General features: G+C 42.8%; 1 protein-coding gene across 1 annotated transcript; it reads left to right on the top strand.

Annotated features, from left to right (window-relative positions):
• Positions 1 to 695: 695 nt before the first annotated feature.
• INSR (insulin receptor) lies at positions 696 to 101,600 on the top strand. Its single transcript, XM_044998526.1, has 21 exons — positions 696 to 752; positions 16,463 to 17,014; positions 64,101 to 64,416; positions 67,615 to 67,760; positions 68,201 to 68,345; positions 68,584 to 68,798; positions 70,924 to 71,050; positions 73,049 to 73,299; positions 74,659 to 74,826; positions 75,971 to 76,172; positions 80,740 to 81,011; positions 81,283 to 81,425; positions 84,201 to 84,360; positions 85,176 to 85,275; positions 87,395 to 87,462; positions 88,698 to 88,927; positions 90,490 to 90,600; positions 90,697 to 90,856; positions 91,886 to 92,015; positions 92,219 to 92,353; positions 94,101 to 101,600. The coding sequence occupies exons 2-21, from the start codon at positions 16,474 to 16,476 to the stop codon at positions 94,453 to 94,455; spliced, it is 3,975 nt and encodes a 1,324-aa protein (XP_044854461.1). The 5' UTR covers positions 696 to 752; positions 16,463 to 16,473; the 3' UTR covers positions 94,456 to 101,600.
• Positions 101,601 to 104,150: the final 2,550 nt, after the last annotated feature.

The raw sequence follows: 104,150 nt of genomic DNA on the forward strand, positions 1-104,150 counted from the left end.
GGCGGTCATTGGTCACGGGGGCAGAGGGGGGCTGGGTGCTGGGCACGGACTAGGTATTGGGGGAGGGGGGCTGGCGGCTGGGTGCCAGGCACGGGGGGGCGGCCATTGGTCACGGGGGCAGAGGGGGCCTGGGCACGGGGGGGGGGGAGGGACGGACTAGGTATTGGGGGAGGGGGGCTGGCGGCTGGGTGCCAGGCACGGGGGGGCGGCCATTGGTCACGGGGGCAGAGGGGGGCTGGGTGCTGGGCACGGGGGGGGGGCGGAGCGGGGCTGGCTCCCTGCCCGCGGGGCCCGGCAGGTGGATGTCGCCTCCCCGGGGCCCCTCCCCCGGCCGCGTCCCGTCCCCAGCCAGACTCCGCGCCGCCTCTTGCCGCCGCCCGCTCCCAGCTGACGGGGGCAGCCCCTTGTTTACCGGCCAGGGAGGCAGCGGCGAGCGCGGCCAGGACCCGCGGGCTGCGAGCGGCCGCCGAGAGGCCCGGGACCCCCGCCCGAGCGGCAGGAAGGGGCCTGGCTCCCCGCTTCCTGGGCAGGCGCCGGGCGCTATAAGGGGGCGGCGGCCCCGGGCTCTCGCCGAAGATGCGGCTCCGGGCTCGGCCCCCGCGCCAGCCCCGCGGCCTCTGAGCCCGCGGCCGGGCGGGCGAGCGAGCGAGCGGCGGCCTGAGGGAGGCGGCTCCGGACCATGGCGCTGACGGCGGCGGCGCTCGCGGTGGCGGCGCTGCTGGGGGCCTGCTGCGGCCCGAGCCGGGGGGAGAGTAAGTAGCGAGCGGGGGGGCGCGGCCTAGTCGGCGCGCGGGGCCGGGCGGCTCCGTCCCGCTCCGCGCCCCTCAGGTGGGAGCCGCGCGCCGCCCGCGCCACGCAGCTCGGGGCAGGCGGGGACGCGCCGCTGGGTCCCGGGCCGCGCGGCTGATCCGGGCCCGCCCCGGGCCGGAGCCGCTCGGGTCACCCCGGCCCGCAGGTTTCTGCTCCGCTGCCCTGGGCTGTGGGGGGCCGGGGGGTCCCCGCGGCTCCCGAGCTGTGGGCGCCTTTCCTCTGCCGAGCTCCGCAAACGCAAATCGCCAGGACACGGGCACCTCGCGCTCTCCTGCAACCGCGGGTGAAACTACAAGCCCAACATCCTGCGGTGAAAAGCAGAATCATCCCGGTGCCAAACCCCGTTGTGCCAGCGAGTGGGTGATCGGGGCCATAAGGCAACTATGGAAATGGGAGCTGGGGTCACTCGCACCCCCTCCCCTGGGTCCCCTGCTTCACAGCCGGGCTACCAGCTTCCATCCCAGTTACCCTTGTACCTGAGCAGTGAGACGTGCACAGTGCCTGGAAATTAGAGCGAATCCTGCAGGACTCTTCACCCTTCTTGCTTTTAACTTTTTTCTGTCACAACCAGTGTATTTCTTAAATGTAGGTTTTGGGGTATGAAGTATAATTATGTGCAGGAGTTGTCTTAAATTAACAGAAAATAGCCTCCTGCATGTCTGAATTTCGAAGGGAAAGTGTTCTTTGGAAGCTCCCAGAAATTCAGCTAGTGTGAGAAGTACCTGCGTATAGCTGAGATAGCCTTTTAAAGAGATATCGTGGGTGTTTATTTTGAACAAAAAAAAAATCCTTTCAATAGACTTGGTCATGAGTAAAATACCTTATTCCTACTTTGCTTGGCATACTCTAGTTGGAGTTATTTGTTTTTTAATTTTTATTTTATTTTGATTTGGGGATAAATGAAAAATCTTTAACTTTCTGAGTTGCTGGTAACTTTACCTTAGTGGCCATTAATATTTACTTCTCAAAAGTATTTTGAAACGGGACCTCTAAGTTGACTTCTGAATCAGGTTCTAAAACTGTTTCTCTTAAATGTGGCATTTGGCATGTGAAGGGGGTATAATTGTATCATCTGTCTATATATAAAATAGGGAGCTGAGAGACTTAGCCCATGCTTTTCTGTTGGCATTTACCCTACAAATAATAGAGGGGTAGCCGTGTTAGTCTGTAGCCACAAAAACAACGAGGAGTCTAGTGGCACCTTAAAGACTAACAGATTTATTTGGGCATAAGCTTTTGTGGGTAAAAGTACAACTACAAGTAATGCCTTTGTGGGTCTAATTTGTTTTAAATATGACAAAATATGCCCCTCTAGCCTTTTCTGTGCCATGTTAGAGGATTCTAACTGTAGTTCCCCCTCACTTCTCTCTTTTTTTGGTTAATTTCAACACTAGATATAGTTCCAGAAGGCTCTTAGCTCAGAGTAGACTTGCAAGGGTATGAAATTAACTGCAAAAATATTCTTTGGCAGGCCTTGTAGTCTACAGGTATTAAAAGCAAGGGTGTAGAGAGAGTAAGTAATAATAGTAAGAACCTGCAGTGGAGGGATTGGGGAGACTCTCAAATGAAACTCACAACTACTTTAGTTAGCTAATGTCAGACCATTGTTTTCTATGGCTGATTTTGTTGGATAAGGTTGCTTAAAGAAATTACTTTAGCTAGAGTTTGTTGTTTTAATGTAGAATGTTTGTTTGTTTTTATAGAAAATGAAAGGACCCGCTAGTAAATATTTGCATAAAGAGAATTAAGTACTGAAATTTGTTCATTTAATAACTGTCATTGTACTTGGCACATTTCCCATAAAGGGAAGTAATATCAGTAAGGTGGTTCAAAGTCCAGATACTGCAATGATGGACTTGTCACATACATACAATAATAAAGGGTACAAAGCAGGAAACACCTCTGACTGCTGGAAAATCAGGCTATTTGGCTGGTCATGTAATCAAAAATACCTCCCCCTCTTCACTCACAAGCTCTTTTAAAAATCAATTATTTATTTATTAAGAACAAATCTTGAAAAAGAGTACTACTGTATTTTTCATCCAGGAGTTGAGATATAGTTCACAAGCAGCCCAAACTGTGGCCTGTGGAGATATGTGAAGATTTCTGTCTCCAGTGCACAACACTAATATTAATACTGATACAACTTTAATCCAGGGACCTCAAAGTTCTTTACAAATTGTTACTGTTACAAACAAATTGCTGCTACTGTGGCTTTCTATAGCACCTTTTGTTCTTAGACTGCATGTGTGTTTATGAACATAATGAATTAATCCTCACATCATCCTTGTGAAATAGGGAAGTATTATTTCTGTTTTACATATAGAGAAATGGGAGCAATGTCCATAGAGTCAGATTATAGTAGAGCCCATAATGGCATTTAAGGATATTTCTACTTAATTTTATTATTTGAACAGTGCCAATAGTGTCCTAGGCATGTTACAGATATATAGGAAGATGAGGTCCCTAGTCCAAAGAATTTTCAATTTAGTCTTGACTCCTGTTTCTCTGCTCTAACGACTAGACCACATGTAAAACTCTGTGTTTGTAAAGCTCCTTAAAAGATGCCCCTCCTTCCCCCAGTTCTTTTAGTTCTGTCATATGCTGAGCATCACCCTGGAAGTCAACTTTGCTCCTGTGAGTTTAAGAGATGAATAAGTCAATTGTCTCTATAGTTATACTGGCTTTCTCTCTTGCAGTTGTAAGATTACATGAAATATTCTTTTATAAATGGAAACTGTCCTCAGTATGCCATGCCTGCAGCCTGGAGAGGTCCTAACATGAAAAGCATTTATCACCAAAAATAACTTGGTGAACTTTTCACAGGGCAGTCCTGGGTATGGCCAACTTGCTGAAAAAAGTTAGAGACAAGGTGGTGAGGGAACATCTTTTATTGGACTAACTTCTGTTGGTGAGAGAGAGAAGCTTTCGAACGACCCAGAGCTCTTCTTCAGGTCTGGGAAGGGTACAGAGAGTGTCATAGCTAAATACAAGATTGAACAGGTAGTTTAGCATAAGTAGCAAATATTCTAGGGCAGGGGTTCTCAAACTTCATTGCTCCATGGTCCCCTTCTGCAACAAAAATTACAACCCGACCCCAGGAAGGGGAACTGAAGTCAGAGCTCACCCAAGCCCCGACAAAGCCCAAGTCCCAGCACCTCGGGTTGGGGTACAAAGCCAATGCCCAAGAGCTTCAGCCCCAGGTACGTGGGGGAGCCTGTAACTTGAGCCCCATCACCTAGGGCTGAAGCCCTTGGGCTTTGACCCTGGGTGGTGGGGCTCAGGCTTCAGCTTCTGCCCCAGCAAGTCTAATGCCACCCTGGTGACTCCATTTAAAATGGGGTCATGACCCACAGTTTGAGAACTGCTGTTCTAGGGGATCATTCCAGATGAAGTGGTCTGGTAATAGCCCTGTGGTCATAGGACAAAAAGGGGGGTTAGTGGGTTACAGATTGTTGTAATGAGCCATAAATCTAGTGTCTTTATTAAGACCATAATTTTTATCATCTAGCAAAGTTATTAATTTAAGCTTCCAGGCTTATCATTTGAAAGTGTTGTGTAAGTAAAAACAAGTTCTCATTTGTGAGACTGGCAGCATATCTGCCTCATGTCAGAGACTTGAGGCCTGACTGCTTCCTCTGAAGTCAATGAGAGCTTTCTATCTGAACTCAAACTCCTCTAATATCTACTTTTTCATCCTTTTGGTTGTCTAGTTCTGAACACCTTGGCGCAGTGGATTCATCTTTGGTTGCTCCAGTCTGTCATTTGCCTTTGTAGAGGACAGGCACAGCAGTAAAGAAATAGGATCCTGTTATAACTTTAATATATAGAACATAAAAATGGTATAGAATCCCAGATTTGGGGCAGAATGCAGAGTGCAGCAGGCCAGGCTATGGCATTTGTGTGCGATTGGCACAGGAGAAGCTATCTCCAGGACATGGGGATTGCCCTTGCCTTAGCAGAGGCCTTCTCCTTTCTTGCCTACAGGAATGAATGCAGCAGCTGCTTCACAAGGTCATCTGAGGTAGCTTAAGGGTAAATTAACAGACTCTCACCTTCATCACAGCCTTACCTGAACCTGCTTCACTGCACAGACCTCACTATCAAGGGTGGCAAACTGAAGTTTACAGTTAAACAGTTTAACCATTAGATCTTTTTCTGTTTGTTAAACCATTATTAAAGTAGGTTGGAAACTGGCTTTTGCAGTCCCTTGCATTGAGGTCTCATCGGCCTGTTAGTACCCATGACCTCTCATCTTGGCAAGGTCACTAGATCTCATCCACCCAGTCACTCGATTCAGAAATTGTCATACAAGTAAGAAAAAGAAATACTCAGAAGCCCTCTTTCCTCTTCCCATATCATATTCCTCAAAACAAGAGTTTATTATGTGTGAAGTGTCATGCTTTTGGATTGAGCAAAATGAAAGTTGTTTTCTTTTAATGATTCAGTTACTGAGGCAGGCTGTATACATTTTAAAAACTGTGGCGTTAATAAAATATGTTAATGGTCTGTGGTCTTCTTTTCATGAACAGTACTGTTATTTCGGACTTAATGGATAAAGAAACAAAGCTCTGGAGTAGTGAGTCATTAAGGTTTATTATCCACACTGTTTACTATAAATAAAGTTTAGGTTCCAGAATTTCTCCCAGTCACTGTATTTTGAAAACCAAAGCTGACATCAGATGTAGTTTCTCCATTCAGTACCTTAGTATTGCTGCCAAACTACAAGAGGCTCTGACTGTCTTTATGGCATGTATTTTAGAAAACCTGCTGTGCCTTGCCATTTAATTCTTTCTTGGTGGCCTGATTAGAAATGTCTAGAAATGGTTTGTTATTCAAAGTAACTTTATTTAAAAAAAAAAAACCCAAAAAACAACAACTTGATAACTGAGGATGCAGGAGTATTTTTTACTCCCATATGGCTGCTGTCCGGTTTGGCTGTCCCTTCCCTTTTTGTTGTATGGTGGAGAGAGAGAGCTTGCAGCCTGGGCTTTGTGCCTGTTCCCATTGAGACTAGTGTCCACATTTATTATGTGATGTCATAGGTAGAATTTGGCTCACTGGGAATTTTGTCAGCAACTTTAGTGGGAGCAATGGTGGACCCAAGTATATACAATATGGTGGAGCAGATATTTGAGGCTCGATCCCTTTCCTTAAAGTTTCCAACATCAAAGCAGAACTCAGCTTATTTGTCTTTTAAGAAAAACTCACTAATAACTGGTTTCTGAACTTTTGTCTTTTGGGAGCTAATTTGACCAATTTTCATATTCCTTTGTTGCTGAATTTTTCCCCAAGAAGAAATTGCTGAGAGAAGCTGGGGAAAAAACACTTGTTCCTTTGGTAATATGAAGTTATAGGGCTGACATGAGTGGCTGCAGCACAAATAAAAGGCTCAAATGGCTGGGTAGAATTCAACAGATGTATTCAGGAAGACTTTTTTTTTTTTCTATTCTACAATTTTGAAGTTTTATAACATATTCTTAACTGTCTAACTTTGATGCACCATGAAATGGTGTTCACATAGCATGGTGATGGCTGTAGAATGAGAACCTGAATAGAATAAGAAGTCATGAGCAAAATCCCTTGTAAGTCAATAGATAAATTATGTTTTTTAAAAGAATTTCCACAGAAATGTGAAGTTCTACAAAAGTTTCAATAGAATTTCATTTAAAATTGCTATAACATTAGATAGGTTGTGCCTTTAAAGAAGTTGGTGGTTATTTTAGAAAAGAAGCTCTTGACCCGTGATTGATTGTTTTTTCGAAGGATTCACCTAATGCCAACTCTTAAGTGATAAAAGACTTGGATAGTTAACTTACCATTGCATCTATGTACAAAATAATTTGCAGTCTGCTACACGTGTGTCTAGTGGCCTTGAACGCTGAGCTTTTATTCTTGTTAGTAATTCCTTTCCTATGGGAAAGACTTGAGTAATATTTGTCTTTTCCATTTCCTAGAAGTTAACTGTATATATTTAAATTACATTAAACAGAGCTTTATGTGTGTCAAAGTAGCTACTCCTGTGTAACAACTTTGTCTGTTGCAACTTGTTAGCTGTGCATTTGGTAAGCAGAAACCAAGTATTAACCTGATTGTGTTACCAGCCCTATCTTAGTTGCACTTGTGGTTTATGCATTGAATATCAACATATTGTGATGTTTTTTCTTTCTGTTGTTTCTCCTTTTGCTAAAGGAATCCTGTGTTTTAAGTGTCATGTTAAGTTTTAGTTGGTAGTCAATTTATGTTCTTCAAGAAGACTAGCTTGATTTTTACCTTTTAATAATACTCCTGAACCCTTTTTAAAAATTACATTTTAATAGAAAATATTGTCTTGCCAGAAAAGAGACTTGAATCTACCAGTGGGAAAATAATGAAAGAAAAATGTGCTTCCCTAGCCATCAGTTTAGCAGTTTGTGTGTGGCTGCCGAGAAGTGCACGTTCCTTGCTTCAAAGCATCCTTAGAAGAGTTTGTTGAAGCTTTGATGCTTGGCACCGATTAACTAAGAATCATGTTACTGCTCCTGACGATTCCTCTTTGTTGCCCCAAATAGCATGCTGTCCTGGCACTTCATTAGAAGCAGCAACAAGGCCTCCAGCACAGTTGTTGGCCTCTTGGTATGGCCAAAAATTTAAAACTGTATTTGTTGTTCTGAGATGTCTTGATTTTTAAATGGGAAAATGATGCTGAAAACATTTGCTTTGTTAGAATGAACAAACAAATTACCATGCAATTTGCCCCAGTTCCCTCTAAGATTATTTTATATCTTGCTAGCTATTATCTAATTTAATGTAAGGCTAGTTGCTAGGTTGGCAGAAACAGTGGATATAGATGAGATACTGCTAAGCTAAATGTAATAGTTTGTATGAAATTTTAAGGCTTTGGGGGAAAGCCCCACTTTGTGGGTGTCACCCTCAACATGCATTTGCTGTCCTGAAAGCATCCTTCCCCTTCTAACTTGCTCTGAAGAAATACTAAAACCATCCATGTACAATGTGTTTAATTTTCTCCCAATATTTCTCATTTTGGGGTGCCCAGTGAGAGAGTTTGTTGCCTGCATTTGAAGCATCGGTGGGGTAAAAGAGGTTCTTGTTATCTGGTCACAAGATTCCCTGTCCCACTTTTAAAGGCACACATTTTGATGTGCTGTGTACATTGTAAAATTCTTCTGCTAATGATTTTTGAAGCAACTTGGATGTAATGCAAAATAATTCCTATTGAGCCATATTATTTCTCAGTCTCCAAATATTGCCAGGTTTAATTTTTATTTGCAATTAATCAGATTTATGAACAATTGCTATGAGGTTTTCCTAGAAATTAAGTACAATTGTTTTTTTTTTAAATACACATTACGGGTCTGTGGAAAACTAAGATCAGAATATTCATTGCCTTTAAACTGCTAGGTTGTATGTTAGTTTCGCAAGAATCTCACACCAGTTAGTAACTTCTTAAAATGGCAACACGCGTGATGGTTGTATGATGAGTGGGGCTTATGTATATTGTGGCACGTGGCCAAAGGCCTTGTGCTTCCAGCACCAAAGAAGTGTGTTGTGGGAAACAAGCCTTCCCTGTAGTGTGTTCCTGCACACCCTTACAAAGACCTTTGCTTCTCTTATGCTTTCAAATGAATCAAACAAACAGAACTAAGCGTTTTTTAAAGACTAATCTAATGCACCTTTTAATATGTAACTTTGAGCATGTTTTACTGCAAGATCCCAAACTCTAGTGTCTTTGAATGCATTGGACTCAGTAAGCTACTGCAAGAGTAGATGGGTTCAAGTGGACATGGGTGGATGAGCAAGAAATTAGGCCTTACCTGTGTGGCTAGACTCCTATGTTCATGCAGGGGATGGCACTCTCAATCTTGATTCCTTTATAAGCTGTAGCACCTATTTTCTATTGGTAGGGTGCTTTGAAATTCTGATTTAACACACCAATCAGTAAGCAAGCCAGATCTCAAATGTTGAATGGCTTAGTATTTAAAGAGGAGAACCCATTAACTGTGCCTCACTTATTTACAAGCTGATCTAAGTGGTCCTATTGTGAAAGCATATATTTAGACAGCTTTGAAACAGTGACTTGCCTACCAGGCCATAATAGCCCAAGATACTTGGAATTCATTTTGAATATCTGTGTTCAGTGGAAGAGTCTCTGTTAGGAAACCACAGAAATGATTTCAGAGTTCGTTGTTGTTGCATATAGTCTGTGTGAGAAAAAAAATTCATAGTGTAGCTTTCATATGTGTGTTGAAGAGAAAGCAAAGGTTGCAGGAAAAAGTTACAACAGTCTTTAGAAGAGCTCTTTTCAGAGTGAAGTAGCTAAGGTGGCTTTATTCTATAAGAGAACCCAAGTGATATTGTTTTTTTAAGTTTAAAGTTATTACTGTAAATGTCAACTGTTAAACAAAACTGTTTAATTTAGGGTTTGATTTGTATTTGAAGTGGATAGAAGGCCTCTATAGTAAGTTGAACTAGATTGCCTTTGTGTTCAGTGTTGTGTCCTTTGGACTCAAACATTGAAAAGTACTCTTGGATTGGTGGCTAACTTGATGTTTTGGGGTTTATGAAAGAGGTAAAATCTGAATTCACTTGCCTAATGTTACTCCTGTTGGCATTATTAAAGTAAATGTAATAAAACCAAGTTAAGACAATCTGTTGGCCAACTCGTGAAGTACTGTGGTTTTAGGCTGAAAGCAAATCTTAGTAGTAATGTGTGTGCTAGGTACTTCCATGGCGCTGAATGCAGGAATAGTGCAGTATTGTTTTAAGATTTATTCTGTACTTACTTGCAAACCACATTTTTGCAATTAATCTGCTAGAAAAATGGCTAAATTATTCTAATTATAATTAAAAATCACTCGCTGCCTCTTGTGTTGATAAGAAGCTTTGAATGTGGATTCTAAAGCTTTCAGCCACTCAATCCTCATGTAAATTCTGATTCAGGAAGGGATTTCTGCACATGCAGAGAAGTCTTTACTGAGATAGCAAAGCAACTAGACAAGGAGAATTCTCACAAGTATGAAAGTTATAAACGTATCATGTTTATGTGCTAATTAAATTAAATGTCTATGGAAAATTGTTTTAACACCTCAACAGAAAGCAGGGATGATATCAGTGATAGAAATCAAAGTTAAATGCATCACATGCCTTACAAAAGTTAAAATGAAGAGGTACAAAATGCTCTGTCTAGACTGAACATGCCTCAGTTGTTGGTGTTTTGAAAAGTAGCCAACTTTCAGTCTTGAATTTCCATATAGTGATACTCAGTTGCACCACTAATAGTTAATACTTTAATTTGTTCAGTGCTGGCAGCATGCTAAGTGTTTTACAGATAAGTATGGAAACTATCCGCTTGCCACAAACAGTTCTGTGAGCATGAACAGGGTCTAGATTTTAGAAACCTCCCTTCTAAAGCGGTTATTATCATGTAGTGCCATAGTTGTGCATGTTTATAATATAGCTGCATAAGTCTACTCCAGCTAAAAGCTTAGTGTATAAAATCATCTTAAGCTTTTGCTTAAAAAAAAAAAGTTTGACTTCAGATCAATAGGAACAGATTTAAATAATTCCATCTTGGAAGATTTGACCCTGATCTGTGGTACTTATCTAAAGATCACAGGTAGAAGGAATTCAGAGTAGCAGCTGTGTTAGTCTGTATCTGCAAAAAGAACAGGAGTACTTGTGGCACCTTAGAGACTAACACATTTAGTTCAGCATAAGCTTTCGTGGGCTACAGCTCATTTCTTCGGATGCATAGAATGTGTGTTCCATTCTATGTAGCCCACAAAAGCTTATGCTGAACTAAATGTGTTAGTCTGTAAAGTGCCACAAGTCCTCCTGTTCTTTTCTTTTAGGTAGAAGGAATGACCATGAAAGGTGCTTACTGACAGTGAGGTATTTGAGTAGTGGCTAAAGAGTTTTAAGAACAGAATTCAATGTAAAGAATTTTTAGAGGTTTATTCTCCTGTAACTGTGACCTTTTAAAGGGACTCAGTCAAGGGTGACAGTCTGCAAATTGTACTTAAAACTTTCATCTCACAGCAACAAAACAGTGCACACATGCAGTGCTCCCGTGGCATCTGATGCAATCAGAGCAGCAGAGATGTTTGTATGGATGTTAATTGAATTAGGTTACTGACTCTGGATGGTATAATTGAGATAGAAGTTCATAATTTGCAATAGAATTAAAAAATAGAGATGAAAAGTCTGTATGATCTTGCACTGTTTTGTTTTAAAAGGCATTTACTGGTAGCTGCACTGGAAGATTGCTAATTAAGTACACAAGTAGATATACTGGTACATTCAGGTATGGAGTTAGACATACAGGTAAATGTTATTAATTATAACTGTTTTAGATTAGCATTGTTGTTTACATACAGTTTGATAAGTAGGTGATTGGTCTGACATTGTAATATCCAAATAGAAAATCCTGGATCTTCAAATATAAATTTTTGAGAGAGGATCTGTAGACTCCGAATCAGAATAGCGGTCACCAGGGATCATTTTGAGGAATGCTTCCAGAGGAATTTTGATAGGTTAAGGAGACTGCAGTGTCCAATGCAGTTAGAGAGAGACATGTTTAAATAACTCAATACATAGTCTGAATACTAAGGTTAGAACCAGTTACTAAAGGAGTTACTAAGCCTATCCCAGTGTTAGTTAAACTTGTATGTCTCATGTTACTCACATTTTGGTTAGTAGCTCCTGCTCTGCAGATTACCTCTTGCAAATAAAAGGTAGGATTGATGTATAAAAGCAAACAAACCAAGAAAAAAAACCCACCCAGATTTAATGCTGATTTTCTGTTCTAGTAAGTTTTTTAGCTCACTTCCCACTTGACTTTTATTTTTTGGTGGCAGAATGTTTACAAGCATCCAGGAATACACACATCTTTCTCCTATGACAGGAAAAGAAGGGTATATGCTAACGGGATTTTAGTATCCTCAAAGTGATGTCAAGGACAGGTTAGATGCAGCTGGTGTAAATTGGGATTTGACTGCTTCTATCATCTGACCTTTTCACTTAGGCCTTTTATCTCTCTTCCTCCCCATCCTTGTTTACCTGAAGCAGTTATCCTGCATTTGGGAAGGCAAGCTGTTACCAGCAAGGGTAGGATTCTGCTTCATTATCTGTTTCTGCGTATTCTGCAATGAAACATATGCTATATCTGACTATCTAGGGGCTGTGTACACTTGTGGAACCCTCCTTGTATCCAGTGCTGATTAGTAAGAAAGTTTGCCCTGCCATTGGCATAACATCTTGCACAACATGATTTTGTTTTAATATTTCCATGAACAGAATTTTTTTAAAAGAGAACTTGTGATTCAGAAAGGCAAAATATTATCCTATCAAACCCGCTCTCTCCTACTAAAGGAAATTCAGGAAGATGGAAAAAGGGTTACCAGATTCCATTTAGTCCATCCCCTTAGACAGTGCATAGTGCTCCTTACAAGGCTTTGTCCTGTCCCTTTAAAAAAAAAATGCCAAGAAATGGTACTTTCGTTAAAAGTACCAAGAGCCCTATATTGTGGATATGTTATCAGTCCAAGTGCCATGTGCATTTTTATATGTATGCAAATTTTACTGCCTTGTAGATTAATCATTAGAACTGTATTTGTTTTTCTGGAATCAGTTCATTTCCCTCACTTCCAAAAATCCTTTGATGGTAACTAGTATTCCAGACGATAGTTGGTGGAGGTGAGTGGTGGTGGGGGAAATAACCTTTTTCAATCAGACTAGGAAGGCAATTGAGAATTAGCGAGGGGAAGAGATTCAGGGAGGATGTTCTAGAGCGGTCATGGTGTTGGGCATAGAGAGAAGAATTTTGCATTAAGAGTTGAGTTTGTGTGAAAGGGAAGAGCAGGTTGGTGCTAAAAGAATAGAGGGGGTGAAGAGAGGTCTAGAGAGAGAGACGAGATCTGACAACAGCTGGAGCAAGTCCACGGAGGGTAGGAAAATCAAGGAGGATAACTTTGACTTGATACTGAAATATATGAGCAGCCAGCAGACCTGATTTTGAAGAACAAGGTGATGCATTTGTGCATTCTGTGCAGGTGAGCAAGGGCTTGTGGGTCACAGGGAACAGAGTGGCAGTAGTCAATACAGCTTGTTCAGCCCGGGGTGATTGAAAAGGGAAAGAAGAATCAGTAGACAGAGTGAGGGATAAAAAAAAAAACAGGAGTACTTGTGGCACCTTAAAGACTAACAAATTTATTGTAGCATGAGCTTTCGTGAGCTAAAGCTCACTTCTTCGGATGCATAGAATGGAACACACAGACAGGAGATATTTATACATACAGAGAACATGAAAAGGTGGAAGTATGCATACCAACAGGCAGAGTCTAATCAATTGAGATGAGCTATCGTTAGCAGGAGGAAAAAAAACTTTTTGAAGTGATAATTAAGATGGCCCATAGAAGGTGTGAGGAGAACTTAACATAGGGAAATAGATTCAATTGGTGTAATGACCCAACCATTCCCAGTCTTTATTTAGACCACAGTTAATGGTATCTAGTTTGCATATTAATTCAAGTTCAGCAGTCTCTCTTTGGAGTCTGTTTTTGAAGTTTTTTTGTTGCAAAATTGCCACCTTCAAGTCTGTCACTGAGTGGTTAGGAAGGTTGAAGTGTTCTCCCACTGGTTTTTGAATGTTATGATTCCTGATGTCAGATTTGTGTCCATTTATTCTTTTGCGTAGAGACTGTCCGGTTTGGCCAATGTACATGGCAGAGGGGCATTGCTGGCACATGATGGCATATATCACGTTGGTAGATGTGCAGGTGTACGAGCCCCTGATGGTGTGTCTGATGTGATTAGGTCCTGTGATGGTGTCACTTGAATGGATATGTGGACAGAGCTGGCATCGGGCTTTATTGCAAGGATAGGTTCCTGGGTTAGTGTTTATGTTGTATGGTGTGCGGTTGCTGGTGAGTATTTGCTTCAGGTTGGGAGGCTGTCTATAAGCAAGGACTGGCCTGTCTCCCAAGATCTGTGAGAGTGAGGGATCATCTTTAAGGATAGGTTGTAAATCTTTGATGATGCGCTGGAGAGGTTTTAGTTGGGGGCTGTAGGTGATGGCTAGTGGTGTTCTGTTATTTTCTTTTTTAGGCCTGTCCTGTAGTAGGTGGCTTCTGGGTACTCTTCTGGCTCTGTCAATCTGTTTTTTTCACTTCAGCAGGTGGGTATTGTAGGTTTAAGAATGCTTGATAGAGATCTTGTAGGTGTTTATCTCTGTCCGAGGGATTGGAGCAAATACGGTTGTATCTTAGAGCTTGGCTGTAGACAATGGATCGTGTGGTGTGTCCGGGATGGAAGCTGGAGGCATGTAAGTAAGTATAGCGGTCAGTGGGTTTCCGGTATAGGGTGGTATTTATGTGACCATCGTTTATTAGCACAGTAGTGTCTAGGAAATGGACCGCTTGTGTGGATTGGTCTAGGCTGAGGTTGATGGTGGGATGGAAATTGTTAAAATCTCGGTGGAATTCCTCGAGGGGTTCTTTTCCATGAGTCCAGATGATGAAGATGTCATCAATGTAGCGCAAGTAGAGTAGGGGTGTTAGGGAACGAGAGTTAAGGAAGCGTTGTTCTAAGTCAGCCATAAAGATGTTGGCATACTGAGGGGCCATGCGGGTACCCATAGCAGTGCCACTGACTTGAAGATATATATTGTCCCCAAATGTGAAATAGTTGTGGGTGAGGACAAAGTCACAAAGTTCAGCCACCAGGTTAGCCGTGATATTATCGGGGATACTGTTCCTGATGGCTTGTAGTCCATCTTCGTGTGGAATGTTAGTGTAGAGGGCTTCCACATCCATAGTGGCCAGAATGGTGTTTTCTGGAAGATCATTGATGGATTGTAGTTTCCTCAGGAAGTCAGTGGTGTCTCGAAGATAGCTGGGAGTGCTGGTAGCATAGGGAGGGATGTCTGCCTCCCCTCTCCTATTGCCTTGAGGAGAGATGGACTGAGCTGAAGATTCAAAATTAGAACCCAGATTTGGTTCCTTCACTTGGCAGTGTGGCTAGACAGAAGGCTTGAGCTCTGTGATGCAGTAGTTGAGTGGGTAACTTCAGCAATGGTTTGTTTGGGGCTTTGCTAGACATCTTATTCCTGTAGTAGGCTTTTACAGTAGACTCTGTGTTTTGATACTGTGGTTCTCAGCCTGGTTTTGTAAAATGACTCAGTCACATGTGGATTTTGTGCTGTCACTCAGTCCTGCACCAGCTGTTGCAACTGATCTCCTTGGTGAATTTGTTTTCAGTGTCTAGAGCAGGGGTTCTCGGGACAAATTATTTGGTGGCCTCAGAGTGCTGGTGGCCATTCCTTACACTTTTTCCTAAAATACTTATTAGCTTTAGGAAAAACAAACAAATATGCACGTCCAATTTATTGTAATTTATTTACTGCTAGGTAGTAAGTCTGTTGTGAAAAGTGATTATTAATAAACTTACAAGTATCACTTTTCACAGCAGACTTACTCAGCCCTGGCAAGCCTGGGGACAAAAAAAGCCCTGGATGGGAGGTCGGGGAGGCAGCCTGGGACTGGAGCCTGAAGCCTCGCAGCCTGAGTTCAAAGCCCTGTGTCTCCAGCAACCGACACCAAGGCAGTGCACCCAGGAGCAACAGGGAGGGCGAGGGGCCGCTACTTTTCCTCCCCCACATCACAGCCCAGGAGACTGTGGCTGCAAGAAAAGCCCCGGATGGCCTCATTTGAGAAATGCTGTCTAGAGTTGTAAATACACCCAGGTTTCTTTGGTTCTTTGTTTCATTGGTGCCAGGGGCGGCTCTAGGGTTTTTGCCGCTCCAAGCAGGCGTGCCTGCGGGAGGTCCACCGAAGCCGCGGGACCAGCGGACCCTCCGCAGGCACGCCGCCGAGGGAAGTCTGCCTGCTGCCCTCGTGGCACTGGCAGAGCGCCCCCTGCGGCTTGCCGCCCCAAGCACGCGCTTGGCGTGCTGGGGCCTGGAGCCGACCCTGATTGGTGCCTGGTCCTATGTTTCTTGTTTTTCTTCCAATTTGAGCCATCGAGATTGTTCACTTTGCCAGTTTTCTCTCTGGATTATTGGTTCTTAACTAGATACTGCAGGGAAAAGATTTCTAACCTTGGAATGTAAAAACAATAAAATAAACTAATCTAGAAATATCATTATTACCCTCTCAATAAAGGCCAAGCTAGAGTATAGGCTGTGTTCTTTCATTTTCACAAAATTTCCTTCACTCTCTCAGTCCCCTGCATACGATGCCATATTGCCCAATTACGCCCATTAAATCCTTTTGCATTAATTGTATAATCTGACATGAGGTAGGTATGGTGTTCTCTTTAAATACTTGCCAAAAATCCTCTGCTGAATAGATACGTATTCATCTCTTGTGAATGCCAGATGGCTGTCTAGAATACTGTTACTTCAATGTGGAGACTCCATTCACAGCAAACAAAAAATTCTAGAAATTGCAGATAACAAAGACCTTCGAAGTCTTCTAGCCCACACTGACAGGCACATATATGCAGGATTGTTCCTTGCAATATTTCCTAGTGCTTAAGCCATACTACTTTAAAATGTACCCCGTCATGTTCTGACTGTGCAGTGTATTGTACAGCAGTTGAACATATATTCTTTTAGAAAATGGTCACTTAATTATTTCTTTTCTTTACCTTCCAGTTTGCGGGAGCATGGACATCCGGAATAACCTGACTCGGTTGAATAGGCTTGAGAACTGCACTGTGATCGAGGGCCACTTGCAAATATTGCTGATGTTTAAAACCAAGCCTGAAGATTTCCGTGAGCTCAGCTTTCCCAAACTGACTATGATTACGGACTACTTACTGCTTTTTCGGGTATATGGCTTAGAGAGTTTAAAGGGGCTTTTTCCCAACCTCACTGTGATTCGAGGAACTCATCTCTTCTTTAACTATGCTCTGGTCATTTTTGAGATGGTTCACTTGAAAGAGATTGGCCTTTATAATCTGATGAACATTACTCGAGGTGCAGTGCGGATCGAGAAGAACAATGAACTGTGTTACTTGTCCACAATTGACTGGTCTAGGATTTTAGACTCTGTGGAAGACAATTACATCGTTGCCAACAAGGATGACACAGAAGAGTGTGGAGATGTGTGTCCAGGAACTGTGAAAGGAAAAAGCAACTGCCCACCTACTGTAATAAATGGCATTTTCATTGAACGCTGCTGGACCCATGATCACTGTCAAAGAGGTAGGAATACAGAGCAAAATGTTGTTTTGATTTTGAGAATGCCCTGCCGGCAGCTTTTGCACCATCCTTGCTGCCATTCAATATGTCTAAGTACTAATATATATATTCTCTCATAAGCTGCTACCTTTTATTTCAAATGTGGATTTACATTTTTCTTCAAATGTAAAAAAGAGCACAGTTAAGAGAGTTTATGGCATTTTAATTTTTCAAACAATTTCTTATTGCACAGCTTCCTTTTTAAAAGGACCTCTTTCTAAAATAGCTAATAATACCCTAAGCTGCATATTCAACTTTTTAAACTGTTCCTGTAATTTTTTTTACCTATCTTCCCCAACCCCACCCCTGGTTATGTGACTAATTAATGGCAATTTCTTCAAGATCCCGCTTCCCCAAAACAACATTATCATCCACCTGTCATCTAGCTTCTTCATAAAGAAAATTACTAAAATTTTAAATTTGGAAACAGTTTAATGATCCGTGCATATGTGCACATGCTCTCTCTTCAAATGAAGAATGTGATTATATATAACATTTACATTTCAACTCTGTATTTGTATGGTAACATTAAAAAGTAAATACACATTTAGTTTGCTTGCTTGCAAAGTCATTCTCTTACACACACTCTCTCTCGATTTTTTCCCCCCCCCTTGCATATTTTCTTTTCCTTTTACAAAACTTGGTCAAAATATTTAGAGTGGCAACACTTGTAATTGACATCCAACTTGAAAAACATGCTTGATAAGTTGTATTTTAACTTACTTATCTTTTGAATTCAAGAGCTCTGCAATTGGTGTTCTCCGTAGGAATGTACATATACTTATTCTCTGACACCTGCCTGCCTCAAGCTTTTTGTTAATTGGTTTTGATCAGTCATAAGGGGTGAAAGTGTTAACAAACATGCACACTAGTCTCCTGGTAACTATGGCAGAGATTAAATGACAGTTCTCGAGCTGAATGCGTTACTAGACCCTTGCCGCTTCTGTTCTTGTGCCATCCACAATAATCTTCAACCCAGGTTAACTTAAAGTGTGTGACTGTTTTGCTAAGCTTAAGGTAAGCTTGTGTGAATTGTACTCTGGTTTTCCTTTGTCCAGAGAACCCCCTGGCAACTCCTTATGCCATCAGTGTCTTGAAATCTGATATTGAAATCTGCATTTCTGGGGCTTACCTGGTGACCTCAAACAACTATTTTTTTAAATTACTGAGGCTGAGACGAAATGCAGTCAGTTCATCTGTCAAAGTTCTCAGTAAGATGATTGTTTTGGAATAAAATAAACCTTGCTGAGGTTTATATTTGGAGTTTAATGAATTAAACTTAATGCAGGTTCTTCATTTTGGTATTTGGTGCTTAGATGCTAAGGTGATGGGTCCTTTAAATCAGTGATTCTCAAACTTTTGTACTGGGTACCCCTTTCACATAGCAAGCCACTGAATGCAGACCCCCCCTTAAATTAAAAACCCTTTTTAAAATATATATTTTAACACCATTATAAATGCTGGAGGCAAAGCGGGGCTTGGGGTGGAGGCTGACAGTTCGCAACCCCCCACATAATAACCTCATGACCCCCTGAGGAGTCCTGATCCCCAGTTTGAGAATCCCTGCTTTAAATGCTTATGGTAGATACATAGTGACTGTAGAGAATATGGAGGGAGAATTTTTGCCTAGTTTTCTGTGTGATTTAAATTTCTCTAATGTTGGCTTTCCCTCTTCCTCCTCCTTTGTTTATAGAACCATAGAATATTAGGGTTGGAAGAGACCTCAGGAGGTCATCTAGTCCAGTCCCCTGCTCAAAGCAGGACCAACACTAACTAAATCATCCCAGCCAGGGCTTTGTCAAGCTGGGCCTTAAAAACCTCTAAGGATGGAGATTCCACCACCTCTCTAGGTAACCCATTTTAGTGCTTCACCACCCTACTAGTGAAATAGTGTTTCCTAATATCCAACCTAAACCTCCCCCACTGCAACTTGAGACCATTGCTCCTTGTTCTGTCATCTGCTACCACTGAGAACAGCTGAGCTCCATCCTCTTTGGAACCCCCCTTCAGGTAGTTGAAGGCTACTATCAAATCCCCCCTCACTCTTCTCTTCTGCAGACTAAAGAAGCCCAGTTCCCTCAGCCTATCATCGTAAGTCATGTGCTCCAGCCCCCTGATAATTTTTGTTTGCCTTCTGCTGGACTCTCTCCAATTTGTCCTCATCCCTTCTGTAGTGGGGGGGACCAAAACTGGACACAATACTCCAGGTGTGGCCTCACCAGTGCCGAATAGAGGGGAATAATCACTTCCCTCAATCTGCTGGCAGTGCTCCTACTAATACAACCCAATATGCCGTTGGCCTTCTTGGCAACAAGGGCACACTGCTGACTCATATCCAGCTTCTCATCCACTGTAATCCCCAGGTCCTTTTCTGCAGAACTGCTGCTTAGCCAGTGGGTGCACAGCCTGTAGCGGTGCATGGGATTCTTCCTTCCTAAGTGCAGGACTCTCTGCACTTGTCCTTGTTGAACCTCATCAGATTTCTTTTGACCCAATTCTCCAATTTGTCTAGGTCACTCTGGACCCTATCCCTGCTCTCCAGCGTATCTCCCCTCCAAATTTAGTGTCATCTGCAAACTTGCTAAGGGTGCAATTCATCCCATCATCCAGATCATTCATTGTTCTCATTTTCTACTGGTAGAGGTATTGTCATTCCCCGCACTGCAACATTTCCTCTAGCTACAGGAATCTTTCTTTTAAAAAATAGTTGTGTTGCTGCAGAGACAAGATATGTAAAATAACTTTTGAATCCTCCTTCAACCTGTTTGCATTGCCTGGGCTGAAACATCATGAATAACTGATATATTGATGAATACTTTGCTGTTCAGTGTTTGAGCTGTAGTGAGTTACATATTGTGTGGTAGAATTCTCCTCTCAGATATCATAGACTGATAGAAAATCCACATGCGTAGGGACAGCAGAAACGCAAAGATAAGCCATGTGCCTCTAGGAAGAGAAATTTGTCTTTAGTCTACTGCTCAGCTTTCTCAAGGCCTTAAGAAGGTGAGTATAGTAGTTGCTTCCAATTATGTTAAAATAAAGAGCTGTCTACCTCTTTAAACAATGTTAGACTTCTTCCCCTTCTGAACTGAAGTGTTCACCATGTAGTGAAGTGTTCTTAATGGGAGCTGTGCTCTTCTGAAAATCTGGCCCCAGTTGTGGGTGCTGAGCATGCTTTAAAGTCTCTGGCCTTTTCGCTTCAGGGAAGCTCTTGCAGCTCATCCTTTAAGGTATCTGAGGCTTAAAATTTACTGCTCAATTCCTGCCCATTCCCCAAAATAAAATATAGACAGGCTTGATTCTGATTGTGACTGTTACACAGCAGTTTATTTGTATAGCAGTTTAAAGATATATAGTCACTCCTTCTGGAGTCACTCTGCTGTCTCTGTGGTTCAAAATTATGCTGTGATTGATGTTTGGAGCGTGGATTAAATACCTCTATTCATCATGGCATTTCCCTTACCAAAGTTATATATTTGGAGTGAGCAAGCAGAACTTTAATTTTCTAGGTAATGCTGCTAATAGAGGGATCAGTATTTTTCCATTCAGGAGCAACTAAAGGAACAGCTCATTTTAAAATTTTACCTATCAGGCTCTTGTAACTTACTTACCATTATGCTCTTGCACTTGGGATTTCTCACATGCTCTTTTCCTTCATAGGACATGAGCATGGTCCGTTTTTCAACAACAACAATTTTCAAAGTCACAACAAATTCAATTAAACATTGCTAGCCCTGCTCTGAGTCAAGCTTCCCAGATAGTTCTGGTTGAACACTCAGCTCCCCGCAGAGAAGACCCCATCTGACAAACCTTACCTTAGTCTGTCATGCTGGGACTCCACTGGTGAAACTTCAGTAGGGGAGCATGATGAGTACAGATGCAGAAAAGTCTGGCGTGACTGGTGCTAGAGTGTAGCTAGGGAGGAGCAAACTTAGAGAGCAGGGCTTCTGTCTGTCCAATTTGCCTCTCCAGTAACACTCCATACACTTCCCAAGCCCAGCTTCCTTTTCTCCCATCACCTTGTCTACTCCACATCCCTGACCCATTTCATATTTACTGTTTCCCTTTGTTTTTATTAGGGCTGTCAATTAGTCGCAGTTAACTCATGTGATTAACTCAAATTAATCGCAGTTAATCACAGTTTTAATCACACTGTTAAACAATAGAATAGTAATTGAAATTTATTAAATATTGGATGTTTTTCTACATTTTCATATATATTGTATTCTGTGTTGTAATTGAAATCAAATTGTATATTTTTTATTATAAATGCACTGTAAAAATTATTTTTGAATTCACCTTATACAAGTATTGTAGTGCAATCTTTGTTGTGAAAGTGCAATATACAAATGTAGATTTGTTTTGTTTTTGAGCGTAGTTATGTCACAGTGTAAAACTTGAGAGAGTGCTAGTCCACTCAGTCCTTTTACTTGTTCAGCCAATTGCTAAGACCACCAAGTTTGTTTACATTTACAGCAGATGCTGCTGCCTGCTTCTTATTTATAATGTCACCTGAAAGTGAGAAAATGCATTTGCATGGCACTTTTGTAGCCAGTGTTGCAAGGTATTTATGTGCCAGATATGCTAAATATTCGTATGCCCCTTCATGCTTCTGCCACCATTCCAGAGGACATGCTTTCATGCTGACGCTCATTAAAAAATTTGTGTTAATTAAATTTGTGACTGAACTCTTTGGGGGAGAATTGTATGTCTCCTGCTCTGTTTTACCCACATTCTGCCCCATATTTCATGTTATAGCAGTCTCGGATGATGACCCAGCACATATTTGTTTTAAGAACACTTTCACAGCAGATTTTACAAAATGCAAAGAAGATATCAATGTGAGATTTCTAAAAATAGCTACAGCACTGGACCCAAGGTTTAAGAATCAGAATGGCCTTTCAAAATCTGAGACGGATGAGGTGGTGGAGCATGCTTTCAGAAGTCTTAAAAGAGCAACCCTCCAATGTGGAAACTACACAATCCGAACCACCCAAAAAGAAAATCAACCTTCTGCTGGTGGTCTCTGACTCAGATGATGAAAATGACCATGCATCGGCCCGTTCTGCTTTGGATCGTTATCAAGCAGAACCCATCATCAGCATGGACGCATGTCCTATGGAATGGTGGTTGAAGATCAAGGGACATATGAATCTTTACCACATCTGGCACATAAATATCTTGCAACGCCGGCTACAGAAGTGCCATGCAAATGCCTGTTCTCATTTTCAGGTGACATTGTACCTAAGAAGCAGGCAGCAGCATCTCCTGTAAATGTAAACAAACTTGTTTGTCTTAGCGACTGGCTGAACAAGAAGTAGGACTGAGTGGACTTGCAGGCTCTAAAGTTTTACATTTGTTTTTTTTCAATGCAGTTATTTTTTGTAGATAATTCTACATTTGTAAGTTCAACTTTTATGATAAAGAGATTGCACTACAGTACTTGTATAAGGTGAATTGAAAAATACTTTTATATTTGTTTTTTACAGTGCAAACATTTAATCAAATATAAATATAAAGTATGCACTGTACAGTTTGTATTCTGTGTTGTAATTGAAATCAAAATATTTAAAAATGTAGAAAACATCCAAAACTATTTAAATAAATGGTATTCATTATTGTTTAATAATGTGATGAATCGCGATTAATTTTTTAATCGCTTGACAGCCCTAGATTTTACTCTTATTTTTATCAGTCCTAATACTAAAAACATTGACTCCTGCTTCATAGCTAACTCTGTTTCAGCAAACAACTATCCACAAGGCACATGTCCAAGTCTCTGAATCACACTCAAACAAATAACTAATTCTTGCCAAGAATTTTTTAGTTGAAAATCTATAAAGTGTTATTTCCAAACTAAAAATATCTATTTCAGTAAAGATCTCCATCACTCTGAGGTCAGAGTTAAGGTTGTACATGAGAGCAATTGTGATAGATTGAATGCATGTCTCAGGGGCAGTTGCCCGTGGGAAGAGGAAAGGGATTTGTGGGAAGAAGAAGAAGAATCTGCATGTGTTTGGATGTTACAATGTGTGGGTGGAAAGTCATGTGAATTGAGATTGGTCAGTATATGAATGTTGGCTTAACTAGCAATTTCCTTGAATATATATATAGTGTGTTTTGTGCTGGTGGGAAATGCAATTCAGTCAACTTACAATTAAGGCTGCTAAAATTTGTTGGGGGTGGGGGAAATGTGTTTGTATTCTAAACTTGAATCTAGGCCACTGTGGTGTCTCTGGCAGTTAAATGCTGACAAGTGTTCCTGTTTTATTTTGTACTGAACATGTGGATCTGTATCCTATTCAAGAGCCCTATTTTGTAAGGCTGTTGTGCATCTACAGTCAAGTTTTACGGAAGCATAGTTTTTAAATCCATGTATTCACTTCCATTACCATGAAAATATAATTCACAGTTCATTGCACTCTCTTCAGCCAGATCTTGTCTTTTGCTGAAGAATTCAGTAGGCAAACTAGATGGAAGTGCATCACATTTGTCAGACTGGGTTTGTCAAACATAATTTTAATATTTTGCTTTTTTCCCATGTGGTTTCCATTTAACTGTAAGAGTGTGTGTGTGTGTGTGTGTTTTTCCACATGAGGCAGGGATAGTTCTGCTCCAAAACAGAACTTCCTTCCAAGTCCCCTTGCTTTGCTCTCAAATTCTCCAGCGAGATTTTGAGGCAGTCTGGTGTGCATAAGGTCTCTCTTCTATAAAGACTTTCCAGTCACTTACTTGTGAACCAAGGGTAGACTGATTTTTGTATCACCAGTTTTAATCATGATTTAAATCTGCAGGTAGGAAACCATGATTTAGGTAATTTTAATCTTGTTTTGCATTTATATATTTTTATTTATTTTCTTAAAAGTTGATTCTCATTGGTTTTTAATCTTTGAAACATGTTGAACATGCAACTAAATATAGCCTTTACACTCATTACATTTGGTACTTCTTTTTGGTAACCAGGAAAATACACTACATACACTTTTATTTAAGCAATTATATAGTTTAACATGCATTTAATCTGCTTCTTAACTTTTTACATTTCTTAACATAAATGTATCATTTACAGTTTTTCTATTTACCAGATGACTTTTTACTTGGGGATTTAATAAACAAAAGAAGTATTATCTGTAGTTTAGTTAATGATTGTTTTTGGTCACTGTGGCCTTTAAGATTTTAGAACTAATAGATCTCACCCAACCACAACTAGTTTGTATTCATATATTGGAAACGGAGAATAAGCTTTTCTGTCTTTTCAGTTCCCATTTGGTTTCTTAATAGGCCATTCAGAATTCACCGAACTGAACTAGTTGAATAAACTCAGATGAAGAAAATATTCTCTCTGGACCTGCAGAAGCCGTTACTGCTGTCAAAAGCTGGTATAGCACTTAAACAAACAGGTTCCAGGTGCTTAGCCAGTGACTTCCACCACTTCAATAGTTTCACTTTCTTGAAAACTTTGACAGCAGACTTGTACTGCTTAATATTAATTTTTTACATTCAGTGATTAATTGATTACAGGCCTTAACAATGATTGTCCTATTTTGAGTTATTCAAATAACATTTAATTTAAATAAAAGAATATGATTAAAAATCATTTTATTTTTATCCACCTTTGGATCATGTATTCAGAAAAATTATTTGGAGGAGGGGAGAAGAACCAGGAGACTGGAGAGCAGGGAGAGGAGAGATGGTCAGTGATGTAGAAGGTGGTGGTGGTTGGTGTGTTGTGGGTTTTTTTTGTTTTTTTGTTTTTAAAAGGTTCACTAACTTAATCTATAAAAGTGACAGAGAGTCCTGTGACACATTATAGATTAACAGATGGAGCATAAGCTTTCGTGGGTGAATACCCACTTTGTCTGACATGTCTGTATTCACCCACAAAAGCTCATGCTCCAATACTTCTGTTAGTCTATAAGGTGCCACAGGACTTTTTGTCGCTTTTTACAGATCCAGACTAACATGGCTACCCCACTGATACTTAACTTTAATCTAAACTCCATATTTCCCAAATGAGAAGCATTTACCCTAAGATATGCTACTGAGATGTGTAAAAGAGGAAGAAAGGTGAAATGGATGAATAAAAATGGGCTGTAAAACAAGACTTGTAATACCTGGATATCTGTCTGAGAGCTGCATTTGCACTGAGATGAGGTTCTCATGTCCCTCCCATGTAAACTGTCTGTAGCATTCTCTGAACATCGTGGGGGAGGGATAGCTCGGTGGTTTGAGCATTGGCCTGCTAAACCCAGGGTTGTGAGTTCAATCCTTGAGGAGGCCACTTAGGGATCTGGGGCAAAAATTGGTCCTGCTAGTGAAGGCAGGGGGCTGGACTCGATGACCTTTCGAGGTCCCTTCCAGTTCTAGGAGATTGGTATATCTCCAATTATTACCTTTATTACCTATTATGTCCGATATCTGTGGAATCAGAAGTCTGTGTGTAGTACAGGTTACTTCCAGGTTACTTCTGGAATCAGAAGTCTCACTAGTACAGGTTACTTACCAAGTCTGCAGATATGCGCTTTCTTCTAGTCCCTCACATTAGAAGTGAAGGAGTACCTCGTCAGTTCGTACAGTCTAGACTGTATGGTAGAGCTAAACCTATTAAAACAAAAAGTGGAGGGTATGTGTAAACACTTCAGGAGAAATTCAGAAGTGATGAATAAGGTAGTGTAAGTTATCAGTCAATAAGTAGGTCTAAGGGGCTATGATCTGGTATGGTTTGCATGCTGAAAAGCTTCAAGAGAGGGACATAGCAGGAAAAGTAACTAGACAAAGGTTGTAGGACTTTGTCTTCAGGTTTCTGGAATGTTTCTGCAGCAAATAGGCTTGGAAGGTGGAGAGAGTCCCTCCCAAATCAGTGAGACAGATGAAGATTGAAGAAACCAGGAAGAGATTGTGGGGGATGAGATAAGGCAGCTTTTTTCTGTTTTCTATTTCGGGGACAAAAACATAGCAAAAACATTATATGATCAATGCTCTTATAAACTAGCGTGAAATAGACCTGATGGCTCTTAAAGATGCTACTGCTCACAGAAATTCTGAAACCGTGAACATCTTCAAGGCGGGTCTGAATAATAAAGTTCAGAGGTGTGTGTGGGAAATGTTTTGTGATGTTTACTTAGGTAGAAATATTACTTAGCAACAGCTTCCTGTGATTTGTATGTGCTGGGAATTTCTGTAACCATAAACTTGGTTTTATCACCTCTGTGTGGGAAAAGGGCCGTGAAGGCAGTACAGAACAGACTTAACCAATCTCAAGGGCAAGATATTTTTAAAGTTTTTGAACACAAAGAAATGTTTCCAGTTGCTAGCACATGAAGTGGAAGTGCTCTTTTTATTTGGAGATCTGATAAGAATTGGCTCCCCCCCCCCCAACCCTGCGCTAACAAATGCCAGATGGAAGTTGACACCCGATAATTTCAGTGGGGCATCTGTTCTGAACCTTGCCAAGCGACAGCTTTATTGAGCACATACAGTGCTTGTGCTTGAGGCTGTTGTGAAGCTTGTCAAAGACTGGGCATCCTAAACTAATCCCGTTTATCTTATTAGGAACAGTTAAGAGATTTATGGCACTCTGTGGCATGATGTAACTCCCAAATTCTGAGGAAAAACAGATAATGCAGTGAGGGATTACATTTTAGAATGAATTATGCAAATCACTTTTTAAGAAAGTGCTGTCCACTTAAAAGCAACACAGTAAAAAAACTGGCACTGTGCAGATTTCTACTTTGACTTTTCTCTTTAGTTTAATTATTCACCTGTCAAGGGAGCCACACGAGGAATAGATGAGATTCATAGTGTGATGGGTTCGGTCACAGAGACCCCCTTGGGACGGTCACTGATGTGATGAAATTACCTCTGAGCCCGTTTTCCCTCCCAGCTTGGGACTCCAGAACCCTGCCTGGTTGAGCCAGACACGCCAGCCTGCTGCAACACAGACCCAGGGTCTGGGCCATGCCCCCAAAGCTGCAGACTTTAATCAAAAACAGCTCAGCAGATCACCTATCTCTGGCACCCAGACACCCAGTTCCCAATGGGCTCCAAACACCAAATAAATCTGTTTTACTCTGTATAAAGCTTATACAGGGCAAACTCATAAATTGTCCACCCTCTATAACACTGATGCACAGCTGTTTGCTCCCCCAGTTATTAATCACTTACTCTGGGTTCATTAATAATCAAAAGTGATTTTATTAAGTATAAAAAGTAGGATTCAAGTGGTTTCAAGTAATAACAGACAGAACAAAGTCAGTCACCAAGCAAAATAAAGCAAAAACACGCAAGTCTAAGCCTAATACATTAAGAAACTAATTACAGGTAACATCTCACCCTCAGAGATGTTCCAATAAGCTTCTTTCATAGACTAGACTCCTTTCTAGTCTGGGGCCAATCCTTTCCCTGGTACAGTCCTTGTTAGTTCTAGCAGACATCTCAGGGGGTCAGCAGGGGCTTTCTCATGACTGCCCCTTTGTCCTGCCTGACCCCCTTTTATAGCTTTGGCACAAGGTGGGAATCTTTTGTCTCTCTGGGTCCCCACCTCTCCTTCTAAATGGAAAAGTACCAGATTTAAGATGGATTTCATTATCAGGTGACATGTTCACATGTCACTGTAAGACCCCAGCCTCCATTCTTCCTGGGCTGACCCACACATACACAGGAAGGTTTGCAAGTCATTTACAGTTCATTGATTCTGAAGCACCCTTAATAGCCTGCAAGTTCTACCTCCTGCAAGACCAGCATTTGAGACATCAGCCACCCTTTGACACCTACCATCTAATGCAGAAAAGAATTACTGCTGTGACACACAATGGGAACACAAGTTCCCAGACAACGCAAAAGGCTTGGTATCGAGAATTCTCTGTGATGCCAAAATAGCTGCATCACTATGCATAAATCCTGTCTCAATAGAAAACATGGCAAAGAGAGAGCAAGCATTTCCTTGCCTCTACTGCTACAGTGGAAACTGGAAATGTCTGTTTTCCTGTTGATTCTAAGGTGCCATTTTAGTCTTTTTGGTTATGTCTGGACTTGGAGCTGGTTGAATGATTCCCAGCTCGAGAAGACAAATTTTTGCTAACTCTGATAGAGCTGGTGAACCGAAAATAGTGTAGCCACAGGTGACCGGATAAGCTAGCTACACTGAGTACATACCCATCTGACACCATAGGCATGTACTTGCTCATCCTGCTGCCTGTGCTGCCATGGCTACCCTCAGTTTTTCAGTGTGCTAGCTCGATCCGAGCTACTGAGAGCATGTTTTCCTCATGCTGGCAATCGTGTCCCTAGCACCAAGGCTAGACATAGCATTTGTTTTGTCCATGGTGTATGTCACTGCCTCATTAGTCAAGGAGGTTAGAAAAGAGTTAACGTTCTGCTTTTTTTTTCCTCTCTCATGACCTGTATTCACCAGCTCTCCATGCCTAATTTGTGTGACTTATTTTAAGTCCCATGTTTTGCATAGTTACATTAACTTTCCACTCTACATAGCCTTATTAATAGTCCTTTACCTGTTCAGTCTTTCTGGAAAGGTTTGGTATAAACATCATGGTCCCTCCCTCTTCTCTATGTTCTATATAAATAAGTGGGTGTTTTTTGTTTGGTTAAGATCAGGTGAGAATAAAACACTTTCTGCTCGAGGACTCTCGGATCCTGCCTGTTGTCTTCTGGCATCAGCTAGAGGTCCCACCAGCATAAAGATTTAGGTGCTTAGCTCCCTCTGGTTCACCTGTTTCTTCTCTACCTCTTCAAAGACTCAGTTCTGAGCCAAAGAGAGTTAGGTACCAAAAGCTACTTTCAGCGGAGAACTCTCCCTGATGCCAGAGGAGGAGGATTAGCTCCTATGTCAATATCAGTGAAGCCCCATGTGATGTAGAATCCTTTGACACTTTCAGTGCCACTCACTAACTTTGTATCTGACACCTAGATTCTTTGTTGATAGATAGAAAAGCAAAAAGTGTATGTAGGGTTTGTTTTGTTTTGGTGGGATGTTTTATTTTTGACATATTGGTTCTGAAAATCTGACTGTGGATAGGAAGAGATGTACTTGTACCTTTTTGAATTCTACCATTTCCCCTCTTCTCTGGAAAGTGACCAGGAATAAAATAGCAATGTAACATGTTAGTAATTTATAAAATAAATCTATCAACTGCCACAGAAAACAGAATTTAAGAAATTTGAAGTCTCCTTTCAAAGTAGCTTCTAATTCAGGCAACAATTTCATTACTTTTCCTTTATGATGCACACCCCTAGGTTTTCAGGAAAAATCTTGAGAACTGGTAGGGGAGGTGGGGGGAATCCCTCTAAAATCTGTATTAACTAGTTTCCTGCAACACTTCTGGTCTGCCTCATGTTGAGCTAATACTGTGTTTAAAAGACATGAATAACAAGAAAGTTCTCCCTTGAGGATGTTCGGGTGAGCGGGGCAGTGGCATTTTAGATTTATCCCGGCAAATAGACTATGGACTTTAAAATGCAAAGCAGCCCAAATTCTCAAAATTATTTTTCAAGTATTAAAATAATTGTAATGAAAAGTATTGGTGTAACTGTCTTTCATTTGTAGTATGCCCAATCCAATAGACTGTAGAGGTGGGTTCTACCAAAATGGATTTCTGTCCTCTACTCTCTGCAAACTGAGGGGATGAAACTAGTCTGGCTAATTTTTCATCTCATGAATAATGCACAGCCCTCTCCGGGTTGAAATGCAGCAGCTGATTGATGTAGCACAGCAACACTGAAGAACAGTAAGGAGTAAGGAAGAATATATCAAACTGTTACACTAAAATCTCAGGGGCAGGTGTAATTCTCAAGCAGGAATTTGGCCAGGACGCAAGGGTTGCCATTTGGACTTTTAGCAAAAGTGCTGAAGGGTCTTCTATGAACAGATAATTAGGGGCTTAGTTTGTCTCCTCTGAAAGACTGTGGATCCTGCAGCACAGTGCCTCCTAGTATTAACTTGCGGGGGGAAAAGCAGCTTGTTTAATACACCTAATAGTAAATCATGCCTAGTCCCTCCATAATCTCCTGAAAGATGCACTTAACGTACTCAGACACATTCAATGAGGAGAGAATTAAAAAAAAAATAGACAAACTTCACTCATTCAATTCAGAGTGAAACACCAATCTTGCCTGCGCAGTGATGCACAGGGAACACCCATCTCCACATTGCATACTTACAAATGAAGACAGTTGTTTGACATGAAAACAGCTACTGTAATTTTTCCAACACATGATACTAGATAGAAGTTACTAGGAATTGGTGCCCAAATTAAAGAGGGAGAGAGTGATTGTTTTAATGAAGAGCAACATCTAGCGAGCATCAAACAGAGCGGGGGGGGGGGGGGCAGGGTGGAGTCAAACACAAAACAAGCAAGTGCTATTACATCAAGCTCAACTCCTGCCACAACCCAAATTTCAAAGCTCTGGATTACAAAACTGTAAAGCAAATGAAGGAAAGAGGAGTGGGGATGGAGGGGAGAGAATAAAGATTATTTTTTTTAAAAGCAGATCTGATCACAATCCAAGCTGGCTGCAGGATTTAACTGAGGTTGTAATAAGGAACGCAATCTTACCCAGCTAATGCTGGGCACCTACTTCTCACAACCCTTTTTTCTTTTGGGTGGGGAGGTTGGGGGGGAAGGGAGGAGAAAGTTCCCCCTTCTCTTAACTGGATGTAGAATACAATGTTCTACATTCTTTAAGGACTGTTTACCTAAAAGGCACCATGGGCTACTTTTCAACCTTCCTGGTAAGACCCCAATCAGAGAGACCATATAGCTACTCATAAAAAAATAAATCTTTTTTCAAACCAAAACGATAACTGTGTTAATAGGGCTGTCTGGCACTTAATGCTGAGTTTTGTGGAGGCACAGAATATTGTGTGGAGAAAATAGCTTCTAATTTTAGTGTAGATCCCCATAAGCAAAGAAAGGGGATCTCAGTACAAGCTTTTTTCTGTAGCAGAAGAGTGAATTTTACTCCATTCACCTTAGCTAATGTATTGGCAGCACAGCTTAACCCTGTCTCTTTTGGCCAATGCAAATTCAGTGAAAGAAGTATCAATTATCCATCTCCACCCACCCTCCCACAAGGCAGTGTCTTAGATTAATAGATTCTAGGACTGGAAGGGACCTCAAGAGGTCATCGAGTCCAGTCCCCTGCCCTCATGGCAGGACCAAATATTGTCTAGACCATCTTCTAGTAACTCTACCTGTCTTGCCAATCATCTATATTTTGTGTAACAAGGACTAATGCAGTTCCTTAGTTCTTGCAAAAATGCCAAAGTTGTCTTGTTTACCACTCCAGTTCCATCCTGTCAGAAGTATTCTTGGCATGCCATCCTCAGTAATTACAAGTAGTCATCAGCTTTGGCCTTTTTTTCTGCTTAAAAAGATCCTCAATCAAAGGACTTCTTTTTGGCTTCAGTGCTCCTCTGAGTAAAACCTGGAGGCCATCAGTACTCCACTTTGGGAAGCAGACTGTAGATTGAATACAGATCCTCACTCATTGCATCTTGTGTAGAAAAAGCAGTAGATTTGTCCTCATAATAAACCCCTGGGAAAATAGCTCTTTTGAATGTATAAGGCCAGAGTCTAATCTCAGTTATAAGGTGTGACTCAGTGCATATTTTTGAAAAAGTCTGTTACTGATGCTGCAAGGGATTTTGAGCTAAATGGTGGATCTTCCTTCCTTTGACGGTAAGGTTCCCATGCAGTTCTGAACCAATGAAATGCAAAAGTCAACTTCACAAATTTCTTTATGCTTCCTTTCCTTTTTCCACTTCTAATTGTACACTTATGGCCAGATCACTTCTGAATGTACTCCATTTAATTTCACAAATCAAGCAGGATTGTTCTAGTTGTCTAGGATGGGAAGTGAATGAAGTTTTAGGGAGCAGTGCTTTTTCTGTGCTTTCTTACCAAAATGGTTTAGGCCTTTATCCTGTTTTGTTTTGTTTTTATTTTATTTTTAAATAGCATTTGAGAGAAATTTGACTTAAGATTATTGCCTTGAAAATTGGTACCTTTTTAAAAGGAATAATTTGACTTTTTTTGTAAGAATCTTTCTCCAGCCGGAATTGAGATTAACAAGTACTACTTGTGTAAATAAACTGTGTTGAAGCACTGTGATGTAAGTGTGACCAATGCAAAGGTGTTCCCAGCACAGGGCTTAAGGATTTGGGGACCTTTTGACTCCATTATGAGGTTAGTCAAGGAGTAGTCTGTCCTGGAGGAAGTGACACCAAACCCCTTCTCATGTTGTAACAATAGCTGTTGAAAAGTTCAGCGATTGTGCTTCCCGAATTATATCCTCTAATTGTGTGTGACTTCCTATTGGAAGAGAGTGAATGAACTTACTGAGATTTTATGTTTTTTATTAGGACACCTTGTAGCGCTTTGTTGGCTAAAAGGAGTGTTGAGTGGTAGGAGGCTGGGAAGGTTCCAGCTGTGAATATTTGGCAAAGATTTCAACTGCTTAATCCATGCCCATAATTTATTCAGATACTGCTGTGGATCAGTGTTCATGCTTGCTGTCGATGGCATGTTGCATATGAAGCCAGTGCTCCATGGTTCACTTGTTAACTTGTGAAGGACTTAAATGTGCATGTCAGTACCTTCTCCAGATGTAAGATGGGAGGCTGGTGGCACTGTGGCAGTTGAGTTAAGGCCACTCAGCTAACCTTAAGTTTGCTTTCTCCAAGGCTTGTTTTTTTCCCCTCATTGTGAAGAGGATAATTAACTTGAATGTAAAAGCTTTCTCAACTCCTCTTCTTCAAGGCTTCTATTTAAATAGAATAGTTGTTGACATATCTCCAACTTCTGATTTAAAGGCTTTTTTACCTGGGAATTTACTGCCTGCCTTTTTTAAATGTGTAAGAATTGCTCTGACAAGAGTACCAGAAATGGTACCTCCTGAAACCAGGAGAGAGCTGCTGGCAGGGTGTTCTTGGGGGTGAGGAACATAATTTCTTTGTTGCCTCACCAAAGGCTGAATCTGTTAAGTAGGCATGTTGCAAACTCCAGGGCTCCTTCTCAGGCATCATGGAAGATTGAGGGTCCCTAGAAAGAGGAGCAAGAGAGGAAGGAAGATTTGGATGTGCTTATTTGATATGCTTGGGTAGAGGTGAGGTCTCTCTGGGAGAGTCTGATGAATCTAAGTATTGTACTGAATATTGTCTTCCATTTTAATTTTGTGACTGCATGGTCTTGGGAGGTACCTAAAGCTCTGGACAGCTGCCAGAGAAACAAATAATAACCCAGCTAAGGAATTAAGTGTGACTTTAATCTTGTATAAAAGAGTTGCTCATTTTCAAGTATGGAAAATCTACTGTTAAGTGTTGTTTTAAAAGTCATGGTTAGCAAGGGCTGTGCAAACATGAACTATTTATACCAACCCCTTAATTGTACCTGCATTAGCTATGACTGCTTCAAAGTGTTGTGTTGTATTGAAATTTTGTTTCTATCAGAGAGTAATGAGTGTGACAGATATCTAAAAATGTTAGTCTCCACCAGTGTGTGTGTGTGTGTGTGTGTGTGTGTGTGTGTGTGATGGAGGCTATAATGTTAAGAGCTGTTTCTTTGGAGAATGGGAGGTTTCATTTCTCAAGCAGTTCGTAGAATTTCTCATCAGTTGTTTTTCCACTTAACATATAAGGCTTCTGGAGACGTGCATGTTGCTGATCATTTGGAATTGCTGCAGAATTGCTGCTGCTGTTGGTGTGTGGCCATGCTGGAATTTCTGGGCCTTGACATGAGGAGCCCTGCCTGTCAGACTCCTCTCAAGTTACTGGGGAAGACTGCTGGTTTTTAAGTCATGCATATTACATTATTGCACACTGCATGCACCACAAGATTTTTTTTTAAATACTTTGTTAGTAAAAGTATTCATAAAATTCAAATCCCAAAGACATGGTGCTTGACTATACAAATAAACAACACAACAGATGTACGTGCTACCGGTTACAATGACATATTTATTATAAGTAATATTAGCAAGAGTGGCTTGTTTTTCCTTGTCTTTAGTCTCCTCCTCTAAATGTTGTCTTTCTGAAGCAAGGTATATTGCACTGAGAGTGTTTACATAACTTCAGTTCAGGCTGATGGTACGTCTACGGCGGGTAGTGATTGATCTATCGAGGATCGATTTTTATCACGGCTAGTGTAGATGCGATAAAATCAATCCCAGATCACTCTGCTGTCGACTCCGGAACTCCACCGTGGCGAGAGGCAGAAGCGGAGTCGACAGGGGAACGGCAGCGGTTGACTTGCCGCCATCCTCATGGCCAGGTAAATCAACCTAAGATACGACAACTTTAGCTATGCTATTTGCGTAGCTGAAGTTGCGTATCTTACTTCGATTTCCCCCCCCCCCTTCCCCTTCCCGGGTAGACCTAGTCTAAATGTGTCCAGGAGACTTCTCTCATAAGTACCCCTCAGAAGCGCCCAAAAAGCCAGAGACAAAATGGAGTTCTTCACAGTGTGATGTCTGACTGTCTGAAAGCCTCACCCAGCATGATCTTAATACAAATTGAGGAATTAGGATTTGAGTTTTCAAAATAAATTTGAAATGAAACCTTTAAAAGCTGATGTTTCTTCTTCTTGCTTCTTCTGTAAATCTGTGCAGATTGATGTAGTTCTTACAGAATTTAAAGGATAACCTGCAATAAGCAGTTTTACTAGCTGACTTGGTGAAAGGGGCAATTTGCTGGAGGCTGAGTTGTATGTATAGTGATTTGTCAGGCATGGAGACAATGATTCTGGCACTTCGTGGTCACTGACAAGGTTCTGCATCCATGGAAAGACTAGAAGTCTAGGGGAGAAGTGGATCATGTAATATATAGAGATTACTTTCTCCTCAGGATTACTGTAGTGTGGAAGCAGAGGCTATCTACAGTGCCATTCACATGATTTGTGTGTAGCATTCGTGCCTTCTTCAAGGCTTGAGTAACGTGACTGTGGCTTCACATAAAATTATGAAAGGTCTGTTTATAAATAGACCTCTTCAGCAAATATGGCATTACTCTGGAGAGTATAAAATGTAAATTTCAGCCTGCTTAGTATTTTAATTTTAGAGCATGGTGTTTCCCAATGCATGATAAACATTGATCAGCATAGATTAATATATCACTTTTCAGCATGTTCAGATGTTTCTGATAACTAAAGGAACTCCAGATTTCATTTTGGAACAAAGTCTTTTCAGGCATAACAGTGGTTAGATAGATTATCAGGCACCTGTATGACAGGAGCTAATTATGTGAAGAATAATTTAATAATTTAAAAAAGTAGTATGGCTTCAAATCCTTGCTTCCTATTGAGACTTAAAGGGATTGATGAACTCACTGCAGTGCATTGCAGAGTATTTTCTTGAGGTAGTGTTGCCTAGTGGTTAGAGCACTGGACTGGGACTTTGGAGATCTGTGTTCAATTCCCAGCTCTGCTGCTGGCCTGCTGGGTGACCTTGGGCAAGTCACTTCCCTGCTTCTCTGTGCCTCAGTTTCCCCATCACTAAAATAGGAATAATGATACTGAGCTCCTTTTGTAAAGCATTTGGATATCTGTGGGTGAAAAGTGCTGTATAAGAGGTAGGTAAATAAAATAATTATAAATCAATATAATTTAAAGCTGCAGCAGGATACAACAGTACTGGATGAGCAGATGTTAAAGAAGAGCATTGTTTTCAGTAAGAGCCTGTCTATACTGATATTTGAAACACTTAGCATTTTCAAGCAAAAATCCTGTGCTGTGGAGGTGCTCACATGGCTTCAACTCTGTGCAGACAGGACCCCAGGCAAATATCTCCTTTTTAGATGGATCTTGTCTGGGTTGCAGCTCTTCCAAGGGGCTTTATCCACACTAGGTTTATTTTAATAAAATTTCCTTCAGTTGCGACCACTAGTTCAGCTCCACCAGTGGGTAGCATCAGTGTGAGTGTTAGTGTAAACGGGATCAGCAGCTGCTAGGTTTTAAACTGCTCTCATCTAGACCTGGAATAGCTTCAGGCAGGGTTGGCAACCCTATGCTTAGCCAGTGGACTTCCACCAGTTCAGTGGCTTGATTTGCTTTAAAACATTGGTAGTTGACCTACTGCTTGAATATTTTTATTTTTATTTCAATTCTTTTAATAGATTATAGGGATTGGAATGTTTCAAATAGTGTATGTGGGATCTTTACCTTGACTTTAGGCTTCTTTCCTTGATTATTTTTAGCACGTGATTGAACTTAATGTTCTCACTTCTACTTCCCTTTATTTAATCAGACCATGGTGAAGATTAGGCAGATGTTTCCTTCCAGTGTCCATTGCTGGCAGAAAGCTCTTGTAAAGCTTCCATTGTTTGTTGGTATTTGTGTTGTTCTGATCTCCCTGTGTGTGTGGAGTGTTTTTAATGACCTCTCTGGTGTAAGGAAGACCCCAGGTCAGGATGGGTGTGAAGCTGGGGGGAGAAGCCTTTATCCGTGATCATTTCTGCAAGTAGGCTGTTACGTTCTCCTATTTCAGAAGTTAGTCTAGCCTTTATCAACAGTCTTCATAAACTTGGCTAGGCAAGACATTTTCGCAACTTATTTTGTTTATTGCATTGGTGTGTTCTTCTCTGGTCACTTGTGCAATCCCTTTGGGGGAAAATATCTAAATTTAGATATGCATTTAAGATTTAGGACAGAATCATACTTTCATTGAGAAAAGCCATACTTAATGGATCTTTGGTGGGTAGGTCTGCATGTCAGCTTGTGTAAGTACCTAGGCTAGCATGAAAATTATAGGGTTGGTAACTGGGCTTTTGTTCTGACAGATGCGTGCTCTTTATGTGGAATGCCTTTTGTGAAAATCTCATGAGCAAGCTGACTTCCTCCACTACAAATAGGTTCTCTCCTCCTTTTTGAGTTCTGCCATTTTCCTTGCTAAACTGCTCTAATTCTCCAACTTAATTTTGAATTCTATGCCCACAGTTTCAGCCACGTTTTTCCACCTTGACTTGCTCCTCATACCTTCCTCTCTTCCTGCCTCCCCTTCTCTCTCTGCACAGGCTCTCCCAGACTTCGTCCAAGAGAAAATTGACAAAATATGTGATCTTCTCCTCCTCTCAGCTTGCCATATCTTCCCTGCAGGGTGGATAAAAAGTTAATTATCTAGTAAATAAGCAAATACACTCACCATTTTCTAACATACTAAAAATGTACATTTAATAGAATCTTAAAATATTAAGGTATATAGTTATAGTGTGCCAGTCTAGGTTGGAAAAGGATGTACTAAATGTAGTCAAATGACTCTTTAGTTGTAAATCACATGTTTTATATCAACCAATAAGAATGCACCTTTCTTTAAAATTGATAATTTAAATTCAGGTGTTCCACAATGATTTAAATCAGTCCATCCTGATGTGATTTTTGGACACCGACTCAAAGGAGCAGGCCTGACATGCTTGTCAAAAAGCAGCACAAGAGCTGAGTTGTAAGCACTAGTTAGTTTAGTGTATTTACAACTTCTTATCATTATTTCTATCTGTACTTTGTGACACTCACTCTGCCTTTAGCAATGCTGCAATGTTTTGAAATCAAACTCCATGTTTTGAGGTTTCTTGTTTGATTGCCTGGAATTTAGTCAGAACTCTGAAGTTGTTCTTTACCTGCTCAGATGGATGGGGTTAGGCTTTTCATTTTTAGTGAGGTTTTTAAAAAAAATAAAAATTTAATTTTTGTTTTAATACACATACACGTGCACATCCCATAATGCCCACCATTCCGCCTACTATAAACAATGGGAATAGAAGAGAAGAGCAGGAGTGAAAACAAGCAAGGAAAGGAGGAAAAAACAGGTCGAGAATAAGCTCTCTGAAATGACTGGGCCATTCAGTGTTCCTTACAGCTTGCCAGTGAGGGAAGGGAGTTCTGCAGCTGAAGACCTTGGTCCAAGGCAGTCTTATCTCTAGACATAGGAGCTGACAGCTGAGGCATCCCATTGACTCCATCTGCTGAGCAAGGTAACTGAGGCAGAGATTATGAATGGGTTTAGACACTAAGATGAAGATCTTGAATTGTAGCCTTTGGCCTGCTCAATCAGTGCAGCTCACTTGCAGAGCTATATAAAATGATAGTAAAAGAAATGGGGCTGTCAAGCGATTAAAAAAATTAATCTCAATTAATGCTGATGACGGGTTCTGCTTGATAATGATTCAAAACAGTGCAGACCAGTGCATGTTCATTTTCATCATCTGTGTCAGATGCCACCAACAGAAGATTTATTTTCTGTTTTGGTGGTTTGGGTTCTGTAGTTTCCGCATCGGAGTATTGCTCTTTTAAGACATCTGAAAGAATGCTCCATACCTTGTCCGTCTCAGATTTTGGAAGGCACTTCAGATTCTTAAACCTTGGGTCGAGTGCTGTATCTATCCTTAGAAATCTCACTTTGGTACCTTCTTTGCATTTTGTCAGATCACTTTTTCAGGTGATAAATGTAAACAAACTTATTTGTTTGTCTTAGCGGTTGGCTGACCCAGAAGTAGGACTGAGTGGACTTGTAGGCGCTAAAGTTTTTTATGCTGTTTTGTTTTTGAGTGCAGTTATTTAACAAAAAAAAATCTACATTTGTAAGTTACACTTTCACGATAAAGAGATTGCACCACAGTACTTGTCTGAGGTGAATTGAAAAATACTGTTTCTTTTGTTTATCATTTTACAGTGCAGATATTTACAATAAAAAATAATGTAAAGTGAGCAGTGTACACTTTGTATTCTGTGTTGTAACAGAAATCAGTATGTTTTGAAAATGTAGAAAAACGTCAAAAATAATTTCAATTGGGATTTTAACAGTGCGATTAAAACGGCAATTAATTGCGATTAATTTTTTTAAATCATGATTAATTTTTTGAGTTAATTGCATGAGTTAACTGCGGTTAATCGACAGCCCTAAAAAGAAACATGTCCATCAAATGTGCAAAGGGTACCATGCAGATCATGGCTTGGTGACTTGCTTCAGACTGCAGCAGATGATCTCATTATACTTGTTCATTGTCTCCTGCACTCCTCTCGGTCTTGGCTGCAAGAAACTGGACTGGAGAGTTTGGAAACAATCCAGTGAGGGAGCAGCAACTTACTTAGCCATGGATAGGGCTGCTTCAGCTGGTAATAGACAAAGAGGTTCATTTGCTGTGTGATGCACCGGAATTAGACTGTTGCTATTCCCATTAATGCTAATCAGTGTCACATGACTAAACCACACATTGCACTGACCATCCACATTGGTTTTTGTCTCCATCAGTCCCCAGAGCTGGGGCAATGCATCCAAGAGCAACAGGGAGGGAGGAGGGGGGCTGATGCTTTGCCTCTTCCCCCCCCATCACCACCCAGGAGGCTGTCGTGGCTGCACAAAAGCCCCTCGTGGCTGAATGCAGCCATGGTGGCTGCATTTGAGAAACCTGTGCTAGTGCCTCCTTGCAGCGCAAGCAGCTCTGCTTGCTCTGCCCAGCACACGTTATAGCAAGGCTTCGTTAATTTTCTGCTTTTTACTGCCAGCTAATAAATCACTTTATATGCATTTTAAATTCATTTTATTGGTATTTAATAGCATGACACAGACCAAACAGCAATTTAATAATCCTGTTAATCCTGGGCTGTTAACTAGCTGCTGTACAGGAAGAAGACATTGCCTGTAGCAGAGTGAAGATCAATGGGCATCGTAAGACACTGAGTTCAGTCAGTGAAAACTAAAGATGCTGTTTCTCCCTGGAAATGTACCCATCAGTTTCCTTCAGCTGGTCGTGTCCAGGAGTTTATCATGACTAGCAGACCCTGTTCATTGGAGGCCCAACACTGAGACAGAAAACAATGTAGCATTGGCAGAAGTGCGTTGCTGTTTCTGGCCATGCTGTGCCTGTCTCTGACTAGTTACCGGTAAGTTTCATGAGCACCTAACAATTGCTCTGTCTCTTAGGCATAAGAATGGTCCGACCCAGCACGGCCAATGGTCCATCTAGATTTTGTCAAATCTGCAGGATCTTAATGCGGATAAAACAGAGCAGGGGACATACAATTAACAAGCGTCAGTATGAAAGCATGTCCTCTGGAATGGTGGCCAAAGCATGAAGGGGCGTACGAATGTTTAGCGTATCTGGCATGTAAATTACTTGAGGTTCACAATGTTTGCTGAGATCTCGCCATGGATTTGGTGACGGTCTCCGCATCTTTGTCAGCCCTTGCTAGGCTGGCCACCATGAGCACAGAGGTGCCCCAGGTACATAGTGGGAAACCCCAGCATTGTACGAGGCTTGAAAATGGTACTGGTCTTTCTTTGAGAAATTTTACCATAGCTCCAAACAGGTATGTACCTTGTAAGGAGTTTGGAAGTGAAATATGCTTTTCCGATCCTGGTGATCCATGAGAAGATAATCGTGGTGGTTTCGTAAAACATGTCAACAGAAAGACTTCCCTTTACATTCTAGTAACAGTAATGTTGTTTTTGAAAGTCGCTGTCTATGGGAAAGGAGGCACCTGCAGTTAATTTTATCAGTTCCTGTATAAATAAGGCCTCCTGAGCATTCCCAACTCACAGTTCAGAGGAGTCATGGCATTGTGTACTGTATTTTTCTTATTTTATAAATAACATTTTAATTTAGTGCTGATAGTAAAACCTTGAATTTATCTGGCACTCTTTCATCACCAAGTTCATACAAAGAACTGAGATTCTCAGTACATTAATAAAGGCCCCTGGGCCAGGTGAGTGTCATTGCTACACTCTGAGAGAAACTGAGACTTGGTGTCCAGTGTAGTGGGGAATGAAGGGTGATGAAGGTAGCCAGAGGCAATTAACTTGAAGACCATGAATAAAAAAACACTCAATTTTTCTAGTGCATTGTTGTGATGCTTCCTGGATCTCACTTGATGAGACCATAGTTAGCAACCTGGTCTTGGACATAGTACTATTCTCTGTGCTAGTTGACGAACAATGATCACTTTGTAAAAGAAGTGTGTAAACTTGATGTTTCCCGTTCTAGGTTTTTCTGGATTTTTTTGTTACTCTGGTAGGCCTGACTAGCATACACACTGTCTGAAAGCTCTGTTAGCAACTCTTACGTACATTGGATTTTATCAGTTATATATCACCGGCTTTCAGTGTTGCCTCTGGATTGCTAAGAATGCTACAGTCACTGTAGCCTTGGCATTCACCATCCCCTGCCTTCAGCTGAGCAAGTTGATCTGAACTCCCCATAGTCCATGTGATCTGCTAGGCATCTGGGTTTATGCTGTTACTCGGTATTTGGACTTCTTATTTTTTTTATTTTTTATTTTTTGATAACACGGCACTGGGAAATGGTAGCCCTTAGCCTGCAAAGGGAAACTATTGGTAGGGTTTAGACTTGAGCTCCTCTGGCCTTGGTGACACTAAGAAATGGCTCAAGGAAGCAGAACACCGTGCCAAGAGAGAGTTACAGAATACTGCTTTCCTTACAGCAGCCATTTTAGAATCTCTTATGAACTCTCTCCCCCTTACAGAGTGTCTAACTCCATACTCTTGTTTCACGTTTGTATGTAGTTGGGATTTTGTAAATAGGCTCTGATCGTCCACCTTAAATTATATTAACTTGTTCTTTCCTGAGTCTGACAATCCACTGTATTTCCATGTTTCTTTTTTTTCCCCCAAGTATTTGAAAGTCAGCCCTATTATTTTCCATTTTCAAACTTTTAGTCCCTTCTGTGGTGGGGCGATGCCTCACCAGTGTGACCCCTCCTGCAGGTCATCTTGGGAATTAGTTCTTCCAGACCGGAGCGCCCTCTGCAGGCTGGTGTCTCGCCTGCCACTGGCCCCCGTCCCTCCCAGCCCCCGGTGCCACTCTACGTCAGGGTTCTGCCCCTGGCAGTAACCCACAATCTGGGTCTCCCCACCCTAGGGAACCCCCAACCCTCTATCCCCACCTTGCCTCAGTGGCTACTGCCAGTCACCATCTAGCCCCTGCTCCCTGGGGCGGACGCAGTCTGTAAACCACTCATCCCAGGCAAGGGGGTTAGGCAAAGGCAGCAGGTCCTATCTCTGGGCTGCCCCTGTGCAGCCCCAGTACCTATTTGTAGGACTGCAGCCTGGGGCTTTGCTAGACTGGAGCGCCCCAGCTCCCTCTGCCCTTCCCCAGCACTGCTCCACCTTAGGTGCCCTTCTCAACTTCCCAGGCAGCCAGGTCCTTCTCTTTCAATGAAGCTAGAGAGAGTGTCTCTTTCAGTCTCTGGCCCTCAGCCCTCTTACAGGGCCAGCCATGGCCTGATTGGGGCGTGGCCCCACCTGTGACTGTTTTCCCCTAATCAGCCTGGCTTTTCTCCCACCCCAGCCCTCTCCCAGGGCTGTTTTAAGCCCTTCAGGGCATGAGCGGGGTGACCACCCTGCTACACCTTCCCTCCTCCATCCCCATAGCCCCCCCAAAAAGCAGCTTGTGTCTGCACTCAGTCTGGATGCCATCTCAATAGGTTGCTACTAAATCAATGGGCATGGAAAAAATGGATTGCCATGACAGTTTATAGCAGGTCCTATATAATGTTTTTTAAATAGCACTCTGTAAATGTTAATTAACAAATGCCCAGTGTGATACCATCCTAGTCAAAGAGCAAGAGAAGCACTTTAAAAAAAAATGTTTCTCCTGTTTCGTTTGGCTTAGCGGGTAGAAAGTTCAGAAGATGAAGTGTTTCTACAAAGGTGAGTGTTGAAAGCACAGTACAGCCTATGCTAGGCAAAGCTTCAAGTTCTGAGCCATGAAAGCTCCCGCCTACCCACTGATGAGGTGGAAGACTCTGTGTGAGCTGCAGGTAGCATAGGTGCAGAGTTTCTCATCTGCACGGGGGTGCTCCCCCTGGCTCTGCCCAGGCCCTGCCCCCACTCCACCCCTGCCCTGCTTCTTTCTGCCCCCACCCTGCCTCTTCCCTCCTCACCCAGTTCCGCCCCCTACCTTGGGCGCGCTGTGCCCTCATTCCTCCCCCCAGTGCCTCCTGAGGCCACAGAACCGCTGGTCCATGGCAGGCGGAAGGCACTGGGAGGGAGGGAGAAGCGCTGGTCTGTGGGCCCTGCCAGTGGGCAGGAGGCACTGGGGGGAGGGGAAGGTTCTGGTAGGGGTGCTGCTGGTGGGTACTCAGCACCCACCATTTTTTTACCCGTGGGTGCTCCAGGGTTGGAGCATCCACGGAGTTGGCATCTATGGCAGGTAGCATTCTTATGCCCCTGTGGAATGAGGTGCCCCTCTCTGATTCCCCTTCTGTCTCAAGTATATTTTTGGCATTTTGGGAGCCTCTTTACATGGGCTGCCTGGCTGTGGGAGCTTCCCACAAGTTACAAACCAAGGGGGAAAAAACAATCCTGGGAAGAGTGGTCCAATTGTATAGACAGCTGTGTCCCTGTACTGACTTCAGGACCCAGGTGAGGCTTGCCGTTCTCATTACCCATGCTGCAGGGCAAATGCCGTCTGCCCTATAATTGAAACCACACTAGTAGTAATTATGTCTCAACAGTTTGCAGATTTCCAGCACAGATTACATGGCTAGTGTTGACCGGGATGTTTTTTCCTGAGAGCGATGGTAGCTGTGTTGTGCTGTCAGTGGGTTGTCCTAGGTGCCAATGGCTGCCAGTAAAGCAGGGATTTATAACATGGTTCTCCAGAACAAATTGCTGTCCACAGTAGTCATGGTGAAACTGCCGTGGGCCCTACAGATATCTGTTCTTTGTTACCATGGAGATAAGTAGCTTAGAAATACATAAAATTGAAATTCTCTGCCCTTGAACTTCCACAGACATTGAGGGCTCTATGGATTGTAAGTTCAAATAAGAATATTTGGCTTGGCTACAGGATGCCCAGTTAGTCTTGTAACACAGGAAAAGTGCTAACAATTAAACTTGGTAATAGGCAGCAGTGCTATAAGGGTTACTGCAGAAGTGGAGGGAGACCTGCTGTTCTGCCTAGGGTAGTGGCAACTGCACTGTTTCTTTCTGTACAGCAGTGCCAAGTCTACAGTACTCTCCTGCCCTTCTTATAGTTAATGTGGTGTGTTAATATGCATGTGCTGGCCTATGGCTTGATCCTCTTGTTAGAATTTATTTCAGATGAACTAGAAGCCATGTAACCACATAGTACCTATCACTCCAGTATGTTAGGCACTCTCATTATGGTGCTAGGTGCAATATAAGAACCTAAATAGAAAAATACTTCCAATAGAAGAACACCTGCAATATCTGGAGATTATCCTCAGAAGTGGCTAAATTAGCTTTCTGTGTTGGGAGGTTAAAGTTTGGAGGTTTTGAGAAGGGCTGTGTTAAAGTAATAATTTCCTTGTGTTGCCATGAATATAATTGTAGGCATTTGTATATACACCTCTACCCCGATATAATGCGACCTGATATAACACGAATTCAGATATAACATGGTAAAGCAGTGCTCCGGAGGGGCGGGGCTGTGCACTTGAGTGGGTCAAAGCAAGTTCGATATAATGCAGTTTTACCTATAACACGGTAAGATTTCTTTGGCTCCTGAGGACAGCGTTATATCGAGGTAGAGGTATATTTGGCACAACTACCTGTGTATTACACTTGAAATAAAAATAGTTCAGTTTTATAGGATACTTCTCTTCTTTACATGCTATTCCCAAACCTTTAGGCTGCAGATAAAAACTCCTATGGGGTTGTGTAGCATACATTCAGTCCCCATATGTAAATTTCCCATTGTTTGTAAATCATATGATTGTTTTTTCCTAAGGAAGGTAATGTTTATATTTATTAGAGTACACATTCCTAATAGCTGCAGCCTAATAAAATGTTGGCTTGGCTTTCAAGACTTTACTAGCATATTTTCATGCCTGTCCTCAACTCTTTATTAAAGCAGCTAAGCCATCATTTGGAGTGAGAGAAAAGGCAACTTCATAAGTCTTATCGAAACAAACCTTTAATCAGGTCTGGTCTCATCTAGGTTTATTATATTTGTACTTCCTCACCATGCTGTTTATGGTAAGCTTATTGCATTTGAATCCTGTTGTTGTTAGTTTAAGAAATATTGAAACCAAACCATTCATTTGTAAAACTGTTGTGAAAACATAACCAGTTTTATTTGTAACCATTAGCAGAACTACATGTTCCTGTTTGTATATCTGAATACATAAGGCTGGATGAGTAAAGTGTTATTTAGAAGGGAGGTAAACCTTCAAACTTCAGGGCATGAGTCAATCATTAACTGCTAGGGCTGAGTGAGTTAGGAGGAAGTGTCTGTCTGCTCTGGGTAGGTATTCCATAATTGCAAATTAGGTAAGGGGTGGGCAGGGGATGAGTTGCACCTTCCTCTGAAGCGGTTGGAAGTGAGCACTCTTGGAGGCAAAATACTGCACTGGATAAACCAAGGGTCTGATTTTGTGTGTCTTTTCCTATGAGTATTAAAGCCTCAAACCTTGAGAGGTAATGCTGCACCAGCGTTTCTGTTCTGCACCCCATATTTGAAGAGTTTATTACTCTTCCATAAAACATTTGCTTCAACTTGAAACTTGTTATGCGTGGTCTTAGTCCAGATGTGTGAGTAATTCACATTTTAAAATCATTCTTTCTCCCACCTTTCTTGGCACCGACTCCAGCCCAGCAGAACTTTTTTGTATTCCTTTTAAAAATCAAGCTTCTAAATTAACAAGTATTTTAAGCATTTTCTTGTCGTGCAAAACTAATGTCTCATGCAAAATGTGTAAAACATCCAGTTTTGTATAAAATAAATGTCAGGGTCCTTGCAGAAGGATTAATGAAATAGTCTTTATATTGCAAGTTAGAACAGTTGTGGGTTTTTTGTCAGTTTCTTTACTAGAAGAAAATCCTTTTTTAAAATCCAACAATATTGAATCCGTGATTTACTTGTTAAATGCTGCCACTTCACAATATCTTTTGGTGTTTATTATGCACATTCAAAGACTAATATATACCACTCATTAGGGTTGTGGTAGTAGTAACTTAACTGTGTGTGAGACTTTTCCATCACTTCTAACCCCTTTGGATGAATAAACTCAGGTCAGAGATGGCCATGGGTGTGTGTAAAATTCTGGTTGGCCATTTTTCGGTTAACAAAGAACGTCAGGGGTAAAAGAGGTGCTCTGGGCAATGCAGAGTTGTGCTCTAAATGTTCAAATAGACCATGTCCTCAACAAGGAGAGAAATGGGCTAATTTTGAAGAAAAAATCAGTTGAGAAATCAAGAAGTGAAAATTATACACTATGCACATAAGTTTCCACTAGTAATTTCAAATTCCTAATGACCTAAGTGGAAATTATGGCTACTCAACCTGTATGAAAATTTGCGCACAAGTGCAAACTACAGAGCTCTAAAACAATGTAATAAACACATTTGTATTTAGTAGTTATACATACAAACCCACTGCATTTATTTAATGCAGTGTGTGAATACTCAGAGGTTTTCTTTTCTCTTTTTGTTTAGAACAAATGTTTTTTTTCTCATTTAATACATTATTGTTGACATAATATGCAAGTCGGGAAATTCAAAGTTGTAGTTCCCACAGCAACTGTAACTCAACCATGTTCCACTTGCATGCGTGTGTAAATATACATAAAGGCAGAGAAGTTATTGCCTTATAGAGTAAGAGGGGAAATTCTATATACGGGTGGGAAGGGAGCACAATGTAGTGTTTCTGTAGGATGATGGCTTTGAATTGTGTTACTCTTGTGTGTGTAACATTGCACAGTAAAAGCATACTAACCTGGGCTTTGGCATTGAACTGCACAGATCACAGCCAAAACAAGCCATTTTAAGCTGTCTCAACATTGGATTCAATTTTTTCCCTCCTGTGTTTTTCTTTTAGTTATAAATATTCTTCATAAATTAAAGTCCACGATGAGAGACACTTGCCTTAAATCCATACATTTTATTAGTATAATGTGTCTTATTGAATTTCACCCTGAGAATTATATAGAATAATCCATGTGGAGAGAGGATCTAGTTTTTTCTTCTTTTCTTTGTCTGCAAAGGGTTAAGTGTATGTTTGCTTTGTGCAGAGATAGAAAAAGTCGTTGAATGGCTCCCTAGCCTAGGCAGCAAACACATTGGCTAAGGGTGAGGGCGGTTCTCCTGTCAGAGTTGTTTCCTGACCTGGATTTCTGAGGAACTGGAGCCTTTAATTTTTCTTAATTGTCTTGTTTGTAGTCAAAACACATTTGTATAATACTTGAAAACCTCTCTAATTGTGAAAAGAGTCTCCTTTCCTTTCTGCTTCACTTGTCAAGCTGCTGTGTAGAAAAGATGTTTGTACAGGCAGCCTTCCGACTGCCTAGCATGGATCGACAAGAAGGCTCCATGTTGTTTGTGTTCCAGCTATGTTGACAGAGTATCGCATGAGGAAGGGGTTTTTATTACGAAAAGACAGGATCATATCAGTTCCTGAACTAAACAGCTGTAAAATAGGGCTTCTCTCTCACTCTCTAGAATATACAGTATCTTAAATAAGTCGGTGTGCACATGGTCTGTGATTTCCTTTGAATCTGTTTTCAAAGTATTTATAATTTATACAATCTTTAATTTCACCTAAACTTCTACCAATAGTTGAATGTTCTACTGTTTTATCAACTCACTTGACAAACATATCTGTCCGAATCATACCAGTGTTGGGGAACTCAGAAGAAGTAGAACCTTCCCAAACTATACCTTCTATCTTTTTTTCGACTCAGTGCAACACTGTGCTGCTAATCCAGTTATTTCATAAGGAAACAGGAAATAAGGGCTAATTAATGCAAATATTTTTATGATGCTTAAACATTCAGATTAGGCTACTGATTAGTAGCTGGATTATCTAGTGTTTAGCCCTTTTCTCTGCTTGCTTATGTCTAGCGAATATTTTACATTGTTGATGTATTTTGTCTGCAGGTGAAACACAGGAAAGTAATTTAAAAAATGCAAAAGGTCCATAGGCTTGAAATTCCACTGTGTAGACTCTGCTCCATCTGTCCTCTTTGCTAGGCATCCGCAGCATGAAAAATTGTCATCTTGAATCCATAATCAGAAAGTTTTGTAAAATGCATTATTTCCTGAGCCTTCAGAGACACTCTGGCCTACTAGTTAAATATTTGTTAAACCACGGGAACAACAGGTTTGAATCCCACCACCATCAACTCCACCTTCCCGTCCTCTGAGGGAAATAAATTAGGTTCTGTGCCATTTACTGGTTTTCAGATGGGGTGTTCAAAATGGAGCAGGGCACTTTTTGTAAAACTAGGCTTTATCCTGGTGTCCTTGCCAGAATGTTTCCTCAAAGCAGCAGTGTTCAGGGTGCAGTGTGCTTGCTTCTGATCTCTACCCCAGAAGTGACTGCATTTCAGTGTCTCTGTATTTCTAAAGCTCTTGGGATTCTCTTTCTCCCATCCCTTGCTGTGTTGTGTTTCATTCAAGGCTCTCACGAAGCTTGCCTCCTGGCTCCATGCCGCCCTGTCAGTGCTGGACACTGCCCCCAGAACATCCCACTCCCACTCCCAGTTAGTGTTCCCACTGGGGAGAGGGCAGTCCACCTCAGTTGACTGCTAGATCCTGCAGTGCTGGGCATGTTTAAGCACAAAGGAGAGATGGACCCGGCTGTGTTGGCTGGCAATTCTGGAGTGCGGGAGGAACAGTGCAGCAAGGAGTGGCTGTACCCTCCATTAGCTTTTGGAGGGGGTGGGCCATGGAGAGCCGCACAACCTAAAACCATTTAGGGATGTGAGAGGAGAGGTTAAATGGTGGACGTGAGGCCACATAGCTACTTAACAGAGGCTTACTCACACCTTGGGTGAAGGGGTCTTATTGTAAAAATAACTAAGTTATTTAGCATCTGTAGGGTTGTCAACTTTCTATTTGCAGAAACCCTAACACCCTTGCCCCACCACCTGCCCTGGCCCTTTCTGAGGCCACCCCCATGCTCACTCCATCCCCCTCCCTCTGTCACTCTCTCTCCCCCACCCTCGTTCACTTGCTCATTTTCACTGGGCTGGGGCAAGGGGTTGGGGTGCGGGGGGTGGGGGGGGAGTGGTGGTGAGGGCTGCGGGTACGGGCTCCGGGGTGGGGCCAGAGATGAGGGGGTTGGGGTGCAGGAGAGGGCTGCAGCCTGGGGCAAGGGTTTGGGGTGCAGGAGAAGGCTCTGGTCTGAGGCAGGGGGTTGGGGTGTGGGAGAGGGTATGGGCTGTGGGCTGGGGCCAGAAATGAGGGGTTCAGGGTGTGGGATCCGGGATGGGGTAGGGGGTTGAGGTGCGGGGGTGAGGGCTACGGCTGAGGGTATGAGCTCTGGAGTGGGGCCAGGGTTTGACAAGGGGGATGGAGTGCTGGGGGTGGGTGAGGGCTCTGCTGAGGCTGCGGGCTCTGGGGTGGGGCTGGTGTTTGGGGTTGCGGAGGGGGGTACAGGCTCCAGGTGGTGCTCACCTTGGGGAGCTCCTGTGAAGCTGCCGGCATCTCTCTCCCAGCTCCTAAGCACGTGGCTCTCCGCGCTGCCTGTGCCTGCAGGCACCGCCCCCTCAGCTCCCATTGGCCACAGTTCCTGGCCAATGGGAGCAGGTGAGCTGGAGCTGATGGCAGGGGTAGCGTGCAGAGCCCCCGTGGCTGTCCCTCTGCCTAAGAGCCAGAGGGAGATGCCGGGAACTTCCTGGGAGCCATGCCGAGCCAGGTAGGGAGCCTGCCTGCGCTACTGACCCTTTCTTTTAATGGCCCAGTCAGCAGTGCTGACCGGAGCCATCAGGGTCCCTTTTCGACAGGGCGTTCTGGTAAAAAACTGGACACCTGGAACCCTAAGCATTTGTATTGTGGCTAACCTGGTCAGGGACCACTGTGCTAGGTACTAGTACAAGCACATAGTAAACAGTCCCTTTCCCAAATAAATGCCTAATAATAAAATAAGAGTTGTCCTGGCTGCCTTCCTTTGTTCAGTGCTGTTTATAGAAGCGTGAACAGCATTTACTACCAGTTTTTATTAATGCTGCTGCTTCCCTTCTGCTTCAGAACAGCTAGACTTGTATTTAGAGAAATCTCCAGAGCTGAGAACTTAAACCAGTTTCTGCTCTGTGAATATTTGCAGCCAAGTTCATAAGCCATAAAAAATAAGTATAGGAATTTAGAATCCTGGTTTCTATTACAAATATAAAAACCTTGTGTGGCATATTCTAAAATACATGCCAGGTGTATTGTCATTAACAGTCCCTGTGTGTTCTGCGTTTGGGCTTGTTCTCTCACAATTACCTGCCTGATGCATGAAGTCCTTGCTTCAGTCTTTTAGACTCTCTTGGGAGCTTCATAGTTCAAACCCTGATGTTTCATGATAGTGTCAGAGTTTAAGGCAAGAAGGGACTACTAGTTGGACCTCCTGTATATCACCAGCCTCCAGCAGGAGCGTGCGCACACAGACACACACACATGGGAAATAGCCTCTTCTCTCCTTGATAGAACCTATCCAATATAGCCTGACTTTTTTGCTTTTTTTGTTTTCTATGGCTTTCTCCAGCTTTTTAGGAGTATATTTAATAAGGGCAGGAATTGAAGATGCGGTAAACTTCCTCTAATGTCACTAGCTGCCTTTAGGGTATGCCACACTGCAGTCAGAGGTGTGATTGCAGCATGGGCTGGCAAACTCGCACTGGCTCTATCTAGCGAGGCTTAAAAATAGCAATGAAGACACAGCACCAGGCACTTCAGCAAGGTCTGTAGAAGCACAGCAAAGGCCCCGGGTAGGCATCCATGTTGTAGCCTGTGCTGAAGCCCATGCTGCCGCATCTCATTGCTATTGATAGCTGTGCTTAGGGTTTCCATCTTTCGACATGCAAAAAAAGACCCAGCGGTCCCCCTGCTGCAGACAAGCCCGCCACACCCCCAACTGCCAACCACAAGGCAACTCCTCAATCCTCCGCCTTCAGCAGCCACTTATAGTGTCTAGAGCCATAACCCGTATAGAGAAGATTGATAGCATCACTGATAACAAATGGGTGTTTATCAACACGTTTTGCCAGCCAGTCTTTGTAGACTTTCATTTAGCGAGTTGTCACTGAGTGTGCAGTTTCTGATGCAAGCTTTTTCCCCCCCGAGGGTGTAGTAGGTCAATTGCATCTTTGTCCTGATATTCCATTATTTAATATGTCTCGCACTTCTCCTCACTCTCGCGTGACTCAACCCCTCTTTTATGCACATTTGTGGTGCAATTGCCTGATGGTAGGCAGACAGCTGCTGTGTTTTCAGCACTTTTGATCTGTTGTTTAAATTACGGAAGTGGGAACATTGTAGTATCTGTAGCTGGACACAAACTTTTAACATTAGCTATCCCAGTGTATTGTGGTGATAATGCAAATCTTTAGACCCACATAATAAAACCCTGGCAGTTAAAATTATTTTTTCTGGCAAATCCATAAAAAAACCATCCAGGCCTGTCAAATACCAGCCAGGTGGTAACCCTAGCTGTGCAAGCTAGGTTAGACCTAGTGTGAGTATGCCAGCCCATAGAATAGCAGGGTTGGAAGGGACCTCAGAAGATCATCTAGTCCAACTACCTGCTCAAAGCAGGACCAATCCCCAGACAGATTTTTTGCCCCAGATTCCTAAATGGCCCCCTAAAGGATTGAACTGACAACCCTAGGTTTAGCAGGCCAATGCTCAAACCACTAAGCTATCCCTCCCCCCTGGGATTGCAGTGTAGATATAGGACAGGGATGTGCAACCTTTGGCACACGGCCCATCAGGGAAAGCTACTGGTGGTTCGCCGTCCCCGGCCAATGGGGGCTACGGGAAGCAGCGGCCACCATGTCCCTCAGTCCATGGCGCTTCCCGCAGCCCCCATTGTCCTGGAACGGTGAACCGCGGCCAGTGGGAGCTGTGATCAGCTGAACCTGCAGATGCTGCAGGTAAACAAGCCGGGTGCGGCTTTCCCTGATGGGCTGCGTGCCAAAGATTGCCGATCCCTGATCTAGGGAATTATTGATGCCTCTTTGTGTAGTTGGTGAGGGGCACATACGGAAAGAGCCAAACCTGCAGAAATGCAGAACAGGACACTATTGATAATTGTGGCTTACTCCACAATGCCCCATCATTCGTGTACAAAACATGCACATAATACGCAGGCCTTGGTTGAAAAAACCCAAGCATATGCTTTCTAGCTCTGCGCAGAAATCCCACCAGAATGGCTGCCTGCTCGTTTGCTTGCTGCTGTAGGTGATTGGGGTAGGGTGTAAATGAATATGCAACACACCCATGTAGGTGAGAGCACAGTGTGATTAGTGTGAAGACACCTTCATACCTTGTGTGTGTCTAGGACTTTTCTGATCCCTTGGTGGATCAACAGCTTGTGTTACTGGCTTGTTGGAATCTGATGCTGTTCAGATAGCCTTAGCTTAAGTTATTTTCCTCTGTTCAGCTTGAGCATTTTCACACTTGTGATGGAGCTCTTGCTCTGGTCTCCTTCCAGTGTAGGATAGACCACACCTCCATCTGGTAGACTAACTTAGTGCTGCACAGAATATGCATAAATGGCATTTTACTGTATGTTCCTTGGCATGTGTACGCCCCTAGAAAGGAGATCTGGGTTCAGTTCCCACTCTGCCAAGACTTCCCATGTGGCCTAGGAAATCACTTCTCTCTGCCTCCATTCCTCTGGAGGAAGCCACCCCCCCATCTCACAGGGTGTTCAGACTTAATCCATTGTTCTGTGAGGTGCTGAGGTACACGGTGAAGAACACTTACACAAGTGCCTATAAATTAAACAGGCTTCCCTTAATGTTACCTTGTATTGCCTCTTTAACTTCTTCCTATGTGCTTCTTATCATTCATGCCCCCGTGACCCTTGTTGTGCAATTTCAGTGGCTATTTAAAAAGCATTTATTAAAATTCACAGGTTCCAAGGCCAGAAGGGATCATCTAGTCTGTTCTCTTGTATAACACAAACCATAGAACTTCCCCACAATGGTTCCTGGAACCAGTGTTTTAGAAAAACATCCAATCTTGATTTAAATCATATCAGTGATGGAGCATCCACCATGACGTGTGGTGTAAGCAGTTCCAATGGTTAATTACTCAGTGTTTAAAAATTTACGCCTTGTTTTCAGTCTGAGTTTGTCTAGCTTCAACTTCCAGCCATTCTGTGTTAGATTGAAGAACCCATTATTAAAAGTTTGTTCCTCATGTAAGATCTTTATAGACTGTAATCTAGTCACCCTTTAACCTTTCCTAATACTTGTGGCTCTTCTCTGAACGCTCTTTCTGATTTATCAACATCCTTCTTGAATTGTGGACACTAGAAGAGGACACAGTATTCCAGCAGCGGTTGCACAAGTGCCAAATATAGAAGTAAAATAACCTTTCTACTCCTTCTCGAGATTCTCCTTTTTATGCATCCAAGAATCACATTAGCCCCTTTGGCCATAGTGTTATACTGGGAACTTGTGTTCTTCTGATTATCCCCCATGGCTCCCAAATCTTTTTGAGAATCACTGCTTCCCAGGTTGGAGTCCCTCATCCTGTAAGTATGGCCTACATTCTTTGTTCCTAAGTCTATACATTACATTTAGCCCTATTAAAACCCATATTGTTAGCTTTAGCCTGTCCTGTTCATTATTTATCACTCCCCCAATTTTTGTGTCATCTGAAAACTTTTTCAATGATGAACAAAATGATCTTCCAGATCATAGATTACAAATATTAAATAGCATAGGGCCAAAAACCAGTCCCTGAGGGACCCCACTAGAAACACAGCTGTTTGACTATTCTCCATTTACGCTTACATTTTGAGACCTATCAGTTAGCCAGCTTTGAATGCATTTAATGTGTGTCATGTTAATTTTATCTCTAGTTTTTAATCAGTGTCATACAGAACAGAGTCAAATGTCTTAGAGAAGGCTAAATGCATTATATCAATCAAATTTATAATCTCAGCAAAAAAAGGATAGCAGGTTAGTTTGATAGGCGCTATTTTCCATAAACCCATGTTGACTGGCACTAATTATATTACCCTCCTTTTTAATTCTTTATTAATAGAGTCCCATATGAGCCGGTCCATTATCTTGCCCAGGATCAATGTCAGACTGACAGGCCTATAATTACCAGGGTCATCCTGTTTGCCCTTTTAAGATAATAGCACATTAGCTTTCTTCGAGTCATCTGGAACTTCCCCAGCATTCCAAGAACTATTGAAAATCAACATGAACAGTCAGCAAGCTTCCCAGCCAGCTTATTTAAAACTTTTGGATGCAGGTTGTCCAGACCTGCTGATTTAAAAATGTCTAACTTTACTAGCTGTTTAACATGCTCCTGAGATACTAGTAGAATGGAAAGAGTGTTATCCTGTGATGTAACTACACCTGTTTTTCCCAGATGCAGAACAGAAATATTTATTTAACATCTCTGCCTTTTCTGCATTAGTACTGATAATCTTGCCTTTTCCAGGACCAATACCATTGTTAGGAATCTTTTTATTTCTAATATTCTTAAACTCCTTATTGTCCTTATCTCTGCTAGCTATAAATCTTTCCTTGTGTTCCTTTGCTTTCTTTGACAGTTTTCTACACTTCTTAGCTTCTGATTTATATTCATTACTTTCAACTTCTCTTTTCTTCTGTTTATACATTTTATTGCTGGCTTTACTTTTTTTTTTTAAAACCAATATTCCTTGATTGTGAGATTATGATTTTTTGGGGGCATTTAGTAAAGTGTTCTTAAACAAGTCCCAATTATCATTCACATTTTTCTGATTAAATTCTTCCTCTCAACTAATTTGGCTCCTAACTGTTTTCAGCTTTATGAAATGTGGCCTTTTTAAAATATGTAATATCACTAGTCTGGACTTTATTCTGTTTGCACATCATAAATGTGATCAAGTCATGATTACTTGACTCCTAAGGGTGTGCCTACACAACAATAAAACACCTGCAGCTGGCCTGTGTCAGCTGATTCGGGCTTGTTGGACCAGGGCTTGCAGGGCTATAAAATTGTAGTGTAGATGTTTGGGTTCATGCTGTAGCTCGTGCTCTGGAACCTCAATGCGGGTGTTTTATTGCCATGTAGACATACTTTAAGTTACCATCAATTTTTACTTCTGTGATCATTTCCTCTTTATCTGTGAAGACCAGGTCTAATATAGAACTCCCCTGTGTTGGATGCAACACTTTTAGAGTTAAGAAATTGTCAGCGATAATATTTAGAATTCCAAGGATGTTTTACTACTAACCGCATGAGACATCCACTGTATGTCACACAAATTGAAGTCCTTCATGACCATGCAGCTTTTCCCCCCCCTACAATTTACACATAGGTGTGTAAGGAGCCTGTCATCCTGTTCCCTAATGTGATTTTGTTGTCTATAGTGTACACCAACAGATACCCCATCTTGTGCTTTATCTGGTAGGACATTGATCCATAAGCATTCAAGATAATTTTCTTCTGAGTTATCCATGACTTGGAAACAGGTATGCCACTCCCCCTCCCTTTGTGCCCACTCGATCCTTCCTAAATAAACATTAGTTTCAACATTCCAGTCATGGGAATCATCGCACGAAGGTTCAGTAATACTGGCTAGATCAAATTTATGCTCATAAATTAGCAATTCCACTTCCTCTTGGAGTTATTTAAAATAACAAAGTCTGAAAATGTACGAAAGAGTTGATGACTGTTATAAAATATCAGAGAACCAGCTTAATTACCCAAATCTTTAGTCTGCAAACACTTTATTTTTACTTTTATTTATTTGTATTTAAATAACAATAATAATAATAAAGATGTCTATACAAGGCTTTAGTACCCTAAAGCATAATGAACACTGCAACAAAATCACATTAGCATTAAATCAGCCATTCAGAGAGGGACTCTGCCAGCCTCCCACCTATTAAAAAAAAGCTCCTTTCCAACCAAGTTGATAAGTCAATGATTTGTTTTTGTTTTTTTTAATTTTTATTATTTTTTAAATGAAATACAGGTTTATTTAAAAACACATTTAAAATTAAATATGATAATGACAAGTTATGTTAAGGCCTAAACTTATTATAATTTATTAAATCATTTAAATTAAATGCAAAAAATATTTAGCAGTATATGAGCAACAAAATGATTAAAGGTCTAGAAAACATGACTTACGAGGGAAGATTGAAAACATTGAAAAGAGAAGACTGAGGGCTAGTCTACACTTACCGTCCGGGTTGACGCGGTGAGTTCGACTTCTCGGAGTTCGAACTCTGGAAGCGCCGCGGTCGACTCCAGTACTCCACCACTGCAAAAGGCGGTGGCGGAGTCGACCTTGGAGCCGCGGAGTTCGACCCCGCCGCGTCTGGACGGGTGAGTAGTTCGAATTTGGGTACTTCGAATTCAGCTACGCTATTCACGTAGCTGAATTTGCGTACCCTAATTCGAACCCCCTTTTTAGTGTAGACCAGGCCTGAGAGGGGACATAACAGTTTTCAAGTACATAAAAGGTTGTTACAAGGAGGAGGGAGAAGAATTGTTCTTCTTAGCGTTTGAGGCTAGGACAAGAAGCAATGGGCCTAAATTGCAGCAAAGGAGGTTTCGATTGGATATTAGGAAAAACTTCCTAACTGTCAGGGTGGTTAAGCACTGGAATAAATTGCTTAGAGAGGTTGTGGAATCTCTATTGGGGATTTTTAAGAGCAGGTTAGACAACACCTGTCAGGGGTGGTCTGGATAATACTTGGTCTTGCCATGAGTGCAAGGGACTGGACTAGATGACCTCTTGAGGTCCCTTCCAGTCCTATGATTCTATGTTTGCTGCCAAATTTTAAAGAAAGACCAATGAACTGGTGGAAGTCACTGGCTCAGCATTGGAAACCAGAGTTAATTGAAATTCTAAACCAGCTTTTGACAGCCATAGCCTTTCCTGTAGGTGCAGAGAGAATATTTTCTTCATTTCAGTTTATTCAACTAGTTTATCTCAATAACGAGTTTGTTCAAAGTTAAGAAATCAGGTGGGAGTTGAAAAAAGCAGGAAAGCTTGTTTTCCTCATCTGGTCTCTGAATAAAAACTAGGTGTGAGAGAATGAGATCTGCTAAAGTCTTGAAGGACATGGTTACCAGAAACAATCAGTTAAATTTATTAACTACGGATAATACTTTTTTTAAACAAATCAATTAGCTTTTAATACAAAACATGTTTTGATTAACTTTATTCTTATGTATTATAATTTATTCTTATGTTTAATTACAAAATCCAGTTTTTGTGCATTTTAAATTGAATTTCCATGAACTTGACACAATTGTAAATAAAAAATCAACTAGTGAACCTGCAACGTGTCGTTCACTGATTTCTAACATAATATAAAATGGAAAACTGAGAATCTGAATAAATGTAAGTTAAGCTATATAATTGCTTAAGTAAATGTTTATAAATGTAATATGTCCTTGTTAACAAAAATGAAGCACCAAATTTAGCGTAAAGGCTGTATTTAGTTGCAAATCAACATGTTTTAATGATTGATTGCCAACCAGTGAGAATCAACTCTTTATTAGGAAAATAAATAAAACATATAAATGCATAGTGTGATTAAAATAGATTATTTAAATTAAGGTTTTCTGTTTGCAGATTTAAATCATGATTAAAATCTGAGCATTAAATTGGATTAATTCAAATCAAAATTCCTTGTTTCCACCCTTTTTTCCATTCTGGGGATTTTAATGTTGTAAAGTCTGGTTTAGGTTTTCTTTGCTAGTAATTCTGTGTGATGTATCGTACTCTGAACCAGTATGCGTGGAGCTTAAAAATGGAATGGAGAGCTATATACCTGGCTTCTAGTTTCTGCACCAAGAGCGCTACGCTGCCAAGCACGGTGAGAGATGAATGAAACAGACAGACTTTCCTCTTTCATCCAGTTTTCACATTTGATGGCTATAGAATTGGTAGGTTTTGTTGTGAGATTTTGGGACTGAGCTCTGGACTTTTCTGTTGATTTACTTCTGTTGGCACTATTTTCAGTAAACTGCTGGTTTGGTTTTTGCAGTGATTGCCAGAGTAGTTCATTTAATGCCAGTTCCAGGTTGTTTGCTCACTTTTTAAGCATAGGTCTCCTTTTGATCTATCATATTGCTCTGTTTAATTATAAGCTCTGAATTAACCCTCTGCCACAACATCTGTTGCTGGACCATGTTCTGTGTTTGTGGGCTGATGAGGAATTATGTGAGCATGTCTTTTTGCAAGCTTCACAGTTTATTTTTATGTTTAGCCCAATATAAAGGATCAACTGCAAGTTTGTTTTTGTTTGGCTACTCAACTTAATTACCACTAAGTATCAAGTTAATAAAATAAGCATTATTGCTCTAGGAGTGCAAAAACTTTGCTAATGTAAAAGGAAGTGAACCCACATTTCTGTATTTTCTGTAGTTTAAGTCAGAGTATCAGTTTACTCTACTTAACTGTTACTTAAAAGTATGTGGGTGAACTGTTCAATTTAAAAGATATTTGGTCCAGCCTTCTTTCCCTCTGCCTCATTGACTTTGATGGGAAGTATGGCTGCAGAACTGAGCAACCTGTGCATTTCTCTTGCCATACTTTGAGCGTTAACTAAAAGTTTTTTGTTTATTGCTTTTCCCCCCTTAAGTGTTGAAAGGAAGATGATTCACTGATGGCAAAAAATCTCCATGTAGCTCTTCACCTAGGGGGGAAAAAAAGCAATTATGTGAAGTGTTCTGATAGTTTATAGGCCTAGTGCATTAATTACAAACCATTGCCTTCATACTGAATCATTCTGAATTCTGTGGCTTTGAAGCCAGAATAATGAACTGGTGAGTGTTCTACAGTTCTGTAGGGAAAAAAGCTATTAAATTAGATGTGAAATTTCTTTTCCCATTTGTGTGTGTGTGTGTGTGTACACAAAGTTTCCAGTTACACAACAATGGAAGCAGTCACCTGTTACGCCTTTTTTATTTTCTTATGTGAGTCTTTGTAGTAGTAGCCACACACTTGTGAAAGCAACAGCTCTCTAGGGCTGTTTTACTGACATCAACGAACACTGGATTTAGCAAGGTTTGAATGATCAACTAAACTGAAAGTTCAGTTTAAATATAATCAATAGCATTCTTCTATGGTTATCCAGTTAGTTTTAGTTGGTAATTATATATTATGTCACTCTAGTGTTCTCTCAGAGAACTATCTGCAAAATTAAGCAAAGTAAGCTGTCATGGGATAAGAGGGAAGGTCCTCTCATGGATTGGTAACTGGTTAAAAGATAGCAAACAAAGGGTAGGAATAAATGGTCAGTTTTCAGAATGGAGAGAGGTAAATAGTCGTGTCCCCCAAGGGTCTGTACTGTGACCAGTCCTATTCAACATATTCATAAATGATCTGGAAAAAGGGGTAAACAGTGAGGTGGTAAAATTTGCAGATGATACAAAACAGCTCAATCATAGAATATCAGGGTTGGAAGGGACTTCAGGAGGTCATCTAGTCCAACCCCTGCTCAAAGCAGGACCAATTCCCAATTAAATCATCCCAGCCAGGGCTTTGTCAAGATAGTTAAGACCCAGGCAGACTGCAAAGAGCTACAAAAGGATCTCTCAAAACTGTGACTGGGCAACAAAATGGCAGATGAAATTCAATGTTGGTAAATGCAAAGTAATGCACATTCATAGAATCATAGAATCTCAGGGTTGGAAGGGACCTCAGGAGGTCATCTAGTCCAACCCCCTGCTCAAAGCAGGACCAAACCCAACTAAATCATCCCAGCCAGGGCTTTGTCAAGCCTGACCTTAAAAACCTCTAAGGAAGGAGATTCCACTACCTCCCTAGGTAACCCGTTCCAGTTCTTCACCACCCTACTAGTGAAAAAGTTTTTCCTAATGTCCAACCTAAACCTCCCCCTCTGCAACTTGAGACCATTACTCCTTGTTCTGTCATCTTCTACCACTGAGAACAGTCTAGATCCATCCTCTTGGGAACCCCCTTTCAGGTAGTTGAAAGCAGCTATCAAATCCCCCCTCATTCTTCTCTTCTGCAGACTAAACAATCCCAGTTCCATAATCCCATAATCCCAATTATACATATAAAATGATGTGGTCTAATTTAGCTGGTATCACTCAAGAAAGAGATCTTGGAGTCACTGTGGATAGTTCTCTAAAAACATCTACTCAATGTGCAGCATCAGTCAAAAAAGCAAACAATGTTGGGCATCATTAAGAAAGGGATAGATAAGAAGACAAAATATCATATTGCCTTTATATAAATCCATGGTATGCTCACATCTTGAATACTGCATACAAATGTGGTTGCCCCATTGCAAAAAAGATATATTGGAACTGGAAAAGATTCAGAAAAGAGCAACAGAAATGATTAGGTGTATGGAAGGGTTTCCATATGAGGAGAGATTAATAAGAATGGGACTTTTCATTTTGGAAAAGAGACGACTAAGGGGGGATATGATTGAGGTCTATAAAATCATGACTGGTGTGGAGAAAGTAAATAAGGAAGTGCTATTTACTCCTTCTCATAGCACAAGAACTAGGGGTCACCAAATAAAATTAATAGGCAGCAGGTTTAAAACAAAAGGAAGTATTTCTTCACACAATGCACAGTCAACCTGTGGAACTCTTTGCCAGAGGATGTTGTGAAGGCCAAAACTATAACAGGGTTCAAAAAAGAACTAGATAAATTCATGGAGGATAGGTTGGTTCATCAATGGATATTAGCCAGGATAGGAGGGACGGTGGCCCTAGCTTCTGTTTGCCAGAAGCTGGGAATGAGCAACAGGGAATGGATCACTTGATTACCTGATCTGTTCATTCCCTCTGGGGCACCTGGCAATTGGCCACTGTCGGAAGACAGGATACTGAGCTAGATGGACCTTTGGTCCGACCCAGTCTGGCTGGTCTTATGTTCTTAAAATTCTTTTCTCTCCTGAGACTGGCATACAGGGATTCGGCACAGAAAAACTAAAATAAATGGCTTGAGTGGCTATTTTTAGTGTCCTACATGAGGGCTGTAGACTGTGCAACTTGTGGTTTTCATACATGTTCTTACTTGAACTTCACAGGTGTATTAAAGAATGTGTGTCTGAAGCCTTTATTCTATAAATACAGTGCTCGGTTTTCTTGATATTTGCGGTTTGTGTAGAAGCTTCAGTATATGCATTAGTTACTCTTAACAGTCTTTACACATTCACAAATTACTCTGGATCCAGAATACACAGTGTGCAGGTGTTGGCTTCATTCTTGCCATGCTTAGTCCTGATATTTCCTTCTAAGCTGGGGGCAAAACACTTCCATGAAAATATTTTTAAACACCAAGTATCAGAGGGGTAGCCATGTTAGTCTGGATCTGTAAAAGCAGCAAAAAGAGTCCTGAGGCACCTTATAAACTAACAGACATTTTGAAGCATGAACTTTCGTGGGTGAATACCCGCTTCGTCGGATGCACGAAAGCTCATGCTCCAAAACGTCTGTTAGTCTATAAGGTGCCACAGGACCTATGGGAGAGACCCTATACCAGTAGGGTTAAAACATGGTTCAGTCTTGCAGTGTAAATGGGACCTAAGCTTGCTCCAGATCATGTGAAAGTCTTGGATGCGTCCAAGGTTTTAGTATAGTTGAAGGACATGTTTGAGGTTCCACCTGGTCTACAGAATGGATGCATGTTGTAGTTGAGATGATTGTATCTGCAGTGAAGGCACAAGCCATGTTGACTTCTGCCCTAGGCGTACAGAGTGAGAACTATGCTGACTGCATCCTTGCTTCTGCTACACATTCACATTTTGAACCCACACTTACAGACAGCATAACTCTTGCGTCATTTGGATGGGATTTTTTTTTCTTCCCAGGCAACAACATACCAAAACTGTGCCCTCTGGCAGGGCTCAAGCCACTGCGTGTAACTGGCACTGTGGAGGCAAAGCATGCTACCATAACAGGGTTTAGAAAATTCTTTCCCACAAGGTTTCAAGCCCTATTGTGGGCAGGGTCTTGTGTTGCTGCCTATTGCTAACAGTGGTGCTGGTTTGCAAGAACTGCCATGTGAGCCCTGTGGCGTTTTACACCTGCAGATATTCTTATCACTTGAATGTTTAATATTGAAAGTCGTGTTTGCAAGTAAGTATTTTATCTGTTCAGGGAAAGTTTATGCAAATTGTAAGTGTAAATACAGCTTGAGTCTTTCTGTATCTGTAGGTGGGCCCAGCACAAATATTTTGTCTTAGTGGCTATAAAAAACCCCACAAAAATCTGAATGCGAAAATGCTCTTGATTCTAAGAATTTTACTCTAGGTTGATTGTTGGCCAAGAGCCCTTTGTCAGATGACCAATATGTGTATATTTCACTAGCTTTAAAATAAGGTCTAGTGAGGGGGTCCTGCGCTTCCATGAAGAAGCAGTGGGCTAGCTATGTGATGGGTGTCTGTCCTGGGGGGACACGGTGAGGACAGGAGCTGCTCCTCTGACTGATTAGGGAGCTGGACAAGAGAGGAATAGGAAAAAGTGACTCTATGGCCATTTTTGGCAGAAAGTGTGGCCAGCTGTATGAGGCAGTGGCTAGTGAGGTACAGAGTTACCTGGTCTGGGCTCCATAGACCACAGAGTTTAACTAAAGATTTCTTAGAGAGTGGCGGTGAGAACCAGTTCTACAGATGCCACCAAACGCACCCTCAAACCAAAGGCCCAGAGCCCGTTTCCGTGGGCAAAATGTCCATTGACTCTAGTGAGAATAGGATCATGTTCTGATTGAATGCTTGGCAATACAGTTATAGTCCAAATGGTATTTGTTATCCTACAATTAACTCTACTCCCACCCATGCTGTGTCCTTCTCCTTAAATCTTGCCTCCTGTTGTTTTATTTGCCACACTGGATCAAAGCTGTTTATATTTGGCTTATTATGCTCACTCTGTTAGTTGTTTTCAGACTTTCATTATAACATTCTGAACTGAAGTTCATTGGCTGTGTTTTGAATGAAGTAATTGCATTTGATTTACTCCTCAATCTAACATTAATAGTAGGGCTAAGCCTGAAAGTCCTATGCAAACAATGAGTGAAGTGGCAGAAAGGTACTTCCCTTTAGCACTGGCCCCGCAGTTTGTCACTCAGCTTTAGTTATGGTATTTGCTCCAGGCTATACTGCTATGAAAACCACAAGCAGTAACACTTGTGGGTTCCCTTCTTCTTGCGTTCTTTGGGGAGGAATGTTGAAGTATTTATATTGGGTGCCCTTCTTCTAGGACCTCAGGCCTGTCAGTTTCCCCTCTTCTTCTTCCCCAGCAAAGATCATGACAGGTTAGTATAAAGCTACGAGACCATTGAGAATATCCAGCTAATGCCAAAGATTAAATTAAAGGATCATTGCAAATAAATTCTTTGCTGCATCATCATTAGGAGCTTCCTTTTGAGTGAGTTGTGAGGAGCTCCATTTAGTTTAGTGGACTGAGGAACTGGAATCTGCTCAGTCTAATTGGTTATCCCAAGATCTGAAAGCTCTTGCTGTATGAGGCTTATCATTCATTATCCATTAGCACCTGGGATTTGATATTGCAAAGTCAGAAAAGCACTTCTTGTGAGCCCCAACGTGCTGTACGTAGAACATGATCTAGAAAAATAAAACTGAGATTAAGAACTAGAAAAATCTGCTTTAAACCTATATTTAAATAGGACCAATGAGTTGTCAAAGTCGATGTCCAGAGGTAGAAGATGCCACCTCCATGTAGCAGCATGGGTGAAAGTTCCAAATACCAGGCTGGCAAGTGGAGGTAATCAGACATCCAGTTCAGCTTCTGAGCAGGTGACGCTACAGAAACTAAGAGCTTGTCTTCACTGAGGAGCAGCGTGCACTACAGGCATGTGATTTCTAAAGCAAACAAACACATTGTGCACTAAGTGGTATGTGCAGACCCTGCAATGTGCACTAGAACTTCCCTACTGTGCTTTAACATAGTTTGACACTCTCGGGAGCTACTAGTGCACAGAGAAGAATTTACATGTTCCAATTAATGTGCTTTAGAAATCACATGCCTGTAGTGTACGTTACCCCACCATGTAGACAAGCCTGAAGTTGCAAAGCTGGGGGGATGATGCTGTGCAGCAAAGGGACTTTGGGGCCTTATATCAGCAGGCTCTCAACAAGTGCTCAGGTGTCTTTCATTTTTGTCTTTGCAGTTTGTCCACCTGCTTGTAAGTCACAAGGCTGCACCTCTGATGGTCAGTGCTGTCACAGCGAATGCCTGGGCAACTGCTCGGAGCCCAACAATCCTGAGAAGTGTGTGGCTTGCCGTAACTTTTACCTTGATGGCACGTGTGTGGAGACCTGCCCAGCCAATTACTACCGCTTTGAGGGGTGGCGTTGCGTGACCTTCAGCTTCTGCCAGGAGCTGCACAACAAGTGTAAAAATGCCAGGGAATCCGGGTGCCATGTTATTCACAACAATGAGTGTGTTCATGAGTGCCCATCGGGATACATCATGAACTCCAGCAAGTAAGTGATGTCCATGTTGTTGCCCAGTGTTGCTGCTTGTGTTGTCAGTTGTGTATCACTCTTATTTAGACACACACACTTGCTGTATCAGAGTTTTGTATTCTTTTCCTTGATTGAGAAACAACTCCAGTGTTGCGTCTTATTGACTCATAGACTTTAAGGCCAGAAGGGACCATCATGATCAGCTAGTCTGACCTCCTGCAATACATCGCAGGTCACACAACCTCACCCACCCACTCCTGTAATAGGCCCATAACCTCCGGCTGAGTTACTGACATTCTCAAATCTTGATATAAAGACTTCAAATTACAGAGAATCCACCATTTGCTGTACTTCAGACCAGCAACTGGCCTGTGCCCCATGCTGTAAAGGAAGGCAAAAAATCCCAGGGTCTCTGTCAGTTTGATCTGGGGCAAAATTCTTTCCCAACCCCAAATATGGCAGTCAGTTAGACCCTGAGACCAACCCCCCAGACACCTGGGAAAGAATTCTCTGTAATAACTTAAAGCCTCCCCATTTAATTGCCCATCTCCAGCTGTTGTAGACATATGCTAATAGCCATTGTGGATGGGCCATATGGCATTGTAGGCAAAACCATCATACTATGGTTTGTGGGGAGGGAGAGCTCAGTGGTTTGAGCATTGGCCTGCTAAACCCAGGGTTGTGAGTTCAATCCTTGAGGGGGCCATTTGGGGATTGGTCCTGCTTTGGGCAGGGAGTTGGACTAGATCTACTGAGGTCCCTTTCAACCCTAATAATCTATGATTCTATGATAAAGGGAAAATGTAACAAACAAGTATTGCATGTGCAGAAGAGAGGATACATCAGGGGTAGGCAACGTATGGCACGTGTGCCGAAGGCGGCACGCAAGCTGATTTTCAGTGGCCCTCACACTGCCCAGGTCCTGGCAACTGGTCCAGGGGGCTCTGCATTTTAATTGAATTTTAAATGAAGCTTCTTAAACATTTTAAAAAACTTATTTATTTTACATACAGCAATAGTTTAGTTATATATTATACACTCATACACTTCTAAAATGTTAAAATGTATTACTGGCACGTGAAACCTTAAATTAGAGTGAATAACTGAAGACTCAGCACACCACTTCCGAAAGGTTGCCGACCCCTGGACTACAGTCTTTCTGATTATTCTCAGGGCTTTAAGGACAAAAGGAATAAAATAATATACATAGTTATATGCTGTTGATCGCAGAAAACCTTGTTTCTCCCACAATAAAATTACGTATTGTGATGAGTCAGATTTCCTGTGAATATCTGTAGTTTTGTGTTCATGAACATTTGCTCCTTGATTAACAAATCAGGGAATTTATACTATGGCTGGATTTTTTAGTCTATTTCCTGTTTTGTATTTCAAACATATGAACCAACAGCCCCAAAAGTGGGCTCTGCATTGCTTGTGTGTGACAGCAAGGTCCTCCTCCTGCCCGTCCCTGCTCACACCAGTCCTTCTATCACTGGGACTTACTCACAATGTCCTGGTGCTTTTCCTAGAGGAGATGACAGTTTTCCTCTGAATTATACTGGAAGTCGGTGCTGGTGTCATAACTGCAAGAACAGCTTGTCTTTTTACTGCCATTAAAAAAAAGTCTCCTATGTCCAAAACACATCCATATAAATCTGTTTACCGTTTTTAAATATGGTTCTGTGTACTGCCTTCTAGCTGTTGATAGAGAAATCCTAGGAAAGGTCCTGCGTCCTGTTCATGAATTATCTGTTTGGCTAACTACTTTAAGATGAAGGATGGGCCTGGCTTTCTTACAAATAGCATTAATTAACCCTAAGAGCAGGAGCTACAATTTTGTCCTCACAAGGAATCATTTTCCCCTTCATGTGAATGACTTTGAAAAGCCATGGGCTTAAAAAGTTCAGGATCTGGCATATTAGCAAGAAGGAACAGAGAGCTGTTGGTTCTGGAAGATCTTTACAATATTTTTTCTCCAATAAATACCATTTGAGTTGGAGCACAGCATGCAGACATGCCTAGGTGAGAAGAGAAGTAGCTGTCTTCTTTCCTTTGTCACCATAGGAATTTCATCTTAGTAGAGGAACAGTTCAGTGCTATGGGTTCTCTCATTCGGATTTCTCTGGGAGGTTGTCTGGTTAATTATGGGCTTAAATTGCATAGGACAAGAAGCAATGGTCTTAAATTGCAGCAAGGGTAGTTTAGGTTGGACATTAGGAAAAACTTCCGAACTGTCCAGGTGGTTAAGCACTGGAATAAATTGATGGAGGTAATGGAATCTCCATCATTGGAGATTTTTAAGAGCAGGTTAGACAAACTCTTGTCAGGGATTCTCCAGATAATACTTAATCCTGAGATGAGTGCTGGGGACTGGATTAGATGACCTCTCAAGGTCCCTTCCAGTCCTATGATTCATTGTTGAATTAAAATCAAAGATGCTTAGACCAGTCGTTCTCAAAGCTGATCTGCCGCTTGTTCAGGGAAAGCCCTTGGCGGGTCAGGTCAGTTTGTTTACCTGCCGCGTCTGCAGGTTTGGCCGATTGCAGCTCCCACTGGCCGCGGTTCACCACTCCAGGCCAATGGGGGCTGCGGGAAGTGTCGCAGGCCTAGGGATGTGCTGGCCGCCCTTCCCGCAGCCCCCATTGGCCTAGAGCGACAAACCGCGGCCAGTGGGAGCTGCAATCGGCCGAACCTGCGGACGCGGCAGATAAATAAACCGGCCCAGCCTGCCAAGGGCTTTCCCTGAATAAGCGGCGGACCGGCTTTGAGAACCACTGCTCTAGATAATACTTAATCCTGAGATGAGTGTGAGGGACTAGGTTAGATGACCTCTCAAGGTCCCTTCCAGTCCTATGATTCATTGTTGAATTAAATCAAAGCTGCTTAGACCATCATCTGATTCTTTCTTTATCAGATCTTGTATTCTGGTTTTGATTCACAGACTGGTGAGGAGAAATTGTCCTCTGTCACAATATCTTGTATTCCAGTGCTGGGACTTCAACGAAGAAAAACGTGATTTTTAGGAATATTCAAGTGTTGTGTGAGGCTGTTTAGAGCCAGATATTGTGTGTGATGCAAGCGAGTCACTCAGCATATTGTCCAAATACTGTTGCGTTTTCAACTGGTTACCCTGCATGTATGAATTCTGATGGAGAAGCCTCAGTTTATGCTATGCAAAAACATCTCTCATATATCTTCTGCACTCTTGTTTTTCAGCCTGCACTGTTCTCCATGTGCAGGGCCCTGTCCGAAGGTTTGTGACTACAGCAAGGAGAAGATAATTGATTCAGTGACATCTGCACAGGAGCTTCGTGGCTGCACCATCATTAATGGAAGTTTAGTCATAAACATCCGTGGAGGAAGTAAGCTCTGCATCTTATGAGCTGCATCAGGGAGAACTCGCAGAATGTGGAAAAGCATGACAGTGGGGAGAGAGAACTGAATGTCAAAAAAGACAATGAGGCAGTGTCCATTGAGCCTAAGATCTCTGCAGGGCTTTTAAAGTTTTGCATGCAGAGAATTTGTGTGCAGAAAGCGTGCTTCAGCCCCACAGTGATTCAGGAATTAATCCCTCTATGTAGTTAGTTATTGAAACGTAAGTTAAGTTTCATAGATTGAAGGGATCACTGTGATCATCTAGATTGACCCTCTTGTGTAACACAGGCCATAGAACTGCTCCAGAATAATTCCCAGAGCAGATCTCTTAGAACAATATCCATTTATACAGAGAAATATGGGATCTGGTACAGTGCTCATCACTATGGTATCAGAGAGCCTAAACCTATTGTTTCCCTCTCCCCAGATAACATAGCAGCTGAGCTTGAAGCGAATCTTGGCTTGATTGAAGAAATCTCAGGTTACCTAAAAATTCGCCGCTCCTATGCCTTGGTTTCTCTTTCTTTTTTTCGTAAGCTACATCTGATTAAAGGGGAGACGTTAGAAGCTGGGTGAGTTTTTATATAAGATGCTTCAGTCTGTTATTACATATTGGGGACCGATGTAAATCATCAGGAGAATGTTAGCAAATTATTTTAAAATGTGTATTTAATTGCTGTCTGCCAATAGTTGCAGCCTGTCCTTATGGGTTCTGTGTGGGGAACTTTCATGTTATGTCTGGATTAGTGCATGAGAAAAGCCAGTTTATGAATGAACCCATCCTCATCCATTCTCTCTCTCTTCTCACAGGAATTACTCCTTCTATGCCCTCGACAATCAGAACCTGCGCCAGCTCTGGGACTGGAGCAAACACAACCTCAGCATAGCAAGGGGGAAGCTCTTCTTTCATTATAACCCCAAACTGTGCTTGTCAGAAATCCACAAAATGGAGGAGATCTCTGGGACTAAGGGACGTCAGGAGAGGAATGACATAGCCCTGAAGACAAATGGCGACCAAGCCTCTTGTAAGGAAGTTTCATAATGTGAAGAGATCTGTGCCGTATGCACCCCCTTGCTAACCTCTTTGTCTTGTGAATTTCTCAGGGCAGGAACTGTCCTGGTGCTCTCTGTGTAAAGCCCAGGCATATCAGTTACTCTGTAAGCTAGCTGAAGGGACACTCTCAACTTGCCACAAGTTAAAAGTAGTTTCAGGTCTGATCTCTGCCCTGGAGGCCCCCTGCCAGCTTATGTGGTTATACAGTTTTTCCCAAAAACATTTTGTGGTGCCCTTCCCCCTCCCACCCTTTGACTGGGAGCTCTTCAGGCAGGGTCTAGTCAGCCTTGTGTCTTTGCGCAGCCCATCACATGCCACAGCCTCAATCCTGAGTGGGGCATCTGGGCCTTGCTGCTGTGCACATGTTTAATTATCTCCTTTCTCTGTGCGATGGGAAGTGGTGACAATGAACTGTGTGCTGCAAAATAAACTGAAAAGGGGAGAGTATTTCTGCTCGGTTCGTCTGGAGCCGTTGCTGTGACAACCGTTGGAGAAAATTTTCAAGCAGCAATGTGACTTATTTTCAAATAGTAATAAGGAAGGTCCCATGTCAACAGAGCTAAGGAATACAGAGGGGGCAGCTTTGCCTCTAGCAGCATTCCCAGGCCTTAGCTTGAGTGCTCAGAGCCAGCATCTCACCCTGTCCCAGCCAAAGATGCCACTCAAACAAGCTTTCCCAAGGTTGATCAGGGCACAGCAGGTGCCAGTCAGGCCTCTCAGACCCACTGCAGCGTTAGGCGAGGCAGAGTGAACTGGATCTGAGGGTGCTGCCTCTGCAGGATTCCTATCCCCTCTCCAGCCAAAGAGCAGCAATGGGCTTTTCCCAGAGCCAGAGGGCGCTGCCTCTGCTGGCCCAGGGAGTGAGAGACTGGATCTGGGGCCCAAACCATGCTCTTGGGTGGTTGTGTGTGACTCTTGGTGCAAAGCTGCCAGGCAGGCTGTCCAGTTTGTCTTTAAAGCAGCCCTCCTCCCTCCCAGTGCTACCTTTGGTGGGCTCAGCCATGGCTTGCTCCTCTTCAGCAATGGGTAGTTTGGGGCAGGCATGATGTGTTTGGCTTTTTATTTGATTCAAGTCTAGTTTTCAAATTGGCAAAATCCTCTTTATTAAAAAAAAAAATCCATTGTTTTTTCTGGACTAAGCACCAGCAAACTTAACAGCCTTCCTCCCTTGTGCAGCTAATGGCAAATCCAATCAATGCTTCACAGTTTATCCTACCTGGGTTCCTTGGAAATAATAGACTGTAAGCCTTCTTGCCTTGCAGTGGCTTCTGTCGTTCATGTTCTTCTCTGCAGTGGGACCCTGCTCTTCCCTGGCAGGACTGGGCATTTCATCACAGTGGAGGCAGAAGCTAGAGCAGCTTCACAAACCATTTCATTGGTCTTGTCTCTGCAGACTAGCATGAATTTTAACCCATTTAGGCTTTGGATTTCTGTCTGTCTAAGGTTGAGGCAGCTTTTATTTCTTTATCGCTTTAAATAATTGACTATGGGTTCTCCTGGGTCTCCATTCTGTAGACAGTGCACTTGTAAACATCGGATTCTTCACTAGATTTGGCTTGTTAAAATCTGTTCAGCTTTGCTTTTTCCTCCATTTTTCTGCTGCTCAGCCTGGCTCATTTTTGTCTCCACAATAGTAGCTAGGTGTGTCACCATGGCAAGCATATGCTGTATCACTGATGCAATGTTAAGCCAAAAGTCCTTTCTCCGGTTCTTGCTTTAATGCTTTTTATTCTCAACACCAGCTCATGTAAGTACAGTTTCTTTTATAAAATTTTTTACAAGAGTGTCAGTTGTTTCTGACCCAAGTTATCTGCACTGTTTAAGCGAGTACTAGTAGGTAGATCTGACAACAGACATCTCACTGAACAGAGAACCTGTAAACTGGATATGTTGAGCAAACCAATCAATAAGTCCATTGGATTGTTCACAGTCCTACCATTTTTACAACTGTAATCTAAAATATACAGTTCTTCCCAGCTCTAAGCATTTCCCAGAGCTTTGGTTCTAAAATGTGTTTACGCAAAACAGAAACTTAACAGAAACAGCTTCAGTTTTAAAATAAAGTAAAAAGCAATATCCTTTGTCTTTTGCTTCAGGTGAAAATGAATTGCTGAAGTTTTCGTCTATCAGAACATCTCATGATAAGATCCTACTAAAGTGGGAGCCGTACTGGCCACCTGACTTCCGTGATCTCCTAGGATTTATGCTTTTTTACAAGGAAGCGTAAGTAGAGGAGTCTGTACAATAACTATGGGGAGATGCCAACTCAGATGACCCCAAGCCACGCAGTCCCCTAGTAGCTCAAAGTACTTCCACCAACTATTTTTGACCTCAACGAGCAGATTTCAGACCAATCACTGTTACCACTGTTTAATTCTTGTAAACGTCTGACCATTTCATGTAAATTTCCAGTGTCACTTTTCTGCTGCACAGGTACTACTTATGATCCCTGCGTTAGCTGTGTCGGGTACAGCGAAAATACTCTAAAGAATAACTTAAAAATCATTACTGAAGCTCATTCAATTCAGCACTTATTACAGAAGCTATAGATTTTGTCACCTCTCCATTTGCACAGAGGAGTGGGGTATTTCTGTGCCCTTTCAGACTAGAGCCATTTTTAAAAAATCAGGGATATCAAACTGGCTCTGCTGAGGCTGACTGCAATTGGCCTGAATTATAGCTCACCCCATACACCCAGAATTTCTGTGAGATGTGAGAGGCATTCATTGGTCCGTGGGCTCACATCAAAGCCCTTGTCAACGGGCAGAAAGCTAAGTGAATTGATGACACCAGCGGTAAAATAAAGATTTTACAAAATCCCTTCCCAGGCAACTGCACCCCTTTCGTGAACTTGGAGCTCTGAGCTGTCCCATGGTAGGGAGCTCTTGCACAGCTCATGAGCTGTAGCTTGCTTCGGGAGCTAAAATGCGTTTTAAGGAATGGTATTCCTGGACCCTCTGACTGGAGATGACTGAACTTCTGGAAAGGAGCATTTCACTGTATCCTAGTGAGCAGGAGAGAGCTCTATAAGACTTAATTAAAAAAAAATTATTTAAACAGTAAAATTTAACTGCTTCAGTTCAGCTGATAAGAAGGCAGGACTGGCCAATATGACTCTGTACTTCCCAAGGAGGGTGACTTCCTGCTGAAGTCCCAGATAATTAATATTTCCTTCCCTATGTGCCAGATGTTCTGTAGGGACTACCTCTGCCATGGCCTGTCTCCTGCTCGCTTCTTGGGATTAGATTCTACTGTGGCTGGAGGAATATCGGTCTTCCATGTCTGGAATGGTTGTAGAGCCCATGCCCCTGAATTCAGTTTTTAAAAAACAAACCAGCCCAGAAGTGAGAAGTCTCTGGGATTCCTGAGCATCTTTGGGCCCTTGAGCGCTTCTGTGTTGTTTTCTCAGCTAGTGACAAGAACTAGTTTCGATCCCGGTGAGAACTGTTCTTTCCCCATGGGGCGACTCAAGCAGCTGTTCTGAGCTTCCTTCTAACAGATCACGTTACAGCCACCTTTGTCTGATGGCCATTTCATTCCATTCTCCTAAGCCAGCCGTAAATCTCTGGCTTTCCTTTAGCAGGGCCGCAGATTGAGTAGGGCATCATTTGGGACAGGCTGTATGAACAGAAGGGCAAAGGCCGGTCTCCAAATGTTGAAGCAAAAGTAGAATTCCTCCATTTTTGGAGAAGCTTTGGGTTCTGGCTGCCTCCTGCTTCAAGGCCGTTTGGAAGAAATAATGCCCATTCCCACTATCCAACCCCACTCACTGCTGGGCCATTGTACCATGGGCTCAGTGGGTTCGTTTGAGGTTGTTGCATTTTCCTTTATCTGCAACTTCCTTGGTGGCTGCTGTAGTGAGAATAATGTTCTGCAGACCAGTGGTTTGCTCTGGCTTGGTAAATCCTGTGTCTGTGGAGCAGTGACTAATGGTGCCACAAATCATCATCAGACAGCTGGATGTCAAGATTACAGGGTTCCCAATAGACTTCCTGGACAGACAGACTCCCTTCATCTCTCTGTGCCTCAGTTCCTCCAACTGACAATACCCTCCCCCAGCCCAGATTTTGTGATGCTCTGTTCGTAAAGCTCTTGGCAATCCTGAGATAAAGGATTATCATGGTCTTTGGTGTTTCATATTTGTTGTGATTATTTCCTAAAAACCTGCAGTTTGGATTCTATTAACGTGAGGCCTTTGTCCTTCTCTTTCCCTTGAAAAAGTCCATACCAGAATGTGACAGAGTTTGATGGACAAGATGCCTGTGGATCAAATAGTTGGACAGTGGTTGATGTTGACCCTCCCCCACGGTCAAATGAGCCGAAAGCTCAGGCCCAGCCAGGGTGGCTCCTGCGGGGGTTGAAGCCATGGACTCAGTATGCTGTGTTCGTTAAGACGCTGGTCACCTTCTCGGACGAACGAAGGACATATGGTGCAAAGAGCGAAATTATCTACGTCCAGACCAATGCTACTGGTGAGTACTGTCCCCTTGCATATGGCAAGGAAAAACATGCCCACCAAACTCCTTGCCTGAATGGTTCTTGGTCTCTCCACTGGCACCGTGTGCCCGAATATAATGCATGCAGGCTCCTTGTTCATTCTTTGTGCATGAGCGTGTTCACACCCTGGTGTAACCCTGCTGCAGTGTCATCAGGTACCACTGAATCTGGGATGGGGGAGGCCTGAACTTTTTTCTGTGCAGGACATTTCTCCCTTCATTTCTGTTTATTTGCCTGGTAAAGCAAACTGTTGAATCAGGACAAACTAAGTAATGTTGGAGAAAGGCAAGTCTTAATGTTCTGAGGCCTGGTTGGAAGACTTTAAGGAAATAATATAGCAGGGAATTGACCCTTCACTGGGGAGAGAGCTGAATTGAATCCCCATAATTAAGAACATAAGAACGGCCGTACTGGGTCAGACCAAAGGTCTGTCTAGCCCAGTATCCTGTCTACCAACAGTGGCCAATGCCAAGTGCCCCAGAGGGAGTGAACCTAACAGGTAATGATCAAGTGATCTCTCTCCTGCCATCCATCTCCACCCTCTGACAAACAGAGTCTAGGGACACCATTCCTTACCCATCCTGGCTAATAGCCATTAATGGACTTAACCTCCATGAATTTATCCAGTTCACTTACTTAAGTGCTGGCAATGTGTGTTTTCACTGTGCAAAACACACAAAATATAAAGATAGTCCCTGTCCAGAGAAGAGACAGGTGACATCAGGTGCATTGGAAGACCCAGAGTAAGAGGGTTTTTTTCCCCATCCCTTATTGTGGTGGTGGTGATGATGATGATCAACAATGAGATTAGGACCTGCGTCAGTTTGTGTATGCTTCATTCAGGGGGCAGTGGGAGGGCTCCAGTTTAGTGAAAAAAGTCAATAGCCTGTACCAGACAATAGGTGAGACTGGTACTAGCACTGCCAGGAGTCCTGTGGGGAGGGCAGGGTGGCTCTGATCCTCCTGTCTCTAAGGTGGGGCTGGCTGAGAGGGGTAACACAGTAACTCTCAATTCTGGGACCCCTGTAGATGGTCACAGGACAGAGGGTTTGGGGGAAATTCAGGGCTGGGAGGGTGTTGGGATCATTGTGCAGAAAGTAACTGGGTGGTGGAAGCCAGGGCGTGACCTGCTTGGTTGTAGGCTGGCTGTTGGTGTCGGGGCTGTGAGCCAGGGCAGCATAGCACAAATGGTGCCCAGAGTTGCAGGGCAGGCAGTGACACAATCCCTCCCTGGTCTGGGTTGAATCCCAAAGCGTCACAACAGTTCTTGCCTCGTATTCTCGGTCTCTTTTGGTACAGTGATCTGAGTGACCTCTGTGTCTTTCTCCTTTCAGTTCCCTCAGTCCCGTTAGATCCAATATCGGTTTCCAACTCTTCGTCCCAGATCATTCTGAAGTGGAAGCCGCCCTCTGAGCCAAATGGGAACATCACACACTACCTGGTGTTCTGGCAGAAGCAGCTGGAGGACAGTGAGCTTTTTGAACTTGACTACTGCCTGAAGGGTAGGTGCCCTTTTTGTCCATCCTGGGTTTAACATTCAAGCTTCCGGGCTCTGTTAGTCTCATACTAGCTGTGGGGTTTCTTTGTCATGTGGGAGGTGGGTGGGACACAGGATCGTGGCGTGTTAGTGGATGATGCTCTTGGAGCACACAGTGATGTAGCCAGAGCTTTTAAGGCTGTGTTCTCCCACTGTCTTTTGCATTGACCTGGTCGCTATTGCCAGGTCCGCTGTTAGAGATCGTGAGGAATGGCTGGCTGGCTGGTTGGTTTGAATGCAGTAAAATCAGATGTTTTAAGCCTTCTGGGATCTGCTTTCTGCTCTTGCTTCTCTTCATCTGGGTAACCAGTTTTATCAAAGCTAATAAGAGTGAGATGAAAATATTGTTGGGCTTCTGGAGACCTGTGGTCAGATTAATCTGAAATGTAACCCCCTCTGTGGCTTCTAGATCTGTCTTGGGGCTAAAGAGATTTATTGGTGTCTTTCCAAGTGTCATGACACTTCAAGCACAGATTGGAGCCAAAGGCTGTTTCACATCTGCAGGACTAGAGACTTCTAGACCCAAGATGTGAGAGAACTGGCTGTCTGAATGTTTCATGAATCCAGCAGCCCCTAGTTACAGGTTATATGCTTCACCCACCCCAGCTGGCAAAGTCGTGTTAGAAGACCCTTTTGGCTACAGCCAAGAGTATGCCGTGTTTGAAAGCCAGTGTAGGCAGCCCTTAAACATGTCACCAGTGAACAATGCCCTGCTGTCTTGCTGCGTGTGTCATAAACATCCACTGAAGTGGTGAACTCTGCCTCACCTAGGATCCTACTTGTAACCTCTGATCTGCCAATACGTACACCCCTTTCAGGGCTGAGGAGGGCATCAGAAATGTTGTATGCTGGCCCAACATGGCTAAGATGAGCTGATTTAGTGTTTGGAAATTCATTCAACTGGCGCATCCATGGCAGGATGGTTCACTGCTGCTGGTATATATGTGAAAAGCTGCCAGCCAGGATGCGGCATCTGGATTTCAAGGCTCCATGTGGGGAAGAGACACGCCAAAAGGAATGCCTAATCTATGTGACTTAAACTGCTGTGCCAATCAGCTAATGACTTTTGCAAGGCGGTGTGTGTGATCTAAGAATTCTTTTCTCCATAGGACTAAAATTGCCTTCGAGGACTTGGTCTCCCCCTTTTGAATCTGAAGACCCTCATAAATATAATCAAAGTGAAAACGAGGACATCAATGGAGAATGTTGTTCCTGTCCAAAAACTGACTCTCAAATACAGAAGGAGCAGGAAGAGTCTGCCTTCCGCAAAATGTTTGAGAACTATCTCCACAATGAGGTGTTTGTCCCCAGGTAACCAACTCTGCCACTGCTGCTACGTTTAGTTGGCTTAGGGTGGGGAAATATAGATTGACAAAGTCAAACTGAAGACAGGGTTTGGTCATGTTGCCAGTCTCTCCAGGGTACTTTTGTCAGACAAAGATATCTACAGGGCCGTCTAGAGCAAAATCTGGATGGATATGTGGCTGAGACTGGTGAAACTAGAACTCGAACAACTGATATTACCTCAGTTTTGGGAAACCCCAGTTTGCTGCGTGATCTCAGCATTCTCCTCAGCCTGACCTCATAAACTGAGAAATCTCAGTGAATTATTAAAAACCTGGAAGCTTATTTAAACTTGTGTGATGCCAGAAATGACCGTTTCTTCTGCCTGAAACTTTTCTGCAGCTTTTGCGCAATAGCCACTTAAAAATAAAAGAAGAAAAAGGGAAGTTTTACCATGCCACAACCTTGTCTTTTACTGCGGTATTTGCGGTCTTCCCTGTACTTAGCATGGGAAATACCTCCAATACCATGAGGAATGTAACTGCTGTGGGTGGTAAATGGCCTGTTTTGAATGGCACACACTGTGTCACATTAAGTGACGTTGAATGTGTTCGCACTTCATATGAGTTACAGAGAATGCACTATGAGAATCAAGTTGGGGTTGGTAGTAATTTGCTCTCTAAACTATCATAATGAGTTTCAGGCATCAAATATGTTCTCTGCTGGTTGCACTTAACCAGAAAATATTTATTTGCAGCTGCCTGACAAAGGCCTAGCTATGACAATGAACGCTTTTATTAAAAGTGCAGTACTAAACAGCATTCCTCTCTCTGAGCCTGAGTGAGTGATGCCTGCCATTGGCACATGGAAGCATCTGCAAAGTCCCTTACTTTGCTATTTTCTTGGTGCTTGTGCTGTGGAGATGAGCAGGTTTCAGTGTGAAATGTAGAGCTACAGTGGGATTGCCCAGGACTCTGTGTACTCAGCAGGCAGAGAGGATACAAGCCATTATCACATAGGCAATATCCTCTTGATCTAGGCAAACGGTTCTTATAATGTGATTTTTAATTTTATTGTGCAGCCAGCCCAGGATGCTTCTCAGGCCAGTTTCTGGGGTATGTATTCTAAGAAGAAACCAATACCAAGACACCACCTTGTCAGCCTGCTAAGGAAGAAATCTCCAGCCCTGTTACATTAATTAATTTACTAATACAGGGCCCCTTCACTGTCATAAGCCAGCAGCAGACACACAATCCTCCTGACATGTAGTCTGCCTGCTAGGTTGCCTTTTGTGATGAGTGGCAAAGTGAATTAGAGGTTGTTTTGCTGCTGTTTCTTGCCTGCTAGTCTGCTCCAGGGCAACTTATCCAGGGTCTGGCAGCAGAATAGGATATGTATTTAATTCCATATCTCATTTCCGCTGCGGCTAACTGCCAATGGCCTCCTCCCTACCAGCATTGCAGAGACCCCTACTTGAAAGCAGAGCCTGCTTGGTCACGAAAAGGATGACCAGGCCCTTGTAGGAGACTAGCAGGAGGCTTGTGAAATTGTGTGGGGTTGTAAGCAAAAGGTGGTAGAAGTAGTAAAGAGGGGCCCATCTCCCCCCTGATTGCCTCCCTGTTGGCTCTCCTTGCTTCCTTTCAGCTTTTTTCCTCCTCCTTCCCCCTTCCCTGTTTGTTACAGGAAACCTGTTCCCCAGGCAATGGCTGTGCCCTGCCACAGACACACCCAGCCAGCCTGAATTCCACTGCTTCTCTCTCTTTTTTTGTGTCTGACCCACTCTCAGAACTCGGGCTGGGAAGGAGTGTCACAAGGACTGCTCCCTGGCCAAGTGCAAGGCGGGCATTGATCGAATAGGCTAGGGATTTCTTAAGGCACTGCCTTCCCATAGCCGCCTTCCCAGCCATCAGTAGGGAACTTTTCACCCCAGCTGCGAGGTTCGTGACTTCCTCTTGCAGCTGAACAAACTGGTGGTCACAAGCTGACGTTTTGTTTCTTCTTTATCACATTGTTTGCTCTTGTACTGGAAAGAGTTTCACACAGGGATGAGCAACAATAAGGAAGAGGCTTCCAAAGCAATTGGAACGTGAGAGCTCGAATGGGGGTGGGGAGTATTGCATTGGAAAAAAAATAGAGCGAGGTTCAAATGCCCCCTCCTCCTGAAGGCTCACCTCTGAGAAAGGACTTTATGGCCGCTACTGAGCCAGTAAATACTTCTGATTTGGCCAGGGCTATCCCTGGTGGGTGTTCCCAGGTGTTTCCCCTCCTCTGGGACTGGGCACTCTCTCACAGCGCTGCTAGACCCAGCCTCTCTGGGGGACAGGAGATCAGACCTGGGTATGTCACAGAGCTAACCACTGAAGCCACCTGAATAGCCTTGGGTTGTATTGAAAAGAGAGGCTGGAATGACAGTGAGGAGAGCAGAGAGGATTTAGCTTTAAATCTAGGAAGGGTTAGTTAATTATTTTTTGTCAAGATCCAAATGTATTGGTCAAGATATAGTCAAGGTCCAGACTCCGGAGAAAACTTAAAAAAAAAACCAATAATAATAATAATAATAATAATAATAAGTAAATAAAAAGACTTTGGGGTCTGTTCAAAGCCTCTTTCGGTCCGATTGGTCCCGTGTCCGCCTATTGACTACCCCGATCTAGGACAATAAAAGACCTTGAGTTTGCAACTTCAGAAGCTTTTCTTATTCTCTAGCCTTTTAAGAGTTTTCTGTATTTCTCCATTCACGGCTCTGTTAGAGGAGAGCGCCGAGCAGCCCAGCTCTCATCAGGGAGATTTACTGTTGTACTTGTGAAAAACAAAAATAATCTCGGACTTGGGAAACTGCGGAGTCAACACTTTGTAAACAGTGGGGAAGAGCTAAATTGTGACATGAAACAAGATTCTAGTTACCCATAAAGATTCCTTGGGCTGGGTGGGAGGGGATCTGTTTTTTATTGTGACCTAGTATTGCCTCTTTGAACTCTGCCTCATTATTAGAGGGCACAGTTCAGAGCAACGCGCAAGTTAGGAGAACAACAACTTAAAAATGGTTTGTCTGGAGTTAATTAGTAATTACAGGAATAGAAATCTAAAGCTGAGAATGTGCTGTGTTGAGCCTACCATTTGGTGTTGCGTTCTCTCTTGCCAGTGAATTTGTCTGTATTACTGTGTGAAACATAATGTTTAATTCAACGACATTTTACATCTGCTTTCAAAGAGGTTGCATTTGTTTTTTCAGAAAAATAACATCAGGGAATGGAACTGAGGACTCTAGGTAAAAACCAGACCCATGCAATCACCTGCTGCAATTTTAGTTAGCCAATCATGTGCTTGATACTCTGAGGGTGGCAGTGGAAAGTTCAATTCAGCAGCAAAGATTTGCTTCAATGGCTTGTTGCATTTGTAAACTCTGGAGATGTTCATAGTTCCTTTCAGATGACTCATTTTAATAGCAAAGATCACAATTGTTCCTTTGAACATGTGATTTGGATTTTAACCTGTCTGGTAAGAGAGTGATGGAAAACTTTCTTCGAGGGGAACAGGGAACATGGATTCCCCTCAGGCAACTAACATTGATTGTTCCTGGCATAACTTAGATCCCCCAATTCGCTCAGAGTTCCCAGCCTAGTTGCAAATGTGATCACAGGATTCAAACGCTGAGTGTAACTGTTTTGATTTAACATAATTTGGAGGGGAAAAAAAAAAGGGAAATCAGGCTGGTGCTTGGTACTGAATTCTAGTGAAACAAAAATGTCCCCTTTTCTGGTTTTGAAGTTAACTAGCAGCTCTCTCTTACAGTATGGGGGACTGTCAAAGTCATGTCTGACAACTTGATAGTCACAACAGCAAGAAGTTGAAGTAAATCTGCTAACTAATGTACAGTAATTTGAAAGAAAAACTTCAGTTAACCACTATGGAATGTTACTAATGTATGCGATGTGCGTCTGGCAGTACTGGGATCTTTGTTTAACTTTATTCTTTAAAATGTTGAAAAGAACATTCAAGACCTGGTTGATGTGAAAGGGTGAAAATTCTCTTCATGTACAAAACAGAAACTATAGGGCTCAGAGTAGTGGACACACACTCCAGTGAGCCATGAAACCAGTCTGATGAATTTTAAATGCAGGTTTAGGATGCCTGGAATATGTGCAGCATCCAATATGCTCAAACTCAAGGCTTAGGACATGATCCCATATGGCCAAAGCTACAGTAAATGCGGGCGAAGTCTTGAGACTTGAAGTCTTGTTAAGGCAGCATCCTACCTCTGCAGAACCCAAAGATTAGTAACATCATTATCATGTTCAGCTGTGCTGAATTGGGAGAACTTGAGTCATTGCATACTTTGGCCTTAGCTTTTATTATTGCTATGTACAGTTATGAAACAAAGGTAGATCAAGACCACAGGCACCACTAAAAGGAAACGTTTCTGCAAAGACATTGAGACAGGGTTGTTAGAACAAAAAGTTCTGAATTCTTTAGTTTGTGCTGCATTGCAAGTGCACTCTACTTGCATTTGAGTTTTCAGATGAACTCTGAACTCCCAGATAAATATGTTTGAGCTAAATATGGTGAATAATTTCTTAAATGTATTGTTCTGCAGGCCATCACGAAAACGAAGAGATCTTGGCAGTGTGGCTAATGCCACTGTGGTGGTACCCACCATCCCATCTTCGTTGAATACCTCCTCTGCAATAGCACCTGAAAATGTAGAGGAACAGAAATGTTTTGAGAGAGTTACGTCTGAGTCCTTGGTTATCTCAGGTCTGCGGCATTTTACAGGGTATCGCATTGAGATCCATGCTTGTAATCATGATGCCCAAGAATCGCGGTGCAGTGTCGCAGCATATGTTAGTGCCAGAACCATGCCAGAAGGTGAGTTGCCTTTACTCAGCTTTGCTTCAGGGGAATCTAATATTTTTAAATGGCTGTTTTCTCGATGTGTTAGCTGCATTTCAGAAAATGCCTTGGGAAGCTTATGCTGATGAACTAGGCTGTACCTATTGCTAATAAATATCCCTGTTCATTGGTTAGGTGGGAAAGCCTGACATATTGGGCTGGGCCAGGTTTGCATTTTGTAAAATATTTTAGAACTTAAGAAAAGTTTTTTCTTAACATAACTTTGTAAAAAATCTGTTGGTTTTAGCAAAGGCTGATGACATTGTTGGTCCAGTTACCCATGAGCTGGTCGAAAAAAATGCTGTTCATTTGAAGTGGCAGGAGCCAAAGGAGCCGAATGGGCTAATTGTGCTATATGAAGTGAATTATGGGCGTCTTGGGGAGCCAGAGGTGAGAGCTTCTTTCATTCAGCCTGTCCATAGGTGGTATGTGAGTAGGTGTGCACTCTACACACTTGCTCTAACATGGGGAGAGAGCTGGTAGTGGCAGCTGGGAAGTTGAATTTGCATATTCCTACATTCCCTGGACTCATCTCCTCCATATCAAGTGTCAGGACAAGATCAGAACTGAGACTGTTTGAAGCAGAGCCCACCAACTGCCTCCATCACCACTGGTTCAGTAGCTTTCTTGGTATGGACATATTAGAATGGAAGACCAATGAATTCCAGAGTGTGTGTACCAAGGAATGCTGTGACACAGCCGGCAATCGTGTGGGCGCCAGAAACTTTGGTGGCACAATCAAATTGTCAGTGATGGTCGTAAACTGAATATAGCCGCACCCCCTTTAAAGAGCTAGCCAGAGTGCGATGTGGATGGTGCTCAATCTTCAAGGAGACCACATCCCTTTGGAATTTGCCATGATGATGAAAGTGCCCTGGACTGTCTTTCTTCTTGGTAATGACTGGCTGCAGCTATGCACTCCCCTCCTGCAGGAGTAATGTGGAGCACAGCTCTGCCCATAGGGTGTATCACTATATAGCTTCAAGGGAGGACTGGCTGCAGGAGTTCATGGAAACCCAGCTGTGGAAGTTCTATTTTGCATGATGTTGCTCCAGAAATGCAAGGCAGCCCACCCTGCCCTGTTCTAGTTTGTCTGGTTTCTTTTTTGCATGAACTTACCAGCCGCTCTGGCACAGAAATGTGCCCACTCTTACCCTCTGGGAATGTGTTCCATGGTGATGGACAGCACTACAAATCGGTGTCCTCAGCATAAATCTCATTTGTTAGCCTGGTGCAGGGATTTCTGTAGGGATTTTAGTGCACAGAAAGCTATGGAAACAATATAGATGTAAATCTCAGCTGCTTATTGCGAAACAATTGAAGTTACAGTTCAAGGATATAATAAATGGCAACCCTGACCCTGCAGCCTGAACTGCATGGGCAGAACCCAATGCCTGGGCAGGGTTCCAGTGGGGCTCTGCATGGGTGGAAGGGTTTGCCTGCCCAGCTCAAACTGCAGAATTGAGGCCCAGTACAGCAAATGGCATGCGTCCCACATGATCTAATACTACTTAACAATGAGAGGCAAACCCAGGATATGCTGTTATAATGGGGAAGATCGGAGCATTCCAACACACAATTATTTGTCTCTTTGCTGTCCAGGGGAACTGTGAGGGGGGGAGTCCTCATGCTAATAACCTGTAAAAGGTATCCGTGGGAGGACTTCCTTTGAAATAGCTTGTGATTTAGCTCTTGTCTTCCTTGGTTGCTTGTTGTAGCCCTGTGCTTAGTATGAGCTTCCTTCTTGGGTGATCAGCAGAATACTCCACTTGCAGAGTTAACCTTTGGACTAACAAAGCTGCTGTTCTTGTTTTGTTTTCTTCATCTTTGGGCAACATGTTTTTATGGCTTTCCTTTCTTTGCCTTTCAAATCCAACTCTCAGAGTGATGTGCAGCCCTTCCCTCCCTGCAGTGGGCTGGGTACGTGCTGAGATCGGTGAATGATTTCATGAATAAATAGTGTTAGGAATAAACTACTGCTAGTCACTGAACTTCTTTGGCTGTTAAATATGTGCCTAAGTTATGAGCTGGTAGGAAGGCTGAAGTCTTGGCCTTTCTAGATCTCCCGCCCTTTTGTTTGTTTAAAAAATCTTCTTTTGGTGTTTTGAATGTTGATTTGATGCCAAATGAAAATCACAATTAACTGGGGTATTAGAATTCTCAGTGGCTTTCATAGGAAACTGCCCACTGGCTGCAATAAATCATTATGATGTTAGCTGAAATGCATTTAAAAGCACCCAGATGTTAGTGATATAAATAAAAGCCCTTCCTAGACATCCTCTTGGACAAAGGCAAAAGGACCCTGGGGACTCATGGCGCTCTCCTGTTCTGACTTGCAGTAGCTGTATTTGATGGTGTATAAACAATGCAGGTGATAAGCTGCCATGCTGTGCTCTGGCTGCCTGCCTGCTAGCATGTTAAGATACATAGCAATGTCTGCTCTAGCAGACTCTGAAATCCACCCCCAATGCCAGAATTGCTCTCAGTTGTTACATGTCCCAGACTCTCCACCCAAGTACAGGTGCTGGAAAGCTTAACTAATCTGGGCTCTGGCAGTGAGCTGGGGGTGAGGGGAGACTCCAGAATGTCAGGATAACCCTTGCTAGCAGCATCCCCCTCTTTACATCCCATTGGCAGAGCCAGCCCCCATGAAATCAGGTCCTGAGTGACTTAGTGCTTTAGAATTTATAGTCTAAACACACCACCTGGAATCGCACTTGGAAACTTGCAGGGAGCCAGCACCGATTATGGTGCTGCACTTCATCTTCCCCAGCGCTGGTGTCTGGGGGAGTTCTGAGGAACAGCCATGTCTTGAGGTGCGAAGGGCCTGGATGACTGCAACAGGGGCTGAATGTCAAAGAGGTGCACATGCTTGTTTCATTGGGCACAGGCGAAGAGAAGTGCTCTCGAGTAACAGCCTTAGGGCAGGCCAGATCTGAGAGCTCGTAATTCTTGGTCACAAGTTGCTATTTCCAGCATCATCTCAGTCTCCCTAGACACCGGGCTGTTGTGCTGTGCCCTCTGTCTATTGGAGTTCAGCAGGGGCTGGACGGAGAAGATTTGCAGATTAATTTGTGGAAGGGAGGTTGGTAGTTACAGGCCTCCTGACTGCTGCATTCTTCAAGAGGCGGTGAAGTAAAGCTGTTGTTTTCCATCCTCCTGCAGGAGGCACACTACTGCGTTTCTCGTAAGCAGTTTGCTAATGAACAGGGCTGTAAATTACGTGGACTACAGCCTGGAAACTACAGCATCCGAATCCGAGCCACCTCGCTGGCAGGAAATGGGTCATGGACAGAGCCCTCATATTTCTACGTGGCTGATTATTGTGAGTTTGCTTATTCAAAGTTTAATGTTTTAATAGAAATCCGGGCTATTCTCTGGAGGGGGGAACACAGCACAGAGCAGGGGCACTGGAATAGAAGTGCATGGGGAAAAGTAGAGTGATACGGGGATTACAAGTGGCAAGCGCGTTAGAGAACCTTGAAAATCAGTCTCTTAAAAGCTGCTCTATTTCCTTCACTTATTTGTTAACGCTGAGGTCACAGTCCTGGGTGGCCATGCATTGCTTGCCAATGGCTTCAGGGCAAAACAAACTGTCTTCCCATGTGTGAGCTTAGAAACCTCTGGAAATGGGCTCTTTGAAACTGAAGAGCTGCCTTCTGCATTGAGTTGAATACCGAGAAAAGCACTCCCATCCACTTTGTGTCGGAAATGGCTTTGCTCTGCTCTTGAGTTTGGGAGCGCAAGAAGGCAGTGAAGATGGAGATCATTTGGGAGCCACCTCTGGTTCTAGTCAAAGTTCCCATCATCAGGGATGTTCCTAAGCACTTCGATTTGCCCACATTTGACATGAATTAGCCAGCTAGCTGGATCGTATGCAGCCGTCAAAGTGCTGAGGTGCTTGCCAGTCTCATTCAGGGTGGAGCACAGCAGGTTTGGATAGGAAGAGATTCCTGCCTTGTGCACTGTTGGGCCAACTCTGTAGTGCCATGGAGCACCTCTGACTCCTGTCACTTTGGCAGAATCTCACTCTGTACTCATGGGTGTGCAGGTGTTCCTGGCGGGATTTCAGTCAAGAAAAGACTAAACTGCTTGGAATCCCACGTAACGCTTCTCTCTTTTTTTCTCTCTCTCTCTCAGTGAACCCTCAGTCTAATATTGCTGTTGTTGTTGTCCCAATCATTTTTTGCATAATAATTGCTGGAATTATTGGAGCTGCCTACGTATTTGTGAAAAAGAGGTGGGTGATGTGTATAGCTCTCACCAGAACAACAAAATGTTTTACCAAAGAGATATGCTAGTAGTTTTCTGTGGCTTTATAAAAGAGGTAACAGATTTTAGCAGAACAGCTAAATGACTTGTCTAGGAAACATCTTGCATTTGGAGATCTGAAGTTCAGGAGCTGTTATCTGTCCTGTGCTTTGGGAGTTGTTTTAATTACATGGCTGTATGTAGACTCTAAGGGCATGTCTACATGGCAACTAGACAGCTGCGGCTGGCCCATGCCAGCTGACTGATTTGCAGGACTGAGGCCACAGGCCTGGTGGAGCCCAGGCCATAGGACTCTGCGAGGTGGGAGTGTCCCAGAGCTTAGGCTCCAGTCTGAGCCCAGAAGTCTACACAACAGTGAAACAGCCCCGCAAGCCCAAGTCAGAGAATCTCAGGGCTGGAAGGGACCTCAGGAGGTATCTAGTCCAGCCTGCTCAGAGCAGGACCAACACCAACTAAATCATCCCAGCCAGGGCTTGTCAAGCCGGGCCTTAAAAACCTCTAAGGGTGGAGATTCCACCCCCTCCCTAGGTAGCCCATTCCAGTGCTTCACCACCCTCCTAGTGAAATAGTGTTTCCTAATATCCATCCTGTCCACATGAAAGACACCCTCCCCCTCAAGGCTTACGTTAAAAACTTCCTTGTCCTTGGACAGTATTGCTGCCACCACCAAGTGATTTAGCCAAAAATTCAGGAAAAAGGCCACTTGTCCTTTTAAAATACTGAGGTCTGTGCTTCTGGTTCAAAATGATCCCACCGCGCTGCCACAATTTCAGGGTTCCCCTAGACCAGAGGTTCTCAAACTGGGGGTCGGGACCCCTCAGGGGGTCGTGAGGTTATTACCTGGGGGGTTGCGAGCTGTCAGCCTCCACCCCAAACCCTGCTTTGCCTCCAGCATTTATAATGGTGTTAAATATATAAATAAGTGCTTTTAATTTATAAGGGGGGTCGCATTCAGAGGCTTGCCATGTGAAAGGGGTCACCAGTACAAAAGTTTGAGAACCACTGCCCTAGACCTCCCCCACTGCAACTTGAGACCATTTCTTCTTGTTCTGTCATCTGCCACTACTGAGAACAGTCGAGCTCCATCCTCTTTGGAACCTCCCTTCAGGTAGTTGAAGGCTGCTATCAAATTCCCCCTCACTCTTCTCTTCTGCAGGCTAAATAACCCCAGTTCCTTCAGCCTCTCCTCGTAAGTCATGTGCTCCAGCCCCCTGATCATTTTCATTGTCCTCTGCTGGACTCTCTCCAATTTGTCCACATCCCTTCTGTACTGGGGGGACCAAAACTGGACACAGTACTCCAGGTATTTGGCCTCACCAGTGCCAAATAGAGGGGAATGATCACTTCCCTCGATCTGCTGGCAGTGCTCCTACTAATACAGCCCAATATGCCGTTGGCCTTCTTTGTGCTGAGGGCACACTGCTGACTCACATCCAGCTTCTCATCCACTGTAATCCCCAGGTCCTTTTCTGCAGAACAGCTGCTTAGCCAGTCCGTCCCAAGCCTGTAGTGGTGTGTGGAATTCTTCCATCCTAAGTGCAGGACTCTGCACTTGTCCTTGTTGAACCTCATCAGGTTTCTTTTGGCCCAATTCTCCAATTTGTCTAGGTCACTCTGGACCCTATCCCTACCCTCCAGAGTATCTACCTCTCCCCCCAGCTTAGTGTCATGTGCGAACTTGCTGAAGGTGCAATTCGTCCCATCAGCCAGATCATTAATAAAGATGTTGAATGAAAACGGCCCCAGGACTGACCCCTGTGTACTCCACTTGATACCGGCTGCCAACTAGACATTGAGCCGTTGATCACTACCCATTGAGCCCAACAATCTAGCCAGCTTTCTATCTACCTTATAGTCCCTTCATCGAGCCCATACTTCTTTAACTTGCTGGCAAGAATACTGTGGGAAACAGTATCAAAAGCTTTGCTAAAGTCAAGATATGTCACATCCACTGCTTTCCCCGTATCCATAGAGCCAGTTATCTCATCACAGAAGGCGAACAGCCCCGTGAGCCCTAAGGTGACAGAAACACAAGGCACAAAACTGTAGAAATACTGAAACTTTTTATGTATCTGTCTTGCTTCCAGACAAACTGAAGGACCAACTGGGCCACTCTATGCATCCTCTAACCCGGAGTACCTGAGTGCCAGTGATGGTGAGACCATGCTGCAGTTCTGACCATTCCAATGCTTCACTTGGTTTGGAATTATGACTTGGGAAACATGGATCAATATATAAAAGCTTAAAGGATGTTCTTGTCCATTCGTGGGTGGGCAAATGTTGCCACTAGAGCAATTCTAGGGTAGAGAAGAGGAGTTCAGTTAGTTTAAAAAAAAATAAACCCACTTTTGGGTTGGCGATAACTATTGGGAAGTGGTGTGCTATTAACATGCTCACTACTTTGATCTGTGTGCTGCAGCATAGGGACATAAAGCAGGTGATGCTGGGATTTTTACTGCCACTCTTGGCTGTTGTATTTCTCCAGGTTTATTTGCTCAAGAATCTCTGGTACATTGATGCTTTGCAAAGAATATCTAATGAGATCACAATCAACACTTGCATCTTTCACATGCCCTGCATTTCTCAGGGCTACTCTGTGTAATCCACTGAAAAGGGTTTGGAAAGGAGTTTCCTCCCTTTCCTGCTGTAGGAATGCCGGTGAGGTTGGACAAATACACTGTGTTTAAGCAAAGTACTGTGCATCTAATTTCATTGTGTTAAGAGGAGTAAGAAGGGGGCTGTTTACTGGAATCCAGCTTTAGCTTATTTCTTTACTGAAGCAGTCATGTTTCTCCTCTCGCCCAATACAAGGCTGACAGTCTGAACACAGCAAGATTATTTTAAGATGTTGAGTTTTAGAACAGTGTCTTTGTATCCGTTATTTGTTTCGATTTGTCATATCTTTGGGAAAAGGGAGCTCGGTGTGGAATATTACATCCAGTACAGGAGCGAGGCATGGGCGTCTGAACTAGTGATTGTGAATGCTGGATGTCTGCTTGTGGATCATAATCCCCTTTCTACCTGCATTTTGCTCTTGCTGCTGCGTTCTGTCACTCACCCTGCAGATTCTCCCTGGCACACGCTTTGCAAGACTCAGTCCTACTGTCTGTGGGACAGATGCTCCTTGCCTCACCCCCTTGTGCAGAGCAGGATAAAGTGGGAATGAAATACTGCTGTCTGATTAGGCAGCATTTCACACCCACCTTGCTCAGGTGTAAACGGCTGCACAAGGCAGGGGGTGACTTTGGCCCCCAGTCTCTAGTCCAGCCCGTCTTGCTGAGGTGGGAACAGTGTCAAGGCCTGGGTGTTCCTGTCTCCTGTGCCTGATTGCAGAAGCCTCTCCCCAGGAACTGCTCTCCTCATTCAGAAATGTCTTTCTCCATGTGACAGTTTATGTGCCTGATGAATGGGAGGTCCCACGAGACAAGATTAACCTTCTCCGAGAGCTCGGGCAAGGCTCCTTTGGGATGGTGTATGAAGGGATAGCCAAAGACATAGTGAAAGGGGATCCAGAGACTCGAGTAGCTGTGAAAACCGTTAATGAATCTGCCAGCCTCCGGGAGCGCATTGAGTTTCTGAATGAAGCTTCTGTAATGAAAGGGTTCAACTGCCATCACGTGGTAAGTGAAGTTTCTCTACATTAAATGACTTGCTGGTAAAAATCCCACCTGTGAACTAATGTTCCTTTAGTGCTTTATAATGCTAGAGGATCAGGCTGCAAAAATGGTTAAAAGGGAAGCAAAATCCGTCAGTGAAAGAGAGTGGCAGAGTCTGGAAAATTCATCTTCCTGTATAATTTCCCATGTGCTCTTTCAAGCCCCTCCTCCCCCCTTCATGATAGGGCCCCGTGTCCCATGACAGCACTCGGATTTTGCTACAGAAATGTTGGTGTGACCGGGATGGGGCCAGCAGTGGTCACTCAATTAGGGTGAACTGAAAGAATGGGGAAGACAAAAACCTATTAAAGTTGAATCTAGTGTAGACATGGCTAAATCGATTCCCGATCACTCTGCTGTCGACTCCGGAACTCCACCATGGTGAGAGGCAGAAGCGGAGTCGATGGGGGAGCGGCGGCCATCGATCCCATGCTGCAAGGACGCAAAGTAAGTGATTCTAAGTCAATCTAAGATATGTCGACTTCAACTACGCTATTCTCATAGCTGAAGTTGCGTATCTTAGATCGATCTTACTAGTTACTCAGAAGTCCAAACAACACAGTTCCCTTAAAAGTGATCCAGCCTCAGGCCTCCAACCAGGTACCTAAGTCCAAATCTTATTTCATCATATAAAAGAAAAGGTTCTACCAATCCCAAAGGATCAGACACATTTCCTCCCAGGTTAATGAATGTTTCAGATCTTAGCCAAATACACGCTACAGCAAATTCTTATTAACTAAACTAGAATTTATTAAAAAACAAAAGAGAGAGTATGGTTAAAAGATCAATATACATACAGACATGAGTTCAATCCACTGAGGTTCAGATTCATAGCAGAGATGGTGAGCTTTGTAGTTGCAAAGTTCCTTTAGAATTCAGTTCATAGGTCATAGTCCAATGTCCAAATCTCATATTCAGGGCGTCCCAGCATTACTGGGACCTCAGTCTTGCGACTCAAACTTCCCCTGATGAAGCCTAAGCAGATCTGAGGTGACAGTGTTCTAGCATCCACTTGACCGCACAGTCCTGGTTAAACAACAGGCTTTTGATGTAACCTTTTGCTTTCTAAACACCAGTAATTAGTTACACAAATTAACATAGGGCAATTTATCCATTAGGCAGTCTATTACAGACTTCAAAGAGACATATAGACAATGACATTATTTTACCCAAGATTCATCTAAATGTTAATATTCCCTTTTGATCTCGGCTGTTTACAGGTAGCATCTAAGATACACACAATTAGTAAAAAGAACAGGAGTGCTTGTGGCACAATTAGTATTATTTCTAACAATATAGATTTTCATTTCAAAGTTCTAGCCTATTTAGCATGAATGGCCCTAATTTATCATTCACATACTTTTCTAACATGACTTTAAAGGTGGGCTTTGGGTCATTCAGCCTGCAAGCTGTTTAACCCTTTCCAGCCATGCATCACAGTTGGTTTCACTGTAAACTCCATTTTCACAAATGTGCCATGCCCAGACACAATGCTAAGGGAGAATCCCCATTTCTGTGTGTTTCAGGTTCGCCTCCTAGGGGTGGTCTCAAAAGGACAACCCACACTGGTTGTCATGGAACTGATGGCACATGGAGATATGAAAAGTTACCTTCGCTCCCTGAGACCTGATGCTGAGGTAAAGGTGGGAGAGAAGAGATATTGGAGGGGGCGGGGCATGTCATACAACAGACTGACTTGCTTTAGTCTTTAATACTTTCTGACTTAACTTCAGAATAACCCTGGCCGTCCCCCACCAACTCTCAGAGAGATGATCCAGATGGCTGCAGAGATTGCAGATGGTATGGCTTACCTGAATGCCAAAAAGTTTGTCCACAGAGATCTTGCAGCCCGTAACTGTATGGTTGCAGAAGATTTTACTGTAAAAATTGGAGGTATGTAATGTGTGCGTCAAATCTAATACTAAGCTTTACCTGTTGAGAAGGAGGTTCTGTGAAATCCTAGACTAGTGCTATAAAAAGCCAGCTGATCTCTGTTGGTTTTTAACTGTCTTTAAAGTTCTACACTAAGGTGAACCTTCTTTGTCCAATATCTTTTCCTGTTTCACCTGCCTTGCAGAAGGTGCTGCAGGCACTTTGGTAAGTGGATTGTCTAGGTGAGCCTCACTGCAGCTTCTATAGCTTCTACTGAAATGTAGTTAATAACTTCCTCTAATGAGAGCTCCTCAGGAAATGTCATATTATTTCTTGCTTCCATGAGAACTGTGACAGAGAAAGTATCCTATTCATAGAGCATAACTAAAAGCTAAGGACTGCTAAAGATGTAATTAGGCCTAAGGACTAGTTTTTATGGAGGACAAATGTCTAAAACAAGTTCTTAACACCAGTTGAGTCAATAAAATTTAAAAATAACCCAACCCCCCCTCAAAGCCTCCTCTGGCCTGAGGCCAGCCATCTGGAATTTCAGGCCAAAAGGAATTCTGTTTTCATCAAACAAGTGGGAAGAGATCCGTCAAAATAGGGCTTAGTTACAACTGTGACCGTGAATGGTACCATGGCTGCATCATAGTTTAGGAAGGAGTGGTGGGAGGGGGGAATATGCTCATTCTCTAAATACTCTCAAGATAGCAGCATGACTGAAAGTTGGGGTGTCATAGGCACAATAGCCTGACCCTAAGGAAAAGGAATTGTTTTCTGTGGTTTAACTTAGTGTGCTACATAGTTGGAGTAACTGGGCAGCAGGACAGACTCTAAGGCAAGTGACTGTGGCTCCCACAGTGGAGAGATCCAGGAGAGGATTGTGGAAGACACCAGTGGAATGAAGTAGGCAGGAGTCCTGCGCTGTGGGTACCTGGCCCTGCCTCTGTGCTGGTACGCACAGTGTTAATGTGCACGTGTTACAGAAATGGGAGTCCTTTCAGCAAGGACTGGGCATTAGTAATACATCCTAACTTCTTTTGTCAGACTTTGGCATGACCAGAGACATCTATGAGACCGACTATTACCGTAAAGGAGGCAAAGGGCTGCTGCCTGTGAGGTGGATGGCACCCGAATCTCTAAAGGATGGTGTCTTTACTGCTTACTCAGATGTGTGGTAAGTTGCACTCCGCATTCCGTGATGCGTGTATGGGGGGGGGGGGGTGGTAAGTTCTTCAGAGACCAGGAAATTACATTTTGAAGCCGCTTCTTAAATATATAGTGCATCTTCTAAAATCTTCCTGCACCAAAAGTAAGCTGAACCGTGTCTTCTCTAGATCCTCAGTATCAGTCTGATCAGTGGTTCTGGTCTTTTCTCAGGTCATTTGGAGTTGTCCTTTGGGAGATAAGTAGTTTGGCGGAGCAGCCATACCAGGGACTCTCTAATGAACAGGTGCTAAAATTTGTAATGGATGGAGGATACCTGGATCAGCCAGACAACTGTCCAGAGAGACTGTAAGTACTAGAGGCGAGTGGGAACTGACCAAGTTATGCTCCTTTGGTTAAGGTATGGCCAGTGAAGGTGGCTGTAATTCCACCCCCCCTCCCACCCTGATGAACGGGGGGAGCAAAGCTGAATTTTGAGAGTCACCTGACAAAGAAATGTTGTCACCCCATCCTGAGTGACCCAGAGATGAAGAGGAGAGTCCAGGGCAGCCCAGGCGACCAGAAAGGAAAGCCAGACTAAATTGGCCTATATAATTGTAAGAAGAGAGAGTGCACACCAGAGGGTGTGAAGGCCAGAACACAGGGAAAGTCTAAAATATATATAGGCCAAAACAAAAGGCCTTTCCCATCACTGCGTTTTAACACACAGTGATTCACCTCTGCAGAGTGGTGTGCTAGGGCTGTGCTTGCTTCTCTGCAGTTCCTAGCCAAGTGGCTGTAAATGCTGGGGAGAGGCTCATCAATCAAAGGGGTGGGTGCTACCGCACTGTAGAAGCTGTCTGCAAATCGACACCTGGTCATATGTCTATATTAGACAATTCCACCTGGTTTGCTTCTAGGCAAGAGTGGTGGCCACTTTCCATTCATTAACTTTCAGGAATCCCTCATATGGTGAATGGGAAGGGAGGGTGCAAAGTGTCTTGTCTTGTGCTCTTTCCTGTCTCTCAGGCATAGCAAGGGCCCTAGTTAGTCTGTCCTCTCCAGTGGGTTTGTCATCCCATCAGCATTTTATCCTTGCCCAGCGTGTGCTCCATGTTTGATTCTGTAGCCAACCTCAAGGCAGCACTGAAACTCTCCTCCCAAATGATGGAATAACAATAGGTTAACCCCCTATGGCCACTCAGGTGCGGGGTTACTAAGAGAGTGATGGTGCTTAAGAGCTGGAGTGCTGACTGTCATGTTGCCACTAACAAACCCTTCTAGAATGAAACTTGCAGGGTCTCAGACGAGTTGCTAGCTCCAGCATTTAGTTTTAAAAATGGCAGTGGAGCTGTCTGTGTCCTGCTACCCAAGCCTAGCCCACTCTAGGCTGCGTGTTGTCTTCCAGAGCCTGCATTTGGAACGTGAACAGGACCTGGGCTGCCCGCGGGAGCAGCTGGGAGGAGGCAGGGCAGGGCAGGTAGAGATGAGAGGGACGGGGAAAGGGTAAACACTGAAGGTCAGAAATACAGGGAGGCTTGAAAAGAAAACCTCTTGTAGAGAGAGAGAACATTAAGCAGATTTGGAAAAAGAATAAAATATGGTATAAATTGGCCATGGGAAAATTGAGACTGGAAATTAGAAGGTGGTTTCTAATCATTAGAGGAGGGAGGTTCTGGAACAGCCTCTCAGTAGGAGTAGTGGGGAAAACAACTGAACTAGTTTTAAAATGGAGCTCAGTAAGTTTTGTGAACAGGGTTATATGATGGGGTGGCCTGCAGTAGCAGCGGAATGGGCTCCATGGCCAGGAGGTTCTTTCCATTCCTGTGTTTCTACAATTGAATGAATCTGAGGGAGTCATGGGCCCTGGCAGACATGGAAGGAGAGGAGCATGAGGCTATAATAGGAAAATTGGAGACCAGGAAGAGAAACTGGAGAGGAAGAGAAGAAAACATAAGAAGTGGAAATGTTCGACCTGGGAATCAGAGAGTTGACAGCCATTGCAGGGAGTTTGTCCCAACATTGGTTTGGATATTAAATTACACCAGCCCCTGCTCAGGTCTGTGCCTGTGAAAGTGATTCCCAGATACTGACTCTCTTCTCTGTCCCCTTTCAGGCACAGCCTGATGCAGATGTGCTGGCAGTACAACCCCAAAATGCGCCCTACCTTCATCGAGATCATTGAGATGCTGAAGGAGGACTTGCACCCCAGCTTCCAGGAGGTGTCATTCTTTTATAGTGAAGAAAACAAACCTCCCGAGACAGAGGAGTTTGAAATGGACTTTGAGAACATGGAGAGCATACCCCTTGACCCTTCCTCCTATTCGCAGAGGGACAAAGTACTGGGGCGGGACAATGGGCCCTCCATGGGCCTCAAGGGGAACTATGAAGAGCATATACCTTACACTCACATGAACGGTGGCAAGAAAAACGGGCGGATTCTGTCCATGCCTAGGTCGAGCCCTTCCTAACATCTCCTGTTTGGCCCAAGGGTTGTGTCTTTGCTTTTCCCCTCCGTGAATCTCAGGACTCTTGTTGTTGCTGCCACAGCGTATGACATACAACTACAAACTCTTTGTTCAGATTTTTAATCATCCTATGATTAAGAGACTTTTTTTGACAAGCTGAGTGGTTGTTAATTGACTTATCTGTGAACATAAATGGAAAAGGTTTCCATGGTGGCTGTCCCTTCTGTAGCCATGGTTCAAAACAGGAACTGACCTTGTAAATTAGGTTGAAAGAAGAGAATCCACGTTTGGCAACAAAGGAAATGAAAATCAATGATGTCTGAGCTACATTATAAAAGTGCAGAACAAAACTTCTGCAGGACATAAATGTTCTCAGCAGAATTCCAAGCTTTATGGCATCCTCTTCAGAAGCATTTCTTTCACTACAGCCGAAGGATTTTAACACCCATCAATTGGACACGCCATTTCCTCAGATTGACCAATAGCTGCTGCTTTCATACTTTTTTAATGAGTTAAATCCGAGTGTGTGTGTGTGTGCGCGCAGTATATATACATGGGGTGTATATATATACAAATATACACTTCTTTTGTACATAAGTTTTGTATGTTCTCACAGAAGCTTTCCTCTTCTTGGAAGTGTGTACTTTTTCCCAGTTTCCTAGAGTGATTGAACCCTAAACAGATTATTTTTGTACTAAGGACTCTTGGGAGTAGTTTTCTCTCATTAGCATATGAGGAAAAATATGCTAGGAGCCAAAGGAGTAGAAATCTGAGATTTGTGGCTACTTTCAAGACCAAACAAAACAGGAACCCCTGACCTGATATCAAGCTTTCTGTCTTTATAGCATTGAGTATATATATTGTTTGTTGTAACATATTTAAAATGTTTTTAGTTTTAAATGTTAACTACCATATAAATTATTGAGTGTTTATGATTCTTTTTGGGGGGAGGGGATTGGGGAGTGAGTTTGTTTGGTCTTAAAGTGGTCCATGGATTTCAGAATGAACTTTATTTTAGCTGATTACCCTCTTAGGAACTATGAAGCACATGTTAAGTTTGTACTTGACAAGGCTTTAAAATAGAGTTTTGTGATTTCTATCACACAGTCAGCTGGCTCCAGCTAAAGCCCCAAGATAACGTAGTTTGGACTTGAGTTGGTTGGCGGAGGCTGACAGACAAAGCATTGCCTCAGCCCTCCGTCGCTCTGCTACTTCACTTTCTTTCCCTTCCACGTGCACTTTCCCACAGACATTGGAGAAAACGGCGCCAGGTGAAAGAGCAAAAACTCGAACAGAACAACAGACACTAACCCACCCAAAGGGGGAAGTGCCAGGCTCCTGGCTCCATGAGTGGAGCCGAAGCTGAACGTGACTGTGGTGAACTAGTCTGTGCCTGTCTGCAGCCTGCATGGGCATTTGGCCTGGCACAACAAGTGGGACTTTGGTGTTTTCCTGAGATGCCTGCACCATGCCCCATGGATAGTTACGGGGCATGTTTTGTTCTTAGCCCTCGCCTCCAGCTCTTCAGGATGCTAACTTTTGTGTTTTGGGCTGGGCTTTGTTTTGCTGCTCTTTGCAAAGCTGTTTAGCTTAGGGTGTTAGAAAAGCATCATGAAACTACATGTCTCCTACAGTGATGAAAGGATGTACTGTCAGGGAAAGGGGCTGAAGCAGAGGGGAGTGAATGTACTAATAGGTCTGAAAGAAGCAAACCCCTGGATCTTGCAGGCTATTATAATGCAGGTGATGGTTTCAAAGGGAGACAGAAGGTGAAAATCAGCCGCTTTTCTTTGTGACCCCATGAGTTCCCTGTGCTGGGTGCAGTCCTGGCTTATCTGGGTGGGGCACTAAGCATGTACGTGTGTGGCTTGTTACTTCAGACCACATGTGGCTGCTTCGGCCTCCCCGCAACTGAAAGACCAATCACTGAAAATAAAATAAGGGTTGGTGCTAATAGGGAGCACATCACTGATCCCTCCCTGCTAACCCAAAACTATAGACGCCTGGCAGTACAGCACCTAGATAAAGGATTATGGACTTTCTGCACCTCCTGAAAGGAACAGCCCCCCCTTATGTTTGTAGGGCCGGACTCAGTTGGGACAAAGGGAGAAGGTACAAAAAGATTGTTCACAAAATGAGATGCAAAATGTATTGTATAAATCTGAGGCCAGAACTTCACAGTTCGAAAGGTCTAGCTTGCATTCTTGTGCTTTACAAACTAGTAACTATTTAGCAGCTCTACGCTACACTGCAGGGAAGAAATTTCACACACTTTTCTAATTGAGAGAGGTTTTCTTATTAGGAAAATTTTTATTTATTTTAATATAAAATAAATCACTGTAAAAACAAACAATTTTCTTTCGTAAAGCATACAAAACGTGTACATTTTTATCTTTGAAAACTAGGCAGGAGGGTGTGGTGGGTTTGTTTGTTTTTTGTCCTATTCTGGCACAGTCTACCTCAGTGTCCCATAATGCTATTTTTAATATTGTGCATCTCTAGACTTGATTAAATAGTCTGGTCTGGACCTGTTATGAATTGGGGAAAATCAATATCAACTGATTCCAATACGAGGGACCATTCACCAGAGGGATGGGAGAACAGCAAATCATTATTTATCACTTAACTTAAGCAGTAACGACCAAAGACCCTATTTGTGGCTCTAAGTAGACAATGGTCAAATTTGACTGATGCAATTCTCTTAGTTCTGCTATGATCAGGAAAATATCCTGATATGGACAAAATAGCCATTTCCAGGGCTAAATATTTTAAGTATTTGGACGTTTTTCCTGATGCAGTGCCCTGAAATAGAATAAATGGCATTTGTTTGGAATACCATGTGACCAGTGTGGACCAGATAATCAACAGTGCATAATAGATCTAGAATATCAGGATTGGAAAGGACCTCGAGGTCATCTAGTCCAACCCCCTGCTCAAAGCAGGAGCAATCCCCAACTAAATCCCCAAATGGCCCCCTCAAGGATTGAGCTCTCAACCCTGGGTTTAACAGACCAATGCTCAGGCCAGTGCTCAAAGCACTGAGCTATCCCTCCCTCTAGTTTGAGTTGGACAGCTTGGATCATGTCCATGTTCTTAATTTATACCAGTGTGAATCTGGAGTAAATGATAGCAAGATGTGACCCCGAAAGTACAACTTTCTCACCATATTGTTGCTTTAGGAACATTGCAGAATTGAAGTGATTGTCTCTGGCTGTTGTTGGCACTGTAGAAGACCTTATATGTACACAAATATTGGAACCCCGTATTGGGTTTGGCTAGCTTTAGTTGATATTGGTTGGCCCTGTGTAGTGCATATGACTTGCAATGTCCAGCTCTTTGAAGAAGGCAGGGAATACATACTGTGTTTTGTGGTCCAGGCAGTCCATTCACATGGCATAAATACATGTTCCTCGCATGGGTTACTTCAAACTTCTTTTCTCTCTCTCTCTCTCTCTCTCTCTCTCTCTCTCTCTGCGTGTGTGTGGGTGCGGGGGTGGGTGTTGAAATCGAGTTCCTTTAAAAAAAAAATCAGCTGTTACAGCACTTAGCTTTTAAAGCTGATGCTTGTTTTTCTGAAGAGGTGAGAAGCACAACTGAAAATGCTCTGTTAAAGCCCAACGTTTGCTTTGGAAAATCTTCATTTTTAGCCCACAATTGACATTGTGGTCCATGCTGTTGAAATTGTCATTATCCTGAAGCGTATTGGGACTCGGAAGAACCCTGGCATTGTGTGTTGCTGGGAACTACTCCTGTAACACCAGCCAAGAGGCAGCAGGGCCCGTGCATGAATATAGTTGATGAGATCTGTGTGTGGTGGACGAAAGTTTCTGGTTTTGAGCTGTTCCTACTAACTCATTTGCAGAAAGGGTGTTAGCAATAATTGGCTTGTTCCTGGTCCCTGTGGAGCTGTTGCTCTGATGAACTTAACAGATTCGTATCAGAGCTGAAAATACTGTGACTGTAACAGAAGCACAGGCACATGCTGAGGGAGAAATCCTGTTCTTTGGTGAGAGGCAAGGAGGAGGAGAACAGTAGTCCAGGACCCAGGGTGGAATGGCTCAGGATGAGCAGTTGCAGCACACTACTGAGAAGCCCTCTTTCTCCTTGTCCAAAACATGTCTTTCTGGCTATCATTGGTACTGATGACCACAACATATGTCTGGATGGGCCCCCCTTCCTAGCAGTCACCTGAGAACCCGTGAAGCAGGTAGGGAGTTCTCCACATCCCCCACTGCGAAAGGTGTCCAGCCCCACAATGTAACACTATTTCTAAAGCTAGCAAAGCAGAAGAGATGAGCAGTGAGTCCCTGTGCACTGCCGTCTTTCTGTAATGCAAACGTTAAAGCGTGAGAACAGACCAGTTTCTCAGAAGCATTTGCACGTTAATTCAGTTGCCACTTCCTGAATGCCTCTTGCAAGGCTGGTGGTACTTCACTTGCAATACAGCACACCTTGCACTGCAGAAACCTATCTGCTAGGTTCAAAAATGTCTGTTGTGGCTGCTTATAAATATTCTGTCCTTGTAAAACAGAAGAGCTGATTATGGTAAACTAACTGGGCCAGCAGTGATTAGGTTAGACATGTGACATGAAATAGACCAAGCTGCAGCTTCACAATCATTGAGTAGTAAAGCAGCTACATCAGATGGAAAAAGGCTGCTGTTAGGTTGCTAAAGGGTACTCTGGATTAGGGGTAGTATATCTGTTTCCTGTCAAATTTGTGTTGCAATAATGGGACACTTTTGCTTAATTTTTAGTATGTTGCATATGATGATGGTTTCTCTTTGGAAAATCTCAAAGTTGCTTCCCGTGCTATTTACCTAGAATATGATGGAGAAGGAGGACAGGAGTGAGGTAGATACTGTGCCAATTATCCTTGAGCCTCATTTTCTTGGGGAAAGGGGAGAGGAGAGCAAATTCCCTCTTGAATATCACTGTGCTATGAAGAAGGGGCCTTGAGGAGCACTAAGCCTTCACTACGGAGCTGGTGCCTCCATATATTACTGAGACTGTACACCTGTTTTACAAGTTAGAAATCAAACCAAAATTTTTTGTGCCATAAACGTTTGCTAAAGAGGCTCATGCTGGGTGCCCAATCAATCCATGTGAGATGGGTTCCGAGGCTCTGCTCTCGCATCTCGAATAATACCAGAGGAAGCAAGAAAACTGCAGGAGAACCTTTGATGCTCTTTATTTCCTAGCCTGCCTCAAAAGCCGCCTGACTAAACTTCTCTTGGATCTTCTCTTTTACTTGGAGACTAGGTGGGCATGTTTTATGTCATGAACTAATTGCCTTTGAAAGCACAGCTGGTGCCGCCTATCAGTTTCCTATGAGTAGTGTCCAGGGAAAGAAGCGGTTGAATGAATTGGAATCGAGGAATAGTAACTTCAGAAATACATAAAGTCTCTGAGATAAGATTAGTTGTTGTTTCATGAACTTAATAAAAAGGCCAATTTTAATTTATCTTCTGCTTGGCTCGATGTTAACTATCCGAAGAAGTGGGTATTCACCCACGAAAGCTCATGCTGCAAAACGTCTGTTAGTCTATAAGGTGCCACAGGATTCTTTGCTCCTTCTGCTTGCATACTGTACACAAATGTTGATGTAAGAGCATTAACATGCCTCAGCCTGTTCTCTTTTGGCTTGCCTTGTTATTAATATCATAAGAATGAGGCCAACACTAAATTTTCCCTTTGGAAGAATTTCAATATTTGAAAGCAATTTTAAAACTTCAGTTTTTATCAAATACCTGCTGCCATGAAATATGTCCTTTTAAAAAAAAAAAAGAAAACCATTTGTGTCTTTCCAGAAGATAAGCACTTATTCTTGCAGTTTAACAAATGTACTGCACCACAAAGCAAGCGATAAGAGTACAGGTGGAGAAGTGGTGATTTTTATATTGTATAATAAAGTTAGTATTAATTTTTACAGTGTTACTTTTTTTTGCTGAAGTAGTTGCAGTCAGCAAGAAAGAACGTTCCTGAAAGACTTTTTTGTTCTTAACTCCCTAAATTGTCCAAAATCCTAGTAAATGGTTCATTTCACTCATTCCAGAAAATCATGATTGATAGACGCTTTGGCCCAGACTTCAGTGGTTTGAGCATTGACCTGCTAAACCCAGGGTTGTGCGTTCAATCCTTGAGGGGGCCATTTAGGAATCTGGGGCAAAAATCTGTCTGGGGATTGGTCCTGCTTTGAGCAGGGGATTGGACTAGATGACCTCCTGAGGTCCCTTCCAACCCTGATAGTCTAATTATTAACTACATGCCTAACTTTTCAAAGTACTTGAATAAACCTCATTGACTTAAATTAAGGCATGTTCTTGAGCAACTGGCTGAATCAGGGCCAGTATTAACACACTGCAAAATATATTCCCAGTTCAGCTCTGGTTTTGTATTACAATTAACAGAAAAATCTAGGTTGAACTGGGAAATACTCAACTAGAAAGTCCTTGCGTTTCTCTGATGTACTATCCCCCTTGTTACCAAGCACTCTTATCTCATTTAAATTCTCTAAGCAGCACCCAGTAACCCTTCAACACCCATTACTGAATATTTACCCCCACCCCACCCCCAAAGATGGAATTTTTAGAGGCCACTTTTGACTTTGGAAGGTTGAATTAAAATTTTAAAATCCTACTTAAAATTAAAAGCTTTTACCTTTAGCTTTATGTGAGGTGCAGATACACTTGTTCGAGTATCAAAACAGTAGTTTGTGTTTGAGGAACTACACAGATGTGGGTACTGGTCATCAGCTTTATCAAACTCAGCCAAAAGTAAATATTGTTCTGCTTGTACCTTAAATAAACTGAAGGCAAATTCAGTTAAATGTTAGGTGAAGTTCTGTGAAGTCTTTATATTTTGTGTTTAATCTTGCTGCTCCTGCCTTCCTTTCTGCACACACAAGGTCCCAGAATGCTGATAGTCTTGCAGATACCTCTTTTTTGAAATAAAGTAAAGGATCAAAATGTGCCATGGTTTAAAAAAAAAATTTAAAAAAAGCTTGATTTATTTTTTCAATGTTTTCATATAAAAGCCAAGCAGTGACAAGTATAAAAAATACCTTTGAATATTAAAATCTTGCTGTGTGTAAAATATTGAACAATTAACTGTTTATATTAAAATTCTGAATAAATTATCCCAGAATAACTGTAGTAATTTGTGTCTCTGCTCTCTGTGCACTGAATGCTGCTTCACCACATGAAAGGCATTAGATTCACCTCTTGGAATAAGCAATACTTTCACTGCCAAAATGAATGATGTTAAAAAAAAAACGGTCAGACCTGCCAATTTATAGGCTTGTGGTTTGAGGTGTGTTTAACTCTTCTGCATAATTGCTTGTGTGATCTGTCCTGGGTTCTGTCCTTAGGGCAGAGGAGTGTGTAGCATGAAGCCATTAGATAAACATTGGCAAGAAGGAATGCCTTCTGCCAGGAGACGTCTAGAGCCGCCTTTCTGTTACACCAAAGGAAAAATTAGTATTTGGTTTGGTTTGTTTTTTCCCCCATGGTTGCCTTTTGGAGAGAACTTGTCCCACACAGGCAGGTTAAATAAGACTGTTCTAGGCACCACCTTCATGCCTAACTGGAGAGTTAATAGAACATGCTGATGACCCATCTAGTCTGGTGTCCCGTGACAGGCAGCAGGCAGCGCTGGATGCATCGGTGGCAGATCATAGACTATCAGGGTTGGAAGGAACCTCAGGAGGTCATCAAGTCCAACCCTCTGCTCAAAGCAGGACCAATTCCCAACTAAATCATCCCAGCCAGGCCTTTCTCAAGTCTGGCCTTAAAAACCTCTAAGGAAGGAGATTCTACCACCTCCCTAGGTAACCCATTCCAGTGCTTCACCACCCTTCTAATGAAAAAGTCTTTCCTAATATCCAACCTAAACCTCCCCCACTGCAACTTGAGACCATTACTCCTTGTTCTGTCATCTGCTTCCACTGAGAACAGTCTAGATCCATCCTCTTTGGAACCCCCCTTCAGGTAGTTGAAAGCAGTTATCAAATCCCCCCCCCCCGCCCCATTCTTCTCTTCTGCAGACTAAATAATCCCAGTTCCCTCAGCCTCTCCTCATAAGTCATGTGATCCAGCCCCCTAATCATTTTTGTTGCCCTCTGCTGGACTCTGTCCAATTTTTCCACATCCTCCTTGTAGTGTGGGGCCCAAAACTGGACATGGTACTCCAGATTAGGTTTCATCAATATTGAATAGAGGGGAATGATCAGGTCCCTCAATCTGCTGGCAATGCCCTTACTTATACAGCCCAAAATGCTGTTAGCCTTCTTGGCAACAAGGGCACACTGTAGACTCATATCCAGATTCTTGTCCACTCTAACCCCTAGGTCCTTTTCTGCAGAACTGCTTCCTAGCAATTTGTTCCCTAGTCTGTAATTGTGAATGGGATTCTTCAGTCCTAAGTGCAGGACTCTGCACTTGTCCTTGTTGAACCTCATCAGGTTTCTTTTGGCCCAATCCTCTAATTTGTCTAGGTCCCTCTGTATCCTATCCCTACCCTCCAGCGTATCTACCACTCCTCCCAGTTTAGTGTCATCTGCAAACTTGCTGAGAGTGCAGTCCACACCATCCTCCAGATCGTTAATGAAGATATTGAACAAAACCAGCCCCAGGACTAACCCTTGGAGCACTCCGCTTGAAACCGGCTGCCAACTAGACGCGGAGCCATTGATCACTACCCATTGAGCCCGACAATCTAGCCAGCTTTCTATCCACCTTATAGTCCATTCATCCAGCCCATACTTCTTTAACTTGCTGGCAAGAATACTGTGGGAGACCATTTTTTTTATTTTATTTATTTTCCCACTTGCATCTTGTTTTATTTTTTACCAGAGGGAGAAATTTCCTTCCTGACCCCAACTGAAGATCAGCTGCAACCATGAAGCAGGATTTATAGTTGCTATTGTAACTGCAGATATTGTTTCCTACTCAGTTAAGTAATAGATCCTGCTTACATCTTCCTGAGGAGTAAGGCTCAATAGTTTCCTGTGTTGGGCAGTTCTAGACTGTGTAAAAAGCATCTGCTTCCATTTGTTAGAAGCCTTGTCGCTCTGTGTTATGGGATGGAGTGAATGCGAGCCCCTGATTGGCTCATACTGCTTCGCAGACTAGAGCCCTAATGCTGCAATGAGCCCAAACTCTTCGAAGAATCAGTGCCAAAATAGCCCTCATCTTTTTAACCTCTCCCTGTGTGAATGTCCACTGAATCATCTGATTATCAGCACCTGTCTCTAGACCTTCCTTATTCCTGTAAGAAGGAACCCAAACTGAGCACAGGATTCTAGGGAATGGGCCTGCCACCAATTTATGGAAGAGCCTGTTGGTATTTATAGCACAGCATAACCCTGTTTTCCTTAACTGCTGCTGAGTGGTGAGTGAATGTCTGCACAATGCCTAGGAGGTTATTTTCCTAGAGGCCAGCTAATTCAGAACCCATCAGTGTGTGAGAGGAATTCAAATCATCCCTTCCCTTGGGCATTATCTTACAGTAGATAAATTTAATCTGCTGTTTTGTTACCCAATTTCCTAGTTTTGTTAGTGCCTTCTGAATCTCCTTCACCCTTCTCTTTGCTAACAGCCTGGACTGCAACCAGAAAATACAGCCACCTTTATTCCACCCCTTAGGCTAGGAAAGGGGATGGCCTCAACTTTTTTAAACTATGCCACTTGAAAATGTTTT

Source organism: Mauremys mutica, chromosome 24, assembly GCF_020497125.1.
Source record: "Mauremys mutica isolate MM-2020 ecotype Southern chromosome 24, ASM2049712v1, whole genome shotgun sequence".
Classification (NCBI taxonomy): Eukaryota; Metazoa; Chordata; order Testudines; family Geoemydidae; genus Mauremys; species Mauremys mutica.

What these genes read in the sequence shown, in the direction of transcription:
- INSR (XM_044998526.1), top strand. Translation starts at nt 16,474, where the DNA reads ATGGACATCCGGAATAACCTGACTCGGTTGAATAGGCTTGAGAACTGC. An exon ending in GGGGAGACGTTAGAAGCTGG is followed by an intron (nt 68,346 to 68,583) that starts GTGAGTTTTTAT and finishes CTCTTCTCACAG; the next exon opens with GAATTACTCCTTCTATGCCC. An exon ending in AAATGGCGACCAAGCCTCTT is followed by an intron (nt 68,799 to 70,923) that starts GTAAGGAAGTTT and finishes CTTTTGCTTCAG; the next exon opens with GTGAAAATGAATTGCTGAAG.